Here is a 111,277-nt window from a genome sequence, read left to right as displayed (position 1 = left end):
TATGTCACTGAAAAAAATTGAAGGCTTCTCTAGTAAATTGCCCCCCTCTATCATTTCTACTCTCTTGTTTACTGGTTTCTTCCCTATTGTCTACAAACATCCCTACCTTCAAAAAACATCCACTTGATCCTACTTTTCCTGTTAGCCCTAATCCTATATCTCTTTCCCTTCATCGCTAGACTCCTTTTTTTTTTTTCAGGGCAATGGGGGTTAAGTGACTTGCCTAGGGTCACATAGCTAGTAAGTGTCAAGTGTCTGAGGCTGGATTTGAACTCAGAGACTCCTGAATCCAGGGCTGGTGCTCTATCCACTTCGCCACCTAGCTGCCCCCAAAATTAATTTTTAAATTTTTTTTGCATCTCAGTATTTTTTTTTTTCTCAGGGAAATGAGGGTTAAGTAACTGGCCCAGGGTCACACAGCTAGTAAGTGTCTGAGGCCAGATTTGAACTCAGGTCCTCCTGAATTCAGAGCCAGTGCTGTATCAACTGTGCCACCTAGCTGCCTCATGGCTAGCCTCCTGGAAAAACTATGCTATAATCTGCAATCCCCCTCTTCCTCTCACTAGCTAGAGTCTGGAGTTTCTTACCCTTCCAGTCTTATCATTTATTCCCCTCTTTGCTGTTCTTCACACGTCACTCCATCTTTTGATTCTTGACATTTTCACTGTCTCCCACTGTCTTCTTTCCTCATTTCCACTTCCTGACACCCTTCAAGCCTTAGCTAAAATCCCTCTTCTGCAAGAAGCCTTTCCTAGTCCCCCTTAATGCTGTTTACTTTGCATTATACTGAACTGCTAGAGAAGGGACCATTTTTTGCTTTTCTTTGTATTTTTAGTGCTTATCACAGTGCTGGGGAAATAGTAAGGTGCTTAACAAATTCTTATTGATTTGACTTGAAGGATAGTAGTACGCTTAACAGAAATAGAGAAGTTTGGAGGAAGGGGTGTAGAGGGAAAGATGATGACTTCTGTTTTGGACATGTTGAGTTTGAGATGTCAAGAGAACATCCAAGCAGAGATGTTCATCCAAACTCCTTGAGAACAGGACCCATTTCATTTTTGTGTTTTTATCTCCACCTCCTGTCAAGTGCCTGGCGCATAGTGGGTGCTTAATAAATGATTATTGAATGAATCAATCAAAGTTTTAGAGAGTCAGACTTTTTTATTGTTGAGAGTCAGACTTTTTACTTAATGTAAAGAAAGACTTAATAGCAATTAAAGGTGTTCCAAAGTAGAATGGGACAAGAGGAGAGGCAGTAGGTTATTATTCTCTCAGTGTAGGTTTATAAGTAGACTAGAAGTCTCTTCATTGCTGATCAGTCATTTCACCTGTGTCTGACTCTTTGTGACCCCATTTGGGGTTTCCTTGGCAAAGAAACTGGAGTGGTTTGCCATTTCCTTCTTTAGCTCATTTTAGAGATAATGAAACTGAGGCAAACAGGGTTAAGTTGCCTCAGGGTTAAGTGACTTACCCAGGATCACACAGCTAGTAAGTAAGTGTCTAAGACTGGAACTCATAAAGATGAATCTTCCTGATTCCAAGCCCAGTGCTCTACCTAGCTATCCCTACTGTTCATTAGGCACATGATAAATGAGATTTTTGGTCTGGCACAGGTCTGGATGAGATTGTCTAATTCTGTAGTCCCTTCTGACTCTGAGATTCCATAATCTCATTTCATGCTCCCAATAACTCTATGAAATAAGTAGGATGGTGATGTGCTGATGTTTAATATTCAGCTCTTCTTTAAAAGGTGTGTGTATGGGGGGTACACCTAGGTGGTGCAGTAGATAGAGCACTGGCTCTGGAGCCAGGAGTACAGTTTCATATCCAACCTCAGACACTTACTAGCTGTAAGAACTTGGAGAGACAAATTAAGGGGCCGACAAGATTTGCTTTTTGGCCCAAAGGAAAAAAGGAACTTTGTTTCATGGGATAATAATGACAATCATAAAACTGGCATTTATTTTTAAATTTTATTTTTATTAATTTTTTAAATTAATAAAGTATTTTTTCCCATTACATGTAAAGATAGTTCTCAACTTTTGTTTATACAATCTTTCGAATTTCAGATTTTTCTCCCTCCCTCCCCTCCCTCCCACCTCCCCTAGACAGCAGGTAATCTGATATAGGTTTTATATACAGATATATATATATACACACACATGATAACATTAATTCTATTTCTGCATTAGTCATGTTATAAGAGAAAAATCAGAGCAATGACGAAAAACCTCAAAATAGAAAAACAACAGCACCGAAAACAAAAGAAATAGTATGGTTCATTCAGCATCTATATTCCACAGTTCTTTTTTTTTTTTCCTGGATTTGGAGATCCTCTTCTATCATGAGTTCCCTGGAACTCTTCTGTACCATTGCATTGGTGAGAAGAATATAGTCCATCACAGTAGATCAACACATAATGTTGATGATACTGTGTACAATGTTCTTCTGGTTCTGCTCATCATTAGCCCACGCAAGACCCTCCAGGTTTCTCTGAACTCCTCCTGCTCATCGTTTCTTACAGCACGATAGTATTCCATTGTATTCATATACCACAACTTGTCTAGCCATTCCCCAATTGATGGGCATCCCCTCAACTTCCAATTCCTTGCCACCACATACAGAACAGCTATAAATATTTTTGTACATGTGGGTCCCTCTCCCCTTTCCATGATCTCTTTGGGAAAAAGACCTAAAAGTGGTATTGCTGGGTCAAAAGGTATGCACAGCTTTATCACCCTTTGGGCATAATTCCAGATTACTCTCCAGAATGGTTGGATCAGTTCACAGCTCCACCAACAATGCATTAGTGTTCCAATTTTTCCACAGCTTCTCCAACATTTATTATTTTCCTTTTTTGTAATTTTAGCCAATCTGCTAGGTGTCAGGTGGTACTTCAGAGTTGTAAAACTGGCATTTATATAGCAACCATGTGCCAGGCACTGTGTTAACTGCTTTACAAATAAGATCTTGAGGACTTCCAGGGTAGAGCCAAGATGGCAGAGGAAAGGCAGTGAGCTCCTGAACTCATGACATGATCACTCAAAAAAATATCCAAATAACGCCATAGGAAAATGCCCAGAGCAGCAAAACTCACAGAAGAATGTGCTGAAATCATCTTCTAACCAAGAACGGCTTGGAAGATCAGAAGGAAGGAGCTACTGTGCTAATACAGGAGTTGAGTCCAACCCCACAGTCACCCTGACACAGATCCAGTCCCAGGAAGGCCTTACCAAAGAAGGACACCCCCAGAGCCTCTGAATCAGCTGAAGCACCAGTGTCATCTGGAACTAAGCTCACAGTCCAGTGAGTGGGCTGAGCCCTGGGCAGGGGGAGACTATGGGGGTCTATGCTGGTGCTAAGGCAGAACTTGGATTTTACACCCCTGCTGAGAACCAGGAGGTAGGCTTGAGTAGCAGTGGCCCAGGTTGGGGAGGGGCACAGGCTCATGGAGCTAACAAACACAACACACAAAGCTAGTTGATTAGCAAGTTGGTCTGGGGTCATCTAGGACCAGGAAACAGGCTGGGTGAGGGAAGAACCTGATTTTCCTTAAATCATACCACCTGGGACTTCTTAAGCTTGGGATACTGCAGCCTGGAAACAGTGTCCCACTTTAAGGAGCTAAAAGTTAAGTAAAAGAAAGGCAAGATGAGCAGACAGAGAAAGGTGAGGACCATAGAAAATTTCTTCAGTGACAAGGAAGATTGAGGTGTACCCTCAGAGGAAGATGTCAACATCAGGGCCCCTATATCTAAAGCTTCCAAGAAAAATATGAATTGGTCTCAGGCCATAGAGGTGCTCAAAAAGGACTTTGAAGAGAAAGTTAGAGAGGTAGAGGAAAAAATGGAAAGAGAAATGAAGGAGATGCAGGAAAGACATGAGAAAAATGTTAACAGCTTGAAAAGTCAAATTGGCCAAATGGAAAAGGAGGTACAAAAGCTCTCTGATGAAAATAATGGCCTAAGAATTAGGATTGAACAAATGGAAGCCAGTGACTTTATGAGAAACCAAGACACAACAAAGCAAATCCAAATGAATAAAAAAAATAGAGGGCAATGTGAAATATCTTCTGGGAAAAACTGCTGACCTGGAAAATAGGTCCAGGAGAGATAATTTGAAAATTATTGGTCTACCTGAAAACCATGATCAAGGAAAGAGCTTAGACACCATCTTCCAAGATATTCTCAGGGAAAATTGCCCTGAAATTCTAGAAGAAGAAGCTAAAATGGAAATTGAGGAAATCCACTGATCACCTCCAGAAAGAGATCCCAGGGGGAAAACTCCTAGGAATGTTGTGGCCAAGTTCCAGAGCTCCCAGGTCAAGGAGAAGGTGTTGCAGGCTGCCAAAAGGAAGGAATTCGGGTGCTGTGTAGCCCCAGTCAGGAAGGCACGGGATCTAGCAGCTTCTACATTGAAGGACCGGAGGGCATGGAATAGATATTCCAAAGGGCAGGGGAATTGGGATTACAACCAAGAATCACCTACCCAGCAAAATTCAGCATTATCTTTCAGCAGAAAGGGAACTTTAATGAAAAAGAAGACTTTCAGATATTTGTGATGAAAGGACCTGAAATGAATAGCAAATTTGACTTTCAGGTACAGGACCCTAGAGAACCATAAAGGATTGGAGCTGGGGGACATACCTGGGGTTGTACAGTGGGTGACTGTCTTGTGTCTGAGGCTGGGTTTTGGCTGGGGTCCCCCTGGGTCCAGGAGTGATGCTTTGTCCACTGTGTCACTTAGCTAGGTGATGACATCTTTAGGGTTAAATTGAGGGGTGAAGGGAATTCACTGGGGGAGGGGGAAGGGCAGAGGTGAAATCCTACATGAAAGCAACAGGAAAAGGCTTATGGAGTGGGGGAAGAGATGGGAGTGGAGCAGGGCAGTAAATGAATTTTACACTCATCAGAAAAGGCTCAAAGACCTTAAACTCATCAGAGCTGCCTCAAGGAGGGACTAATAGACAAACCCAACTGGGTGGAGTAATCTATTTAATCTGGGCAGTAAATGAGCCTAATACTCATCAGAATTGGTTTAAAGACCTCAATCTCATTAGAAATGGCTCTAGGAGGGAATAATGGACACACTCAATAGGGTGGAGTAATCTCTATAACCCTTCAGGAAAATAGGAGGGGAAGAGGATAAAGAGAGAGGGGCTAAAGAAGGAAGGGCAGAGTGGGGGAGGGGACAGACAGAAGCAAAGCCATTTTGAAGAGGGATAGGATGAAAGAAGATGGATAATAGAATAAATATCATGGGGAAGGGAATAGGATAGAAGGGAAACAGTTAACAATAGTAATCATGAAAAAGAGAAAAGGGGGAAAAATTGTACAAAAAATATTTATAGCAGCTCTTGGTGGAGGCTAAGAATTGAGAATCAAGGGAATGTCCATCAATTGAGGAATGATGGAAAAAGCTGTGCTATATGATTGTGGTGGAATGGTCTTGTGCTATAGGAAATGACAAACAGGATGATCCCAGAAAAACCTGGAAAGACTAATGAGCATTGATGTATAGTGAAGTGAGCAGAGCTGGGAGGACATTGTGCATAGTGACAGCCGTGTTGTTCAGCGAGCAATTGTGAATGACTTAACTACTCTCAGCAATACAATGATCCAAGACAATCCCAAGGAACTAATGAGGAAGCTTACTATGCACCCCTATAGAAAGAACTGATAAATAGAACACTTATGGATTGTACATATATAACCTGGTTGCTGTCTTGTGGAGGGGGGAGGAAAGGGAGGGAGGGAGGGAGAAAAATTTGGAACACATCTTATGAAAATGAATGTTGAAAAGTGCCCTTACATGTAACTGGAAAATAAAATAAATGTTGCTGAAAACAAAAACCAAACCAAAGCAAACCAAAGCAAACCAAACCAAAAACCCCAAATATGATCTTATTTGATTCTCACAACAACCCGGGGAAGTAGGTGTTATGATTATCCCCTATTTACAGATGAAGAAATTGAGGCAAACAGGTTAAATGACTTGTCCTGGGTCACACAGCTAGTAAATATCTGAACCTGAATTTGAATTCAGGTCTTCCTGACTTCATTGTGCTACCTAGATGCTGAGACACTGTCATCTCACCTGGTAGTACTCATGACAAGCATTGGTAAAGAGATAAGCATGAAGATAACTCCAGTTTACATGCTGAGTCATAGAGGACTAAGAAATAAAGAAATTCTATGAAGACCTTGCCAAGATTCTTTAAACCAGGTCAACATATGCATTGATACCTGTTGAGTCAGAGGTTAGCATGGGGAGAAGATTGAAAATATATCGGAGGGGCAGCTAGGTGGCGCAGTGGATAGATCCCTGGCCCTGGAGTCAGGAGTACCTGAGTTCAAATCCGGCCTCAGACACTTAACACTTACTAGCTGTGTGACCCTGGGCAAGTCACTTAACCTTAATTGCCTCACTTAAAAAAAAAAAAAGAAAAAAAAATATATTGGAAAATATAGTTAAATAGTAAAAAAATAAATAAAATCAATCCAAAGCACAGTATAAACTGTGAAGCCTCCAAATTATGCACTATATATTGAATGTTAAATGTATAGAATCTTAGAATTGAAAAGGCCAGTTAGTCTAATCTATATTTGGAGGTGCAAAAAAATCTCTTCTCCACATCCTCAATAAAGTACTATCCCCCTTCTCATTAAAAACCTTTAATAAAGGGGAAGCCATTATTTCCTGAGGTAGATCAATCCATTTTTGGACAGTACTAATTGTTAGGAATGTGTTCTTTGCACCAAACTATCTCCTTGCAGCTTTTACTTATTGTTCTTCTTTCCCTTTTATTCCAAACAGAATAAATCCAATCTCTCTAGGACATGATAGCATTTTAAATGCTGGAAGACTTTTATTCATTTTGTCCATAAGGATAGTAGAAGGGGGACTGAGCAATGAGTCCTGAGAGCATGTGGATATTTGGTGAGCCTGCCTCTGGACATGTTCTAAAATGGAGAATAGTGTCCTCTATTACTCATAACTCCAGTTATGCATGGTGGGAAGCAGGCTCATGAAGCAAACATCCATGTGTTCCCAGAACTGAACCCTTATAAAGCAGTCCACTGTCTCACTAGTATAACTTTGTTAAATCATAAATACTTTCTTCAGGAAAAGGGTTGGAAAGAACTGAATATACAAAGCATGGAACAATAAAGAAATGACTAGTTATTGATAAGGTAGTCATTTTAGAATTATTTATGTGCAGTCAGCACCATTGGCTTATTAGAGCAAAGATCTAAATCAATATCAAATTTTAGAAGAAATGGGGAAGTTAGGTGGCACAGTAGATAAAGCACTGGTCCTGGATTCGGGAAGACCTGAGTTCAAATTCGGCCTCAGACACTTGATACTTACTAGTTGTGTGACCCTGGGCAAGTCACTTAAACCTCATTGCCCCACAAAAAAAAATTAGAAGAAATGATGAAAACTTAAAAGACAACAGTTAATAATTAAACACCCCCAACTTGCCATGTAAAAAAAGTATTGGTTCTGGAAAATGGGAAATCTATGAAGAAAAATATATTGTTAATGATTTTCACTATTTTCTACAAAGTTTTATTAGATGGAAAGTACCCACCATATTAAGGAGTCCAGGAAATGTGTGAAGCTAGAAACATTTGATCTCCTTGTCAAGAAGAGAGACATGGCAGCCAAGAAAAGCACAGGCCTAAAATATGCTCATTAGCAAAACATTAGAGAGGAAGATGGTGTAAGATTTTGACTTCATAAAACAGGGAAAAACTGCGTTGGATAAAATGAATTTGCAGAAATCTTTGCATGACACCCAAATGAAACAGATCAGCTCAAGAGCACTTTTTTTTTTTTTTGGTGGGGCAATGGGGGGTTAAGTGACTTGCCCAGGGTCACACAGCTAGTAAGTATCAAGTGTCTGAGTCTGGATTTGAACTCAGGTGCTCCTGAATCCAGGGCTGGTGCTTTATCCACTGCGCCACCTAGCTGCCCCCCTCAAGAGCACTTATGAAGGAATCTAGAACAACAAATAGATGGAAAAAAAAGGAATAGTTCTGCCACCATTTCTTTTTCAACCTGTTTTCATGATTTATGACAGTAGTTATATATATATATATATTTTTTTGGTGAGGCAGTTGGGGTTAAGTGATTTGCCCAGGGTCATACAGCTAGTAAGTGTTATGTGTCTGAGGCTGGATTTGAACTCAGGTTCTCCTGACTCCAGGGCTGGTGCTCTATCCACTGCATCACCTAGCTGCCCCCCCCCAGTAGCAATATTATATTTGGATTCTTAAATACCTTAGTCCCTCATGTGCTATATGTGGAAATAGAAATAGCACTTAAGAAAAAGCTGACAAATTGAATTTCATTTTACTTTTTAATGATATCTTTTTATCATTATGAACTTGACATACATCAACAAATATAAATATTTCCTTATACAAAAAAGAACTGAAAAAGAGGATTATATAGAATACTATAGATCTCTATTACATACAGTTCATTTAAAAATGTATATATTAAATTCAAAAATGGTGATTTCAACACTGTTCTCCCTTTCTGTGTCCTCTTCTGAATTTCCTTCTGCTCCCTCTGTATATTTTTGTTTTATTTTGTTTTTTTAAGTGAGGCAATTGGGGTTAAGCGACTTGCCCAGGGTCACACAGCTAGTAAGTGTTAAGTGTCTGAGGCCGGATTTGAACTTAGGCCCTGCTGAATCCAGGGCTTCTATTTGCTCTATCCTAATTCTTAAGCAATGATTTTCTTCAGAGAGTTTATGTACCTCCTTTTCCATTTGGCCAATTTGGCTTTTCAAGCTGTTGACTTTTTTTTCACGACCCTACTGCATCATTCTCATTTCTCTTTCCATTTTTTCCTCCCCCTCTCTAACTTTTCCCTCTACCTCTCTTCAAAGTCTTTTTTGAATACGTCTGAGACCTATTCATATTTTTCTTGGAAGCTATGGATGTAGGAGATTTGACTTTGTTATTATCTTATTCTGAGGGTGTATTTTGATCTACCTTGTCACCAAAGAAGCTTTTGATGGTTTGCTGCTTTCTCTGCCTGCTCATCTTGACTGCCTATTTCTTGGCTTTTAACTCCTTCTTAACATGTAGTGCTGCTTCCAGGATGCACTGTCCCAAGCTACAGGTGGTACCAGGTGGTACAATTAGGCTTGTTCTGAGCCCGCCTGACCTGTAAGTAACCATAGCCCATTTTCTCTTTAACCTGGAAGCAGACATCTGATTAAAATCTGATTCTCTTTGTGGAAAGCTTGGTGTGTCTGTGCCCCTACCCCACTGGGCTGCTACCACTAGAGTCTGCTTAGTGGTTCAGAATATTGGTGCTCTGCCTTAGCTCCAGCAGAAACCACAGCTATTTCTTTTTCGGCCAACTGTGGGACCCCCTCACTGGTCTGTGAGCCAAGTTTCAGAAGAAGCTGCTGATGCTAAAGATTCTGAGGCTCTGGAGGCACAGCCTGCCTGGATCTGGATCTGCACTGTGCTGAACTCCTCTCTTAGCATGAACAGCAGATGATCCCAGCTGCAGACTTAAGCTGTCTTTGGCTGGAAAATAGTCTCACTCTGTTCTTTTGTGGGTTATGCTGCTCCAGGAGTTGTCTTATGGCATTTTTTTTGGAGGTATGTGGATGAATTTGTTGGGATCATGGAGAGTCAAAGCCTTTCTTCCACCATTGACTGTCTTTTCTACTAAAAAAACAACCCACCATGAAACAGTGCCAAATACTTTTTTTTTTTTTTAGGAGGAAACAAGGCAAAAGTTTATTGGCACACTAAAGCATCAAGCAGTTGGAGTGGGGTGAGCCCCTCTTCCCCCACCATCCCTAATTACAATTGCAAGCTACTTTTACAGACAGGAGTAAAACAGTTTACATATGGTTAACCTGGAAATTAAGGAAACAATCAATATAGGAGAAATAAGGTCTTTAATCGGGGAAGAGGAACTATAGCTCATGGTACTGCAAAGCTTCGAAGCTAGGAATACCCAAAGATGGGAATAGAGGACAGGGTTTTTATGGGCTAATAGAACAAAAAGGGAACCAAAAGATTGCTCCAGAGTGGCATATAGCTATTTAATGTAAATGAACCTTTAACAAAAGAAATGATAGAACTGCTCCCAAGTTAAGTATAGGCATTACTGACTCTGAATAGAAACTACTTAATTCAGGTGGACCCTTTTTACATAATAACATAAAGGCCAGGGAGTTAGGTGGGGAACATTGGGAGGGGATAAGTTGCTTGGGAGAAGGTCCATAAGTCCATCAAAAGTCTGGAAATGACAAAGACAGTCAGCCCCAGTGTGCCAAATACTTTTGATGATTATTGCTTTGTAGAATAATTTGAGATCTAATACTGGTAGGTCCCCTTCCCACCTTTTTTATTTCCCTAGAAGTTCTTGACCTTTTGTTCCTCCACATGAATTTCATTATTATTTCTCTAATTTTGTAAAGTAGCCCTTTGGTATTTTGATATGTATGGGACTGGGGGAAGCTAGGTGGCGCAGTGGATAGAGCATTGGCCCTGAAGTCAGGATGACCTGAGTTCAAATCCGGCCTCAGGCACTTGACACTTATTAGCTGTGTGATCCTGGGCAAGTGACTTAACCCCAATTGCCTCACAAAAAAAAAAAATGGTATTCTAGAGCAGACCACATCTTTACAGTCACACAATTGGCTGGAAGATATAGAGAATACAACACCCTCCTGGGTTTCTGTTTGTTCACTATTTCTAAAAAAAAAAAAAAAAGAACAAAATGATATGTACGGAACTGAATTTGTAAATCAGCTCTTTAAATAAATCATCATGCCCTCTGTAAAACATACTACTTACCATATTAATATGTTTATTCCTATGCTTTTTACTATTTTAAATTGAAATGGTTATTGTATAAAAAGCTTTTTCTGCACCTATTAATATAATCACAATTATTATTGTCATTATTATTCATATGGTATATTTTGCTTATGATTTATCTAACATCAAAGTAATCCTACATTCCTGACATAAATTGCACCTGATTATAGTGTACAATATTTTAATGTTTTTATTCTCTCTGATAAATCTATTTAATATTTTTATGTTTATATTCATTAGAATTATTGGTCTGTACTTTTCTTTCTCTACTTTATCCCTTTCAGGACCCCTAGGACCATATTTGTCTTATAGAAGGGATTTGTAGTATCTCTTCTTTCCCTATTTTTTCAAACAATTTCTGTAAAATAGGAATTATCCTTTGAATATTTTATAGAATTTATCCATCTGGTTCTGTTTTTTTCTGCTTTGGGAATTCCTCTGAGGCTAGTGGATTGCTTGATCTCAGGAGTTCTGAGCTACTACAGGGCTAAAGCTGATTGGGTGCTTACAGCAAATCTGGCAATAGTATGGTGAACCCCTAGGAGTGAAGAGCCACCAAGCTGCCTATAGAGGGGTAAATCAGTCCAGGTCAAGGATGACTAGGGTGAGTAGGATGGTGAGAGGTTTGTAAAACCATAGGATAAGAAGACTGGATGAAGATATTTAGCCTGGAGAAGACTAAAAGCAGGCATGATCATCATTTTCAACTATTTGAAGGTCTGTCTTGTACAAGAAGATCAAACTTCCTTTGTTGCTTCAAGGACAAAATAGTCTAATTGATGGACGTTACAGGGAAGCATATTTTGACAGCCCAAGAAAGACCTTTCTAACAATTAAAAGGAACCAACTGTTTCATTAGGCAGTGAACCTCCTGTTCCTGAATATGCCCAACCAGAGACCGAATGGTTATGTTTCTAGAAAGTTCTAGATGAAAGTCTTACATGGAGTGGGAAGTTGGAATAAGAAGTGGTTCAATGGGGGCAGCCAAGTGAGGCAGTGGATAAAGCACTGGCCCTGAAGTCAGGAGGATCTGAGTTCAAATTTGGCCTCAAACACTTGACACTTGCTAGCCGTGTTACCATGGGCAAGTCAGTTAACCCCGATTGCCTCACCAAAAAAAAAAAATAGTTCAATGCTTCAATTCTAAGATACTACGTTTCTATGGATCTTGTGTCTAGCTGGACCAGAAATTCCTCTTGTGTAATTCCTCCCCTCCTTAAAGAACCAGCCACCAAGTGCTTTATATTTAGCAGTTAGAGAGGTGGTATATACACAGTACTGAGGAGTGTGCTGAAATAATCACCACACAGATATACCTCTTAACTCACCTTACATTTCCTCTGCCCTGGTTTACAAACATCTTGTCAATACCTAGTTTAAACAACCTCATGGATCCACCATGTCTTTTCAAGAAGAAAAAAAAAGTATCCCTCCCTTCCTCTCTCCCTCTCCCAATTCATGCATAAATGGAAGTCTGTCATTCTTAATGATTTTTACATGAGTCTGTTACACCCTATATAACAGCTTAAACTTGGCCCAGTAATCTCTCTCTCTCTCTCTCTCTCTCTTTTTGCAGGGCAATGAGGGTTAAGTGTCAAGTGTCTGAGGCTGGATTTGAACTCAGGTCTTCCTGACTCCAGGTCCAGAGCTCTATCCACTGTGCCACCCAGCTGCCCTATCTGTATGACCATAGGCAAATCACTTAACTCTTCTGAGCCTGAGTTTTTCATCTGTGAAATGAGGGCGAGGACTGGATAATGATTACAGTCTTTTCTGTTTCCAAAAGGCAACTAAATGCTAGTTTCTATAGGTGCCCAGTGCTCAGACCACGTATCTATAGGAGAGGGGAAAACCCTTTTCTCCAGTTATATTGTGAAGTATGAGGACCCACATTAATTCTGGCTTGTACTACCGCAATAGGCTGCTGGTGGGTCTGTCCGCCTCAAGTCTTTGTCCAATTTAATCCATCCTCCATTCAGTCACCAAAGTGATTTTCATAAAGTTCTGATCCAGTCAAGTCACACACACACACACACACACACACACACACACACACACACACACACACACACCCCTCTAGTGGCTCCCTATTACCTTCAGGATCAAATATTAAGTCCTCTGTTTGGCATTCAAAGCCCCCTTTTACCTTTCCAGCCTTCTTACACTTTACTCCCTGTCCCATATTCTTCAATCCCATGACACTGGTCTCCTTGCCATTCCATGAAAAAGATGCTCCATCTCTTGGCTCTGGACCTGGGACTCTCTCCCTCTTCAACTCTTGCATACTGACTTTTCTGGTTTCCCACCCCTCTTAGTTCTAGTGCCTACCCTCCATTAATTATTTCCTGTTTTTCCTCTATATAGCTTGTTTGTATATATTTGTTGGCATGTTGTCTTCCCCATTAGATTGTGAGCTCCTTGTGGACAAGGACTGTCTTTTGCCTCTTTTTGTATCCCCAGCACTTAACACAGTGCCTGGCACATAGTAGGTACTTAATAAATGTGTATCGATTGCTTGATTGAAGTTCTGTAACTGGTGACCCAAGCTACCTTTCTTCTTCTGGAAGCTGTTACTGGATGACTGCAGGAGCATAGGGTTGCGCTGCTTATATAGGAAAGGGGGCTGTGATTTTTTTCTTTTCATTTTCCTGCCATCTAGTACCATAAGAATGGGTGAGGATATCTAGGGTGTTTTTTTGGGGGGTAATTGTGCTGAATGGGAAATAAAATATCTTGGGGGGCATGAAGAGACATAGTATTTACTTAACTGAAGTGACACTGAATAGGAGCATTGGACAAGGCCTTGCCCTTTTCCTTCTGTAGGTTTTCTTCCTCTCGTTCCCTCATTTTCCATTTTCTTTAAAACTTCCCAGGAATGCTAAGACTTGAGTCTCAGTGAAAAACAGGGTAATGGGGGGTGGCTAGGTGTCGCAGTGGATAAAGCACCAGCCCTGGATTCAGGAGTACCTGAGTTCAAATCCGGCCTCAGACACTTGACACTTACTAGCTGTGTGACCCTGGGCAAGTCACTTAACCCCCATTGCCCCACCAAAAAAAAAAAAAAGAAAAACAGGGTAATGGAAAAGTCAATTTGAGAACAGTAACCAATGCACTGCTATGGAACATCAAAAGGTTTGGGATACTAGTTATACTACTAAAGCCGACTAATATCTACACAGCATAATGGGTGTCATGAGTGAACAAGTAATTCCTGAAAAAATTTAACATTGCTTTATTTTGTCATCTTAGGAAATATTTGCTTAAATATTATGGGATGATTGTTTATTTCTCTGTTAAATTTTAGCCATAGTCACATAGGGAAGAATTTTTTTGCTAGGATCATAAGATCTTAGAGATGATTCCCTCATTTTATAGATGAAGAAACCAAGAGGTTATGACATTCATGAGTTCACATAACTAGAAAGTAGAAGAACCAGTGCCTGAGTCTAAAATAATGTATTTTGCATGACTATATACATTTGTAATGGATTTTGTTTTTCTTGTCTTCTCAATTGATGTGGTTGGGGAATGGGAGAAGAGAATTCATACCCAAACATAAAATAAAATTGATTTTAAAATAAAAGGGAACCTTTTGGAAAAGCAGAATTGTTATGAACACTTAATCAGAATTGGAGCCACCCAACTCCTTCATTTTATAGATAATAAAACTGAAGCCTAGAGAAATGAAGTGATTTGGGCAAGGTCATGCATGTAGTAAGTAATATAATAATATAATAGTAAGTAATATTTGGACCCATGCCTTCTGATTCTAAGTCTTTCTCTCTTTCTACTACCTTAATCACTTCTTCTTGAACAAAGGGAATTTTCATCTGTAAGTTCTCTTTCCATTAGGTATATTAGTTCAAAAGACCATTATATTACACCACTGTATTAGTTCAGAAGGTAGGATGAGCTTGGCCCTCCTTGCTCCCTCCCAGGCCAATTTTCTGTCATCCCAGGCCTGCAGATCTGGTCTGGAAGCTCAGGATTATGGCATAGTTTCAATTGTTTAAAATCATGAGAGGGGAAGGCCACACAATACCCATCCCTGCCATTAGCTTTTGATTTATCAGGCCACATGTCCCGCTTGTGTGACGGATGTCATTAACATCAGGCTTGACTGGCTCAGTCGTCTGTCTCTGCCTGACTATCTTCGGACATAAACACGATCAACAGATGGGGAATTTCATGGCCACAAATGGAATTGTTTATCCTTTCATTGTTCTTATGTCAGCAATCAGGCCAAATCCATTACCCACCAATAAAAAGATCAGCGTACCCCCCATTCAGCTGTCAATCGAGCACAGGCTCCATTGAGGGGATTTAGAGTTTTAGGAGGTATTACAAAAATAATAATGAGCCACATAAAAATTATGTAAGAACAGTTTGAGACGCCCATTCTTAGCTGACAGATTTAGAAGATTTGAAAAAAGGAAGGAAGGCCTAGTGATTTACTATTTTCTTTAATGTGAAGCAATGCTCTGGAGAACACTGACTTTAATACTGCACTTTTTAGGTTGATGGCTTTATTATCTGGCTATAAAAATCACAAGTATTCCCTTGAATCCCCTGAATTTTGAGAGAAAAGAAAACGTCAAAATTGTGATGGAAAAATCTCCTAATATGTTTCCAACCAAATATCTTGTGGGAAGACTTCCTTTGTGTAGGTCATTATCAGTAGGTATGGAATGATTTACAGAAGTTATCTTAGAGGATGGACACATTTGGGGTATCTTTCTTGTTCTGTAAAAGAAAACTTGTATCTTGGGTAGATTCTTAAGCCGGTATCAGGTCATTATCATTACATGATTTAAAGCAAAGGACCATTGAGTTCCATTTTTACCCTTTGACAGGTTGTTAATACATTTCCAATTTAAGGATCATGTTTTGGAAGATTTTCACAGCACCAGTTGGAGCACTGGAGATATTGGGGCTGTATCCATATAGAAACACAGAATCTAAGTGACTGTTTAGTTCAACCCATGCTGAGCAAAAAATCCTCCCCATCATTGCCCTGAAACATACCTGACAAGTGGTCATCCAGGCTTCACTTTATTTATTTTGTTTTGTTTTGTTTTTGCAGGGCAGTGGGGGTTAAGTGACTTGCCCAGGGTCACACAGCTAGTAAGTGTCTGAGGCCGGATTTGAACTCAGGTCCTCCTGAATCCAGGGCCGGTGCTCTATTCACTGTGCCACATAGCTGCCCCCAGGCTTCACTTTAAAGATTTTTAGTGAAGAGGAACCTATTTCTTCCCAAGCCTATTTCACCTTTGGATGGCTCTAATTATTATGAAAATCTTCCTTAAATCAAGCCTAAGTTTGCCCCTTTTCAATATCCATTCATTACTCCTAGTTCTACTCTCTGTGTCCAAACCAAACAAGCATAAAGCCTTTTCCACCGATTTCCTTGATTCTTCTCCTCTCCAGGCTGAACATTCCTAGTTCTATCAACTGATTTCATATTGTGTGATCTGGAAGCTCTTCACCATCCTGAATGAAAAACATTTATGAAACACTTAAAATCTGCTCAAAGCTGGGATAAATATACATTAAAATGAAGACAGTCCCATGGGGTGGCTAGGTGGCGCAGTGGATAGAGCACCGGCCCTGGAGTCAGGAGTACCTGGGTTCAAATCCGGCCTCAGACACTTAACACTTACTAGCTGTGTGACCCTGGGCAAGTCACTTAACCCCAATTGCCTCACTAAAAAAAAAAAAAAAAAAAAATTGAAGACAGTCCCTATTCTCAAAGTGTTTAAATTCTAATGGGGGAAACAATATATACAGGGGAGTTGTGGCCAAGTATAGGATATTTTGTTCTAGGAAGTCAAAGGGATGAGTGAAACAAGAGAGCATTCAACTGATATATCCTTTCCTTAGGCAATGGTGGTGTTGATTTGAGTATAGTTCTCAGAGAAAGATGTAAAAAGGACAGTTGGAGGTAGGGGGTGGGGTGGAGAGGTTACATGTGTGGCAGTAAGGTAGGAAATGGCTGGAATAAAGATGAGAACATATGGTATCAGGGAGAGCCACTCTTTCTATAACATAGTACTTACTCAGAGCTATAGATTTGAATCTAACATAATACTTGAGATATGGTATGACTAGTGTTATCTAGATAGTGGGGCTATCACCTCCTTGGGCCCTATACCCTGTAAGGGGCTAAAATTCTAGCTATATTGTCTAAAATATCCAATGAGCGGTCGCCAATAAATTATAAGCTTTAGCAAGAGTTAGACTTTTAAGCATTTATTAAGGAGAATAAGAATTTGGTAAAGAGAGAGAGAAAGGCCTACGTTCATCTATCTATTAAAGGGAGAGAGCATTCCTAGCTCCGTTTCCCGCCAGAGTCCACAGGAAAGAGAGTCAGCCAGCGCGCCAGCCTCCCCCTTCTTCCTCCCACCAGCAAACGTCACTTCCTGACGCCAAAGAAAAGACGCATGGTCTTGCCCTCAGAGACCTTCACCTCATGGCGGAGCTTTCCTACAGTAAGTCTCCAGCAGGTGGCGTCATTCCAATTGTTACAACCCTTAATGTAGCCCGAGATTGGAGGTATTCTATAAATGCTTGTTGCTCTATTGAATCATTCTTTCATTAAGTTTAGCATACTATGGGGATGGCAACTCCTGCACATTTTAGTAGATGATCTTTGTCATCTAGCACACACACAAAAATTTGCTCTAGCCAAAAAAAAATTAATTACCTAGCGACTAACTTCCTGGTGGCAATTCCTTTCAGACTTAGCTAGGCTCATTCATGGAAAACAGAAAGAGACTATTACTGGACCTTTGTTCAAAAACCTTCCAGCTTAGTAGGAAATGTCAGTTTTGTTAGTCTTTGAAATCTCAGGGTTGCCTCCATGCCATGAAGAGGCATCAGAGTAGGGCTGCAGTGGAAGGAAATTTGATGCATTTTCTTAAAATGATCTATTATTGGGTCTAAAAAATAATCAATTCTCATCAGTTAAGTAATCAGCCACAATCTATGAATTCCAGTTATATGCATTGAGAAGGGAAGCCTTGTGTCTATAGTTCATATCAAAGTAAGTAATGGGATCTTCCATGTTTAGGCTACCCACAAGGTCAGGGGTTAGCAAACTCTTGAATATTACCAGTGTTGCTTTTACCAGGGAGGTAGGAGAAAAGAAAAAGCAAAGAAAAGCAGAGGAATAGGAGAAGGGGAAGAGATATAGAAGAAGAAAAGGAAGAAGGGAGAATAGAAAGAAAGAGCTACACTTTGGCAAGAAGTATCCCCACTCAGTAAATGTCTGAATTGAGATTTGAACTCAGGTCCTCCTGACTCCAAGGCCAGTGCCCTAGCCACTGAGCAACCCAGCCATACACACCACTGGTGAAGTGATCTTCTTCTTCTTCTTTTTTTTTTTTTTTTTGGTGAGGCAATTGGGGTTAAGTGACTTGCTCAGGGTCACACAGCTAGAAAGTGTCAAGTGTCTGAGGCCGCATTTGAACTCAGGTACTCCTGACTCCAGGGCTGGTGCTCTATCCACTGCACCACCTAGCTGCCCCCGTGAAGTGATCTTCTTAAGGCACAGGTTTGCCTATATTATGCCTTTGCTGAAAAAGCTCAATGATAAGTATAATTTCATCTGACTGGGGAGTCCACGTTTCTCCTGTCATGCTACATCCTGTCTTACAGGAATTGCCTCCTCTCATCAATCTGGTTTATGAAGTTTCGTTTCTTTTGTCTCTATAATTTGTCTGTATGAAGCAATCAAGACATTCCATCTCCTGACTCTGGCTGTAGCCCATGAATGGGATGATCCTCCTTCTTGCCTACACTTCCTGGCTTCCCTTAAGCCCAGCTAAAACCCAATCTTCTACAGGATGCCTGTCCTGACCTCCTGTAATACTCATGCTTTCCCTCTGTGATTATGTTCAATTTATCCCATAAGTAGCTTGTTTGTACTTAGTTGTTGGCACGTTGTCTCCCCTGTTAGACTCAGATCAAGGTCCAGCTCCTTTAAGAGGCCTTTCCTGGCTCACCTCCTGCCCGTAACTTTGTATTTCATTTAGATAATTTACATCTGGTTTGTATTTCCTCATCTGTGTGCGTGTATTTTTTTCTGTCGTAGAATATAAGCTTCTCAAAGGCAGAGCCTGTTTTGTTTTACTCATTGTATTCCTAATGCATAGCAGAATGCCTGGCATATAATAGGCAGATAATAATAGGCTTGTTCAATGAAATTAAGAACAACCATTTGTATAGCTCTTTCTTTCTTTCTTTTTTTTTTTTTTAGTGAGGCAATTGGGGTTAAGTGACTTGCCCAGGGTCACACAGCTAGTAAGTGTTAAGTGTCTGAGGCTGGATTTGAACTTAGGTCCTCCTGACTCCAGGATCGGTGTTCTATCCACTGTGCCACCTAGCTGCCCCTGTATAGCTCTTTAAGGTTTGTAAACTGCTTTACCAAGACCCCCAGGAAACAGGTGCTATTTTTCTATTTTACAGATTAAGAAACTGAAGTAAACAGCAATTAAATAACTTACCCAGGGGTCACATGGCTAGTAAGAGTCTGAGGCTGGATTTGAATGCAGGTCTTCCTGACTCCAAGAATGTACCACCTAACTGCTTAATTGAGTCTAATTAAGTTGAATTTCTGGCTCCAACTCCAGCCTTTTAACCACTGCTCACCACATTGCCTCTGAGACCCTTTCAGTTTTCAGGATGATGCCTCTATGTTCATTAAAATATTCACTAAATATTCTAGTCTTAAAAGGCAGTGGAGGGGCAGCTAGGTGGCACAGTGGATAAAGCACCAGCCCTGGATTCAGAAGGACCTGAGTTCAAATCCAGCCTCAGACACTTGACACTAGCTGTGTGACCCTGGGCAAGTCACTTAACCCTTATTCCCCACGCCCCCCCCCCTCCACACACACACAAAAGGCAGTGGAAATGACAGAAATAGAAATGCATTAATCAAATAGATGAAGGAAAGCACTTTCTAATGTTAGGGTATGTGACCTTACAGCACCAGCAAAAGAGAAACTTGTACTCTCCAGCCAGGTCAAGTTATGATTAGCATTGGCTTGAAATCAATATTTTTGGAATTTCTAGTTTGCTTTTCTGACTCTTATTGTACTTCTGTGAAATATGTAAAGTTCAGTCCAAACCACTTATTCTTTGTTTCCATGTCACCACCTGTGTCTACATATGACAGCTCAATTGGACTATTCTCTCTTCTTCAGAGCATTCCCAATCAGTGCTTATAGATATGATCCAGCTGATCACAGGGGCATCTTCCAGAATGATAAAGTTTACAATTCAGGTTGAGTGCATTATACCATCAGTCTTCAAAGGCCCCTTATCTGGATGACAGTTGATCTGTAAAAGATTGATTAATTTATGATTTGCCACAAACTTCTCCTTTATTTTATTTCATTCTTCTTTTTTTATTTGTTTGGTTTTGGGTTTTTTAGGAGCAATGAGGATTAAGTGACTTGCCCAGGGTCACACAGCTAGTAAGTGTCAAGTGTCTGAGGCTGGATTTGAACTCAGGTCTTTCTGAATCCAAGGCCAGTGCTTTATCCACTGAGCCACCTAGCTGCCCCCTATTTTATTTTATTCTTAAGAAATGGCATTAGGGGGCGGCTAGGTGGCGCAGTGGATAAAGCACCGGCCCTGGATTCAGGAGTTCTGAGTTCAAATCCAGCCTCAGACACTTGACACTTACTAGCTGTCTGACCTTGGGCAAGTCACTTAACCCCCATTGCCCCAAAACAACAACAACAACAAAGAAATGGCATTAGATAAAAGTCACCTGATAAAATGATGTAGTAGAGGTGTAAACAGATGTTGAAAGAGGTTATAGAAGCCTCTAGTAAATGTTGGTCATTGCCTTTCATAAAATCTTGATAAACTTTTAGTTTTTCATGATTACCCTCTGTTTCTCTCTCCTCTTTGTTAATCCATGCCATTTTCTTCTTTTCAGAAGATACATTTATCATATAAAACCCCTATCTCCACTCCCAACATTTTAGTTCTGGATCTGCTCAGTGTTTAGGGATGATCCTTTGTACTCCGCTGATGGGTATACACTTGTATGCTGCTTTGTAAATGTCACCTGTGTTCTCTAGTATAGTGTTCCACACATAGTGGGCCCTTGGAAAATGTCACTGAACTAACATGCTAACTCTTAAACCACTAATACTTATCCTTATTTGTCACCTGGGATAATCCATTTTGCAGTTGATGTGCAAAGCAGCAAGAGATTAGGATGTTTTAGGATTAGCAGAGCTGTTTGTGGTCCTGTAATGCTTCCATGGATGTCCTCATGCAGCATGATATTTGCATATTGTTGCCATGGATCTCTTTTCCAAACCAGATGAAACTGTAGACAGATTGTAATCAACCAAGCAAATTGTGTTGATGAATTTTGAAATCTAAGATATATTTTAGAAATGCCACTAATATAGTCTCACCTCAAAACTATTCATTCTTTTTCTGTCTTACTTCCTCTCTTTATTTTTGTCTCTCTACTTAAAAAAAATTATTTTATTTTAAATTTTTTCCCAATTACATGTAAAGATTTTTTTTTTGAGTTTCAAACTTTTTCTCTCACCCTCCCTTCCCTTCCCCCTCCCAAGGCCAGCAAGCAATCTGATATAGGACATACATTACAATCATGTTAGACATATTTCCACATTAGTCATGTTTTAGGAGAAGGATCAGAACAAAAAGAAAAAAGAAAAAAAAAGAAAGAATAATAAGATCAATAACAACCCCCCCCCCAAAAAAAAACCAACAACCAACAAAAGTAAAAATAGTATGCTTCAATCTGCATTCAGATTTCACAGTTCTTTTTCTGGATGTGGAGAGCATTTTCCACCATAAGTCTTTTGGCATTTTCTTAGGTCATTGTATTGCTGAGAAGAGTTAAGTCTATCACAGTTGATCATCACACAATGTTGTTGATACTATGTACAATGTTCTCCTGGTTCTGCTCATTTCACTTAGCATCAATTTATGTAAGTCTTTTCAGGTTTTTCTGAAATCCATCTGCTTATTATTATTTTTTTTAGTGAGGCAATTGGGGTTAAGTGACTTGCCCAGGGCCACACAGCTAGTAAGTGTTAAGTGTCTGAGGTCGGATTTGAACTCAGGCACTCCTGACTCCAGGGTCGGTTCTCTATCCACTTCGCCATCTAGCTGCCCCTGCTTATTATTTCTTACAGCACAATAGTATTCCATCACATTCATTTTAGTCATTCTCCAATTGATGGGTATCCCTTGAATTTCCAATTCTTTGCTACAACAAAAAGAGCACTATAAATATTTTTGTATATGTGGGTTACCTTTTTCCTTTTTTATGATCTCTTTGGGATCTGGACATTGTAATGGTATTGCTGGGTAAGAGGGTATACACAGTTTTAAAGCCTTTTGGCATGGTTCCAAATAGCTCTCCAGAATGGTTGGATCAGTTCACAGCTCCACCAACACTGTATTAGTGTTCCAATTTTCCCACATCTTTCCCAACATTTATAATTTTCCTTTTTTGTCATATTAGCCAATCTGATGAGTGTGAGGTGGAGCCTCAGAGTAGTTTTAGTTTGCATTTCTCTCATCAGTAGTGATTGAGAACATTTTTTCATATGGCTGTAAATAGCTTTAATTTCATCATCTGAAAACTGCCTGTTCATATCCTTTGACCATTTCTCAATTGGGAAATGATTTGTATTTGTATACTTAATTCAATTCTCTCTATATTTTAGATATGAGGCCTTTATCAGAAACGCTGTCTGTAAAAATTGTTTGCTAGCTTTCTGCTTTCCTTCTAATCTTTGCTTGCATTTGGTTTTGTTTGTGCAAAAACTTTTTTTAGGTCATAAAAATATTTAATTATTTTCCAGTTACATGTAGAGAGTTTTCAACATTTGTTTTAAAAGATGTCTAGTTCCAAATTTTTCTCCTTCCCTTCTCTACCCCCTCCCCAAGACAGCAAGCAATCTAATATAGATTATATATGTACAATCACATTAAAAATATTTCTGCATTAGTCATGTTGTGAAAGAAGAATCAGAACAAAGGGGAAAAACCTCAAAAAAGAAAAAAACAACAAAAAAAGTAGAAACAGTATGGTTCAATTTGCATCCAGATTCCACAGTTCTTTTTCCTGGATGTGGAGAGCATTTTCCATCATGGGGCCTTTGAAATTGTCTTGGATCATTGTATTGCTGACAAGAGTTAAGTCTATCACAGTTGATTATCACACAATGTTGTTGATACTGTGTACACCATGAAGAAAGTTATTCTGTGGACTACAGCAATAGGGGCTAAACAGTGCCGTATCATACTGAAGGTTAAATGAAATCAAATAAACACTGGCTATGGCCCCTGCAGCAGTTTCACCATGCCCACCTTCCAGAAAAGATCTATAACTATAGCTATCCTCAAAGTTTCTATGTCGTCATTATATATTAAATATAGAGCATAAAGTCAAAATAATAGTGCAGACACATAAAAGCTAGGTTTAAAGATAATTGACAATTAATAAAGGAACTTAAAAATGATCAATAATTCAGGTAAAGGATAGGGTGGAAAACTTTGGAGGATGCTTTCATAAAGTAGCTCCCTGAACTGGAAAGTGAATATAAGCTAATTTAAAGAAAAGATTAAAAGCAAACCATTCTTCTCTTCCTCCTCCTCCTCTTCTTTTTCTTCTTCTTTACTTTTGAGTAATGGGAAGACTTTGGAAAAGGATGATGTTTTATGGACTTAAGTATTATAGACCAGTTTTATATTAAAAAATCATAAATGGAGTGAGGTTAGAACTATAATTCTCTAGTCCCACAGTTTCCCGTTTCCCACAATTTCTATAACATATCTACTTATCCTTAGAATTCTTTAATCACGGTATTTTGTTCAGTTCTGAGCACCACATTTTAGGAAAAACACTGACTGACTGGAGTGCGTCCAAAGAGTGAATAGCATAGAGAGAAAACTGGAGCCCATTGCCATATGAGAATTGGTTGAAGGATCTGGGTATATTTAGTTTAGAGAAGAGAAGGATTGGAAAGGATGGACTCTCTTTAAGTATTTGAAAGACTGTCAAGTGGAACAGGCATACTTGTTATACTTGGCCCCAGAGGATAGAATTAGGAGCATGGAGTTAAGCTGCCAAAAGGCAGCTTTCCATTAATCAATTAATCAATCAACAAACATTTATTAAGTGACTGTTCTGTGTGAGGTACTGTATTAAGTGACAGAAGCATAAATAAAGGCAAAAATAGGGTCTCTGCTTTCAAGGAGATCATATTCCAATTGTCTAGACAACATGCAAATAACTATGGATATATAAAAGAAATACAGTGTTGGTGAAAGGTGATTACAGAAGGTGGGCCCTAGTAGTGGAAGGGACTGGGAGAGGCCTTTTATAGAAGGTGGGAGTTGAGCTGAGTCTTAAAGCAATCTGGAGAAGATAGGAGGCAGAGGTGAGGAGGAGCAGTCCCTGTACAGGAGACAGCCAGTGTAAATAGATTATAGAATAAATGGAAGCCCATTCCACTTTTGGACAGCTCTGTTAGGAAGTCTTATGGTTCCTGCATTCACAACATCCCTTACTGTTGTCCCCTTCTATTTATTCATGCAGCCACCACTCCAGTGAAGGGCCTTATCACTTTGCACTTAGACTATTTCAATGTCCTGCTGGTTGGCCTCCCTGCCTCAAATTCCTACTCCAATTCCAGCTTCCACTCAGTTGCCAAAGAAATTTTGGTTTTTTGTACTCCAGGATCTAGCAGAGTGCCTCCTGGGCTATGGGGACAAAGTAATAAAAGCGTGTTGAATTGATTTGAATAGAATAATCCAGTACCTCACAAACTTTTTGCCACAGTTGACCCATTTGCTTTAAACACAAGTTTGATGGAATTCCTTCAGCAAAATATGTTTGATGGTATCACATACATAACACTAATTTAAAATTTTCAATTCAGTTTGCTCTCTGTAAATGTTTTATAATTGAGAATCATACTTATGAAAGCTCATCTTGTTAAGATGCTTTCTAGCTATTTTTATTTTCCTGTTTAGTGACGTCATTAAGCAAATAAAGATTGATTTAAAAATAAAACTAATATTTTCATGAAAAAATGTAATGAGACAATATAGTCCCCATAACGTTCCAGTTGCCCTCTGCTAAACATGCTCCAGATTGTGAGTGTCCTGCTTGCAATGCAGTACCCCAAAGCGAATATAACATTACAAGTGTCGTCCCTTCAGGCAAGATGACAAACTCTCTTATTCTGGAAGCCTCTGCCTTCCAGCTTCTGCAGATTACTTTTAGACTCAGCTCAACTTTCACCTTTTATAAGAGGCCTCTCCCAGTCCCTTCCACTACTAGGGCCTACCTTCTGTAATCACCTTATTTTCAAATGCCTTAGTAATTCTGTTGTAAACTAGGTGGTTTAAAAAAAATTGGTAACAGAGTATGCACTGCATCAGAATTACTAGAAGTAAACCCACATTGGGCATAGTGATTGTCACCATTGTGTTACTTTTTTTTTTTTTGGGCAGGGCGATGAGGGTTAAGTGACTTGCCCAGCTTCACACAGCTAGTAAGTGTCAAGTGTCTGAGGCTGGATTTGAACTCAGGTACTCCTGAATCCAAGTCCAGTGCTTTATCCTCTATGCCACCTAGCTGCCTCTCATTGTGTTACTTTTGAGAATATGTTGCTTAAACTAGGCAAATGAATGTCTGTTTCCTTGTTAGGATCTTGGTTATTAATTTTTCTTCAGACTTTCCTAATTCCTCCTAATTATCACGGTGGGTTTCAGTACAAAAACTACTTTTATTAGCCTTTCAACCCACAAACTACAGAGCAATTTTTTAAACACACACTATGGAGACAGACAAACAATGATTGTGCATCATACATAATTAGGAGAGGTCAATGACATATCCTAGACTAATAAGAATTCAACTTTTCAGTCATATGATCAATTTCAATCTTCAGTGGTTTTCCATAGAGTGAAAACACTGAGAATCTAGAAAACAAAATACACATTGACTACAACAATGAAAATGGAAAGCACAACAACAACAACAATGTAATGAAATACTGTGTAACTATAAAAACCAAAGCTTGGCCCTGAAAAAGAAATGTAAGAATAACTCCTTTCATTGCAGAAGTAGGGAACTATGGGGAATGTTAAATGTGCTGTCAGATACAAATCAGAGGTGGCTGTCAGATGTATGTTGGTTTTGCTGAATTATTTTTTCTCTTTTTTTTGCTAATCTTTGTAACAATGAAAACATTCTAGGGGGGCAGCTATGTGGCACAGTGGATAAAGCACCAGCCCTGGATTCAGGAGGACCTGAGTTTGAATCTGGCCTCAGACACTTAACTCTAGCTGTGTGACCCTGGGCAAGTACTTCACTTAACCCTCATTGCCCCACAAAAAAACCCAAAACCCAAACAAACAAACAATCAAAACATTCTTGGGTAGACTGGGGAGAAGGATACATTTAGAAATGTGTATGATATAGAAACAACAGGTATCAATTTAAAAAAAAACTATTCTAAAACCACATGACAGTAATTGATATTAGTCTTGCATGTAGCTTCATGGTGAAGTTCCATGGAGGATGCTAGCTGTTATTTGTTCTTAGATGGCGTATTTGTGAATAATGAATTTAGTTCTGGGAAAGGCACAGACCACATAGCCCAAGAGAGCTGGGACATTCTTAGATCAGTGATGGTGGGGAGGAATTAACAGCACCTCTCCCAACATAACTCAACTTGGCTCTTTAAGAACCACCTTTTGGGGAAAGAGAAATTCAGTCTATCCATTCATTCAAGATGTTAGTGAGTCTGTGGAGACTGCCAACCTGAGGGACAATTGTGATGTAGATGATTGTCCCCTGGGAGCTATACCGGAGACCCCAGAGTTACATGGGTAGCTGAGCAGCTGTCTGATGCTTGTGACTCTGATTCATCAGAGACTCAGGCAACATTGGAAATGCTGACCTAAAGGTGAAAAACTTCTTTTCTTATGGCCAATCCCCAGATCGAGTCAGTGCCTCATTGGAGTACAGTTTCTATTCTAAACAACCATTAATCTTTCTGAAGGTGAAAAGGTCAGAAAAGCAATTTTCACTCTAAGTATTTTTTTAAATGACAGAAGTGGGATCTCTGCCCTGTTCTTATCAGTGTTTATGTGTCTTTTTATCGTTCCTTCTTCAAAGTTTTATTTGACGATGACACACTAACTTCATGCCATTGACCGTTCCCCTTCTGGCCAGCTGTGTCCAGAACCCCCATGATAATTCTAAATGCAAGGCTGCCCATAAATGGTATGTTAGCAAGGGATGACAGAGCAGAATGAATTAGCTGTTTATTGGAGGATTCGATAATTAAGCTCAATATTGTGGTATTTTATGAAACACAAAAGTGCACAATGCTTTAAAGGTAGAAATATACAAACTATAAAACTCCTCAGGTGGATCTGTTTTCAAAGAGATGGGTACTGCCTTCTTAATGCACTTCACAGCTACTTCATGTCATTTTATATTGTATGGCTCTTACCTTTTTTTTCCTATGAATTTTCCATGGAAGTTCTACTCATTATAATGGAAGTTTTATATACATTTAATTTTATTTTCCTTAGGACATTTAACACTGAGTCTAACACAAATTACATTCTGATGCTTAACATGAGAAAAAAAAGTTCCTATCCTTTATCATGAATGAAATAAAACCAAAAACCAGCCCAAAGCAGGTAAGGACTCAACTTTAACATAAAATAGTTCCTTAATTTTAAAGAGGGGCTTGGGAGAAAGTACTCTGTGCTTAATAATTACATGATAAAACCAGACACGGACAAAATCTTCTACTGACTATTTTTTTTAGCATGCTAGATCTTCATTTAAAAAATGAAAATAGAAGGAAAGAAAAGTGATTAGCTGCCCACAACTTTGGTTAGAGAATAAAAAATGTATATGGATCAAGAGAAGAAACTATAATCCTTACTTCTATGAGCTGGTGACTTTAAGTTTACCTTGTCTGAAGTGAACTTAATAGATAACATTTCAAATTTATGGAACTCATATTTTACAAAATCTGAAACCTCAAACTTGAGGAATTTTCAAACTAGAGTCCCATCTACTATTCATTAGATAACACTGCCAAAATATTCTCTACAATAGGGAAGCCCTATTGGGTACCATAAATATCCAAAAGAAGGGGTCAAAATTCTGGGAATTCCAAAGATAGCATTAAGGATTTTCTGGGTACAGAATAGATCCTTAATAATCCTTAATTGACTAATACAATTCAATTCAAATTTAACAAATATTCATTATGAATATGTGGTAGGCAAAGAAAGCTGAGGGAGGAGGTGATGTAACAAATGGTAGAGAGGAGATCCACAAGTGAGAAAATTGTTATAATGATTAAAATTATGCAAGGGGAAAGAAACATTCAAGCAAGGGGTATAATTCCCAGTAGGCATTGTACTGTCAATGCATTATACCACTCTAGCATGTCACAGAGCTGGCTACTGTTTGAACTCCAAATTTTCAACTCATTCTTTTGGGGTAATTTTCCCCCATGAAGATACAGCTTTCATTTTACCATGGGAACCAATGGAAAAAATTGGACTTTATTTTACAGGAATCCACTTTGAAAATAGTTTTCAATGAAATTCAACTCTTCTACTAAGAGACAGATACCTTTCAGAATTAGGGTTGATCTTATATCTCATTCTTGTTGACTACAAAAGGAATCGACATTTTCACATTCTCAAATGAAAGGAATTAAAATAAGAAATTGCAATTTCCTAAATCTGTTTCTTTAATCCTAACCTTTAAATTCTCTTCCATTGATGTGACTGCCAAGCACAGTTACTTGTGATTCACATTTAGACATCTGGCTACTCTTGGTAAAGGCAATGAACATTCAAAAAAGAAAATTTAGTATTTTTAGTTCTGAGCTTTTTTTCACGTGATATTTTCTGAATTTAAAACCTCATGTTGTTGACCAGAACATAACTGTCTATTAGAAGCAGTGAATCATAGCATTTTTGGACAACCTCAGAGATCATTTCATCTTACACCTTCAATTTATATTGTGGAAATTCAGATCAGTAGGTGTGAAATGATTTGTTCAAGGTGGCTGAGCTGAGACTAGACCCTAGGTTTCCTGAATTCATCTACTGCCATATTTCTATTATACTATACAACTCCATAAATATATTGATGTATCTTGATTAGCTGCCTGAACTTCAATTATTTCTGTTTTTAATCACCATGGAGGATTTAAAATATGCCAGTCATTTGTAGTTTTTGCCATAATAGCTATATATACATTGTAAAGGGCTAAAATTCTAGCTAGTCTGTCTAAAATATCTTATGAGTGGTCGCCAATAAATTATAAGCTTTAGCAAGAGTTAGGCTTTTAAGCATTTATTAAGGAGAATAAGAATTTGGTAAAGAGAGAGAGAAAGGCCTAGATTCCTATCTATTAAAGGGAGAGCACATTTCTAGCTCCGCTCTCCACCAGAGTCCAGAGGAAAGAGCCCGAGACAGAGCGCCAGTCTCTTCCTTCTTCCTCCCACAAACCAATGTCACTTCCTGATGCCAAAGAAAAGACTCCTGGTCTTGCCCTCAAAGACCTGCGCTTCATGGGTGGAACTCTTCTACAGTAAGTCTCCAGCAGGTGGCGTCATTCCAATCATTACAACATATACATACATACATATATATGTGTGTGTGTGTGTATATATATATATATATATATATATATATATATAATCTTTTTAATTTCATTTTTCTGTTAAATACAGAATCAATTAGCAAGCTTTTTTTTTCTTTCAGGTTTTGGGTGTTTTTGGCGGGGGGGTGGGGCAATGAGGGTTAAGTGACTTGCCCAGGGTCACATTGCAAGTAAACGTCAAGTGTCTGAGATCAAATTTGAACTCAGGTCCTCCTGAATCCAGGGCTGGTGCTTTATCCACTGTGCAACGTAGCTTCCCCCCCCCACACACACACACATAATGGCTATATTTTGAGACATTTTATTCAAGCTTTACAGAGGTTTTCTGAACTCCTTTCAGACTGATGGAGAGGACATAGGTGGTAGCATTAGAATCTGAGAAGTTATTTAAGGGGATATTTTAAAAATAAAGTGGCCTACTTTGGGATATTGAATCTCTCATGGTCCTTTCTCAACCTAGGTTAGGAGAAAATTAAGTTAAGTGAAATTAGGCTTGAATATCCTGTAATTGAACCTTTATCAAAGAAATGGTGGGCCTGATTCTAGAGTGCATAGATAATAGCTATTCAATTACCTTGAGGCTACAGACTCCAGAAGAAATTAGAGTAGTGTAGCCAATTGGGAGGCACAGTAATGTCTCCTTTCTTTATTTTTCTTATCAATGTAATAATCATGTATACATTATTTAGTCACACATGCACATTTTGAAATGTTCATTAAAAATTAAAAAAAAAATTGATTCATAGTTTCAATACTATCCTGCCCCTTTTCAGGACACAGACACCATTACGGAAATCACTGGTAGCACTCTAGCCAAGGAGGGAAAAGCTTAAGTTTTCATAGGCTAATTGTAACTCAAGGGGATAATTGCTAGGTATTCTGGATTCTTATCTGCAAGTCTGTAAGCCCTTCAGGGCTCTGATTCAATTGTTCCTCTTTCAATTAACTTCTGGACCAAAGAGGCATTTTTATGGCCCTTTGCTTCCAGTGAATTAAATGTTCCTCTCAAAGAACATTCTGTTCACTAGCTTAGGGGTTCTTAATTTGTGATCTCTGAATTTGTTTTTTGTTTTTTAAATTTTTTTAAACAAATATATTGTTAACTGAAGTGCTATAATTGCTTTTCTTTGTAATCCATTCAAAAATGTTAGTCTCCATTGGCTTCACCAGAATACCAAAGGGGTCCATGGCACACACACACACACACACACACACACACACACACACAAAAGAGTAAAAAGACCTACAAGGGAGGATCAGCAGCCTTAATATTGCTTTCTTTTGGTTTTATTTGATCCTGTTCAATTTTAGTGCTCCTGGACCCTTTCCTGAAGCAAAATGTGCCAGACATAAAAGTATAACTTCTTGGGGTCCTCCCCCTTTTCCATATTCTAGTGTTCTCTCAGCTTATTAGATGGCTCCAGAAAAATAATGAATATTTCAGACTTTTAAAAAATTGGAGATAAAATCTGGTGGATTTCACCAGATGAGCCACTCAGCTTGTTTTCTTAAAGTGACAACCACAAAGGTTTGTACCTGGTTCAGACTGGAGGTGACAAAAGTTATGGGAGAAAGGGAAAACAAAAGACTGGCAGGATTATGAAATGCAGGAAAGAAGGAAAAAAGAAGGGAAGAGGGAAGAAAGAGGGGAAAGGGGAAGAGACAAAGGAAGAGGGAAGAGATAAAGGAAGAAAGAAGAGAAAGGGGAAGGGGTGAGGAAAGAGACTCTTTTGCCTCTTCTTGCTTAAATGGCTCCTGTTTTATGTAATTGCTTCCTCAAAAGAGAAAAAAATCCTATGCCAAGCTTCAAAGAAAAATTGAACAACTTAAAACTCATGAATCCCAAATTTTAAAAATCCCCAATTTCTCCCCATGTCATCTGGAACATACTTTTTGGTGTGTTGGTGGAGACAGGAGTGGGTTATTCCAGTGGGCTAGCATGGAGGAGGAAGAAAAGGCTTTGTGGGAGTTTTCTTAGCCTGCTTTGTGGAGGTAGCCTGACCCAAGGTTCGGAGGCAAATTCAATGAATCTTCCTCAAAGATCTATCCACTGAAGACTTTATTACTAGGTGTGCTAGCAGCAAGGAGATGATTTGTAGGTGAGAAGAGTTCAAGATCTTGTTGGGGCAGCTTTCTGTCTTCTGAACTGGAACAGCTGATGGTAATTCTTAGTGTTCAAATTTAAATTAGTACAGTTTCATTGAAGCCTCAAACAGAGCAGACAATTCTTCTTCTGACTGAGAGCGTGGTGCAAGTTTAGTTACTCTTTCCTGAAATAGCAAATGAAAGGGATTATGTGGAATCTGGAAAAGCCTAGATACTGCTAAATTATATTGAATTAAACAGGTCTTCAGAGAAGAATGATTTGGTAACAAAACAACATGGCTTCTTTTTTAAAAAAAATCTTTTGCTGGATCTACCATTTATACTTTAATAGCTATTAGGGCAACTAGGTGGTACAGTGGATATAGCACTTGGTTTGGAGTCACAATGATCAGAACTCAACTATGACCTCAGGTACTGTGTAACCCTGGGCAAGTCACTTAATCCCTATTTGCCTCAGTTCCTCATCTGTAAGTGTTGTTGCAGTTGTTGTTTGTCCTTTGTTCTCAAAGAGAACCATGACATCTGGGTGATATCATGATGAATTGGATTTAAGTGAGGGAGGGCTGTGCTAGGTCACCAACCTCACTCTCTCCTCCACAGCCATTTGGGTCCAGTAGCAAGATAGATATCAGGACTACTGGAGATGGCCCCAGATTTTTTTTTTTTTAATGGGGCGATGAAGGTTAAATAACTTGCCTAGGGTCACACAGCTAGTAAGTGTCAAATGTATGAGGCGAGATTTTAACTCAGGCTCTCCTGAATCCAGGGCTGGTGCTTTATCCATTGTACCACTTAGCTGCCCCACCCAGGTTTTTTTTTAAAGCAATTGGGGTTAAGTGACTTTCCCCGAGTCACACAGCTAGTAAATGTCTCAGGTGAGATTTGAACTCAGGTCCTCCCATCTTCAGGGCCACTGTACCACCTAGCTGCCCCTTCATCTGTAAATGGGGACACACTGAAGAAGGAAATGCAAACCACTCTCCAGTATCTTTGCTAAGAAAACCCCATGACCTTTTCCATGGAGTCACATAGAGTTGGACATGACCAAGTAACAAGAACTTACTAGTTGTGTGAGTGAATTTTCCCCACCCCTTAGATATTCTCTAGTCCCTTGGAATTTAATATTCTAGCACAGAGCATAGGTGTTATGTAACTTGTTCTTTTATGTATTCTGAATATTCTTTTCATGATCTGATTCAATGTAGCACTTGTAAATTTGACTCTTAACCAAGTTCAACCAAGGGTCATGTATCAGCTTTGTAGTAATGTTCCCTTTTCAAAAGGTGCATTGTGGTTAACCACAACCCTGAGAATAGTATCTTCTAAGCTGAAGGAACCAATCAGCATCGAGATATATGGCCTGTTGCTTTGGAAGTATGCTTTAGGATGAAAGACCTAACCATGTTGTTTTAGAAATATGCTGTAGGACTGTTTCCCTCTTGTGATTAGTTGGCTAGATGGCTTTTGTCACTAAAGAGAATGTTCAACTTCCAATGTTTCCTCTTCTGTACCATTTGCAATTGTCTGAAGGTGCAATGAGAGGAGTCTGGGAGGAGTCTATGGGGTATAAATACCATCTTCTGGTACTGCTTGGGGTCTTTCATGTCTTACCCCAACTGACTTTATTGTGAGATCAGTACCCTCTCTCAATAAACCTATTTTCTATGGCTTGGAGACTTCGCTGTTTCTATTCCTTCATTGGACTTAGAAATTTTCACAACAGTTGACATTTATTCTTTGTGTGTGTGTGTGAGGCAATTGGGGTTAAGTGACTTGCCTAGGGTCACACAGCTAGTATTTGTTAAGTGTCTGAGGCTGGATTTGAACTCAGGTCCTCCTGAATCCAGGGCTGGTGCTCTATTCCCTGAGCCATCTAGCTGCCCCAACAGTTGACATTTATAGAATACATGGGTTCATTACATCCATTATCCTGTTGCTCATATCATATCATATCATAACTACATTTTCCAGATGAGGAAGCAAACTCAGGGAGATTAAGTGGTTTGCCCAATGCTACGCAGTGAATAAATGAAAGAATTGGGATTGCAATCATATACTTTTTTACTGTCCCATAGTTGCTTCCTCTTATACTGTCTATTCTCCCAAATAGGAGACATCTGTCGGAATTTTTCTTTCTTGTATGGGTTTTTGAAAGTTGTATCTTCTTTCCTCAACCCACCCCACTCTGCCTCTTTGTCCTGACCTCAAAAGACCAATTAAATTAAATAACCAAAATTCCAGTCAGCAAACTATGCCATACTACATAGAGAGATCCAGAGGGATGACACTGACATGGGAATGGCTGTGAATTCTTACTGGTATAATAGATTTGGAGTTGGAAATGGAGGCTACCTAGTTTGGGCCTTTCATTTTACAGCTCAGTAAACTAAGGCCCAGAGAGTTAAGTGATTTGCCCAATGTTTCACATAGGATAGGTGGGATTTGAACTCAGGTTCCCTTGTCTCCAGAGCCAGTGTCCTTTCCAAGGTGTTACTATGTTTCTCCCTTTCTCATTTACCACATTACTAATATAAAGCTATATCCTAACTCACCTTTCTGCCAAGAAGTGAGTGGAAATGGTTGTTTTTTTTTTGAGGGGGTAGACAGGTCTCCTCAAAAATGAAATGTTTTCATTTCAAATTTAAATGATTATTTCCAGAGGTTTCAGAAACCCTAAAGATTAATTTCTGCTCCTTTGATTCCTTTTCAGTGTGTACCTTACCACAGTTGTGTCTTCTGCACACTGCAATGTTGTATGTTGTAACCAGCCTATGATTTGGGGTTTGGCCACAGGTATTGGCCAAGTTGTTTCTTCCAAAGGGAACTGATTGCTCCCTGTTGGACATAAAAGAACCTTTCTCAAATGCTAGATGACACAAAATATTCTTTCTGGCAAGGTATTCTGCAGGAACCAGCATGCCATTCTCACTACATTAAATCTTACCTATGGTAATAAGGGGAAATGAAAATTGAATTAGTCTTTCATAATTGCAAAATTCAGAAGTTACCACAGCAGCCTTGGAAGTTTTCACTTAGAACCTCATGGCTACTGGAAAAAACGAAGGAAAACAAAGCTACGCGATCTTTAAGGCCTCTTTTAGCTCTGCATTCTACAAATGTATGAATTTACACACATGTGTGCTACAGAAGGAAGGGGAGGGGAAAGAAAGAAAAAGAAAGAAAGAAAGGAAGGAAGGAAGGAAGGAAGGAAGGAAGGAGGGAGAAGGGAATGAGGGAGGGAGGGTAGAGAGAGGGGGAGGGAAGGAGGAAGGAAGGAAGGAAGGAAGGAAGGAAGGAAGGAAGGAAGGAAGGAAGGAAGGAAGGAAGGAAGGAAGAAAAAAGAAAGAAAGAAAGGAAGAAAGAGAAGAAAAAAGGAAGGATAGAAAGACTCACATTAGCTCCAAAGCAAAACTAGTTAGAGTTCTTTTGAACTGGCAAATATTCCCCCCAGGGACTATAAAACAATGACACAAGTTTTCTAGTGGTTCTTACAAACACTCTTATTTTGTAGTCAACAATTTTATTTTCAGTCATGGATAGTAGTCAGAATATTCAATTTAGCCACAATATTTCAATGTAATTAGCAAACTTATTTTGTTTGATTCTGGCAAAATAAATAGTTGGTTTTGAGGTCAGAAGGACCTGGGTTAACTGACTCACATACTGGCTATGTGACATTGGATAAGCCACTTAACCTTAATGTAGGAGGCAGTTAGGCAGTGCAGTGGATAGAGCACTGGCCCTGTAGTCAAGAAGACCTGAGTTCAAATCTCACCTCAGACACTTAGTCTGGGCAAGTCACTTAACCCCTATTGCCTTAATCATATCCTAATGTATATCCAGTCCACTGGACCCAGATAGCTCTTGAGGAGAAAGGGAGGTTGGGGACTTTGCACAGCTCTCCTTCACTTCAATTCAGTGCAAGTCATGAATGACATCACCCTGATGAATGAAGGAACTACAACAAGGAGGCAAGTTTCTAAGACTAAATTGCAGAGAAAATGCTAATTGGCACTGGTAGAATTTCCCTCCACTGATTTTTTTAAAAAAGTACTTTTGCTCAACTTATTTTCACAATGTGACATGACACGTTAGGCAATCAGAATAACTACTAATTAACTTGCTATTTTAGTGGATCTTCTTGAATTTTCAACCATGTCTGAAATTGCAGTTTGAGAATGAAAATTTGAGAGCTCTAATTCATATGGAAGAAAATTGTTGATTTGGTGCTGATGGCTGAAAAAGTCATTGTTAGTGACTAAAACTAGATTATCAGGAATATCTCCAGATGATAGATGTGCATATAGTCTTCTTTTGGGTTGCTGTGTCAGCTTTGCCTAATAGTATTGCTTGGTTGCTATTATTCTTGTTGTTGGGGGTGGGGTGGGGTGTTCTGGTATTTTGGTCAATAACTGGTATGAGACTGAAAAGCTCATTAGTGAATTAAAAAAAAACCAGCAGCTGGGGCAGCTAGGTGGTGCAGTGGATAAAGCACTGGCCTTGGATTCAGGAGAATCTGAGTTAAAATCCAGCCTCAGACACTTGACACTTAACTAGCTGTGTGACCCTGGGCAAGTCACTTAACTCTCATTGCCCTGCAAAAACAAAAATAAAAACAAAAAAACCCCAGCAGCTCATAATGTACTGATTTAGTGGAAAGACTAGATTTGGAGATAGGGGAGGTGATATAAAATCCCACTTCTACTTATTACCTGTAAGACAAGGGTAAATAATTTTTTCTCTCTGGGCCTCTTTTTCTTTTCAGTAAATTGAAGAGGTTGGACTAGATGGCCTGACCTCTGTAATCCCTCTTTCATCTTTCATTTTTATGATCCTGAGATCAGACAATTTAATGGAAAAATCACAGATATTTTGCGTGATGAACTAGGAAATCCTGGCACTAGAGTAACAAAAAGGTAAAAAGCACTCATTTATCACATGTTCCCTTGTGGAATAAGGAGTATCTCTTTAAATGTCCTATCTACAGTCGGAGGCTACTTTCTCAATCAAATTATGGATACCTCATTCCCAAAGACAGTTCTTGACATCAGTCACCTAGCTGTGGTTGAGTATTGTCCAGTTGTTTTTTTTAAGACTTTAAAAAATTTTGTGAAAAATCTTAAAAGTATTTTATTATTTTCCAGGTACACACAAAGATAGTTTTCAATATTTGTTTTTATAAGATTTTGTGTTCCAAATTTTTCTTCTTCCCTCCCTTCCCTCCCCCTCCCCCAAACAGAAAACAATCTGATAGAGGTTATATATAAGTACTGTCCAGTTTGAAGGGTTTTCTTAAAAATTATCCTGCCCATCAATTGGGGAATGGCTAAACAAGCTGTGGTAAATGATTGTAATGCAATAGTATTATGCTATAAGAAATGACAAGCAGGATGATTTCAGAAAAACCTTGAAACACTTACATGAACTGATGCAAAGTCAAGTGAACAGAACCAGGAGAATGTTATACACAATAACAGTAATATTGTTTGATGAAGAACCGTGAATGACTTAGCTATTCTCTGAAATACAATGATACGAACACCCAAAGGACTAATGATGAAGCATACTATCCAACTCCAGAGAAAGAACTGATGTTGTTTGAAAACAGACTGAAACATGCTATTTTTGTTTTTAGTGAGGTAATTGGGGTTAAGTGACTTGCCCAAGGTCACACAGCTAGTAAGTGTTAAGTGTCTGAGGCCATATTTGAACTCAGGTCCTCCTGACTCCAGGGCCAGTGCTCTATGCACTACGCCACCTAGCTGCCCAACATGCTATTTTTTACTCTCATTCTTTTTCTTTTATTTGAGTCTTCTTGTACAAAATGACTAATATGGAGATGTTTTACATGATTGCACATGTATAACCTATATCTGATTGCTTACTGTCTCAGGGAGGGGGAAAGGGAGAGAGGGAGGCTTAGAATTTGGAACTCAAAACTTAAAAGTTTAAAAATTGTTTTAACATGTAATTGGAGGAAAATTATATGTATATATACATATATACACATACATATATACATATACACATACACATATACATACATATATATATATATTTATATTTATATTATCTTGGGGAAACTAGGTAGCTCAGTGGATAAAGCACCAGCCCTAGATTCAGGAGGACCTGATTTCAAATCTGGCCTCAAACACTTGACTCTAGCTAGCTGTGTTACCCTGGGAAAGTTACTTAACCCTCATTGCCCTGCCCCCCTCCCCCAAATTATCTCACTCAGTACAAGCAGAAATAGTGGCTCAAGAGAGGCAAAGAAAAGAGAGAAGAGATTAAGTCCTCCCTATCTAAATATTTCCCTTGGATAGAGAAATATTAAGGGGCTCTAAATTATGCTGTTTAAAAAGTTTGTATGTAGATTATACATCCATGTATATTTGGAGTTAGAGGCTTATAGACATGATATAACTTGGTATAATATATTTGTATTAGCTATAAATATGTTGAGGGAAGAAAAAAATTATTAGACTTTATCCTCACCCTCCACCCCCACCCCTGTTTGACACATTTTATTTTGCCATGACACTTCTTAGTATAGACTGCCACACCCCACCTCACCCCTCAAATCAAACTCTCAAAAGTATGTTTTTGGAGGACTATTAAGCAAAACTATAACAGGTATAATTTAAAAAGTACTACTGTCCTTAACAAAATAATAGAAACACTAAATTTCCTTATGGAAAGGATATAGTGAAATTTTCAAAATATTTTCACCCTATTTCATGGGAAGGACTGTCAAGGGTACTTCATGGATGGGGGCAGGGGGGAGGTAGATGACAGATTTTTGTTAATTGAGAAAAAAAATACTATATTCAGGAAAACCCTACAGAAAAAGTTTCATTGCAAAGCCAAAGCATCTTGGGAGTCTTGCCTCGATTCTTAACGGAAAGTCCTTTGGTTGCATCATAAAAGTATCACGTAACAACACCTGGCTCTGTGTGCAGTTCTTTATGGAAAAACATAAAGGCAAAGGGACATTTGGCATCTCTTCCCGCCTCCCTCCCCTCTGTCCCCCTTAAGAAAGGTCTGCAAGGCAGGGTGGGCTTGCAAAAGGGAAGCCAAGTGTCTCCAGGGAGACCCTTGGGTTTCATTTCTTTTAACATGAATCAAAATGAATCTCTCTCTCTCTCTCTCTCTCTCTCTCTCTCTCTCTCTCTCTCTCTCTCTCTCTCTCTCTCTCTCTCTCTCTCTCTCTCTCTCTCTCTCCTCTAAAAAGAAATAAAACTTTCAAATACTTGCATCTCGTGGTGAGGACTGTGAGGACTGTGAGGACCGTCTGCCTTACCTGAGGTAACGTTCCTTTGACTAGCGCGGGGATATCAGCTTTAGAATAACCAATGGCGGCTAAGCCATCATCAACATTCAGATCAAATAAAAATTTCCGGAGCGTGTCAGCCAAAATAAGCCCGGCATCTTTGATTTTGGCAGTGCGGATGTCGGCTCCTGAAATAAGACATAAAGGCTGGACTGTAGGAGAAAGAGGGGAAAGAGGGAAGCCCGTTCTGAGCTGAATTTAATCATAATATCAGCTGAAGACCTAATTTGCACATAACTGTCATCTCTCTAACCCCCAGGAGAAGAACCAGCAATGTTGTCTTCGCCTGAAGTTAGAATGACTTGTAAAATATGGCATGAAATCAACCAGGCGTGGCGACGCCGCCGAGGAAACATGTAATACCTCTAAGCAGACAAGTTGGCAGATGGAGCCAACTCCTTTTCCCGCCTCTCCGGAACTATCCTTTTTGAAAAACGACCTTGACCAAAAACAAACAAACAAAAAAACCCACCAACCACTCAAATCCTTTCTCCGAAATCCCCCCAAACTTGTCTTTGGCTTAGTAGGAGGGAAAGAAAAAGAGAAAGGGGTGAAAAGAGACCAAGAAAGTAAGCCTGGGGGGGGGGCGGGGGCGGGAAGGCTTGCATTTGGAAGTGGAAGCTGACACTTTTGTAGGAGAAAACTTGACGATCGTAAATTTCAAGGACTGGAATTTGCTGACATCTAGAGGTGTATTCTTTTATTTTCTCATAGCTCTTCCCAGCAACTTTTGATTCCAGAAAGTAGATGCTTTGAAATCACCTTTCTCTTCAGCAGAGATACAGATATACAAGAAAGACTATGAAAATAAGAGCAGTTACAGCAGCAAAAATGGAAAATAATCAACAATCACATATAAGCATATGTATATATATGTGTGTGTGCGTGCGTGCGTGCGCGCGCATTATCCTGGAAATTAAGGAAACAATATAGGAGAAATAAGGTCTTTAATTGGGGCAGAGGAACTATAGCGAAACTAGGAATACCCAAAGATAGGAAGAGGACAGGGTTTTTATGGGGTAACATAACAAACAGGGAGCCAAAAGATTGCTCCAGAGTCACGGAAAACTACTTAATGTAAATGAACCTTTAACAAAAGAAACTATAGAACTGCTCCTAAATTAAGTATAGATGCTACTAACTCTAAATAGAAACTACTTAATGTAGATGGACTCTTTCAGTAACAATCATAAAGTCCTGGGAGTAAGGTGGGGAAACATTGGGAGGAGATAAGTTGGTTGGGGGAAGGTGGGGGAGGTCCATAAGTCCATCAAGAGTCTGGAAATGACAAAGATTGGTTAGCCCCAGGCAATTCATTTGTCTGGGAAGGGGAGACTGAGTGGGGAATCAGTTCTCAGTAAATTTTGTAGTTATCAATATATCTGTGTGTGTGTGTGTGTGTGTGAGTTCGTGTGTGTATGCATACACACACATGTATGTGACATTAGAGGAAATACCTTCTGGCTCTTATTATATTCAGTTACTCAATCAGTTGATTTCATTAGATTGCAAGCTCCCAAAGGGCAGGGACAACCATCAAACAATGAGGAGCCGTGGGCCATGCACATAAGAATTCTCTGAAATGGGGCAACTAGGTGGCTCAGTGGATAGAGCACTGGCCCTGAAGTCAGGAGGACCTGAGTTCAAATCCGACCTCAGACACTTAACACTTACTAGCTGTGTGACCCTGGGAAAGTCACTTAACCCCAATTGCCTTGCACAAAACAAAACAAAATTCTCTGAAATGACAATTTCTTCTCTGGACATTTATAATGATGAGGAGAGGAGAGAACCAGATTGTAAACAAGTCAAAGATTTGTTTGTTTTTCCTTTCTTTCTTTTTTTTTTTGGGGGGGGGGAATGGGGGTTAAGTGACTTGTCCAGGGTCACACAGCTAGTGTCAAGTGTCTGAGGTCAAATTTGAACTCAGGTCCTCCTGAATCCAGGGCCGGTGCTTTATCCACTGCGCCACCTGGCTGCCCCAAGTCAAAGATTTGGAAGGAAAGATTCTGATATTTTAATGAATTCACTCTGCGATTAATTCCATGCAAAACAGGTCTGCCATAGATTCAAGTTTACTATACACTCAGACAGGGACACATCTAAAGGACAGAAAAGCAAAGATGATTTTATTCTGTTTTTCAAGATATTCAAGTAGCGGGGGCGGCTAGGTGGCATAGTGGATAAAGCACCAGCCTTGGATTCAGGAGTACCTGAGTTCAAATCCAACCTCAGACACTTACTAGTCATGTGACCCTGGGCAAGTCACTTAACCCTCACTGCCCACAAAAAAAAAAAAAAGATATTCAAGTAGCAATATTCCATTAACATCTCCTTAAATCCATCCTATGGTATAACTGTCAAGAATTGAAGACCTATATAAACATAAGGTAACATTATCATTAAATCTAACTAGAATCTCTCATGCTTCAGTTTAAGCTAATTTTCTCTTCTTTTGTTAGTAAAAATTAAGAACAAAAATTCACCATACTGTCTCTCTTATGATTCGACCATGTTTATGAATTGGTAACCCAGCTGTGCCTTCTGCTATACTTTGAAAGTTGGCAACTTTGGGAAATGAAGTATAAAGGATAATGTAAGGGATTATTTGAAGGAAGAAAAGAGAATCTTATAGGGTAAAGAAAAACCTGGGGATTACTCATTTTAAAGACTAGTCCCTTTTTGGCAATGAAGGTGACTATGTCAAAAGGCAGCAATGTATATTTCCTTTTGTTAGAAATCAGGCCAAATCTTAAAAACAATCCAGATTTATAGAAAATGTGAAAATAAACCCAATAAAATGATACAATTACTAACTGGATTTGGAGCAGTAGGATGGGAGGGCAGCTTGGCTATTGAGTTATTCAGTCAACCTGGGTTTAGAGGAGCTGAAATATGGCTTAGGCAGAGGTTAAAATAAGAGAGGAGTGTTGTTGTTTTTTTTAGTGAGGCAATTGGGGTTAAGTGACTTGCCCAGGGTCACACAGCTAGTTAAGTGTTAAATGTCTGAGGCTGGATGTGAACTCAGGTACTCCTGACTCCAGGGCCTGTGCTCTATCCACTGCTCCACCTAGCTGCCCTGAGAGGAGTGTTTTTATAGCTTCCCTGATTCTGGGAGGGCAGTTATGAAATATACCCTCAAAAATTCTAGATTTCCTTATGAGGTGTATTACAATGTAAAAATATTGTTGCTAGATGGAAACAGAAAGTCTCAGATCACTTAGAGAACATTTTTTAAAGGAAGTGGAAGAAGAGAAAAAGTATAAGGCTAGGGCTGCTAAATAGCATCAGGCCTGGAGTCAGGAGGACCCAAGTTCAAATCCAGCCTCAGACATGTAATAGCTGTGTGACCCTGGGCAAGTCATTTAACCCTGTTGGCCTCAGTTCCCTCATCTGCAAAATGAGCTGGAGAAAGAAATGGCAAACCACTCTAGTATTTTTGCCAAGAAAACCCCAAATGGGGTCACAAAGAGTTGCATGTGACTAAACAAAAACAACAAAAGTAAAGTTTAAGGTTTCAAAAAGAGCCTTTTAAAGCATTTTAATGACTCAATAGAACATGGAATAAAACAAATGAAGGAAAAAAAGGTGATTTTTTTAAACTGAAGTTTTATATTGCAGAAAGGACAAATGGTTAGTTCTTAATACACAAGTCTTACCTGAAAGGTGAGCTATTTTCTCAATTTCATTAGCTTTCTTGGATGCTAATTAATTTTGGCCTCTTAATTATCTTTGCTAACCATAATTTAAAGTTAACTCCTCCTCCCTCCAAAATCTGGATACATTACAAAGCCACCTCAGTACCATTTTGGGGCTTCCCACCATCCCAGAGAAAGGGAAGAGTGAAATAGAATACTCTTTCCCCCCTAAAGATTAACAAAAGTGATCACAGGAAAGTCAATCTTCCCCCAGCAAGTATGGTGATATTAAATTGCTTTGTGACAATGCTCATTTACCCTAGGTTTCTTTGAGTAACTTAATATGAATAATATAATGAGAATAAGGGAGGCTGAGCTCTCAACATACTCAGTGCATACCCAGTGTATCACCTGAGACCCAGGAAGGATCACAAACACACAGAAATGTTCAAGAACACAGACAGGAAATGGAGGGAGATAAACAGCAAGGCATTTAAGGAAGTTTGGCACTTACTGCTAACTTAAAGGAAATTCTGGAAAAATGAAGCTAGAATAACATGATGACATATTCTGACTAAATTAATATCTTGGCTAATAAAGAGTTAGCATAAACTGTAGAAGTATTTTAATAACTTTCAATTCTTTGAAAAATGTTAATATACTTATACCATATAGAATGCTCCCCAATTAGATACTAAAGAATTGGGGTGGGGATGGAGAAGGAAGGAGCAAAGCTCCAAATGAAAATGTCACTGATGTCCAAAATAATTCACAATCATTCAGGGTCTGATAGTGCATCAGAATTATCATTATGGACATCAGTCATACAATATACCAATATTGTATCAATACAATATAATCCCCCCCCCCCAAATCTTATTATTTGAATTTACTGGGTGTTGCATTCTGGAATAATGGGATTATATGGTATAGCTTGGATTTAATTTAATTTGTTAAAAAATTATTTTTATAATTTGTCAAAAATGGATATAACAGCCACTTGAGACATCAATGGAAGATTAGGAGTTGCACTTTTGGGAGGGAGGAAAAGTGGTGAATACTTTTAATTTCCGTGAAATTAGTGGAAGCAGTATTTCCATTTAATTGCTCATGCTTATAGGATCTAGAGTTGGGAGAGACTTTAAAAATCATATAACCTAACTCACTTATTTTACAGATGAGGAAACTAAAGCTTAGAAATATTAAGTGACTTGTTAATCACATTAAAGAATCATAGAGTTGGGGGGCAGCTAGGTGGTGCAGTGGATAGAGCACCGGCCCTGGGTTCAGGAGGACCTGAGTTCAAATCCGGCCTCAAACACCTGACACTAGCTGTGTGACCCTGGGCAAGTTACTTAACCCTCATTGCCCTGCCCGCCCTCCCCCACCCAAAAAAAAAGTTGTTCTCTCAAAAGAAAACTTAGTGGTCAGAAGATCCCTAGGTCTAGAGCTGGAAGGGAACTTAGATGTCCTAAGGTCCAACTTCCTGATTTTATAGATAAAGATCTAAAGCCCAAAGTGTTTCAGTGACTTGTCTGTGGTCATACCAGCTCTAAGGGGCATAGTCAGATTTTGAATCCAGATCCTTGGACACTAAAGCCAAAGCTATTTTTGTTGTTGTTGTTGTTCAGTCATTTCAGTCATGTCTGACTCTTTGTGACCCCATTAGGGGTTTTCTTGGCAGAGATACTGGAGTGGTTTGCCATTTCCTTCTCTGGCTCATCTTGTTTTTGTTTTTTTCAGGGCAATGGGGGTTAAGTGACTTGCCCAAGGTCACACAGCTAGAAAGTGTCAAGTGTCTGAGGCCAGATTTGAACTCAGGTACTCCTGAATCCTGGGCTGGTGCTTTATCCACTACGCCACCTAGCTGCCCCCTTCTCTGGCTCATTTTACAGATGAGGAAACAGGCAAACAAGGTTAAGTGACTTGCCCAGGGTCACACAGCTAGTAAGTATCTGAGGTTGGATTTGAATTCAGGAAGATGAGTCCACCTGACTCCAGGCCCAGTATTCTATCTACTGTGCCACCTAGCTGCCCTGATAGTTCATCTCGCTATACAAAGCAAAAAGTCCCTCTCCAGAATCTCTAACTGATGACCATCTGGCCTCTGAATACTTCACAAGGAAGCTTTCCATACTTAGAAACTTCTTTCTTATGTTTAGCTGATACATGCCTATTGGATAACTAGTCTTCCCATGATGTTTATTAATATATAATTTGGGAGCATTTAATAGAACAATCACTGATTAGTTGTGTCTGACTCTTTGGCAAAGATACTGGAATGGTTTGGCATTTCCTTCTCTAGATCATTTTACAGATGAGGAAACTGAGGCAAACAGGGTTAAGTGACTTTCCAGGGGTCATAAGTGTCTGAGGCTGGATTTGAACTCAGGTCTTCCTGACTCCAGGCCCAGTGTTCTATCCGATGCACCACTTAGCTGCACAGAACATTCACTACAAAATACTAATAAATTCTCTTGTAAGGAATGGGACTAGTATGCAGAAGGCTAGTCTTCACTGTATCACTTACTGGATATTTATACTTAGATAAGTCTCTGTAAGCCTCAGTTGCCCTATCTATGAAATAGGTATAATGCCTATTTCAAGGGGAAGAACCAAATAATCACTTATGGTCCTTTCAAGCTCTAAAATGTATGATTCCATGAAATGTTGTTATAATCTAAGGTGAGTTATGATTAATTTTGTGGTATCAAACTTTTTGCTTTCAGCAATAATTTTAGCTGATTATATACAGTTTTGCTAATGGGAAGCAACATTGAGAAGTTTATTTATGCCATTTATATAAGTAACAGATTCGTGAATAGCAGGATCATACCCAAAATCTTTGCAGTCTCTAAGTGCCGCTCAGGAAACATTTGTGCTGTGAAAGTAAATACCGCTGGGGATGTGAGTACCACAGAAAGGCCATGTGGCTGTAGGGGGAAAAAACACCAAAAAATGATGACTATTAACGGATGTGAAAATTTGTTCTTCAACCAGCAGATTCTAAACACTGACGAGCTTACTATGTGATTCAAATAACTGAACATTAGCCCAAAGCTACCTAAAATAGAAAATGTGTTTTAAAAAATTACCACCAGGGGACAACTAGGTGGCACAGTGGATAGAGCACCGGCCCTGGATTCAGGAGGACCTGAGTTCAAATCCGACCTCAGACACTTAACACTTATTAGCTGTGTGACCCTGGGCAAGTCATTTAACCCCAATTGCCTCACCAACACCCCCCCCCCCCACCAAAAAAACCACACAAAACAAAACAAAGGGGCAGCTAGGTGGCTCAGTGGATAGAGCACCGGCCCTGGAGTCAGGAGTACCCGAGTTCAAATCCGGCCTCAGACACTTAACACTTACTAGCTGTGTGACCCTGGGCAAGTCACTTAACCCCAATTGCCTCACTAAAAAACAAAACAAAACAAAACAAAAATTACCACCAAAGAATGATCCACATTATAATCCTTTGCTTTATATGTCTTCACCAAACCAGAAATTGGGTAAGACATCCCGTGGCTAGAAACAAAAGAAATTCCTTATTCGGACACATGGATGTGATCAATAAAAAAATTCTAACATGAAAAATTCTCTAGGTATGGCACTTTATAAAAGATACCAATGAAATTGACCATATGAATACCACACACAATTCCCAGTTTCATGCAAATCTACCCACTCCTCTCCACCCCTGCCTAGTTGACCTGGGAAGCTGAGATAGATAGTAGAGCTAGAAATGTGCCTTGTTCATGAACAAAACCTGGGAAGTATTTCAATCCCAATGCTTATAGTATTTTGGGAGAAATGAATGTTGATACAAGAGAAAAAAAGTACCCATCTGTCCCCCGGCTTAATTGGCCTTCTCATCTCTAAAGATGAGATGGCGTCACACAGAAATCTTCTTTAACCAAATAAAATGGAGTGTTAATGAACATCCTGATGATGTTTCCTCAGCATCCGCTCCCCCACAACAGGATGTTGTCTTCATCGGAAGTGCTAGAAACCAAAGAGAACACTGGGAATGCACTGTGCTCCTTAGTGACACATTACAGTCATCACTGATATTTTACCAAATGTTTCATTTAGTGGGGTTGGATAAATAGCTCTGTATGATTATAAAAGACTCCAGAATATGTCTGGTACTAGTAAATGTATTAACTAACCAAGTCATACACTCCATGTTTTTACTTATTTGTTTTGTTTTGTTTTGTATTATATTATTTCTATATGGAATCTCTGATTTCTTTCAAAACTCAGCTTAAGCACACCTTCTACATGAATCCTTTTCTGATCTCTCCCACACAGTTCCTAGTGCCCTTCCTCCCCCAAATACCTTGTATTCATTTTGTATAATATCCTGTGTACATAGATACACACACACAAACATATGTATGAAAATATAAGTATATATGTGTGTGTCTGTATCTATTTATCAGTGTATATAATAATATGTCTCCTTTAGAATATAATCTCCCTAAGATCAGGAACTGTTTCATTTTTGTCTCTGTAGCCCCAGTACCTGGCACTGAAGCAGGTGCTTAATAAATGCATGTTGATTGATTGTTTATAAGTTCTTTTTTTTTTCTTTTTAGTGAGGCAATTGGGGTTAAGTGACTTGCCCAGGGTCACACAGCTAGTAAGTGTTAAGTGTCTGAGGCCAGATTTGAACTCAGGTCCTCCTGAATCCAGAGCCAGTGCTCTATCCACTGCGCCACCTAGCTTATAAGTTCTTTAAGTAGTTAGGTGGTGAAGTGGATAGAGCCTGTTGTCAGGAAGACCTGAGTTTAAATCTAGCCTCAGATGCATACTAGCAGCATGACCCTTGGCAAGTCACTTAACTCTTTGTACCTCAATTTCCTCCTCTGGAAAGCGAACTAGAGAAGGAAATGGCAAACCACTTTGTCAAGGAAACCCTAAAAAGGCATCACGAAGAGTTGGACACAACTGAAAACAACCTAAAAAGTGTTCTTTGAGTATAGGGATAAAGCTTTATTCATTTTTAAAAATCTCTCTGGAGACTTAGCATAGTACAGGCACTTTACATGTCAAAACTGAATTAAACAGAGCACTACTGGAGAAGGTTAGCTCTACTAGCAGTTTTTTTTTCCTTTTTTCCTTTTGAAGATAGTGGTGGAGTATATTGTTCCGTCAAGGAAACATTTTGTTTCTTGAGGAACAACAGGGGGGACTGTAACGATTGGAATGATGCCACCTGCTGGAGACTTACTGTAGAAGAGTTCTGCCCATGAAGCAAAGGTCTTTGAGGGCAAGACCAGGAGTCTTTTCTTTGGTGTCAGGAAGTGACGCGGGCTAGTGGGAGGAGGAAGGAAGAGACTGGCGCTCAGTCTCGGGCTCTCTCTTTCCTGAGGACTCTGGTGGAGAGCGAAGCTAGAAATGTGCTCTCCCTTTAATAGATAGGAATCTAGGCCTTTTTCTCTCTCTTTACCAAATTCTTATTCTCCTTAATAAATGCTTAAAAGTCTAACTCTTGCTAAAGCTTATAATTTATTGGTGACCACTCATTAGATATTTTAGACAGTTTAGCTAGAATTTTAGCCCTTAACAGTATAAAAGAGCAAATGTCTTACTTGACACCAACAATTATTGTCATTAATTTATTTAACTAATATTTAATGAATATCTATTGTGTGTGAAGTGATATTTAGATGCTGATAGTAAGATTCTGTTCCTGAACTCATGGGTTTTCCAAGTCTAACAGATGAATAGAAACAAGCCATTGACTGAGAAAACATTTATGGTAGGTGAAGTTGAAGTTCTCACAATAGGATCTCTAACTCTGACCACTTATCTTAAATCTAGAAGTTGAAATGAAGAAATCAGATGTGGGCTTAGCTTACCAGAGATGAACACCAGCATTTCCAAAGCCAATACCAGCAAAAGCACTTGCCAAGTGCATGCCTGACCTTGCCTCAAGGTCATCAGGATTTTTGACAGCTCTGTGAATAATACAAATAAATACCCAATATTAAAATATCAGTACTGGTTTTACCAACTGGAAAAAGAGCTAGCTGCCTGAAAGAAAGATAAGAAAAGAATGTGCTATTCTGTAGGGGAAAAGTTGGTTGAATAATTCAAACTAATAGTAGTTTCTTAAATCAAACCAAAGAGAGAAATATTCTCCAGTAAATGGTTTCAGCACAGGAATAATAAATATGCTGTCACATTGGCCATATGAGACAAAAGCCCTGTGAGAAGAAAAGCACTGACCCTTGAATTTTAAGGCATTGCTTTAGAAAGTTACCCAGAGACTCATTTTTCTTCTTCAACTATAAATGATCATGACTAAAACCATAGGATATATATATATATATATATATATGTGTGTGTGTGTGTGTGTGTGTGTGTATGCACACACACATATATACATACACACATATATGCATAGGATTATAATGGAACTCCCTTTGAAGTTAACAGTTGTCTATGCATACCAGGGAACTTGTACAGACTTGAACATCATTCTTTTATTTATAGTTGCTTCAAGATGGATCCATTAGCAACCTCTTTGGGCATCGTTAGAAACAACACACACCTTTCAAAATTTATGATGATAGAACTCAGATATTATTATAGTAAAAGCTTTTTGTTTTTTACTCTTCATATTCTCAATGTCACTAGAGAAACAATGAATTTTCTGATTCTCATTTTCAAAGCCGCAAAAGTCTCATATAGTATTTGAAAATATTACCTAGAGCAGTAAGGTGGAACCCTGTCAACTGAACTTATTTTTCATTTTGATAGGCATGATTTTTATCTGATTGAAGGGTTTGTGCTATAAAATAATGACATGCTTCCCATTCCAGTCCTACCCTATTCCTACTCCCTACCCCAGCTCCTTTTGGAAAGGTTATTTAATCTTGTTCTTCAGCCAGAACCCAATAAAAGTTCCCCATTTTCTTGACTAGAAGGCTAAAAGCAGCTGACTTGAGAGGGTTCTGTCTTCCTGTCCTCTATCACCCTCATCTTCTGCTACCTCTCAAATATTCTCCTGGCTCAATCGGGGCACCTGGATCACTACCCCTTGCTCGAAAATGAAAGAAAGACTTGGAATTAGAAGATCTGGGTTTTAGTTCTAGCTCTGGTCCTTGGGCAAATCACTTTTAGCTTTGAGGAGCTTCAGCTGTAAAATGAAGATAATACCTGATATGCTTACTGCACAGAATTATGAAAATGAGATAATGAACCTGAAAGCAGTCTTCAAACGCTAGTGTGCTACACACATGTGTGCTGTGGTAGGTTTTTTTTTCCTATCCCACCTGAAAGTGTGTTCTCTTTCCCACCCTTTGATGTTGCAGATGGTATCTTTTCTGTACTCCAAAACACATAGCTCAATGCCTACCTCCTTCCATGAAGACTTCTCTGTCAAGACTCAGGTGAGGAAAGTCCTCACATCCACATATCGCCCTCCCTCCAGTGCAACTTTCCCCATGTGACATAGAAATACTGACTTCCCAATCCCAGGATCTGTGATTTTATTGGTGGGGGTGATGCCACTGATGTAGACGATCACCTTTCTACTACTTAGATGATGGTATCTGAGAGCTGCCCTGGCCAAAAAACTCATCATGGCCAAACTGGTATTGAATGTGTAAATAGGAGTAAAGCAAAATCCAACTATGTATATAGTTGTCTTGATTGTATATTTGCATTTTTTTTTGATGGGTAGGAAATAAGCTTTAAAGAGCAAGGACTGTAGCTTCTCAACATCTTTGTACCTAGAGCAGTTAGGTGGCACAGTGGATAAAGCACTGGCCCTGGATTCAGCAGGACCTGAGTTCAAATCTGACCCTCATTGCCCCACAAATAAATAAACAAATAAATAAGTAAACATCTTTGTACCTATATAATGCTATTGTATTTTGTGAATATTTTTTAAAAAACTGATAATGATCTATATCTTTTTTTGATCGCTTTGGTCAACAATTACTCCTTCTCCAACTCTGACCTCACGTAGTACTATATTACATAGTTCTCTAAAGTATTTATTATGCAATATTGTGTCTTGAAGTTATGTCTAAACATGAAAATAGATGAAATGAACTTCTTTTTATTTGTGGGGCTATGGGGGGTTAAGTGACTTGCCCAGGGTCACACAGCCCATAAGTGTCAAGTGTCTGAGGACGGATTTGAACTCAGGTACTACTGAATCCAGTGCTAGTGCTTTATCCACTGCACCACCTAGCTGCCCCAGATGAAATGAACTTTTAGGGTGAAAACATCTATCTACCTTTGCTGCTACCAGAAACCTTGTATAAATGAATATGCTAAGTAATATATTAGTACACACTTATATATGTAGGTGTACTAATAATTTCTTAGAGAAGAAAGGATTTGCTTTGTGTGGTAAAAAAAATCTGAAAGTTTTTAACAGTCGGTTAGGATAACTGAAACACACCAGTTTTTCTTAAGGACCACCCTTTTGGGGAGGAGACCAGCGGCATGAGCTACGCACGCCAGTCCGCCTGCTGCGCACGTCAGACTGCCTGCTACGCACTCGACTTCCGGGGTGTGAGCTTAAAAGACAAGGAGAGAACAGAAGAGGGGCTTTTTCCTGCTCTGCTGGTCTCCTGACTGCGCTGCACAGACGGTCTCTCTCCAAAGGTGGCCTTCGGTTTTGGTGAGTTTTTATAAGGAATATAGACTAAGCTTAGACTTAAGACGATTTGTATTGTGTTTCTACTTTCCTATCCTTCTAATCAACATCACCTTGTGACTACCATAACAATAAAAGGTCTATCTAGAAAACCAAAAGCTTCTTCCATTTACTAGTCTGGGAGATAAATTAAGGGAAAGGTTAAGTAGGGGAGATTTATGATCTAATATCCAATTTTAAATCTCACATTTGGTAATTATAATTATACTTAGTTCAGACAATTTTTAACCCTCTTCAAGTTAGTTTAGACTTACATGTTATATACTAGAATAACATCAATTACTACACTATGCTTGGAGAGGCATTTATGAATACTCCTATTGCTGGCTTTTCATTATTTTTTTTTCTTTTTTGCGGGGTAATGGGGGTTAAGTGACTTGCCCAGGGTCACACAGCTAGTAAGTATCAAGTGTCTGAGGTCACATTTGAACTCAGGTCCTCCTGAATCCAGGGCCAGTGCTTTATCCACTGTGCCACCTAGCTGCCCCCGGCTTTTCATTCTTGATTAATCACTGCAACTGTTGCTTTTGAGTTTGTGAAATGGAAGGCGTCTGTTTTTCTCTATATAAAACTTTCCCTCTCTTGATATTCAACCCAAAAGGATTGCTTAACTTTTACAGGCTGTTTTGGGGGTTGGTTCCTTTATGGCAAGGCTGTAATTTATCTTAAACATTCCAAAGACCCATCATGTCATGCTTCTGTCGGGAAGACTGATTCTGGGAGGTTCGACTTCGTCTCATTTTTCCTGAATAAGTCTCTCTCTCTCTCTCTTTTGGAATGAGTCTCTTAATATCTAATCTATAACTCATCTTAAAGATGAAAGAATAAGAACTAGTTGTGCTATGTCTAGGTAGGTGCTGATGTGTCTTCTGTTATTTTTATACTAGTTTTCAAAATACTAATAAAAATTAAAATGAAAGAGGAAAAAAATATGGACCTAAAATTGGAGTCAGGAAGATTCAAATTCTGCCTTTGAACAGAACATTAGAGTTAGAATAGATGTTAGAAAATCACTAGTCCAACTCCCCCCTTTTTCCCCCCGAGACAATAAGGGTTAAGTGACTTGCCCAGGGTCACACAGCTAGTAAGTGTCAAGTGTCTGAGGCCAGATTTGAACTCAGGTCCTCCTGAATCCAGGGCTGGTACTTTATCCACTGTGCCACCTAGATGCTCCCCAACCCCTTTCTTTTTACAGAATGAGGAACTTATGTAGTAACTTCCTTTTATTTTCCTTACCTTGTTCAGTTTCCACTCTCATCTTGACTAATTACTGACATATAGCACTTTAAGGTATATAAAGTGGTTTATATACATTATTTAATTTGAGCCTTACAACAAACCTTTGAGGTAGGTACTACAAGTATCACTATCTTCATTTTATTGGTGAAGAAACACTTTCAGAGAGGTTAAGGGATTCGTCCATGGTTACACAGCTAGTGTCAGAAGCAGGATAGGCCTTCCCAGATCTAGGTTCAGCACTCTATATGACATGCCATGCTGCCTTGCAATCCTAGCATTCTGGGATATGGTAAAAGAGCTGGGTTGGTCTCATCTACACCATTCAGGATTTTGCAGATTTTAGTCATGTTCCCCTCTTGACCTTTTAACCTTTGCCTTTCTGGTTTGGAAGATCATAGTCTTTTAAGTCTATCCTTATACATCAATCCTACCATACTTTATACCATTTTAGTGGACATTCTCTAATTCCATCATGCTCTTCCTGAGGTCAAATGACAGAATGATATGAGCATTCCAGATATGGATACCCCATGCTTTCATGTAAGGTTAGGATAATGTTTTTGAATCTATATAATAAGCACAGCATACCTCTTCAGATACTTGGCGACAATTTGAAGTGCATGTATGGCCCAGACATCACTTATAGGGTTGCTGCCCTGGTAAGCTGGTCGATTGATTGGATTTGAAGGGCAAGGGCTTCTCATGTTATAAGGAAGGGCTGTGTATGATTCCAATGCATGGCTGGAAAGGAATAGTAAAGCAAGGGAATAAAATGAAAGAGCTCTTTTCTCTCCATACAAAATGGAAATTATTACTTTAAAGGTTTTTAATGTTTGTTCTACTGTGGATATGCTATTAGACCATCTGTTTGTGAGCTTTTAGCTACTTATGGTTTAGCAGGGGTTGGTAAATGGTGGCTCTTAAACTCTGCAAGTCTTCAAGTACATTTATTAGGCTTTTTAAAGGCAGAACAAAGAAGCGAAATAATATTTATGTGTTGGCTTATTTTATTTTATTTTTTGATGAGGCAACTGGGGTTAAGTGACTTGCCCAGGGTCATACAGCCAGCAACTGTCATGTATTTGAGGCGGGACCTGAACTCAGGTACTCCTGACTCCAGGGCCAGTATTCCACTCACTGCACCACCCAGCTGCCCCTGGCTTATTTTATTTTTTTAGTGAGGCAATTGGGGTTAAGTGACTTGCCCAGGGTTATACAGCTAGTAAGTGTTAAGTGTCTGAGGCTGGATTTGAACTCAGGTACTCCTGACTCCAGGGCCGGTGCTCTGTCTATCCACTGTGCCACCTAGCTGCCCCCCTGGCTTATTTTATTAATGAGCAGATATTATGAACTATGAAGAGAATTGCTAGTTTTGGTGATAAGTAGTGCTCAGGCCTAAAGTTCTTAACCCCAACCCCCAACCTTAATTTTCCCAAAGCATGAGGTCCTCTTTTGGGGTACCCAACTCCTCTTGCTCTCCTTTGGTGCCAAACTTTTTCTCTTCCTTCCTCCACTTTCTTGTACCTTACCGTACCTATTTAAACCCCACCCCTCCCACTTCTAAATTGACATTCAGCTAATCTGATAATCTTATTTTTGTTGTTATTTGGTCATTTTCAGTTGTGTCCAACTCATCATGACCCATTTTGGGGCTTTTCTTGGCAAAGGTACTGGAGTGGTTTGCCATTTCCTTCTACAGTTAGTTTTACAGTTTAGGAAACTGAAGCAAATAGGATTATGTGACTTGCCCAGGGTCACACAGCTAGTAAGTGTCTGAGGCTGGATTTGAACTCAAGGAGATGAGTCTTATTCATTGACAACTTAGTGACTGACTCCAGGCTTGGTACTCTCTCTGCTGTGCCACCTAGTTGCTCCAATCTTATTACTTATATACTAATGGGAAAAGATTCCTGGTCCATGGACAACAGGCTTAGTTTGTCATTCTGATTACATTATAAATAGCAGAACACACACACACACACACACACACACATATATATATATATATATATGTATATATATATATATATATATATATAAATACACATATACACACATATACACACACATATACTTCACAGTTTCTATGTGGTCATTACCAAAGTACATCAAAACCACTGTTAGCTACCACCCGTGGGGGCATGTGAAGTGTGTGCAAAGGATCAATTATTCCAAGGGTCGGTTTGATAGCTCTGGAGGCAATACCTAAAACATAGGAATTATAAGAATGAATTAAATTCATGAATAGAATTTGTTAAAAATGAATCATTTTTATAATAATTCTGAAAAAATCAAAGAGATGAGATTCCTTAGCTTTCTGTCAAAAGGCAATGTTACATAGTGAAATTATACTGACAAATAAAAGAGAGGTCACTGGCCTTTCTGTTTTAGTTTTAATTACTTAAGGGTAAAATGTTTCACTGGGATCCAAGTATTACACAATAGAGGCTATCCCCCATTTTAACTATGACACAGGTCATAGTGGCTGCTGCAATAAACTGGCTAAGCAACCATTTTACTATGCTAGAAAAAGCTCAGGCAAAGACAAACCAAATGTGATACTCTGAGCCAGAGTCCAAGAAAGGAACATTTGGGCCAAATTAAACTGGTAGTGAAATGTGATTGTAGGGGTTTCTTTGTTTTGTTTCTTTTTTCTTTTTTTAAAGGAAGGAGAAAATGTACAAAGGAGCAAAGCACGCATCACAAATACATAATGGAATTTCTTAGCTAGGAAGATGTCTCGTTTGTGGGGGAGGAGATTGGCATCTCACTATTGCTATTATGAAACAAATCTCTACTAAAGTTATTTGGTTAAAAACCAAAGTGACCTCGGATGGCTACTTATTTGTATGTTTATATTGAGGAAAGAAGAAAATATACAGATATGAATACCCTTCTTCAATCTCATTCTCTTTATTTTTCTTATATCAAGATTTTTTTTAAAGAAAGTTTGGAAAGCAAGAGAGATGATGAAGCCAAGACTTACTGACATTAATGTTCTTACCCGTTTTTACTTTTAAGTGCTCATAGTCAAAAATGGCAACCCCTGTAGTTTCACTCCCAGTTCCAGCCGTAGTTGGGACTGGAATAAGAGAATATCAATATCAGAATGCATCTCGACAAGGGCTTATGGAAATATTTAATCCAGCCTTAGAAAACAAGGGACAAAATGACACGGCAGCAGGTCAGCTTTCCTGACCTCATTCATTCATCCATGTTAACAAAGTCTGTATTGGTTAGTGGAGGTGCATTATGGGAAGCTCTGGAGTCTTTCACACCAATGCTCCAATAGCCACAGCTGTGCGTTCACTGGCAAGCTGCTCCGCATCCCTTGTAAGAAAACTCAAATTTGGACTCTCTGAAAGGCATCTCCTCTGGCAACAAGCATGGCAATGTTCTGCTTTCGCTATGCTTCACGGTTCTGGACATCCTGTCAAGGTTTTAAACTTTGCTAATCACCCCTCTGTGTGATGCTGACACAGTTTTCACCAGGGGGTGCCATTTGCCAGACATCAATTATCCTCCTTCCTGCTGATACCTAATTCATGTCAAAACACTTCATTTGTCATCGACTGAATCCCACCACACATCCCATCACAATGCTCCTTCACAATAGGCAATGGGCTGGGGGTGGAGGTAAGAGGGGCTGTTTTTAAGTGTAGATGTAAACACTTCAGCGAAAGAACACTACAATATTGATAAGCTGCCCATAAAAATGGGAAGGGGAGAAGGACATCAAGATGCTAAAGTATGATGTCACCGGAGAGAAACCATTGTCATTTGTATTTGCATGTCCATGAAGAAATGGTAGGGAACGGAGCAGATGTAATTCACAGCCGCTCCCCTAATGTAGCTGATGCTTCCCACATGTCACTGGGGAGGGACAAAGCATGAGGGCAGATGAATGGTAGATCATATGGGAGAAAGGGTTAGGCCAACACTAGAAAAAACAATACACAGTAACCCTTCCACACCTCAGTGGCCAGTAAGATGGATAAAGACAGAGAAAAATTCACAGCCAGTAGGAATACAATATTCTGTGTCCAAGAACATAACATTATTCAGCAGAGGAGCAAGGCATTAGGTAAAGAAATATTCTTCCCACATGGTTACTACTTCATGATTTAATTTTTTTTTTTTTAAGTGAGGCAATTGGGGTTAAGCCCAGGGTCACACAGCTAGTAAGTGTTAAGTATCTGAGGTCGGATTTGAACTCAGGTACTCCTGACTCCAGGGCTGGTGCTCTATCCACTGCACCACCTAGCTGCCCCTCATGATTTAAATTTAGGGATTTTTCCATCCTCAAGTTTTCCTCATTTGTGGAAGAATAAAGATCACAGAAATCAGACTCTAGTATTTACTTCAACCAATTCTTTTGGGTTTTTTTGGTGAGGCACTTGGGGTTAAGTGACTTGCCCAGGGTCACACAGCTAGTAAGTGTTAAGTGTCTGAGGTCGGATTTGAACTCAGGTACTCCTGACTCCAGGGCTGGTGCTCTATCCACTGCGCCACCTAGCTGCCCCCAGACTCTAATATTTACTAATGCCCACTTGTTTTCATCACTAAGCTGTCAAAATCCTGAAGGGAAGCTGAAACAAGGTTTTGTCCTCGTGAAGTATCCTATATGAAGTTAACATTCTTAAATCGTTGGATTAAATCCTGAGGTAAGATTTCTCTCTCCCTCCCCCCAATGCATCGAAGGTGAGGAGGTGAAACAAAAGCCTGCTTTACCTGCAATCAGTGGCTTAAGAGTCACAGTGACAGGCTTCCCTTTTCCAATGGGAGCATTGACATAGTCTAAGAAATCACCATCAGGGCTGGATGCGTACAGGTTGGCAGCTTTACAAGTGTCTATGGTGGAGCCACCACCCACAGCAACATAGGCATCGAATGCTCCTCTTTTGGCAAATTCAATAGCTTCCATGAAGCTTGGAGGAGAAAAAAAAAAATCTCGTCATCTTTCATCAGAAATGAATGTTCATACTATTAAACAATTCTGTTCAATGACAAGTTTTTATCAAATGCCTGCTATGCTTTGGCCACTGTGCTAGGTGCTGAGGGTATAATGACCAAGATGATAATGTTCTTGATCTTTTTGTTTTGGTGGGGCAATGAGGGTTAAGTGACTTGCCCAGGGTCATACAGCTAGCAAGTGTCAAGTGTCTAAGGCCAGATTTGAACTCAGGTCCTCCTGACTCCAGGGCTGGTGCTCTATCCACTAAGCCACCTAGCTGCCCTAAAATGTTCTTGATCTTGAAGAGCTTACATTTTACTTCAGGGAAATAACATGGTGAGGCAGCATGGTATACTGGACAGAACACTGGACTTATAATCAGGAAGATCTAGGTTCAAATCTTACCTTGGACACTTACTATCTGTGAATTCCTGAACAAGTTAGTTAACCTCTCTGTGCCCCAGTTTCCTCACCTATAAAATGAAAGGGTTGAACTAAGTGGTCTCTGAAATCCCTTTCAGCTCTAAACCTGCAATCCCATGGACACTCACACAAAACATATGCTGTAAAGAGTTTATAGAAAACAAAGACATAGTAATAAAAGGATTGGGAGCACCAACATAAGGCCCCATGCAAATATTAAGTAAGAAGGATGGGGAAGCTAGGTGGCGCAGTGGACAGAGCACCGGCCCTGGACTCAGGAGTACCTGAGTTCAAATCTGGCCTCAGACACTTAACACTTACTAACTGTGTGACCCTGGGCAAGTCACTTAACCCCAATTGCCTCACAAAAAAAAAAAAAGAAGGATGTATATTTGCTATCATTCTAAGCAGCCAAACCACTCCTCATATTTACCTCCCCTCCCAGAATACCTTTTATCAGTTGGTTCCACCCTGACATTATCGTAAACTTTAAAGTTTATGCCATTCTTTATTAAGGAATTCATGACTACTTCTACTGGAGGCAGCTGGGAAAGGTTCTTGTCTGTCATCAAACAGACATTTTTAGCACCCATATTTTGAAGGTCCTATAACACAAAAAAATAATAAATTTGAAGCAATAGCTGGACTCGTTAGAACCATGGCTCTCTTGACAGATAAACTTGAACAATTCAATTCCTAGAATGCCATTTTTTTCTAGTACTCAATTATCACCAATTATTATTATTGATTATTTTTAATGGATGCCTACAAAATAGAATGAAGACTCTTAAATACTCACCATGCCCACTTCTTTGGTCACTCCTGCCCCATATCTAATATTTGAAACTGCCATCTGCAAAAAAAAAAAAATGCAAGATGAGAGATGTGTAAAAGTTGGTGATGATGATGATAAAGATTTAATGCAAAAGCTTTAACATAAAGTTCACATCTGCCCTTTCTTTCTTCACAATATTATTACCCTAATTGTAAAGTGTTTAGCATGGTGGAGGTACTACACAAATATTAGTTATTATTATTGTTATTTTTTATTAGAAGAGACATTCTTTTCAGTGGCGGCCTTGCATCTCTATTGTGTGACGACAAGCTTAGCTAAGTTTGAAAAGGCTTACTTATCAGGTTGTCAGCAGGGTGATCATGATTTTTTTTTTCTTCTTGCTACAGCCATTATAAATACTATCTACTAAGTTGTATTGGGGTTGCTATTTATGTCACGCTGATGACTTTACAAACTGAAGCAAACTTTGAAGACTAAGTATTGCTTTTTCTGATAATTCATAAGAAAGATTAAGTTGTTTTCTACCTCAAATGCATAATCTGTTGTTTTCTCAGAAGCAGGGAGTCCAGGAGCTGGAAGAGACGGTGAATAATGAAAATCAGTATTAAAGTAGGCTTCATAAAACAAAATGTCATTACTCAAAATTGACTCAAGTTTCCAAACAGTGAACATTTAAGTTTGCCCTTGTGTGAAGCCCTCTCTCTCTCTCTCTTTCTCTCTCTTTCTCTCTTTCTTTTTTTTGGTGAGGCATTTGGGATTAAGTGACTTGCCCAGGGTCACACAGCTAGTAAGTGTCAAGTGTCCGAGGCCACTTCACTGCTGCAATTCTAATTAAATTTAAATTTTGTTTGTTTAAGTTTAGCCTGTAGCCCTAGACTGAGGTTGTTGGAAGTGGTTTCTAATGCCAACCTTCTTAGTTCAAGTTCATTTTGGGGATGAAAGCAGGCACTCATAAGTCATTTAACATCTGAAAAGGGAGGTTTTCTTTGCCCTAACACATCAAAGACATGAAACAAGGATATAGTGACACTTTGTTTCCTTCTCTGGATAAGGCCCAACCCCTCTCCATATGGAAATGCACTGGTCATCAGGGCATGGTAACTCACGAGAGTCATCCACCAACTCCCATATGGCTGGGACTTGTTAAGCCCTCAGATGATCAGGAAACTGGAGTTGTCAGGCACCAAAGACAGTTGTGTCTTCCTTTAGATAAAACCTCCCCTTGTTGTGGGAGGAAGGAAAGAAGCTTAAGAAGATGCCCATCACAGATGTTTATTTTGAAAATAAATAGACGGGGCAGCTAGGTGGCGCAGTGGAAAGAACAACGGCCCTGGAGTCAGGAGGACCTGAGTTCAAATCCGGCCTCAGACACTTAACACTTACTAGCTGTGTGACCCTGGGCAAGTCACTTAACCCCAATTCCCTCACTAAAAAACAACAACAACAACAACAACAACAACAAAACCCCGAAAATAAATAGAATGGGGGCACAGCTAGGTGGTGCAGTGGATAAAGCACCAGCCCTGGATTCAGGAGGACCTGAGTTCAAATTTGACCTCAGACACTTGACACTTACTAGCTGTGTCACCCTGGGCAAGTCACTTAACCCTCATTGCCTTGAAAAAACAAACAAACAGCAGAAACAACAAAAAAAGAAAATGAATAGAATGATTTTTAAATCTTCACTAAAAAATGTTATTGACAGTGTAACTTTAAAACATGTCAAATGTCTATGGCCTAGATAAAATGAATGGATAGGTCCAGTCTAAGTAATGAATAAACAAATAACTTATACAAATATTATAGCTCGAGCCCCATCTCAGATTAATGTAGAGCTAACATCCTTAATTACTGGGATGAGGACTCACTATTAAAATTCTGGGGAAACTAGAGAGCAGTATGGTAGACATTAGGTTTGGCCAAAATCTCAAAACACATGCCAAGATAAACTCCAAATAGTCACATGACTTAGACATAAAATGGAACATCATGAACAAATTAGAGGAGCTAGGGAAAAAAATGCCTTTCAGATCTATTGATAGGGTAAGAGTCTGTGACCAGATAGAGATAGAAGATCACCCCAAATACAATGGACAATACTGATTTTATAAAGTTTGAAAGTCTTTGCACAAACAAAACCAATACAGCTAAAATTAAAAGGGAAGTGGGTTAACTGGGGAAAAACATCTTTGTAGCAAGTTTCTCTGAGAAGGATCTAATTTATTATTTTTAAAGACTTTCACAATAGTTATCATTTATATAGTTCTTTAAGATTTGCAAAGCACTTTACAAATCTTATCTCATTTCATCCTCCCCACAACTCTGGAATAAAGGTACTAATATTATCCCCATTTTACAAATGAAGAAATTGTGGCACAAGCAAATGACTTATTCAAAGTCACATAGCTAATAATTGTCAGAGGCAGAATTTGAACTTAGGTCTCCTTGACTTCAGGTCCAGAACTCTATCTACTTGAATGTATAAGTTTAAGAGTCATTCCCCAGTTCGCAAATGGTCAAAGGGTATGAACAGGTAGTTTTCAAACAAAAATTCAAGCTATAAATAGCCATGTGGAAAAATATGCTCCAATTAATGAATAATTAGAGAAATGCAAATTAAAGGAACTGAGGCCTCTACCTCACACCCATTGGATTGGCAAAGTTGACAAAAAGGAAAATGACAGATGTTGGAGCCCATAAATGCATGGCCAATGGAGCTGTGAATCGACATAGTGACTCTGGAAAGCAATTTGGAACTAAGCTCCCAGAGCTACTCAATTATGTATGCCTTTTGACTCAGTCCTATCACTACTAGACCAGTAACCCCAAAGAAATTTTAAAAGTGAGAAAAAACCCATATAGAAAATGTATTTATTTTAGGTCTTTTGGGGTGGCAAAGAAATGAAAAAGAAGTGGACAGCAGTGCCCATAAATTACAGGATGACTGAACAAATTATGGCATAAAAATGTATTGTGCTTTAATAAGTGATAAAGGGGATGATTTCAGAAAAACCTTAAAAAGAAGACTTTTATGAACTGATAGATTGAATTAAGCAGAATCATGAGAATAATATACACAATAACAACAACATAGTAAAGACAAATAAAGACTTAAGAATTCTGAGCAATGCAATGACCACCATGATGATTCCATGAGATTAATGATGAAGCATGCTGCCCCTCTCTTGACAGAAAGTTACAGGATTCAACCTGTAGACTGAAAGATGAATGTTTTTGGGCAAGACCAATGTGAGAATATGTTTTGATTGACTATTCAAATTTGTTACAAGAATTTGGTTTTTCTTTTTTCAATTGGGGGGGATAAGTTGGGAAAGAAAGAAAATAAATGTTTGTTAGTTGAAAAAAATTAAAACAATCTATTCAACAGGGAATCTCCTTTAACAAATTAATTAATTAGGGTCTTAGTTACACTTCTACTATCCCCTGCAATAGTTTGTTTTAACTGTGATCACTTTAGTTTATTTTAGCAAGTATTACCTTTCAGTAGGAAATGTTAATATGTTATATATCAATTGTAAAATATTAAATTTTCCTTTGGGAGATGAATCCATATTTCTATAGCACAGAATGATAATTCTCAAGAAAGCATAGGATCTTTCTTAAAGTAACAAAGGATTACGCTTCAGAACAGAATCATAAATAGGACTCCAATGAATAAATTTCATATATATATATATATACATATATATACATATATATATATATATATATATATATATATATATAACACATATATGTGTAGGCATGTGTATCTTAGATAGTCATGAGTCTCTAAGCTATAAATTACCTAGCAGGTACAAATCTTCATTGATTGAGGATGTTTCTTCATTAGAAGTTTCCTGAATCAATGAAATCACAGGTCTGATCCTCCAATGAATGAATGATGATTATGATGATGATGACAATGAATGATCTGTGATTTCATTGGGAGCTCTGGGTGAGGAACTTTTTCTACCAATGGAGATTGGCACCTACTTGCTAACTTCTAGTCTTAGATAATTGTCTGCAGCTCTAAATTCTAATAGCTTCTAACATAATATTTCTTCCATTAAAGTCTTACTCTGATGACTTATCTTGGGGGGTGGGGAAGGTGACCCTGGGTTCATAAAGGTCATGCCAGGAAACCGTGAGCTCTGATTAGATCTATCAAGTTAGACAGATTTTGAGTAGGTACCTGTCAATAGTTTGTAGGCCTGTAATCTGAGAATCAGCCTATCTAAATTGGAACAGTTTCATCACCAAGTTGGCAGCATAAAGAAGAAATATTTTTAGCCATGGCAGTTCTGGAAGCCCATGTACTAAACTGAGGAAGTGTTGCACTCTGTATCAGTGAAGGGTACTATATCAGTATGCACACTGAAGAAATCTTAGTGCTTTTAAGTATTTAGTTTAGTAATAGCTGATACTCTAAATATACAGTTAGCCAGATTGGTCTGTAGTTTTGTTTTGTTTGCAGGGCAGTGAGGGTTAAGTGACTTGCCCAGGGTCACACAACTAGTGTCAAGTGTCTGAGGCTGGATTTGAACTCAGATGCTCATGAATCCAAGGTCAGTGCTTTATCCACTGCGCCACCTAGCTGCCCTGGTCTGTAGTTTTAAAGGACACAGATATGTAGAACAATATTGGTTACACTTTTATAGCTTGTGTAAACAAAATGACTGAAAAAACACCTTCCTGAATCAATTAATTTAAAAGAAAATTCTTTTTTTCCTTTTTTTTTGTGGAGGAGATTCTAGACCTATAATTTCTTCAGGAGGAAGACTTAATGGATGTACAACTTATCTATAACTTATGGCCATAAAACCAGTCTGAGTCACTGAAAGGTTGTGACTTGCTTATGGCTATATAATGTAACACTGTCAGAGGCAGAATTTGAACCCAGGTCCCAGGACTTCCTGATGCTAATTCTGGCCTTCTAGCCACAGTCCCACACTTCCTCTATTACATTTTCCCCTTAAGAAAAATTGAGGTACAACAGAAGCTGGATCCTTAATGCCTCTCTAAGCAGTTGATTCAATATTTTGAAGTGGGAATCAAGTGATCCTTTGTTAATTCTTGCCAATAGTTAGAAGAAAATATTTGAGAAAAAGCAAAGACCTCTATGCTTTCCAGGAGGCCCTTGATGGAGGAGCTAAAATCTGGATTCTGAATCAAAGAATCAAGCTATGATAATAAGCCCCAAAGTCTTTGGGGTTAAGCTTGAAATGCTGAGCCACTAGACCAATATGGAAATGCACCATTATGTCTTCCTCTTTGTTCCCTCTTTCACAAACTTCTCTGTTGTTTTCAGCTATGGGTTTCATGCTGTTAGACGCCTTCCTTACCACCCCTTGTCAGGTTGCTTGGGTTTGACCTTTCTTTCTAGGGTCTAAATCAGTTTTTGTACTACTAATTAATATGACATTCGATGGACATGCTGATGTTACAATGGGTATCCTGCTGGTCTGCTGGACAATGGATATTGTGAAGACAATGGACTTTGTAAAGGTTTAAGACTTTGTGGGAAATGCAGTCTTATTTTAAAAACATACATACATAACAAAATATTTTTTGATAAAAAACTAGTTTCCTTAGAGAAGCACTCTTGACTTTAGTTTCCTTTTCTGACTTCTATCAGAATATTCCCTAGTAACAAATTTCATCTCTCTGAACTACCATTTTTAGACCTGACAAATCACTAAATATACAGTTCTGTGTATATCACTTCTATCAAGGGTAAAACATTGTAAAAGTATACACTTAATCTATCCTTAACCAGCATTATACATCAAGCTACAACTACATGCTAATGTAATTCAGGAATGTAAAGGAAGGTAAAGGGCATTTAACCTTTTTATGTTTGCAGAAGCCTCTGCTTCCCTGTTAAAGTTATATTTATTTTCTTGCTTTGCTCTTTGTCCTAACTTATGGCGCATATATATATATATATATATATATATATATATATATATATATATATATATATATATATATATATATACATACACACACATACATATATATATACACATACATACATAAATATACATACATACACACACACACACACATATATATATATATATAAAATTTTGAAGTATTGTGCTGTAGTTTGCAAGAATTAGAGTTGTTTTTTCTTTTTTCTCTACTTTTATCTACACAAGATGTCTGAAGGGGCAGAGATTCAGGATACCTTGATGGCTTCTGTTTGGATGAGCCTTTGAATGAACTGGGCCGATATATCTATATGTATGTATATATGTATGTATGTATGTATATATATATGTATACACACACACACACACACATATATATATATATGTGGTAGCTATATTAAAATTTTTTTTTGGTGGGGCAATGAGGGTTAAGTGATTTGTCCAAGGTCACACTGCTAGTAAGTGTCAAGTGTCTGAGGTAGAATTTGAACTCAGGTCCTCCAGAATCCAGGGCCGGTGCTTTATGCACTGTGCCACCTACCTGCCCCTGTAGCTATATTTTAAGAAAATACATTACCTTGGGAATAAGTGTGAGAATGCGTTGGACACTGGCATCTAAGGAAAAAGGAAAGAAGAAAGATGTATTTAAGGAAAAACTGCAAAGTCAGAAGTTAAGATACTTGATCATGATAGTAATTGCCCTATTGTATTCCAGTGCCCCAATGCTAGAAAATGCAGGATGGGTATTAGTCCATGAGTGGGTATTAGCTGATAAAGCATAAATATATCTACGGATCACTGTGGATAGCAAGTGGACAATGTCTATAGCTACAGATGGATGGGGCTAAACCATTTATTTGTTCTTTTGTCATTCATATTTATTTAACAAATATTTACTGAGTCCCTACTATCCTGGAGGCACAGTACCTAATATAATAGGTATTCAGTAAATATTTGTATAATCTATAGTTTTGACTCAACTGATAAGTATCTATCCCTTCTACAGTGGGAGGCTGGGGGCCTTGAGTTCAAATCCCATTTCTAATGATGACCACTTACTCTTCTATAGCTTTAGTTTCCCCATCTACAAAATGGTGGGTTTGGACTAGATAACCTCTGAGGTCTCTTCCAGTTCTAAGCCAATTGTATTATCCTTTACTTTTTTTTTTTTTTTAGTGAGGCAATTGGGGTTAAGTGACTTGCCCAGGGTCACACAGCTAGTAAGTGTTAAGTGTCTAAGGCCGGCTTTGAACTTGGGTCCTCCTAAATCCAGAGCCGGTGCTTTATCCACTGTGCAACCTAGCTGCCCCTGTATTATTCTTTTCAAAGCTAACTTCTACCTATGCTCTCCATCTTATTCCCTCCCACATCCTCTGGGAACATACTTCCTAAATTCTTCCCATTCTCTTGAATCTTCAATCTTTGTTTCTTATGAACTTTTCTCCTTATGCCTTGAAATCAGTAAAGATCTTCCTTACTAAAAACAAAAATCTTAACTTGACTCTACTACTCCCTCAAGCGACTGCCCCTTCCTTTGATCACCAGATTTTTGCAAAGCGTGGTCTACCTCTTCTTCCATTTCTTCACCACCCATTTATCTCCTGAAAGCCATGCAGCTTGGTTTCTTCTCCCTTCACCCTGGTGGAATCTCATCATCCTTGTGAAACTACACTCTTGAAAATGACTAAGTTACCATATCCAGTGACTCATTCTCCACTCTCTATTCTTCTACAAAGCTGACATTTGCATCCCTCCCTTTGGAAACTTTATTCTCTCTTAGCATAATAACTCTATACTGTTCTGGCATTTATTCTGTTTCTCTGACTGCTCTTTGAATCTTCTTCCTGTCATTTAAATAGCAAGAGTTCACCTTTTATAGCATTTTAAGGTTTATAAGGTGCTTTTTATTTATCTCAGAGGCCAATTCTTATTCTTCTGGGCAATCACTAGATTATCTATCACAGTGACTTGTACTTGGCTAATTCTCAGTATGTTGCTATGTGGTTCAAGTAATCAGTTTTCAACATCTGTTTTCATAAGATTTTTAGTTCCAGATTATTTTTCTCTCTCTCTCTTCCCTTCCCCTCTTCCCAAGGCAGAAAGCAATCTGATATAGGTTATATATGTATAGTCACATTAAACATATTTATTCATTAGTCATGTTGTGAAAGAAGAATAAGAACACAAGGGAAAACATCAAAAAAGAAAACCCCCCCAAAACAGTATGGAGTTCAAATAATCAGAATTGTAGAACTGGCATTAATCATGAATGGTCGCAGGATGGAAACCTGGTTTTTTTGTTGTTTTGTTTTTTTTAAATAATAAATCAACACTGCCACCTAGTGTTTTGAATGGTGAAAATATCAATGGATTTTATTTGGCAAAGTAAGCATTAGAATTCTTTGAAAACAAAAGCAAAAGATTCTGATAACTCGACTATTCACAGTCAATAATTTTCCTCCTCTTTTGGTTTTCAGGGCATTGCCCACTTGAGTGTTCATTTGAATTTCCACCAAAAGAAAGACGAAATCCAAACTCATCACTTTCAAGCCTGAATATGTTTCCAAATTAGTTACATCATTAAGATCCATTATAGTCCTTGTGTGGTAAGGTACCTTATCAGGCCATCTGATCATATTTTTTTTTTAAGTGAGGCAATTGGGGTTAAGTGACTTGCCCAGGGTCACACAGCTAGTAAGTGTTAAGTGTCTGAGGCCGGATTTGAACTCAGGTACTCCTGACTCCAGGGCTGGTGCTCTATCCACTACGCCACCTTCATCTGGTCATCTTATAAATGAGGAACCCGAGTCTCAGGGGCATTAAGTGATTTACATGAGGCCACAGGAGAAGTAGGATCTGAAATGAGTTCCTCTGACTAGAGTCAGCTATGATATGATACTTCACCTCTCCATATTACTTAACAACCAGAACAAATAGCCAGAAAGAACCTTAGAGGTCATTTAATCTAAGGCATTTCTTTTGGAGATGATAAAACTGAAACCCACAAAGATAAGTTATTTTGGCTGGCATTCACACTAGCCAAATGGTTTGAGTCAGGCTGTTGACATTTGCCTTTGTGTTTATTATTATTATTTTTTTAAAAATAGTGATCGAGAAATATAGTCCTTGACATTGTGTAGGTTGGGCATCATTCAGGGAATTCCTTCTTTCATTTATTAAGTACTTAGTATGTCCTTGGCAAAGAGTGGGGCAGTGGGGCTAAACAAAGACTAAATACCCCCCTCCCCAAGTCCCTACCCTCAGGGAGATTACATTCTATTCAAATAAGTGAAAGAAGATTTAAAAAAAAATTACATTATAGTAAATGACCATAGTAATCTAGTATATGATAAACCCAAATATCCAAGTTTTTGGAACAAAAACATATTATTTAACAAAAACTGCTGGCAAAACTGGAAAACAGTATGGCAGAAACTAGGTATAGACCATCTCACACCTTACACCAAGATAAGGTGGGTACATGATTTACATGTAAAGGGTGATACCATAAGCAAATTAAGAGAGCATGCAATAGTTTATCTGTTAGATTTATGGATAAAGGAAGAATTTAGGACCAAAGAAGATACAGAGAGCATTACAAAATGTAAAATAGATAATTTTGATTATATAAAATTTTAAAAAGTTTTTTTTTTGTACAAACAAAACCAATGCAACCAAAATTATAAGGAAAACAGAAAACTTGGGAGGAAATTTTGCAACAAGTATTTCCGATAAAGGCCTTATTTCTCAAATATATAGAGAACTGAGTCAAATTTATGAAAATATAAGCCATTTTCCAATTGAAAACTGGCCAAAGGATATGAATAGGCAGTTTCAGAAGTCAAAGCTATCTATAGGCATATGAAAGAATGCTTTAGATCACTTTTGGTCAGAGAAATGAAAATTAAAACAGTTCTGAAGTATCACCTCACCTATCAGAGTGGCTAAAAAGACAAAAAAGGAAAATGTTGGATGTTGGAGGAGATGTGGAAAAACTGGGACACTAATGCTCTGTTGGTGGACGCATTGCTCTGTGAACTGATTCAACTATTCTGGAGAGTTACTAGGTCTATATCCCAAAGACATCCAAAAAAAGAGAAAAGGGCCTATTTGTACAGAAACATTTTTAGCAGCTCTTTTTGTGGTGCCTAAGAATTGGAAATCAAAGGAAGACCCATGAATTGGGGAATGACTAAACAAACTGTGTTATATGATTGTATTGGAATATTATTGACAAATAGGATAATTTCAGAAAAACCTGGAAAGACTTACATGAACCGATGCATAGTAAAGTGAATAGAACCAGGAGAATGTACAAACACAATAACAACAATATTGTTGGATGAAGAATTGTGAATGACTTAGTTATTCTCAGCAATACAATGATCCAAGCCAATCTCAAAGGACTAATGATGAAGCATATTATCCACCTCCAGAGAAAGAACTGATATTGATTGAATACAGACAGAAGTATGCTATTTTTCACTTTCTTTGATTCTTTTTCTTTTATTTGAGTCTTCTTGTACAAAATGACTAATATGGAAATGTTTTACATAATTTTATATGTATAACCTATATCGAATTGCTTATCTTCTCAGGGAGGGGAGGAAGGTAGGAAGGGAGGGAAAGATGATAGAATTTGGAACTCAAAACTTTAAATAAAAATGTTGAAAAAATTGAAAAGAAAAACAAAACGAAAACCAAATTAATTACAGGTAGAAAAAAAGACATTAGCAACGCGAGGAGAAATCACCAAACAAGTCCTTTAACCTCTCATTACTTGTTTCTTCATCTGCAAAACAGGGATAATGGTCTTTGCACTATGTACCTCACAAGAATTCATTATTTTTCTATTCATTTTTGGGAGAAAGTTCAGATTACGCTGAATGAGTAGTTAGCAAAAGAATCTCTTTCAGGAACATTGTCTCTCCCTCACCCCCCCCTCCCCATCTTGAAGTGTTTTAAAAATTTCATCTCTGTTATCTATTTTGTTATCTATCCCTCCAAAGGTGCAGATTGAAATTCATCCACATCCATTTATCCTGTTCAACTTTTCTTCCTGTCCTCCCATGAGTTTGACACTGAACCTGCTGGAAGCTTTCCTCACTTTCTCCTGAAATCTGGCTGTCCATTTGTTAATCCATTATTGTTGTGACAAAAGAGGAAACTGAGGCCTAGAGTGGTTAAGTGACTAGGAATTGTGGAATATTAAAACTGGAAGGGAAAGGGCCTTAAGAGATTATTTAGTCTAACCTTAATTTCCCGAGGCCCAGAAAGATTGTTACTTAAAGTCATGGAATGACTTTGACGTTGCAGCCTTAGAAAAAGATGGTCTACAATCCAACCCCCAGGAGAATATGGAGGAGGGACTCTAGTTTCATTCCTCCTTACCCCCTCCCCAATCCAAAAGAAAACATAATAGTCCTGCATTTTGAACAATAAACTCTAAACTCTTCGGCCTGACGCCGGCCTAGCTGGGACGTTAGTGGAAGCAGGCTGAGCTCAGGACCTTGATGCAATGACAAACGGGAGGAGGAAGAAGAGGCTTCGCTGGGAGATGCAAGGAGTAGAGTCTGGGGCCACCCCAACTCCGTCTTCTAGGACTGCCGGGGTGGGGGCCCGCTAGGTGGAGGGGTCTCCTAGCTGGTGGCCCATCCCCACCCAGGGCTCGGTCTGGATCCCCGGGGCCTGTCCCAAAGCTGGGCCCGAGAGGGGGGCTAATGCACTCACGCCGCGCGCTGCAGCTGCCTCAGCAAGTGAGCGACCCTCTCCCTGCCCGCTGCGGCCATGGCTGCCCGGGAAACCTCTCAGCTGGCAGGCAGGCGACAGACAGTCAGACAGACAGACAGGCAGATGCCGCCTCCGTGTGGCCGAGAGAAGCCTTCAACTCGGGGGCGGAGCCAGCCTGGGCCGCTCCCACTGACCAGCCTTCCATCCTCCCCCCTGGTGCCGGCTAACGTCCAGGCTGGGTCACCTCCCCTCCTTGCCCCACCCCCTACATTTCTGCCCTTTGCCTCGGATCCCTGATCTCGGGGCAAGCGGGCTGGCCATGCATCTGCCTCTTACAGGAGATGAAACCTCTTTATTCCCTTCCTCTCTCCCCAGCTGCAAGTCACCAGCCGAAGCACCTTTTTGTGATCCACCTTCAAGTTCAGGGGGGAAAGTTCCTGACTCCGGCTATTTATTGACACAGCTAACAACCTCAATCCCTCCCCCCATTGCTTAGTCCATCCTCTGGCAGACGAGGAGCAAATCTAGAGTCTGGACCTTTCCGGTTCGCCGTCATTTATTTGGATTAAGTAGGGTTTTGTGTGTGTGTGTGTGTGGGTGGGTGGGGGGCAATGAAGGTTAAGTGACTTACCCAGGGTCACACAGCTAGTAAGTGTCAAGTGTCTGAGGTCGGATTTGAACTCAGGTACTCCTGACTCCAGGGCCGGCGCTCTATCCACTGCACCACCTAGCTGCCCCTGGATTAAGTATTAAAAAGGCCACTTCGGACTGCATTTAAAAGCACCCAACGTATTTATGCAAACTAAACCCTCTTTCCTCCCAAAACTTTTGATTAAAACAAAAAAAGTGGGGGTGGAGGGGTAAATCTTAGTGGCTGGGATTGTTAGGGGAAAGGGAGGAAAGAGGTTTTTGAGTTCCTAGACTCTCTAGTCTCCGGACTTCAGTTTTTTCTTTTGTAAAATGAGAGGGTTGGCTTAGATGATCTATCTCTGAGACGCCTTCCTTTAATAGCTATGCTGTACTATGATTGCAGGCCCCTGGGCCTTTCTGGGACTCAGTTTCCTCCTCTGTTAAAAAAAAAAAAGAGGTGGGGGAGGAAGTAGGGGAGAAAGGAGTGGGGAAAAAAAATTCTTTCCTTTTTTTCTACATCCCAATACCAGGAACTCTGAGGATGCAAAAATCAAAAGCCTCCAGGGCAGCTAGGTGGCAGTGGATAGAGCGCAGGCCCTGGAGTCAGGAGGATCTGAGTTCAAATCCGACCTTAGACACTTGACATTTACTAGCTGTGTGACCCTGGGCAGGTCACTTAACCCTCATTGCCCGCAAAATAAATAAATAATAAAAAGCCTCTGTCCTCAAAGAGCTTACATTCTATTGGGAGTAAACAACATGTACAAAGATAAGTATATACATAATACATAGAGAAAAATACCAAGTAATTTCAGGTGGGGTCTAAAGTCCCACTTCTACAAGAAGCCCTTCCTTAATTTAGTGCCTTCCCTCAGATTATTTCAATTTTTCCCCTTTATACTTCCTGTTCGTACATTGCTACTTGCAAAGTGTCACCCCTCAGATGATGAGCTGCTTGAGAGCAGAGGGGCTGGGTTGTCATTTGTGTCCCCATTTCTCTGTACAGAGCCTGGAACATACAGTACAATAGAATCTTTGTCCCTTATTCTCAAGGAGGACCAAAATGACATTACTGTGTTGAGGTCAAGGTACAGTGTGTCCAACTGTGGCGGATCAGACAGATTGGGCACAAATAGCTTGGCATATAGTAGATGATTAACAAATGTTTGTTGATTGTCTGGGGAGGGGAATGCACCAATAACTAGGAGAATGAAGAATGGTCTTTTGAAGACCACTGAGCATCATTTGAAGGGAGCCAGGGATTCTGTGAAGAAGTGAGGAAAATAAACATGGGCAACAACAGCCTATACAAAGGTAAAGAGGTGGGAGATGAGATGTTTTATGTACAGGGAACACCAAGTGGACTAAACTGGGTGGAAAGAGTGTGTGAGGAAGAATATTTGATTAGAAATCTAAAAAGATAAGATGGAACCAAATCATGTAGCTGCTATTCAGTCATTTCAGTCCTGTCCCACTCTGTGACCCCATTTGGGGTTTTCTTGTCAGATAGTGGAGTGGTTGCCATCTCCTTCTCCAGCTCATTTTTTGGGGGTGGGGTGGGGCAATGAGGGTAAGTGACTTGCCCAGGGTCACACAGCTAGTGTCAAGTTTCTGAGGCTGGATTTGAAGTCAGGTCCTCCTGAATCCAGAGCCAGTGCTCTATCCACTGTGCCACCTAGCTGCCCCCTCCAGCTCATTTTTTTTTTTTTTTGCGGGGCAATGGGGGTTAAGTGACTTGCCCAGGGTCACACAGCCAGTAAGTGTCAAGTGTCTGAGACTGGATTTGAACTCAGGAACTCCTGAATCCAGGGCTGGTGCTTTATCCACTGTGCCCCCCCAGCTCATTTTACAGAAGAGGAAACTGAAGCAAAAAGGGTTAAGTGACTTGCCCAGGGTCACACAGCTACTAAGTGTCTGAGGCCAAATTTAAACTCACCCTCTGGACTAGAGGCCTGGCACTCTATCCACTGTACCACCTAGTTGCCCTAGAGGCCTATCAGGAATGTTAAATGCCAGGTTGAGGAATATGTATTTTGTCTTAAAGGCTATTGCCTATAAGACACCAAAACTTCTTGAGCAAAAGAGTGTCATGGTCAGACCCTTTCTACAAAATACACTAATACTTAGTTTATGTATTATATTATATATTTATGTTATTATTTTAATACTTATTTATTATTATAATTAGTATTCATTTGAGATATTTTAAAATACCTTCCTCTCTACCTTTAATTTTTCCATTTAAAAAATTTACTCTGGAATCTTATTGTTGACTTCTGTTGGCACAGAGGTTGAGATTATGCAAAAGTTTCGTATAACAGAGGAAACAGTCTGAAGAAAGTGCTTTGCAAAGCTTAAAGTGCTATAAAACCTTGAGTTATTACTGTCATGTTTAAAGTAAATTCATTTGTGATACCAAGTTGGATGCAGATAGAAACCACCCACATCTATTCATCCTATGCCATCCTGACTTCTTTAGGTCATGCCCAGTGAAGGTGAACTCCAGTAGGTCCTACAGGACCAGCCCAACCAAGGGGGCTGGTTCTGTTTGCTAGAAGACCTAAGGGTTGAGAAACTTATTGTTAGAATTGGTCAATCGATTTATGAAGATCATCTATCAACAAACAGAGCACTTATTTGTTTTGGTGGAAGAAGCAAAAATTAAATCAAATCTCTTCCCCCAATGTAACAAAAACCCAAGGGTTTTTAGCTAATAGCTGAACATTTCTATAGTGCTTAATATTTGATACTCATAGCAACTTTAGAACGGTGTAGGGATTATTCTTTTTTTTTTTTTTGCAGGGCAATGAGGGTTAAGTAACTTGCCCAGGGTCACACAGCTAGTAAGTGTCAAGTTTCTGAGGCTGGATTTGAACTCAGGCCCTCCTGAATCCAGGGCCAGTGCTTTATCCACTATACCACCCAGCTGCCCCCCCCCCAAGGCTTTTTTTTTTTTTCCCCCTGGCTGCCCCCAATTCCTGGAATGTGCTCCCTCTTCTCTTTTACTTCCCTGGTTTCCTTGAAAATCCCCAAAACCCCACCTTCTATAAGAAGCTTTCCTTCTTTTAATTATTTCCTGTATATAACTTGCTTTGTACTTATGTTTACATGTTATCTACCCCATTAGACTGTAAGCTCCTTGAAAGGAAGGGCTGTCTTTTGCCTCTTTTTGTATTCCCAGTGCTTATTTAGCACAGTGCTTGTCACATAGTAGGCACTTAATCGTTTGTTGAATTGAATCTAGTTCTAACCCCTTGACCTTCCAGCTGAGGAAACTGAGCCCCAGAGTTGATTATAGATCTGAACAAACCTTTCTGATTGCAAATCCAGTTCTCTTCCCATTGAACTATGTTGTGTCCAATTCAGTAATTGCCAGATAATGCAAATTTGTTTTCAGCAACCTGGGACATTTAAATTATTCATATATTTTTACTATGGATCAATTTGAATTTTCATTTTAGATAATTAATAGGGGTTGACCCTAATTGACCAGAAAAATATGAATCTGTCAGTTTTTGAAAATAAACAATAGACAAACAGCCCCACTGGAACATCAGTGTTTTTGACAGTAAAAATAGGAAGGCCTTCATCAATTTAAGCAGATCCTTGGTGGAAGACTTAAAGGACAATAGTGATTATTACAGCTGAAAAGGCATGGGGGTTATGATCTATATTGTAAGAGTACTCATACACTAATGAGATGGCAAACTCAAAATATATATTTATGGGGCCACATAAAATTAGCTCTTAATCCCCTGTGAAATAGCTCCTGGAATCTTCTTCATCTTTTCAATGCATTTACCATATTCTATTTTGTATTTCCATGAAGGCCTGACGTATGCTCCTGACAAACTCCATTTTTGCTTTGCCCAGCAACTTGTACAAAGTATGCTTAATAAACGTTCAACTAAAAATTCACCATTTACTGTACTTTGAACTGTCATTTTAGTAACATGGGGTGCCTAAGTATCCACTGTGTAGGGATCCCAAGCTAAGTTATTAAAAGTAGGTTTTAGCAGTTTATACAGTAGCCAAAACAATCCAAAATGGTTGAGGTAATATAACAGGAGGAGAGCTTGGGGGATGAGAACAACCCCATGTCAGCTAGCTAGCGCTACTCATACTTACTCTTATTCAGATTTTACTCAATGATTTTTTAATAAGTTCCCTCTCCTAGGAGCAAGTTTAACACTTATGTGGTATGAAAGTACAATTAATCACTGTAGACCCAAAATATGCCTCATGTTTTTCCAGTTTTAAGTATTTACCCTGAGACAACCATAACTGGTTTGGAAGTTTTGCTACATTTCCTTTCCATAGCAACCGTGCAGTTAGGTGACTGTAGGCTGCTGTTTTTTGGGTGGCAAACCCAGACTGCTACAGCCACATCTTAAGATATAAGCTCCCCAAAAGACACATTTTGGATAAGAACTCAACATTTATTTTTACACCTGGTTACTTTTATACTCAATTCAGAACTCACAATATTAAACTTTTACTAAGAAATTGAAATATATTCATAACTTCCTCAACAATCCCCCTCCTCCAAAAGTTCAAGCAGTTTAAGTTTCAAAGTCCAGAAAACCATTTCAAGCCCTAGGATATTCCTTGATAACTCTGTCCCCATTCATTTTTTTTATGTCCAAAGCAATTAAATTTTGGGCCACAGAGCTTAGGTGCTTAACCAGCAAACACACAAGAAGGCACTCCCAATTCAGTGATTGAACACACATTAGAGAGGAAAATTCATCACTTCCTTCTCTTTCCTCCTTGACGCTGTCCTTTTTTGCCACCTAAGCCTGGTGGTCCCCCTTTTCTCTTGCTTCCTGGGCCCGGAGGTCCCCCTTTCCCCTTGGCCCCCGGCCCTGGGGGTCGCCCTTTTCGCTTGCCCCCCTTGGCTATCTTCCTCTTCTTGGCGGCCTCCTCCCTGTCCTCCTCCCTCATCTGCTTGTTGGTGGCCTTGGTCACGTCCATTCTGGGCTTTTTGCTGTTCATGACCCTGATCAGCTCCAACTGGTTCTTCTTTTCGGTAGCAAAGTCGCCGATATTCGGCTGGAACTGGCGCTTTTTGCCGGGGCCCCGGGGCGGCTTCTCCTTGGGCAGCCGCTCCTGGAAGCGCCCCACGGAGGCGGTGGACAGCTTGGCCACCTGCATGGCTTTGCCCAACTCGTCTCGGCTCTGGTAGCCGGTGGGGTGCATGCCCCCCTGGCTGGGGAGTTGTACCTTGTGGGCCCGGGCGATGTTGCGCAGCCGGTTCAGCTCGTTCTTGGCCACGCGCTCCTTCTTGGCCTGCAGCCTCTTGGCGAACTGGTCCTCGTTAGGGTCGGCGCCGCCGGGCACCTCGATCAGCCACTCCTTGGTGTCGTCGCGGGCCCGCTGGTAGCCCCAGCGCCGCCGCCACTGCTTGCTCGTCTCGTCCCACACCAGACTGGTTTTCTTCCGCGGCCGGATGCCCTTCAGCTGCGCGAACTGCTGCCAGCGGGTGAGCGGCCGCGGCTTGGGCAGCGGCTTTTCGCGCGGCAGCCGCAGGCTGGGCTCGGGCAGCTTGGCCACCACCGCCTCCTCCACGCGCTCCGTGGGCAGCTGCCACAGCTGGTTGATGAGCAGCTGCACGTTGTCGCGGGCCAGCCCCAGCAGCCGCGTCTCCAACTCCGACTTGTTCCGCTGCCGCAGGCCCGTCGGGGGGTTGCGGTCAATGGCCAGGAGGTTGCCCAGATCGAATTCGAGCTCTAGGTCCTTGTGCACAGTGATGAGCCGCAGCTTCTCCGCCTCGGCCTGCTCGGCCCGGGCCAGCACCTCTTCCACACTGCGGGGCTCCATGGCTAACCGCGGGGACTGGTCGCAGAGGAAACCACCCCGCAAGCCCCGGCTCGGACCACGTGCGTTTCCGTGTACGCTCCTTCCGGAAGTCGAAAGGTTTCCCTTCCGGTGCCACTGGAGAAATTCCGGGGACCGACGTGTAGGGACACGCCCGGCAGGGGGCAGCGATGCTGTACTGATTGGGCGAGACACTCGGAGACAGGCTCTGAGGTGAGGGAGGTGCAATTGTGCGACTACAAGTCCCAGCGGCCCGGCTAGAACTACGAATCCCAGAATGCCATGCAGCCCGGCTCCCCACGTGTTAAGAGCTAGTAAGTAGCAGAATTTGAATTGCTGGAATCTCAGATCCGAGATTCTGGCCACCACACTCATAAGTTAGAGGGATGAAAAAGTTGCATAAATTTTTCAAAATGCAAATCTTAAAAAAAAAAAATAACATGGATTTTTACATGGAAAGGACCCTACGTGAACAAAAATGGTTTGGGAGACGGTAGCAAGCAATTATTAAGCGCCTATTACGTGCCAGGCACGGTGCTAAGCGCTTTACAAAAATTATCTCGTTTGATCCTTACAACAATTCTGGGAAGATGGTGCTATTATCTCCTTTTTACACATAAGGAAACTGAGGCTGAGAGAAGTTAAGTGGCTTGCTTGGAGTCACACAGCTAGTAAATGTCGGAGGCCGAATTTGAACTCGTCTTCCTGATTCCTCTGTTCACTTTGCCTCCTAGCCGCTTCTGAAATTACAGAACTCAGTTGTATACTCCCGTAAGGGAGATAGTGAAGTAGGTAATACAGGTATTATTCTCTTGTGATAGATGAGGAAATTGACTCTCAACTTGACTTGGTAAAGTCAGGTAGCTAGAGTGTTAGATGGAATCCCCAACACTGGAACACGGGTCTCCTTGTTTCTCTCTGATTCTTCTGAAGCTTCGACTTTTGGTTAGAATGCTGTCCTTTTGGGGATATGGGTTCTTGTTTGCCTCTAGCTCTTGATCCCACATTGAAACCAAAACATTCTTATCAGAATTTGCTGAGGGAGTCAATAAAGATGAATAATTCAGGTGACAAACATTAAATACTGGCTGTGTAAAGAACACTGCTGGGTACTAGAAGAGAGAAGGATTTTTAGATTAAAAAATCAATACAGTGGCTCTGCCCTGGTGAGGCATTTGGTCTAGTTGAGGGGTGGGGCGGGGGTGGAATATATCAAATGAATAACTATGAAAAAAAATGATCCCGGCATTATTGTGTTAAAGAGGTTTAAACAAAATTCTTTGTGAGGTCTGAGGGGATCTGGATTGACTGGAGTGGTGGTAGAGTTCACATTTGAATTGGACTTTGGAGGGTGGTTAGGGGAGAGAGGAATTCCAGACACAAAAAAAATTGATGTGGGCAGAATTTGAGGTCAAATTGATCGTGAGTTGTCCGAAAAGAATTACAAGACTCAGTGACTCAGTTTCCCAAGTTTTATTGTAATACTGTGGGTGACTACAGGGAGAGAAGTCAGATTTATAGCGTGGATAAAGTGATTATCAGTCTCATTATAATAAACTCCACATTGGGGAGGTACAAGGGAGGGCCTGTCCCACTCATTATAATATTCTCCACCTTTGGGAGGTACAGGGGAGGACCCATCCCAATTTGGAGTTCCTGGGATCCTAAGCCAACCCCAAGGCGGGTACCTTTTTCTGTGGAAGTGTGTTTTGGGGGTTTACCGGTCATAAGATGAATCTGGGGACAAATGTGGCCTTTTCTGCGCATGTCTCTTTCTGTTTCCCATGGCTAGTTTCCCATTTTTCATTAGAATTTCTATACCCTGTCATTTTATTTAAGGTCTTCATGACCCAGCTCCCTCTGTTCCCGTTATGGGTACTGATTTCTGTGGGTAAGAGAACCTAGTATCCTGACTTGTAAGTTATCCAATAACTGGAGTCTAACTCCCTTTTGGAGCTAATATCTGAATTAAAACTTGGGTCTTAGGTTTTTCTATTAACCCCCTTTTTTTCACCTCCTACATCAAAATTAAACAAAATAAAGTGCAGAATGTGTAAGAAACACAGGTGTAAGAATCCTTAGCAGTTGGTGAAAAATAGAATTTATCTTCAGCATAGAGTATATGGGGGTTTCTTTGTTAAGGATAACTACATAAGTTTTAAGGAGCTTGAATGCCAAGATGAGGAGCTGGATATTTATTCAGTTAGAAATAGGAAGCTATTAAAGGGTTTTGGACAGAGGAATGATGTGGCCAGTTCTATGCATATGAAATAAGTTTGGTGGTAGCATAAAGGATTTATTAGAGCGGGGAGTGAGTAGAGGCAGGAGGAGGAGTCCAGACTATTGTTGGTGAGAGCCTGTCTGAGGATGGTAGCAGTGGGAATGGGGAGAAGAAATGAGTAAGTAGGTAATTGAGTGGATATGGGAAGTGTAGGGGAGGGAAGAATCAAAGATAACACTAAAGTTCCAAACATGGAAAGTCAGGTTGTTTTCACTTCTGGGTACCACAATTCAGGAAGGGTATTGATAAAGTAGAGATCAGAAGAGGTCAACCAGGATGGTGAAGGTTTGGAAGATAGCCCGGAGAAGAAAAGACTTCTCTTCCATGAAGTCTACATTCCAGGCAAATTGGCCTGCTCCTTATCCCTCCTACATGATATTCCATTTCCTATTGCCATGCTTTTATACTTCCATTTAGGATATACTCCCTTCTCTTCTCCACATCTCAGAATTTTTGCCATCCTTCAAAGTAGAGGTTGGGGGCTATCTCTTACATGAAGCTTTTCCTTAAAATGATTGAATTTTCTTATCTTTGTACATATTCTTCTCCCTGCTCCTCCCTAGAATATAAACTCCTCAAGGTTATTTTGTTTTTAATTTATCTCTGATGCCCAACACTCTCTTGCTACCTGAACTTGCCAAGTGAAGCTGAACTTCAATTTCCTTATCTGTAAAAAGTTCAAATCCAGCCTCAGACACTTACTAGCTGTGTGACTTTGGGCCAGTCACTTAATTCTGTTTGCCTCAGTTTCCTCATCTGTCAAATGAGCTGCAGAAGGAAATGGCAAAATGCTCCAATATCTTTGCCAAGAAAACTCCAAATGGGATCACAAAAGGTGGAATATGACTAAGAATGACTGAACAGCAATAACAAAAGAAAGTTTGTACCAGAGTGGTGGCAGTGTCAGAAGCGAGAAAACATATATGAGAGATGTTATAAAGGTAAAAATTGACAAGACTTAGCCACACATTGGATGTAAGAATTGTGTAGAATAATTAAAGGTAAAGGATTTAATCAGAGAAATGTATGACCAGAAAAACAATTCATTTGCATAGCAGTAGAAAAGAATAACAAATGGACATAACATATATTCCACTGTCACCTATTAAATGTGAAGAACATGCAAGGAGGACTCTTGATATATTGGGTGGACCATCCTCCCTATGGCAGATGTATGGAAGAACATGAATGAGAGTTGCCCAAGTGAGTAAATACAGGTGGATTATAGTTTGATTTTTTGGATGGAGTCCCTGTATTGAGGAAATCACACATTCACTGGGGTATTGATAAACTTGAGAGCGTTCCTAGAATACCAAGGTGGCTAAGGACATTGAGGCGATGCCATGTGATGATCAAATCGAAGGATTGTCTCATTTGAAGGACTGTGATATGGAAGAGCAAGTAGACTTGTCCTGCTTGGCCCTAAGAGGACAGAACTAGGAGTAATGGGTAGAAATTACAAAGAGGTTGATTTAGGCTTGACATAAGGACAAACATCCTAAGTTACCAAGATTCAAAAGTGGAATGGAATGTCTTGGAGAATCTTCAGTCATTGGCTGAATAACTCCTTCTCAGCTATGGTATAGAGGAAACTCTTGTTTAGGTACAGCTTGAACTAGAGGGTCTTTGAGATTGGTCATAGCTCTGATAGTCTGATTGTTCTCTGATTGTTTAATATGTGGTAGTCTTTTCTTCCCGACCAGACTGCAGGCTTCTCAGGGACAGGAACAGGCTCTTATATATCTTTCATTTTCCCAACAACACTAAGTATGGATGCTTACAAGAAACTCAATAAATACTTATTGGTGGATTTATATAGTTGGACAGTTAGTGATTACAGATATTTATAAGTAAAATGAAAAGCATTATATATAAGGTATGCTTGCTTTAGTAAAGTCTGTATTCAACCATAGGAGAATTTGCTGTTATTATGGTAACAATACCTCATCTTTGAGGTTTATCACTTGCAGTTAGAGCATCTTTGTGTTGTTAGGATATCATCATTTGCAGGTTCATGGAGAATAAAAACATTCAAAGGTATGTGATGGTGGCTATAATGTCTCTTTACTGATACTAATGTGTGGCTGCAGCTATTAGACTCCTGAATTTTTACCCTACTTATCTGATAAGTCACCCCATCTGTTTGTAGAAGTTTTTAAACTCCACTGAAAATCTTTACCCAAAAAACCAAACGAAACCAAACCAAAAAGACAGAACTCACCAACTCTCAATTTGGTGATTTATTAGATGACTCCTGAGACCATGCTATCACACTTGCCAAACTGAAATCTATATACAATTACATACTAAAAAATCAGATTTGCTCTTTGATATCACATGCCTTAAGGACCTTGCCAACTAGGGAAGCAGGTAGTGACTTGTCATTAGGCCCCTCAATTCCCTGAAGCAACAAAAGCACTGAGAATCGGACCACCAAGTTTTCCAGCTAAAAAATGTAATTTTCACAACCCCGTAAAAATTATGGAGAGCACTGCTTGGAATTAATTCAGTGTCCACATTAGTAGGAAGATAGGACTTCCTTAGCTGTTCAAGCTTCAGAAAATGCCAAATGGTGCAATCTTCCAGTTCCTTAAAAAAAAAAAAATGAAGTTCTGAAGGCTAAATTACCTTCAAGGATTTATCTCTCAATCCTGTTTGGAGAAATCTTCTTTTAGGGATTAATTCCCTTCAAAGGATGGTTCAGGAAATGTGCCCAGGTTTTACATATTTTCATGTGGGGATTAAAGTTGTCCAGCCTACAATAAAAGAAACTGAGGCAGAGCTCTCTGAGCCAATGGCACTTTATTAAAGGGTCCATGGTCCCCTCTAATGAAGTGGACCGCATATTTTCCTTACAATCTGAGATGCCCCCTTCTTCCAGGACCTTGTTTATATAGGGTTTGATACCCAAATATGCAAAAGAGGCATGGTGAAATACTGAATCTCATTGGTTGATAGACCTTGCTCTTGAGAGCCCAAAATGACATATTGGTGGGGATGGAGGGTGGAGGTTACAGATTAGACCAAGTATAAGGCATCTCCACTGACTCAGTGGTCATAGGATGGTCAACTGCTCATGATGGACAAGAGAGAGAAGTCCAGAGGTACAAAAATAAGTTGGAGGACTTTCCATGTAATTGAGTTACCTCTACCACACTGGACTTAGTCACCACGAGAAGGAAAAACAAGGGAAGAGGGCCTATAGTTAGCTTCCTATAATTAAGCAAGAGAATTTACAATCTGCAGCTCATATCTCTGGGGCTTAATATATAGAACTTATAATCACTACCCCTATGAAATCATATCAAACTGATTAATACTGATTAGAATAGGGCAGGGGTGCAAATGAATGATTTCTCACAGCCAATTATTTCTAAATCTTATAGGCTGCAACCTTCCAACACAAACTGGGAGATAAAACAAATATAAAACAGAATACACAAAATTATTCATTCACCCTTTTTACCTGGAAAAGATTTTGGCTATTCGAGAGGTCAAGAGATCTGCTTTATTGGTGGGTAGCACCCTTACTAATAAAACATAATTTTCCTTGGAGAAACTTGCCTCAATTTACCCTTTTGTTAAATCTCAAATGCAACAGAGAGAACAATGAACAGAGCTGGGAAGGTGAGGAAAATAATATAATTGGTTATAGGGTTGGTAACATCATGGGGGTGAGGACAACATGATTGGTTACATTAAAAAGAGTGGACCAACACTCATGTGGGGCTAGCAACTACCCCTCTCTGTTAGAAGAATGCTTGATTGATATATGGGATCCATCTGCATCCTGAGGGTATTTATTGCTACTGGACCAGGGATAGCAGACTCCCTGGCTCCTAGGATGGAGATAAGACCCTCCTTAATTGTACAAGGACAGGCAAGGATGGACAGTACCAGGCTAATTCATAGGCCTTCAATGATAGCAAACAGATATCAAGAAAAATATCAGGATAAGAAGATTTCTTTTAACTAACTCAGAGAGGAAGCTCAACTCTGGTGACCAATAAATGTTCATTGTTTGAGTCCACCTGTAAAGTTAGAGATAGTGGACCAGATTCCTTGGGGACCACCTGCATTCCTCAAGGATATCAGATTTCCTGAGGTACAAATAGAACAGTGATTAGCAGAATACTAAACTTAGCTCATAGGCAAAGAGATGCCAAAATATGGCTTGAGTCCTACAAATTGGGGCAGTTATGCAGGATAGGATCAATTACAGAATGGAATAAATTATAAAATGATACAGAATCAATTTAATTCTTTCACCCTGAAGTGTGTGTGTGTATTTCTATATAAGCATATGCACACATACACACATATACATACAATATGTATATAGCATATCTATACATATCTATCTATATCTATGTATAGCACACATGCACACACGTACACAGTGTTTTTGTGCTGACCTGAATAATAAAGGCAGAAATGTCAAAAAAGGTAGAGGTTGGGGGTAGCTAGGTGGTGCATTGCATAAAGCACCGGCCCTGGATTCAGGAGGACCTGAGTTCAAATCTGGCCTCAGACACTTTACACTTACTAGCTGTGTGACCCTGGGCAAGTCACTTAACCCTCATTGCCCTGCCAAAAAACAAAAAAAAAAAAAGAAGAAGAAAGAAAAGAAAAAGAAAAAAAAAGGTAGAGGTTGATAGCCCTTGTGGCTTTACCATACTTGTTCTTGCACCCAGGTCTATTGTATGCCAACCAGGAGCATTGTGGGAGATCATGGAATTCTTGTCCTACCTCCTCCAATGGTAGACCTTTAAAGCTACTGTGGGGTTTAGGAAGCTGATTGACAATGAGGGATTGACAGGATTAAGAGGATTTTTCTAACCCCAAATCAGATAGTTGATTAAAATTGAAAGCAGCAGAAGTCAATCTAAAGTATAGACTTAATCTTAATCTGGGAATTCTATTGGCTCTTCTCTCCCATTTTCTTTTCTTTCTTTCTTTCTTTCTTTCTTTCTTTCTTTCTTTCTTTCTTTCTTTCTTTCTTTCTTTCTTTCTTTCTTTCTTTCTTTCTTTCTTTCTTTCTTTCTTTCTTTCTTTCTTTCTTTCTTTCTTTGTTTAGTGAGGCAATTGGGGTTAAGTGACTTGCCTAGGATCACACAGCTAGTAAGTGTTAAGTGTCTGAGGCCTGATTTGAACTCAGGTCCTCCTGACTCCAGGACCAGTGCTCTATCCACTGCGCCACCTAGCTGCCCTCTGTTGGCTCATTTATTTATTTATTTGTTTTTTTGCGGGGCAATGGGGGTTAAGTGACTTGCCCAGGGTCACACAGCTAGTAAGTGTCAAGTGTCTGAGGCCGGATTTGAACTCAGGTACTCCTGAATCCATGGCCAGTGCTTTATCCACTGCACCACCTAGCTGCCCCCCGGCTCTTTTATTAATAAACTTCCTGGCTGGGTGTCTCATTATGACTTTAGTTTTTTGTTTGTTTTATGGCTTTGGTTTCTTTGGAAGATTAAGAGCGCTTTAGCCTTCCATTGTAAAGGAACAGGCTTTTAACATAGATGGAAACAGAGAGCAGCCTTCGTCACTGAAGCAGGATTGTAGATGGTAGGGCCAGTAGATGGTAGCAGAGAACAATGAATGCAGCATCTGAAGCATCGAGACAACAGGGGAGCCTCTTCAGAGTGTGGGAATGGATATGTGCGGAGCATAGCAGAGATCACCCAGCATCCGGCACAAAGCATCCGATGCCCAGCAGTGGTGATGGAACTTCTGCTGAAGGACAGTATGATGATATAACCAGAGAACCCTGACATTTCTGCAGCCTCAGAGATGGAAGTGTGGTCACATGTCCCTACATATGTGCCTTCCAGGGACTATTACCTATGATTATTCTTTTGATTAGATCACCACATATAACATCAACAGGCATCATATAAATGTGCTAGCTATTTAAGGCTTATAAAGCACTTTACATGCGTTTTCTCATTTGATCCTCATAACCCTGTGAAGTAGGTGCTATTATTTTGATAAGAGACTTTAGAAGTCATTGCATCCAGCCCTTTTGTTTTGTAGGTAGGGAAACTGAGGCCCAGAGAAATTAAGTTTCTTGTTCAGGGTCACATAGCTATTAACAACCTGATGCAGAATTTGAACTTAGGTCTTTTTGACTCCAAGGCCAACATTATCCAACACACCAAGAAGTGGGGTATATTTTTTATCTGTCTCTTTGATAGTTTAGTAAGGTAATTCTCAGACCACTGGTTCAATTCTAGCTCAAATATAGACTAGATCTCTAAATTTTATTTCAACTTTAAAATCTTATGAGTCTAGAGCTTTTTGCATTGGAGCAATGTTTATAGGAACCATCTAGACTGTGTTGTGGCTGTGGATATGTGAATTTCAAATTCAAGATGGTAGAATTGCCATGTTTGATGTGGAAAGTGAGCTAAGTACAAGGGTTCCAAGAATGTGGGGGGCAGTAGAACTAATGCCCCTGTGCATTCCCAAAGCATTCCATAGATGCCAGTGATTACTATTTTTTAAATGTTTTTTTATTTTTGTGGGGCAATGAAGGTTAAGTGACTTGCCGAAGGTCACACAGCTAGTGTCAAGTGTCTGAGGCTGGATTTGAACTCAGGTCCTCCTGAACCCAAGGCCAGTACTTTATCCACTGAGCCACCTAGCTGCCCCCAGTGATTACTATTTTACCTAGTTGAGAAGGATGCCTCTTTTTCTCTGGTGTAGCTGCTCCACCCTTTCTGGTGTAGGCTCTCAGGAAATGGAGGCATGTGGTACAATGGCAAAAATACTGAATTTGTAGTCAGAAGACCAGGGTTCAAATTCTGACTCTCCTGTTTACTGCCAGTGTGGCCTTAGGCAAGGTCACTTCACCAGGTCTCAGTTTCCTCTGGAAAATGAGGAGATTGGACTAGGTGACCTCTGAAGTTCCTTTCAGCTGTAAGTCTATGATCATATGATATATATTCAGAAACAGAGTTACATAAGGAAGAGTAGAAAAAAATTACATCAGTATTGTTTCCAGAGACTTTAGATGTTTAGATTGGTTTGCTATCCATTCACAACCTATTGAGACTTATACTGGCAGGTTGGTTTCAGTTGTGCTCGTTGTAAAAAGAAGAAATATGGATTTTCAAGCCTTAATTCAATCAGGCAGTTCATTGACAAGCATTTATCCAGGCATCATCTGAGACGTTGTGGATACAAAGACAAAACTGAAAGTCCTTGCCTTCAAGAAACATATATTTGGGTAAGCTAGGTGGCACAGTGGATAGAGCACTGGCCCTGGAGTCAGGAGTACCTGAGTTCAAATCCGGCCTCAGACACTTAACACTTACTAGCTGTGTGACCCTGGGCAAGTCATTTAACCCCAATTGTCTCACCAAAAAAAGAAGAAGAAGAAGCATATATTCATATGTCCAAACATTCATTCATTCAACAACATAACTATAACTAGTTCAAGGATCTCAGTTGAAGGAGCTATGCCTTAAATTATACCATAGCCTACTCTACTTGGTAATGCTGTCATTGGGCAGAGAACTCATTCAGTATTTGAAAGGTAGTGGAAATGAAGTCTCTGTGTCTGAAGGCCTTTGTAAGTTAAGAATTCTTTCCCTGAAATGTATTTGGTGTTGGGAACCAGCTCCTGCATGGGACTATATAGGGAAGACCTGTTAGGGTTTAGGATTAACTTTCAGGGCAGACTACTTTCTCTGTAGTTTTTTGAGCTTCTTTATAATTAATCATATTTTTACTAGATGGTACAGTGGGTAGAAGTGCTGGACTTGGAGTCAGGAAGATATGAGTTCAAATCCTGTCTCAGACACTATCTATGGGACCCTGGACAAAACATTTAACCTTTTCCAATCACATCTTTAAAATTGTCATAACAATAATAGCACCTCCTTCATAGGATTGTTGTGAAGATTAAATGAGATAAGATGAACAGTGTTTTGCAAACTTTAAAGCACTATGTAAACACAAACTATTATTATTTCTTACTAATATATTAACATATTAATGTACCATAATTTAAACATTCCTCTATTATAAGACATTTAGGTTGCTTCCACCCCCCCCCATTATATATAATGCTGCTATGTTAAAATCTATGAGCAGTCAGTTCTTTATTTTGCATGAAATCAATTTTTTTTTTGGTGGGGGGGTGAGGCAATCGGGGTTAAGTGACTTGCCCATCGTCACACAGTTAGTAAGTGTTAAGTGTCTGAGGTAAGATTTGAACTCAGGTCTTCTTGAATCCAGGGCTGGTGCTCTATCTACTGTGCCACCTAGCTGCCCCTTGAAATCAATTAATTTAAATACAAATATTTTTGAGAAAATATGGGGTTTTTAAATTGATGTTTAATGTTAAGCTTCTAATGTCATAGTTAATAGGGAAAACCCAGCAGTGGTAAACCAACAGTCCCTATAGGACTGTTTTTTTTTTTTTTTTTAGTGAGGCAATTGGGGTTAAGTGACTTGCCCAGGGTCACACAGCTAGTAAGTGTTAAGCATCTGAGGCCGGATTTTGAACTCAGGTACTCCTGACTCCAGGGCCATGCTCTATCCACTGCGCCACCTAGCTGCCCCTATAGGACTGTTTTTACTTATTGCTTAGTATATATGTTCCCAGAACTTTACTGATTGGAAAAAATAAGTCAGAGATTAAAAAACAAAAAACAACAAACCTTCTCCCGAGTCCCAGACTTATGGAAAAACTTCTTGATACAAATTAAAAATACTCACCATAGCAGTTACAGCCTGCTTATGAGATTCCTGATTCTTAGTTCTGTCAATCATATCATCCTTTGGATAGTTTTAAATGGAGGGAGACAGTTTTGGTGAGTGGCAGAGTTTATTTAAGACTTTTTGATATCTTGAAGAGAATTTGCACCTATCTCAATAATTTTCAAACCAACCGTATCCTTCCTTATAGAGGTTCAGTGGTAAAACTATTAACTGGGACATAGTTTCATGGGCTTTTTTTTTCTTTTTTTCTAGGTGGTGAAGTGGATAGAGCACCAGGTCAAAGTCAGGAAGACCTGTGTTCAAAACTGGACACTGACACTAATGGTATGATCTTAGGCAAGTCAACTGACTTTATTTTCCTCAGTTTCTTCAGCTGCATATTTTTATTCTAGTTGCTGTTGAAAATGTGGAGATTTCATATGCTGTTGATGGCATATTCAGAACCAATATACATATAAATGCTATATGGGGGGTAGAAATGGAGCTCAGAAATACTTGAATAGATATGTGATCTGATCCTTTCAATGATAGAAATTATAATCTATCCATGCCTGCCCAGCCTGTGGGACTCTTGTCCTAACAAATTAGAGCTGTCCAAAAATAGAATGGGGTGCCCTTGGAGTGGTGGGTTCCCCCTCATTGGAGGTTTTCAGGAAGATGTTATGACCACAAATGGGTTACAATATAATGGGGATTTCTTTTGGGTATACCTTCGACTAGATGTCTGCTAAGACACCTCCCAGCTCTTAAATTCTTTGAGAATTGTCACCTTTTGGAGAGAAAACTAACAATGTATGCATAAGGGCTATTCTGTAAAACCAAAAGAGCGGAAGTATAAGTTTTTTAAAAAAAGATTTGACACAGTTGACTTCTTTTAGGAGCAAAGAGTTAGCACCTCAGTTAACGCAATGGAGAGGCTCAATAAGTGGCAGTAGTGAGTATTGGGGAATAGGCTCAGCAGAGAATAGGGGAGGGTAATGATGTCACCAGAACACAACACAGTCCTATAGCTTCAGATATGTGAGTTGCTGTGTATGCCCTGCTCACATGTGTTCCTTACATGCATGCTACTCCTGTGTTTATTCACTCTTCATAATGAGGGTGTGTGTTTTTGTGAGAGCGTGTACCCCAGGTCTATGAATGGGTAATATTTCATTGCTGCTTTTCTTACTGTGCTATTTCATTAAATGCCTTTGCTTTGAACTTATTATACCTTCTGGCAGACTAGTAAAAGGAAGTCCCCCACTGGGGGCTTTTGAGCTATAGGGTTTTTTGGGGGGGGCGGGGCAATGAGGGTTAAGTGACTTGCCCAGGGTCACACAGCTTGTGTTAAGTGTCTGAGGCCAAATTTGAACTCAGGTCCTCCTGAATCCAGGGCTGGTGCTCTATCCACTGTGTCACCTAGCTGCCCCCTTGAGCTATAGTTTTAAGTGAAAAGAGACCTATGGAGTGGCTTGAACCTGAGTTAATGTTTTTTGCTGTGTGTGTCTATGTGTGCATGTGTGTGTCTGTATACCTCAAATGTTATATATATAAAAGTACTCTGAAAAATATAAATAGGTAAGCAAGTATAAAAGTATTATCATAAGCATATCTACTACTTATAAGGGTAATATCAACAGTTGTGATTTTTAAATAAAGGCAATGAGGTAGTTAGGTGGCACAGAGGACAGAGTGCTGGGCCTGGAATAAGGAAAATTTATTCATCTTCTTGAGTTCAAATCTGGCCTCAGGCATTTACTACCTGTGACGCTGGGCAAGTCATTTAATTCTGTTTCCTCAGTTTCCTCATCTGGAAAATGAACTGGAGAAGGAAATGGCAAACCACTCCAGTAGAAGAAAATCCCAAGTCGGGTCAGAAAGAATTGGACATGACTGAAAAGCGACCCAACAGCAACAAATAAAGGCAGTAGAAGACCTTGATTGTGTTTTACAAGGTATTTTCCTTGCAACAGCCCTGTGAAAGAGGTGGCATGGTATTATCTTCATTTTCTAGCGAGGAAACTGAGTTCCAGAGAGATTAAGTGATTTTGAGCCACAGTGATCTACTGGATGGGACTTCAGAGACAATCTCAGCTAAATGTTATCTCAAAAGAAGTTCTCTGGATAACATTTTTGTCAAAGGTTTGCCAATCTCCCCTTATAGACTTACAGGGATAGGGGATTTCTGCTTCCTGAAACTGCTTAGTCTACTTTTGCCTTACTGTTTCTTGTTGTTGTTGTTGTTGTTATTGTTCAGCTGTTTCAGTTGTGTCTGACTCTTCATGACCCCATTTGGGATTTTCTTGTCAAAGACATTGGAGTGGCTTGCCATTTCCTTCTCCAGTTCATTTTATAGATGAGGAATGTGAAGCAAACCAGGTAAGTGACTTGCCCAGGGTCACACAGCTAGTAAGTGTCTGAGGTCAAGTTTGAACTCAGGTCTTCCTGACTCCAGGCCTAGTATTCTATCCACTGTGCCACCGGGCTACCTCTCTAGTGGTTAGGAAGTTTTCCCTGTAACTTCCACCCATTGGACTAGAAAGGTTGTGTGGTCCCAAAGGGATTTACAAAATGCCAACATATCTATTTTACAGTCACTTTTACAAGTATTTTTGGTACTAAAGCTTAATTTCAACTAGCAGCTCAAGGGAATTTTCATCTGAGCTTGTGGCTTTATTCTGTGGCATATGTTTCACCATGGTCTTAAGAATATATCTCCAGAAAGGCAGAGGTGAAACATCGGACAGAAAGAATGACAATATTTTTCATCTTCCTGTTAACAATTAGAAAATTTTTCAACAGGAGATGAGAAAGGAGTAAGAGTGTTATTGGTTTGTTTTTGTCTTTTCTTTTAGACTAGGTCTCCCTATCTCACCCAGGCTCACAGTTTAGGGGATACTCATGGTTCCAGACCCACTACCAAATGGCATGGGAGCTTTGACCCACTCCATTTCTCACCTGAACAGCTTGGTGGCTCCCAGCTCCCTGGGGCTTACCATGTTAATGCCCTCCTTAGTACAAACACCTGGTAGGCATAGATCACTGTGTCTCAGAACCTCAGCCCTCTGGAGATCTGACATCTTCAATCTCCCCAGGGGCTGAGATGAAAGGTCTGAGCCACCACACCCACCTAGTGTTAATGTTCTCACAAATTAGAGACAAAAACGTCTAAAGCATGCCTCACCCCTTTGTATTCCCAGAAAACTGACCTTCCGCCAACGAAACATATTCTTACAGATTTTTTTCCCCCATTTGGATTCTCTATCTCCTTAGATTTCCTCCCCAAACTTTTCTCAATTACCTCTAGTTGTCAACAGAAATTATTATGGGAATGATTCAAACCCCTGCTGTGAGCAGTTACTATGAGTATTTTCATCTAGAAAACTCAGTGTACCAGTAATTTAATAAAATAGCAGAAAAGGGTCCTTAAAATACTTATACCATTTCCAGATGATTCTTGTTCACTGATTTATAATTTTAATTTAGGAGTGCTTGAAGTGAAAGTTTCATTTGGAAGACATTAATCACAGCCATTGTAGAGATTGCTTAGTCATGTGTTCCAGCTTCAGTCTAGAAAACTACATGGAACTTGTACCAACGTAAAACATTTTCATTTTAGAGAAGAGAAGACAGCCCACGCTCAAGCTTTTCACAGTGCCTAAGGAAAGACAGGGCATAAACTGAGCCCTTTTCAGCTGAGGGCAAAGTGCTTCAGCTCCCAGGATCAGAGAGGTGATGGCATCCGAGTGATGCTACTCCTCAGAAACCCAATGCCCTGCTTCCACATGCTGGGTGATACAGTTTTTCTGTGGGTCAGTCTTGATGTCCCCTAAAGGTGCCGCCTAAGGCTCTTCATTCACAGGATATGATTGCCTGTGAGACTAGAGGTAGGCAGGAGACTTCACGTAGAAGGAGGAAGCAGCTCATGAATGAAGGGTCCACATAAGGAAAGGAGAAGGAAGTTCCTAGAACTGGTATGGTAGGGAACTGGACAACATCCAAGCATGTGGAAACGTTGGAGCCATTTGTTAAACTCGCTTCTCTTTCTAAAGCCCTTCACTTTGTGTTTTTTTTTTTTGTTGTTTGTTTTTTGTTTTTTGGTGGGGCAATGAGGGTTAAGTGACTTGCCCAAGGTCACACAGCTAGTAAGTGTCAAGACTTAGGTCTTCCTGAATCCAGGGCTGGTGCTTTATCCACTTCACCACCTAGCTGCGCCCTTTTGTTTGTTTGTTTTTGTTTTTAGAGCCCTTCACTTTGGAAAACTCTTGTGAAGTTGCATGTTTTAGGAAACTAAAAATATACTGAGAGACAGCATGGTATCATGGATGGTGCAATCTGGGTACAACATCTAGGAAAACCTCAGTGTAGTTTTGGCCTGCAGGCATCTCAAACTCAGCCTGTCCAAATTGCTCCCCGTCACTTCCAGAAGCAAATGTAAAGGCTTCTGTTGGGCATTTAAAGCCCTTCATAACCTGACCCCTTCCTTTTTTTTTTTTTTTAAGTCTTCTTACATTTTACTTCCCTCCGTATACTATAGGGTCTAACAACACAGGCTTGCTTGTTGCTCCTTGTATATAACATCTCCATCTCCTGATTTTGTGTCTTTGCACTGGATGTCCCCCATGACTGGGATGCTCTTGGCTTTTCCATTTCTATAGGACTTTCCTAGTCCTCTCAACTGCTAGTTCATTCCTCTTTGAGATTACCTTCTAATCTACCCTGCATATTTTTTTACATGTACCTAATTGTTTAGGCAGCTAGGTAGTGTAGTGGATAGAGTGCTAGGCCTGGAGTCAGGAAGACCTGAATTAAAATTTGACCTTAGACATTTACTAGCTGTGTGACCTTGGGCAAGTCATTTAACCCTGTTTGTCTCAGTTTGCCCATTTGTAAAGTGAGTTGGAGAAGGAAATGGCAAACCACTCCAGTATCTTCGTCAAGAAAACCCCACATGGGGCCATGAAGAGTTGGACATGCATGAACAGCAACAGTCTAGTTGTTTAAAGTATGTCCCTCATTAGAATTTTTTTTTTTTTTAGTGAGGCAATTGGGGTTAAGTGACTTGCCCAGGGTCACACAGCTAGTAAGTGTTAAGTGTCTGAGGCCGGATTTGAACTCAGGTATTCCTGACTCCAGGGCCAGTGGTCTATCCACTGCGCCACCTAGCTGCCCCCCTCATTAGAATTTAAACTTTTTGAGGACCCTTTTTGCCTTTCTTCGTATCACTATTGCCAGCACATGGTAAGCATTTAATAAATGCTTGTTGACTGACTTTCCTATAGGGATAAAAGTTCAGCCAATATGCATCCTTCAGTTTGATTTGGTAATCTAAGGTCAGAAGGTCAATTTAATGGATTAGCTAGAGCTCCAGACTTGGAGTTAGGGACACTTACTAGTTGTGAGACCATGGACAAATCCCTTAACTTTTGAATCTCAATTTTTTGTCTATAGAATGGAGATAATAATACTGACAGTTGGTGTGAAGCTCAGATCAGATCACTTTTTTAAAGTGCTTTATACATTTTAAAGCACTACGTAGGGACAGCCAGGTGGTGCAAGTAGATAAAGGACTGGCCCTGGATTCAGGAGGACCTGAATTCAAATTTGACCTCAGACACTTGACACTTACTAGCTGTGTGACCCTGGGCAAGTCACTTAACCCTCATTGCTCCGCAAAAATAAAATAAAATAAAAAATAAAGCACTATGTGAATGTCAGCTGTCATTATAATAGCACTTTATATTTGAAGTGGCCAGAATTGTTCTGCTAGGGGCAATAGATATCATTTTTCTTTAATCCTCTGCTTTTGTTTCATATCTGTCATTCAGAATATTCAAATAAATTATTGGTGTTGCCAGTGAATAATGCTTTAAACTTATCTACAACTCAATACACCGATTTATCTGTGATTTCATTCACCTGGTTGTCTCCTTCAGTATAGTAGAAAACAATCCATCTAATTTGACTAAATTCAGCATTTTACTGTGTGTATACACAACATGGTAGTGAGGGGGATACAAGGATAATAAATAAGACTTAGCCCTTGCTCTGTAAGAGCTTACTATCTTGTCCAATGGAATTAGATATGTCCACAAATAAATATAATACAAAATAGAATATAAAAAGGGGCAGCTAGGTGGCACAGCAATAGAGTTCTGGGCCTGGAGTCAGGAAGAGTCATCTCCCTGAGTTCAAATATGGCCTAAGACACTTACTAGTTGTGTGACTCTGAGCAAGTCACTTAATCCTGTTTGCCTCAGTTTCCTCCTCTGTAAAATGAGCTGGAGAAGGAATGGCAAAGCACTCCAATATCTTTGCCAAGAAAACCCCAAATGGGAGCACAAAAAGGTGGATATGACTGAAATGAGTTAACAACAACAAAAAAATGGAAGACTATTCACAAAGCAGATCTTCAGTTATGAATCATTCTCTGGTTTTGAGAGAAGATTAATGAAGGAACAAGGTGAGGTGGCTCAGGAGAAGTTAATGGGGGCAGATTAATGATTTCAGGTAAACTTAATTTGTAACAATCTGATGTAGTACACTGTACCATTGCGTAACACAACACATTAAACTCATTAAAATAGATGTTGTTTGTCCTTCATTCACGAAGAGGACCAAGACATCAGGAGGTGATTTCATGACTTTCAGTGAATTGGATTTAAGTGAGAGAGGGCTGTGCAAACTCACCAGCCTCACTCTCTCCTCCAGAGCCATCTGGGTCCAGTAGCAAGATATAGATAGGATGACTGGAGATGGTCCTGGATGTTTTAAGGCATTTGGGGTTAAGTGACTTGTCCAGGGTCACACAGATAGTGTCTAAGGTAAGATTCGAACTCAGGTCTTCCTAACTTCAGGGCCAGTATTTCATCCTTTGTGTCACCTAGCTGCCCCTTGATACTTAAAGGTCAGAACCCCAAAACACCACCCAGACAGTGAAACAATTTCCTTATTTCTAAAATTGGAGAGGCTATTTATGTGTGTGGGAAGTAGTTGAACCAGGTAATCCTTAAGGCCCCTTCTAGCTGGAGGGTTTTATGTAGAAGACACTGTACTTTTGCTTTCCTTGTTCTATGTTCATCTTGTCACATCTGGTGGTATCACACACTTCTTAATCTGCAAAAAAAAGGGGGAGAGAAAAAGACTAAGCGGAGAAGTACTTTAGAAAAGTGCTGAAAGGATCAGTGGGGAATAAGGAGGTGATTAATATCTCCAAGAAATGAATGCTTTGAGAATAGTTACATTTTCCTTCTTTCCAATTTACCCTGAGCTATGTAAGACAGCTTTATCTCTAATGAGAAGAGGTTTGTTAGAATTTTCTCTAATCACCAATGCTGGGTGCCATCGTTGGAGCCGATTGAAGGGGATTCACAATGATTGGGAAGTAGTTAATAGCTGATATGTCTAGAACTGTAACATTTACAGAGGGCTGTACATTCATTATCTCATTTGCACTATCTCATTAGCTCTATCCATAACACAGGATTTTATGCTAGGAACATTTTCTTGAATATCAACTTTCAGTCTTATTCTCAATTTTAAGCACTGTCTCAAGAGAGATATGAATTACAAATTCTTTATTAGGCAATCATATTATTTTGTTAGGTTAATAAGGGTGGGTTGTAATACTACAGATTAAGATGCTCATGGTTTCTTTTAAAAAATCAATTTATACATTTTGTTTTGATACATCATACAAATCCCCAGGGTACTTCCAGTTGAATCTCCTATAATATACAATTTTTTAAAAAAATATTTAAAATTTTTTTAATCTTCCATTTATTTTTTTTCCAGTTACATGTAAAGGTAGTTTTCAACATTCATTTTCATAAAATTTAGAGTTCCAAATTTTTCTCCCTCACTCCCTTTTCTCCCCCCACAAGACAGCAACCAATCTGACACATAGGTTATATAAGTACAATCCACAAGTGCTCCTTTTTATTTTTAGTCTGTGTTCAGTCAATATCAGTTCTTTCTCTGGGAATGGATAGCATGCTTCATCATTAGTCCTTTGGGATTGTCTTGGATCATTGCATTGCTGAGAGTAGTCAAGTCATTCACAATTACTCATTGAACAATACTGCTATCAATGTGCACAGTGTCCTCACAGCTTCCCTCACTTCACTATACATCAGTTCATATGAATCTCTTCAGGTTTCTATGAAATCATCCTGCCCATCACTTCTCACAGCACAATAACAATCCATTACAATCATATACCACAGCGTCTTCAGTCATTCCCCAACTGATGGACATTCCTTTGATTTCCAATTCTTAGCCACTACAAAGAGTTGCTATAAATATTTTTTGAACAATTTCTCCTCCTTTTCTCTTTTTCAAAGTGACTATTGTTAACTGTTTCCCTCCATCATATTCCCTTCCCTATGATATTTACTCTATTATCTATCTTCTTTCACCTTATCCCTCTTCAAAAGGGATTTGCTTCTGACTGTCCCCTCCACCAATCTACCTTCCCTTCTTTTGCACCTCCATCTTTATCCTCTTCCCCTTCTACAGGGTTAGATGGATTACTCCACCCAATTGGGTGTGTATGATATTCCCTCCTTGAGCCAACTCTGATGAGATTAAGGTCTTTGAGCCAATTGTGATGAGTGTAAAGTTCATTTACTGCCTTGTTCCTCCCCATCTCTTCCCCCACTCAATAACCCCTTTTCTGTTTCTTTCATGTGGAATTTCACCCTGTGCTACCTCTCCCCTTCCCCCTCCGCCAGTGCATTCCTCTCAACCCTCAATTTTACCCTAAAGATGTCATTATGGGGCAGCTAGGTGACATAGTGTACAAAGCATCTACCCTGGACCCAGGAGGACCCCAGCCCCAATCCAGCCTCAGACACAAAATACCCACCCACTCCATGACCCCAGGCATGTCACCTAATTCCAATTTTTTATCATTCTTTAGGGTCTCTAAAGTCAAATTTTCCATTCAGTTCAGGTCTTTTCATCACAAATACCTGAAAGTTCTCTTTTCACTGAAGTCCCATTTTTTCCTCTGAAAGATTTTACTCAGTTTTGCTGGATACGTGATTCTTGGTTGTAATCCCAATTCCTTTGCCCTCTGGAATATCATATTCCATGCCCTCAGATCCTTTAATGTAGAAGCTGTTAGATCTTGTGCTATCCTGACTGGGACTCCACAGTACTTGAATTCTTTCTTTTTGGTAGCTTGCAATATTTTTTCCTTGACCTGGGAGCTCTAGAATTTGGCTATGATATTCCTGGAAGTTTTCCTTTTGGGATCTCTTTCAGGAGGCGATCAGTGGATTCTTTCAATTTCTATTTTACCTTTTGCTTCTAGAATATCAGAGCAATTTTCCTTGACAATTTCTTGGAAGATGATGTGTAAGCTCTTTCCTTGATCATGGTTTTCAGGTAGACCAGTAATTTTCAAATTATCTCTCCTGGCTCTATTTTCCAGGTCAGCAGTTTTTCCAAGAAGATATTTCACATTGCCCTCTATTTTTTTTTTATTCATTTGGATTTGCTTTATTGTATCTTGGTTTCTCATAAAGTCACTAGCTTCCATTTGTTCAATCCTAATTCTTAGGCAATTATTTTTGTCAGAGAGCTTTTATATCTCTTTTTCCATTTGGCTTTTCAAGCTGTTGAATTTTTTCTCATGTCTTTCTTGCATCACCCTCATTTCTCTTTCCATTTTTTTCTCTACCTCTCTAACTTTATCTTCAAAGTCCTTTTTGAGCACCTCTATGGCCTGAGACCAATTCATATTTTTCTTGGAAGCTTTAGATATAGGGACCCTGATGTTGACATCTTCCTCTGAGGGTACACCTGGATCTTCCTTGTCACTGAAGAAACTTTCTATGGTCCTCACCTTTCTCTGTCTGCTCATCTTGCCTTTCTTTTACTTGACTTTTAGCTCCTTAAAGTGGGGCACTGTTTCCAGGCTGCAGTATCCCAAGCTTAAGAAGTCCCAGGTGGTATGATTTAAGGAAAATCAGGTTCTTCCCTTGCCCGGCCTGTTTCCTGGTCCTAGATGACCCCAGACCAACTTGCCAATCAACCAGCTTTGTGTGCTGTGGTTGTCAGCTCTGATGAGCCTGTACCATTCCCCAACTTGAGCCACTGCTACTCATGCCTATCTCCTGGTTTCCAGCAGGGGTGAAAAACCCAAGTTCTGCCTTAGCACCAGCATAGACCCCTGTAGTCTCCCCCCTGCCAAGGGTTCAGCCCCCTCACCAGACAGTGATTCAGAGGCTCTGGGGATCTCTTTCTCTGGCAAGGCCTTCTTGGGACTGGATCTGTGTCAGCATGACTGTGGGGGGTGGGCTCTACTCCTTTCTTAGCACAGCAGCTCCCTCCTTCAGACCTTCCATGCTGTCCTTAGTTGGAAAATGATCTCAGCACATTTTTCTGTGGATTTTGCTGCTCCAGAAATTGTCCTATGGCATTATTTGGATGTTTTTTTGAGCTATCCTGTTGTGAGTTTGAGAGCTCACTGCCTTTACTCCACCATCTATATAATATACATTCTTTGACTATAATATATAATGACTAATCCTTCAACATCATGAGTTCTTTGGAATTGTCTTGGATCATTGTATTGATGAGAATAGCTAAGTCTTTCACAGTTGATCATCATTACAATAATGTTGTAACTGTATACAATGTTCTGGTTCTGGTCAATTCACTTTGCATATGTCTTCCCAGATTTAATATGTCTTCCCAGATTTTTCTAATACCATACTTCTTGTCATTTCTTACATAATAGTATTCCATTGAAATCATATGCAACAACTTGTTCAGCCATTCCCTAATTGATGGGCATCCCTTCAATTTCCAGTTCTTTCTATGACCAACAGAGCTGCTACTAATATTTTTGTACATATAGGTCTTTCCCCTTTTTTTTTGCTCTCTTTGGTATTTCATCCATTCTCAAAGCAATGATCTTTGTGTCTAATGGCTTTTTGTGGTGAGGAATTCTGCTTTTTTTTTTCATCTGAAGTCTCTCAGTTGAGGTCGTCTACATGGGGTGTGTGTGTGTGTGTGTGTGTGTGTGTGTGTGTGTGTGTGTTACCTTGACAAGGTGTTAAAGTGATAGAATCATAGGCTTGGGAGAGAGCTCCTTTTATAGATGAGGACATTAACACCCAGAGAGGTTAAATATTTTGCCCAAGGTTGCAGTTAATGTAATGGAAGAGCTAGGAAATACAGGAACTGAAAGAAGGGAGGTGGGTAATGTCCAAAGATGTTGGCAGGGAACTCCCATTAGCAATTTACAGGGAAGATAGAAAGAGATATTTTGGCAGCTTCTGGCTTTGGCCTACTCCCCAGTGTAAATGTCTACATGACTGCATGATACTATCTTTTGATAGTATTTCTTCCTCTGAGTCATGGACATTTAAAATGATGGTAAACCAAGCACTAAATGTTGGGTACACTTGGAATTATGGTGAAAAGTGGAAAGACAACTAGATTTATATAGTCAGATGACCTAGGTTTGAAACTTGGAATTGCTACAATTTAGAACTGGAAAGACATTAACAATCACCTAATTATGTTACCTGTGTGGTACAGGAAGAAAATGCTAGGTTTCAAGTTAGATGACCTGAGGGTCCGTCTTGGTTCTGCTATTTACCATTGGGTGACCTTGGTAAAATCCCTTCACTCCTCGGCTTCTCAGTTTCCTCATTTGTAAAAGAGGGGATTGGGCTAGGTCCCACCAGGTCCCTTTCCAGCTTTAATCTCAAACAAATTGCTTAACTTTTCAGGAAAGGATTGAACTAGGTTCTTAGTCTGGGTGTACATGAAATTTTTATTAAAATATCTCAATGATTGTATTTCAATTTAATAATTTCCCCTTATAATCCTATGTATTTTGTTTTACTCATTTTAAAACATTATACTGAGAATGAGTCCATAGGCTTTATCAGACTGCCTAAGAGGTCTGTGTATGACACAAGAAAGGTTAAAAGAACCCCTAGAGTAGATAAAGTCTGAAGTCTCTTCTAATGCCAAAGCCTATGAAAATAGGTAGATTAGGGATGCTACCCTGACAGTTCTTCCATGTTTAAAACATCTATCTTTGTGGTGGCAAAAGACTGGAAATTGCAGGGATGCTCATCAAATGGGAAATAGCTGAACAAATTTCGGCATATGATTGTGATGGAATGCTACTCACTGTAGCATATACTCACTGTATATGAGGTACAGAGCATTTTGTTGGAGTATGTGGAGGAAAGACATGCTAGGCTCTTTTACTACTATAAGAAATGATGAGCTTGATGATTTTAGAATAAACATGGATAGCCTTGCATGAAATTATTAAAAGTGAAATGAGCAGAACCAAGAGACCATTGTATACAGTGACAGCAATATTGTTTTTTGTGTGAGCAGTATTGTTTTAAGAATGACTTTGTATGAATAAGTTATTTTGACTATTATTAATACCCAAATTAACTATAAAGAATATATGAAGGAAGCCGCTAGATGCATCCAGAGGAAGTAATGATAAATAGAAGTATGTATACAATAATTTAACATATATATTGATATCGATATAGATACACACACACCTATTTGTGTCTGATGGTAGCCACCATTGGGGGGCGGAATTTGCATGATAATTTTGTATGTTTGAAAGAAATAGTAAGTTGCACATAGCAGATTTGCAGTTTCATGTGTAATCATCTTTTTTTATTATAGCATGTTATGGAAAAGCTTGTTTTATTCCATAAATTAAAAATTATCGTCTAGAAGTTGCAAAAGGAACTGTCATCACTCTTCTTTACATCCCCCCCTCCCCCCATGGTATACTGTAGCCTTCAAACAAACCTTTTCAAGTTTATTTGAAATGCTTGTAGGCTATTGATCTTCATGGGCTTTTGAATGTGAAAATTCCTGTTTCAGAGTATAGGAAAGGTAACATTAGCACGAACACTGTGTAGGCCTACATGAACACCGCCTCCATCTACTTTCTGGGTATTGTTTTGAAGCTGTTTTCTCACAACACGGCAAAGAAAGAGCCTATTCCCTTGATGGTGTATTTAGTAGCAGACAATTTAACAAAAGCCTCCCAACAGTAATTTCTCAATTTCTTCTGAACCAATAAGCGTTTAGAACATTTTGGTACATTCTGTATATTTTTTTACTTTGCTGACAGCTCACTGTGTATTTCAGTAGCACTCAGATATCTTACTGTGGCTCAGCAGCAGCACCTTGTATTATTTAGGTTCTTGTAAAATGGGCACATGACAGTATAGCTAGATTACTTTCCCTTTTGAAGCTCATAGTAAACAGCAAGCCAGAAAATATTTACTCACTGTATATGAGGTACAGAGCATTTTGTTGGAGCATGTGGAGGAAAGACATGCTAGGGTCTTTTACTACTTATTTATAACCTTAAGCTTGCTGTTCCTGCCTGAGTAAGGAATCACTATACATTGTCGACAGTTGTTTTCAGTCCTCACTTCCATACTACAAATCATCTTCTCTCTAAAATTGATCTTCAGTATCGGGGCAATATCCCACCTCATCTGATGACCAATATAAACTTCCTCAAACACTTTTTGACCTTAAAGAAACCATACCTTACAGTAGACTAAATTTGCCTCATATGCACATGAGACTTGGAAAAGGAAGTTTTCACCCACTAAAGTGATTTGGAACCATGAAATGGTTCAATGTCAGAAATGGATGTTGTTGGGGGGACTTTCGACTTGGATTGGGGGGCTAGCTTACCCAAAGAATAGAAGGCTCATCACGAATCTTGTAAAATTAGAGATTTTTTTAGGAGAGAGGAATATATGTCTGGGAATATATCATTATGGTGACAGTCCCACTGGAGTAAGAGAAGACCTAGTCTTTTGTATCTTTACAAAACAAAGGGGAGGGAAGGGCAAGACAATTGTGAGGGGATCTTTGAATAATGGGGTATCAGTAGGATATGCAGCATCCATCCTTATCCTTCATATCATCTTGCAGACTTTGATATTGCTTATCAGTGTACCAGGGTCATGCTTGGCCACACCTTATTCCGGGGGTGCTTTTCCCTTAGGAAAGTTTTAAGGATTCCTTGGGGGTTTGGGTCTTTTAGATTTCTTGGTGTCCCACTACAAATATGATTTTTTTGGGGGGTGAAAATGGCATATGCATCGCTGCTGCAGCCTAAGGGCCACTGGACTTTATTGCCTGACTTACAGGGGGAGCCGTGAATATGTGTTACATAATCCTTTGAAAAGATGAAATTATCATTAAGGCAGGGGAGAGACTGAGGCTCAGGGAGTTTAAATGACTTGCCCACAGTCTCACATGTTAGTCAATAAAAGGGTCATGATTTGAACCCTGGTCCTTTGAATCCAAAGTCAGTGTTCTTACAAGTTTTTGTAAACTTTAAAGGGCCAAATAAATGCAAGTTGTTATTAATATTAATGGTAATATAATATAGTCTAAAGAATTAGGAACACCAGGGTTCAAGGAGGGACTCTTGACACTTGCTGGTTCTTTGACCCAGGGCATAATGTAATTAACCTTAGTGTACCCCAGGAATCTCCCTAGGATTTATTTATTAAATCATAGATAAGTTGGTGGGGGGTGGGGAGAGAATTCTCCATGCTGGGGAATTGCCCTAGAGAATGCTGATGAAAAGACCCTCCTCATTTTATTATTACCTCTACTATTATCATTTGACTGTGCTTTCTACATTAAGGATTTCCTAATAGAATAAGAGCCTTTCACAAGGATTTCTAGTAATGTGGACCAATTCCTCCTTAAGAGGCATTTGTGAAAAGGTATGCTCTGTGTATCATTTTAGGGGTAAGTAACCTGAGGGCCAGAAAGGTTAAATAACATGTCCAAGGTCACACAGAATGTAAGTGGCAGGGCTGAGATTTGAATCCTAGTCTCTGATTTCAAATTCATCTCTTTTCATTGTGTCAGAATGTCTGTCATCTCCCATGCTAGAGCCAGAAGTGTCTGTGTTAAGTGGTTGGACCTTTCCATTTGAACAATTTATAATCATTACTTACACTGTGGAAGGGCTGGTATTATATTTTGTTGTTGTTCAGTCATGTCTGACTCTTTGTGACCTTGTGGACCACAGAACACCAGTGCTGTCCATGGGCTTTTCTTGGTGATGATATAGGAGTGGTTTGCCATTTCCTTCTTCAGTGGATTAAGGCAAAGAGGTTAAGTGACTTGCCCAGGGTGACACGGCTTGTAAGTGTCTGAGGTTGGATTTGAAATCAGGTTTGCCTAACTTCAGTCTTAGCACTCTATCCATTGAGCCATTTGAAATCAGGTCTTCCTGACTCCAGGCCCACTGAGCCACCTAGCTGTCCAGGAAATGAATCATTAGTGGGCAGAGTCATTAAGAAAAATCTCATGTAAGAAGTGGTACTTGAACTAAACTTTGAAGGAAGGTGGGGATTCTACCAGGCAGAAGTGAGGAAGGAGGGCATTCCAGGTACCAGTGGATGGCCAGTACCAAGAGAAGTTTGAGGTCCTTATCATAGACAAATGGCATAAATGCAGAGGTGTACTGCAGTCAGTTCCAAGCAGCTCCACAGAACCAATTGCTGAATTTTCAAGTGTTGATTGTTTAGTGACTTTGAAAAGCAATGGAGAAAATGTTAACCAATGTAGCACTAAACTTAAAAGTGTGGTAAATGTACTTTTTTGGGGGGGATGGGGAGAGCTAGTTGTTAAATATTTGCCAGTACACTCCTGCAAAATGCATTTTTTTTTTTAAGTGAGGCAACTGGGGTTAAGTGACTTGCCCAGGGTCACACAGCTAGTAAGTGTTAAGTGTCTGAGGCCGGATTTGAACTCAGGTACTCCTGATTCCAGGGCCGGTGCTCTATTACAAAATGCTTTTTAAGGAGGAATTACTGGAAGTTATTCTGAAAGACTCTCATTCAATTAGGAGATCCTGAATGTAGAAGGCATAGCCTAATGATAGTAGTGGAAATAATAATGAAATGAGAAAGGGTTTCTCTCAGGAAGTAACTAATGTTTTGTTTTGTTTTGTTTTCCATTTTCACTTTGCTCTCAGATTCTAATATATTTGGGTACTTAAAAAAACAATTTATTAAAATACAGTTTACAGGTTTTTTGCTTGGTTATGGTTTTTAGGGAGTCTAAGTCTCCTTAGATTTTCTCTCCTTGGCCTATTTTTCATAGTAGACAACCTTACCTTTTCTTATCTTTTCAGTATTTTTACCTTGTTTTAATATTTCTTGTTATGTTGTTGAGTTATGCTTCTGTTTTCCAGGGGCTCCACTAGTTGAGTAAGGATTTCTACTTTTTGTTTTGAAGCTATTCTCCTTTCAATTCTTTCCCCTCCCCCCTTTCATTTCTAAATTCACTTTTTTTTTTTGGTGGGGCAATGGGGGTTAAGTGACTTGCCCAGGGTCACACAGCAAGTAAGTGTCAAGTGTCTGAGGCCAGATTTGAACTCAGGTACTCCTAAATCCAGGGCTGGTGCTTTATCTACTGCGCCACCTAGCTGCCCCTGTGATGTGAGCATTTTGACATTAGTGTTTTCATGGACTCCCAGTTGGGACCAAAAGTAGACTGTTCTGGTAGTAGAGCAGACACACCAATTAATGATTTTCTCTCCTCAGCAATACTATTGAGGAGAGGAGGTAAGTCCTTTCTCATCATGGATAATGCATTGGATCATCGAAAACTCCCTGCTTCTCTTCCTCTACTTCCCTGCGTATATCCCTAGTATTCTGCTTTGCTAATAACTCAGAAAGCAGCATGTTTTGGCACTTACAATAATGCTCTGAGGTTTTCATCTGAATACAGTATATAACATGTGTGTTTTACTTGTGGGGCCTGTCATCTGAATTTTTCGGTCAGCATCATCATAGATAAATAAATTCATTCATTCATTTGACATCTTCTGACAATGGGCAAGTTTTATTGCCCCTAATTTACAGATGGGAAATTGAGTATTGAATATGTACAGAAATTGACGCATGGTAGTATCAGAGCCAGGAAGGGAACTCATGTCTTCTGACTTAGAATCTGGTGCTTTATTTTCTTTATCACACCAATATATAAAATTAGACCTGTTATTTCACCTGTCTGTGAAAGGTGTGACATCACACCTAAGACTCAGGAAAATGCATTAGCTTAGTGCTTGACCCCCAGGTCTGAGACTTAAAATTACCTAAAAATGATAATGTATCTGATTCTAAAATAAGCTTGTTAAATGTTATTCTTAAGTAAAGATAGTAGCATATGATTATAAATTGCTATTTCTGTTGTTATTTACATAGGAAAGTGAGACAAGAGGCTTCACCTTACTGGGAAGTCCCAACCATGCTTGAGATCACGCATAGCTCATTCAGCTCGGCTCTCCTCTCAGACTTTGAAACACATAGTTAGCTTCTGACTGCTGGCTGGAGGAAGATCACCTGGTTTCTGAATTATTCAGGCTTTTTCTTCATAGAAAAATGGACTTATAGGTTTATAGAGTGGGAAAGGACCTTACAAATTTACCTCATTTTAATTTACCTAATTTTAAAGATGAAGAAATTGTGGTCCAGACATGTTAAGGGACTTTTCTAAGGCCCCATAGGTAATAAATGGCAGAAGTAATATGTCTTCCTTCTATTCAGTTTGTGAGTATTTAGACATTTCTTATTACCTCTTACAATTGGCAGGCAGGGGCAGGAAGAAGAGAAAAGGATCAATTGGTTAATAATTTTAATCAGCCATTTCATAGTAGAGAGAGTAACATTTAATGTGTTTTTTTTGACATATGCATTTCAATTATCCATAATAGTATTGACCCTCCACTTAGTGTTGCTAATTGGGGTACATGGTGTATTCAGGGAGAAGTAGCACCTCTGGTGTGAGGGCTTGCTAAGTCCTTTTCAGGGTTGCTGATCTACCTTTGGTGTCCATCTTTATCCAACTCTCACCTATAGTTTCTAGAAGGTGTAGCATGGGGCAGCTAATCAGCACAGTGGATAGAGCACTGGCTCTGAAGTTGGGAGGACCTGAGTTCAAATCTCACTTCAAACACTTGTTAGTTGTGTGACCCTGGGCAACTCACTTAATCCCAATTGCCTTAAACATCCAGGGCCATCTCCAGGTGTCCTGATATATATCTTGCCAGTGCACCCAGATGGCTCTGGAGGAGAGAGTGAACTTGGTGATCTTGCACAGCTCTCTCTCACTTAAATCAAATTCACTGCAAGTCATGACGTTACCTCCTGATATCACTGTCCTCTTCGAAAATGAAGGACAAACAACAACAGCATGCACAGCAGCCACACCCCAGTAAGACTGTCTTGGCAGGCAGGCTAAACCAGGTTGAGGATAACCAACAGGCCTCAAACCTATTGATGAGTTAGGGGGATGCTGACCCCAAGCATGTGAAGACTTCCCCTGGCAGAATGGGCGGATGACAGCAATTTGTTCTAATGACCATGCAGGCATTTAGAACTTGGCTAGACATTGAAGATGGTAAGGTCAGCCACTGCATCCTGGACCATCACTAGTTGTCCCAACTTTCCTCTCACCACTTGCCTTTGATGACTCTGGAAGAGAGAGTGAGGCAGACTATTTTGCATAATTCTGCCTCACTTAATTCCAATTCATTCTCAAGTCATCACCCCATGATGTAGTTGGTCCTCTTCAAAACAAAGAATAAACAAAAGTGCAGCTAATTAAGAGTTGATTATAGATTCAGACAAACCCAGAGAACATTTGTGTATTTATATACTCAGTGATATGTGCTAGAATCTTATATGAAAATCATTGTTGAGATGTCATTGTTGAGAATGTCTAGCATTGTTGCTCGATGTCAGGATTAGTGACATGCATTCTAAAAGATGTTTCACCTTGCTTTAAAAAACAAAACAATACATCCAAGTCAATATTTCTGGAAAAAAACTCACAAAAAACCCTATCTAGCTTTCAATTCTCTGCTTTAAATTTATTTATTTAATTTATTATTATTATTTTTTTTGCAGGGCAATGAGAGTTAAGTGATTTGCCTAGGGTCACACAGCTAGTAAGTGTCAAGTGTCTGAGGTTGGATTTGAACTCAGGTCCTTCTGAATCCAGGGCCGGTGCTTTATCCACTGTGCCACCTTGCTGCCCCCTCTGCCTTACATTTAAAAGTGAAATAAAATTTAAAATGACTAGCATATTTCAGAAAAGTTAAATTATACTTTCTTCAAGAACTATGCATCTAATGTGCAAGCTAATCTCAGAAGTTAATCAATAAAAGATATAATTGTTTCAGCTTTACAAAACAAACAAGATATCTAATACAAGAATTTCATTTTGAAGTAAAACCCAAGGAGATCATTAATTTTATGAATCTCAACTCAGTTATCTTTCTCTAGTCTACCTTAATCAAGTCCTATGTGATATGCTTGTAGTGGAGGAATAGACTAGTCTCAGGGGTTCATACTGCTGTTGTGTGTGGAGGAGAGAAAGGAGTAGATCTCTTTCTCTCTAGAGAGGAAGTGAGTCAGAGCTGAAGTTCTCTTTACAACTCTAGCTAATCAATCCAGAAGCATTTATTCAGTGCCTGTTATGTGCCAGGGAAGCTAAGTGTCACAATGGATAGAGCACTGGGTCTGGAATCAGGAAGATCTGAGTTCAAATCTGGCCTCAGACATTTACTAGGTGTGCGCCCCAGGGAATGTCACTTAACCCCTATTTGCCTCAGTTCCTCATCTGTAAAAGGGGGATACACTGGAGAAGGAAATGGCAAACCACTGCAGTATCTTTGCCAAGAAAATCCCATAGACAAGTCCATGGGGTCATGAAGAGTCAGACACGACTGAACAGCAACATTATGTGCCAAGCACTGTGTTTGGTGTTGGGACAAAGGTCAAACAGTAGCAGACCTCTCACCGATCCAACCAACACTAGCTCAAGAAAATGGTAGAGACATGGAGGAGGTGGTAAAGGAAAGGTGAGTTTCCATGCTGGTTTACTGCTTAGCCTGGGACTTTACTAACATTTCATGAAGGGTTATTTCTTAGACATTGAGAACTCGTTTTTTTCCTTGTTATTTGCTTATTTGGCAAAGAAGTTCATAGATTTTCTGGAATTTTTTGTTCATATTTCTAGAAATTCCAATGATACATGTATACTTTAAGGCTTCAGATAACAACCTATTGGGCATTCCACACTCTTCCAGAAGCATGTTTTGGGAAGGTAAATGTAATGGCAAATAATCTTTGCTTATAGTGATGTCACACCCCAGATCAATTATGGTAGCCCCCAGTTTCTCGGCAAATACCCAGTCTGCTAAGCAGACTCTATGGAAGTTTCACCAAACAAAATAAGAAAACCACTCATTAGCCTGATCAACCCTAAGAATGCCTCCCACCTGGGAGGAATGTTAAGGTTAGTTGTTGGGTTTTGTTTTGTTTTGTTTTTTTGGTGAGGCAATTGGGGTTAAGTGACTTGCCCAGGGTCACACAGCTAGTATCAAGTGTCTGAGGGCAGATTTGAACTCAGGTCCTCCTGACTCCAGGGCCAATGCTCTATCCACTGCACCACCTAGATGCCCCTTAAGGTTAGTTGTGATGGGGAGGATTTGACAAATGGAATGTTGTCATCTCGGAATAGTCAAAATTAATTTTTCTCTAATGATTGAGAATGTTACCGAGAACTAGTATCTCAATTAAACACATTCAATAATAAATGAAAAACAAGGGCTAACTAAAGAAATGCTAAATATTTTTGGATTAATTTTAATCTCATTTTTTTTGTCCTACTAATTGGAGAATCCATACATAAATTATCTACACACAAGTGGATTTCCATAACACTGCCTAGTTCTTGAACCTGGTGAAATGGTGGATACCAGGAAGGAGTCATTAATGGAGAATGGCCGAAGCCCTTCTCACTTCACCCCCATCTTTATGCTTCATGTAACCTCTTACTGAGAGAAACCAAGAGTTAAAGTATAGCCGGAGAGCAAAGCCCCTATATTAGTAGCCCCCTTGTGGAATTGTTAAATTCACGTTCCCTAAAATTCACAGGACAATAGCAGTCAGGATGGGAAAGAAAGAGAGTGTAAGATGGGGCAGGAAGGTGTGAAAGTGCAGGGTCTATGGTCTTCCAATAAAAAACAATGGGGCATTTAGGTGGCACAGTGGATAAAGCACCAGCCCTGGATTCAGGAGAACCTGAGTTCAAATCCAAGCTCAGACACTTGACACTTACTAGCTGTGTGATCCTGGGCAAGTCACTTAACCCACATTGCCCTGCAAAAACAAACAAACAAACCAACCCAATGGGGCAGCTAGGTGGCACAGTGGATAAAGCACTGGCTCAGGATTCAGGAGGACCTGAGTTCAAATCCAGCCTCAGAAACTTGACACTTACTAGCTGTGTGACACTGGGCAAGTCACTTAACCTTTATTGCCCCACAAAAAACAAACGAAAAAAACAAAACAAAAACCAGTGCTAATGTCTTTAGCAGCAACACAGAATTCTCAGAATAAAACCTTCCCCATGCATCTTTTTGGGGATGATTACTGAACACAGAGTAGTAGTTTATAGCCTCTCAAAACTCAGCAAAATGCCTAGTTGAGCCATGTACGAATGACCTTTCCTTCTTGGGTCCCTGTGGGAAAACAATGGCGTGCCAAAGGACAACAATAATGAGTAGATTGTTGGGGCTAAAGATCTGTGATTTTTCTCATTGTTTCACAGCCATTCTGGATTGTGGTTGGGTTCTGCTGCACAGCCCTGCTAGGATCATCACCGAGAAGGGGTTGTCAGAACTCTATTTTTATAGCCCTCAATATTCTTATGCAGTTGTCATCAGGTTGTTACTTTAAAATCACATTCGGTCGTACATAATGTTACAGCAAAACACACCTGACATGCTCATTAAAACAAATATCACATTTGCATAATCACTGCCACTAGACAGATCCACACATAGAGAGGCAGCAGGAAAACTAATGAAGCTCATTCCATCAGGCTTTCTTGACATGGAACACACAGTTCAAGAACCTTCACATGGATCTCACAGCTCCCTCCTTTCAGTTCTTATTTTCTGTGCCCCTTTTTCCCTTCTAAGAAAAGAGTCTTACTGATAGCTTTAGATGGGACATTGCTAAGAATGAAGAAAGCTAGTAGATTGGGAGGGCTTGAATTAATATTAGTATTATTTATGGAAAGTCATTCTCTTAGAATAACGTAGCCTTTCAAGAGGGTCCATTGACAAGCTGGTGGGTAATCAAAGGAGGGAACCAGGACGGTGAAAACTTTTTATAAACTATCATGGGAGGAAGAATTTGAGGGACCTAGGGATATTAAACATGGAGAAAAGACTTTAAAATATCATGATATTGGTCTTTAAATAGGGCTTTCATGTGGAAGAGATTAGATTTATTGTTCTTGTTCCCATATGCATTTCAGCATAGTATAGCACACTAGATTTATTTTTTTATTTTTAAATTTTTTTTTTTATTTTGTTGGTGGGGCAATGAGGGTTAAGTGACTGGCAAGTCACAGGGTCACACAACTAGTAATTATCAAGTGTCTGAAGCTGCATTTGAACTCAGGTCCTCCTGAATCCAAGGCTTTATCCACTGCGCCACCTAGCTGCCCCCAAGCACACTAGATTTAAAGACAAAGGCCCTGCCTTTTAATCCAATCCCTTATTCCCAACTCACGTGCCATGTGATTTTAAGGTAAGTCAATCATTTTGTGCTTCAGTTTACTCCTTTGTAAAGTGAGGGAGTGAATTAGATAGTTTCTAAGAATTCCCCAGCTAGCTCTAAATCCCGAGGGTTGAAAATTATAAAGAGGTAGGTTAATAGCGTAATGGGGATCTGGTACATGTGCATACCTCATTAGTTTGCTCAACTGATGCAGCCTTTTCACTTGGAAGATGCTAGGGGGTTTACTTCTAGAAAAACTGTGATCATGTGGCCTCCCTAGGAGAGACTGTGGAGCATGGGTAGACATTCCAACACTGTGTTCCAGTAGGGAGTCCCTCAGATTGGTTTTAGAGGCATTCATATAAGCCTCCATAGTTTCACCAAGGTACTTCCCTTACATGTCATCACAATTTCCCCTGAAGTAAGCTCCTTTGCATCCTCCAGTCTTCCACAGGGAGTGCCTGAATGAGCTGCTGGGGGTCTGCCTGTGTTACAGATTCCCATCACAATAGAAAGAAATCCTTAACCTCCGATTGAGGGTCCTATTGTGAAAGAGAATACTTCACTGCTGAAACTGCTGATGCAGATGCTTGAGTGATACTCTACTGGGGATCTTGTAGAAGGGTACTTCCACTCCGTTGCATGGAATGGGTGGATGGATTTGTTAACCTGGAAGGTTCCTTCTATATTCAAATAGTCTATGATTCTAACTCAAGGAAAAAACAACACATCAAACCAAACGGCCCCTATGCCCCAAACACCATTAACAAACAAACAAACCCAAACA

The 111,277-nt window shown here is 39.6% G+C and overlaps 2 protein-coding genes across 2 annotated transcripts; both read right to left on the bottom strand.

Moving 5' to 3' along the window:
* Positions 1–30,853: 30,853 nt before the first annotated feature.
* ADHFE1 (alcohol dehydrogenase iron containing 1) lies at positions 30,854–70,583 on the bottom strand. Its single transcript, XM_043979789.1, has 14 exons — positions 70,420–70,583; positions 65,267–65,304; positions 59,279–59,325; positions 58,757–58,810; positions 58,408–58,562; positions 57,312–57,508; positions 55,585–55,662; positions 54,680–54,785; positions 53,169–53,321; positions 48,526–48,624; positions 46,108–46,186; positions 45,495–45,591; positions 38,991–39,148; positions 30,854–31,854 (listed from the first exon to the last, which is right to left on the bottom strand). The coding sequence occupies exons 1-14, from the start codon at positions 70,476–70,478 to the stop codon at positions 31,771–31,773; spliced, it is 1,404 nt and encodes a 467-aa protein (XP_043835724.1). The 5' UTR covers positions 70,479–70,583; the 3' UTR covers positions 30,854–31,770.
* Positions 70,584–75,467: 4,884 nt separating this feature from the next.
* On the bottom strand, positions 75,468–76,943 carry RRS1 (ribosome biogenesis regulator 1 homolog). The gene has a single exon (XM_043998376.1). The coding sequence runs from the start codon at positions 76,867–76,869 to the stop codon at positions 75,799–75,801; it is 1,071 nt and encodes a 356-aa protein (XP_043854311.1). The 5' UTR covers positions 76,870–76,943; the 3' UTR covers positions 75,468–75,798.
* Positions 76,944–111,277: the final 34,334 nt, after the last annotated feature.

Source organism: Dromiciops gliroides, chromosome 1 (assembly GCF_019393635.1).
Source record: "Dromiciops gliroides isolate mDroGli1 chromosome 1, mDroGli1.pri, whole genome shotgun sequence".
Classification (NCBI taxonomy): domain Eukaryota; kingdom Metazoa; phylum Chordata; class Mammalia; order Microbiotheria; family Microbiotheriidae; genus Dromiciops; species Dromiciops gliroides.
The sequence above is the reverse complement of the archived record's forward strand: the minus strand, read 5'-3'. Positions and strand labels throughout refer to the sequence as shown.

What these genes read in the sequence shown, in the direction of transcription:
- ADHFE1 (XM_043979789.1), bottom strand. Translation starts at nt 70,478, where the DNA reads ATGGCCGCAGCGGGCAGGGAGAGGGTCGCTCACTTGCTGAGGCAGCTG. An exon ending in AGGCAGCTGCAGCGCGCGGC is followed by an intron (nt 65,305 to 70,419) that starts GTGAGTGCATTA and finishes CTTTTTCCTTAG; the next exon opens with ATGCCAGTGTCCAACGCATT. An exon ending in TCAAAGGAACGTTACCTCAG is followed by an intron (nt 31,855 to 38,990) that starts GTAAGGCAGACG and finishes TTGCTATTTCAG; the next exon opens with GAAAGAGTAACTAAACTTGC.
- RRS1 (XM_043998376.1), bottom strand. Translation starts at nt 76,869, where the DNA reads ATGGAGCCCCGCAGTGTGGAAGAGGTGCTGGCCCGGGCCGAGCAGGCC.